Here is a 144179-nt window from a genome sequence, read left to right on the forward strand (position 1 = left end):
AGCCCAATATGTAACTTCTAAAAGTTTAAGAACAGCAATCTTAAGAGCTTCAAAATTTCTGCTCCTTTACTACACTAACACTTTAAAAGTTTCACTTAAAGTTTTTCTTCCTTCCTTGTTAATTAAACTCATCCTTCTTTCCTTTGAGAATCTAAAGAGCAGCAGGAATATCAAGTTGCTGCCTCTGGAGTATAGGGTTTTGTTTTTTTCTTTTACCATTCTGACCCAGTGATATTTGTTGGCAAAGACTCTCAAAAACTGGTGGGAGCTATAAATTAGACATTTGAACTACCTCCCATAGCTATCCAAGAGAGCTATCCAACTTTCCAGTTCTAAAATGCTTTAACTCATAAGACTTATGCCTTAAGGGACTTGAAAATTTGCCTCTCAGTCAGATGAACACATGGGTTATGAGTTATTAATTATACATAATAAGGCTTTGGGATAGGATAAATTGAACTAAACCCTAAAGCTGACTGATACATAATATATCCCATATTTGTGTTGGATGACAAAACAGCAAAATCTAAAAGTTAGGGCCATGACTTGGATCAATTCAGAAAGGCCAAGGCCCACCATCCAGATTCATTACCAAATACCTAACTGTTATTCCCTGAGTCCATAAATGCCTGAAACGCCCAATGTAGAAAAAGATTAGTCCTCTCTCTCACTCTTCTCTATTCCAATCCCTAGAAAAAATGGAGAGAATGATAAAAAGATTTATATGCCAGAAAACTGTCCACAGTTAGAAACATACATATAATGTATTAAAATGTATACATTTACTTATATACATTCTTTACTCAGACGCATAACTTTAAACACAAATTTATCCCAATTTATGACAAACAAGAGGAAAGAAAGGATTGTTAAAAAGGTCTAAAAGACACATCAACATTAGCCTTTCACTGCCTACATGTAATTCTATTTTTTTTTTTTTTTTTGGTAACAGCCTCTGAGGTACAATGGATTTTTTTAAAAATTATTTCTAGTTGAATATCAATATATACTGTGAGCAATACAAGAATAAAAAGGAGTCAGATCTTCCAGTTGTATGACTTAGCAGAAAAAAAAAGTAATAAAATAGGATGGATGAAGATTATTTTTGTTGATATTAGACTTTTCCATAAATAATCCAAGGCCAGCAACTTTTAGGAGTATTACTTTAAGAAATTATGTATCCAAATTCATTTAAGTATCCTAACCAATAAAGTAAAAAAAAAAAACAAAAAAAAAAAAACTGGATGTTGGTTCAATTCAGTTAACACAACTGAATGACCAAGGACTAGTGAGCAGCAAAGAATGAGGTCCTCCTTTTAAAAATACTTACTATAAACAACAAAAGTAAATAAATCCAAGTATAATTACTTTTAGTTCAAGCTGAATGCAGGAATTATCTCAAAAACAACAACAACAAAAAATCCAAGTTGCTGCTTTCCAGATGTACCTACTACTTTGAGAAAGGGAAAAGGACATAAATAAAGATACTAGTTTTTTCTAGAACTTGCATGATATAATTCAGACTTTAGGTTATTAATGATCTGAGATCCAGTAGCAAATTGCATTTACCACTTAAAAATTAAAAAGGAGTCTTTCCTGCTTTTAAAACAAACATATGTACACACACACACACACACACACACACACACACAACCAGATTTTAATCTCAGGCACAGCGAAACAGAAGCTGATTACCAAACCAACAGATACTGTGAGTTGTAAACTGAGTAAACACAAGCATTACAGTAAAAAATTTCACACCAGTTATATCTCTTTCTGGTTTAGAAATAGTTTTTATGTGTTTATAATTGTTTCGAGAAACTTAGTACCAAATTAGTTAAATAGAGAGGCAGATGTTCCAAGTATTCCTCACACATTCACCTATAAGGAGCTTTTGGAACAGTAGCAAAGTCACAAAGAAAATCTACACTTTTACCGCAAAAAGACATGGTTTTTACTGGTGCTTAGATAAATAAGTAGCAAAAAAAAAGTGCCACCATTTTTCTCAAATGTCATCAATTACATAATACCTCAAAACACACTCTGATTTGGAAAAAAAATTCTTGCCAACAGTTAAGAGACCAATTAATTTCATCTATTTCATAGTAGCAAGTCCTCCCCAGATGTCAGTAACAGGCAGAACTATTCACTTTAGCCCTTTGTTACCAGAGACAATTGCTACATCTCTATGCAAACATGATGAACTCATTTTATTAGTCAAATACTTGAATTCCATTCAAGTGCACTTAATATAGTAATACACAGTATAAATTGATTGAAATTAAAAAAGATCTCTGATTGGAAATAGGATTTTTAAAAATACAATATTGATTTCAAATTACATGTTTCTTTGGTGTCCTGATGAAACATACAAAGCAAATGATTTGTTTCCAGCATCTCTGAAAGATTATCTAGTCCTTTAATGTATTAAAATAGAAGTCAGAAAATACATCTCTGAAACCTAGAATTGGAAGTACAGTTCGAAAAGTTGAAGCCAATTTGATATGGTTAATTCAGATTATGGTTAAATGGTAAGAGGATAGCTCAGAAGTTGACAAAAGTTTCAAATTAGTAACACTGGTTACAAAAAACATAAATGAAGGTAGCTGTAATGTTTACAGGGTCAGATTTTTCAGATCCATGTATATAATGTAAGTTCTAAGATCCTAAAGATTTAATTTCTTAAACATTCTACTGAGGAAGAATAAAAAAAAAATCCAAATGGATTAGAACTAAAATAAGGCTGTTCTTTCTCCTTTTATAAAATACTTTTGGAATTCATAACACAAAAAATATGCACAGGAAGACATGTAGAATTTTCAATCTTTTTTTTTTACATCAAGGGATCACTGCTCCTGAAAAATCTCCCTGCTTGCTTTGCTTTCTTCAGTCTTCTTTTTCTTCCAAGAGCTTTGCTACATACAGATGTCTATCAGCTGTATAGAGTGATACTTTATTTGCCTGTTCCCACAACAGAAGAGGTGGCTTTGTCAGACAACAGCTTGGTCTTTAAAATTTACTTCTGGTAGGATTCTCTCACTTTCGCCTGCAGTGCATCACAGGTCTTCTTAGCATCGCCTAGAAGCATGGCCGTGTTAGGTTTGTAGAAGATTGGATTGTCCACTGCAGCATAGCCAACACCCAAGGACCTCTTCATAACGATGACCTAAGGAGCAAAGATGAACTGAGAGAGTGAGTGTATTTAACAGACCTGACTGGGATGTGATAGGCCGACCCTGCCCTGCCCTAGCTTTGAATGAAGCACGTACCACTACTAACTCCTGAGCACACAGACTTCTACAATACACAGGGAGTGCTTTTTTTCTTTTTTTGGTGGTAAATTTTTTATTATGTTATGTTAATCACCATACATTACATCATTAGTTTTTGATGTAGTGTTCCACGATTCATTGTTTGCATATAACACCCAGTGCTCCATGCAGTACATGCCCTCCTTAATACCCATCACCGGGCTAACCCATCCCCCCAACCCCCTCCCCTCTAGAACCTTCAGTTTGTTTCTCAGAGTCCCTGGTCTCTCATGGTTCATCTCCCCCTCCGATTCCCCCCCTTCATTTTTCCCTTCCTACTATCTTCTTTTTTTAACATATAATGTATTACTTGTTTCAGAGGTACAGGTCTGTGATTCAACAGTCTTACACAATTCCAGGGAGTGCTTTCTAAAGGCATGTTTACATTGTATTAACTTTCATTTGCCCGTACTCCTATCCCTGAGACAAAAATCATGTTAACAATAGTTTATCTATGAATGATAAGATTAAAAGAGATTTTCTTCTCAGTGCTTTTCTTCCATAAAGACTATGTAACATTTTCTAGTCAGAAAAATAAGTATCTTTCTCTGAATGGGCTTCAGAGAACAAATTTAGTGTATAAACTTCTGCTACAAATCCTAAAATAAATGTAGCCGAGTGGGAAAATGGTGTGATTCTTATTCCATCATTTTAAAGTAGATCAGAAGATTCCAAGACAAAAGCAATCTAGCCTGTCACAAGACAGAGCTAATAACTAATATTATGCTCCTACAAAGCAAAATGGAAGAAGTAAAGCTATTTCTAATATTGATGTGTCACAGTCATTTACAATTACATGAATTATGGATGGTACTATTCAGTTAAATATCAAGTCAGTTCTTAAGGAAATGGAAAGCCCTTCTATAGTAGTCTAGGACATGTAATCTATCCAAAAATGAAAGCAATATAAACTTACTTACACTTCACACAGCCTTAGTACCATAATGCATTCTGCAAACTCTCAAATATTGATGACCAGTGCAATAGTTTTTCATCTACACATGAACAAGTGCATATCTCACCCACCACACATTTCAAGCTCACATATTTACAATAAAAAGAAACAAAATTAAAGGGAAATGTATATTACATAATTATGACTGTTAAAATGCAGATCTGACCTGAGAGTGGTAAAGAGACCTGTCCTCCGCCAGGGCAGGGGAAATGTACAAGCCTCTGAGCTCTCTATAACCCAGAGTTAGCTTCCACAGAGGTGATGTGCGTGAGCACGCCTTGCTTCCTTATGCCATGTTATAGTTTGGATTTCTAAATCACCTTTCTTCTGGACACTCCATAACAACAACAAATTCCCTTTCAAAAAAATTAAATGAAAAAATGTGCTCGTCTTCATATATGAAGGCGATGATACTGACTCACTGTCCCAGAGGGAAGCCATCTGCTTCACTGGACTCTATCTGGAAGTCAGCCAGACTCATTCCAAAAGCTCACAGCTCTTTTTTCAGCTGTGGTTACAGATTTTGTTAATCCACCCACATAATATCATCTAGTTCAAATGGTGACCAGGGCATTTACTTGGGTTCTCTGGTGACCACCGAATAGACAGAAGCTGGATAAGGAGAGCTGGGCCCTACACCCACTCTAGCTCCTGGGGCTCCCAAAAGGCATCGGTGCTCCTCACCAAGTGAACCAGGACAGCTCTGGGTGCATGTTGTAGGAGACATTTGGTTATTAGAATGAAACACAAGTCTGAAACCTTACCTGCTTTGATTTCCAGACCTCGAGGACTGGCATGCCTGCAATAATAGAGTTGGGGTCTTCTTGAGCTGCTGAATTCACAGTGTCATTAGCTCCAATCACAAGAACCAAATCGGTGTCTACATAATAAAGGAAAAAAAGTAAATAAAAAACTCAAATGGGTCATTTTCACTTTTTCCAGGCAAATTATAGTGATCTGGACTTTAAAACAACAATAACAGAAGGTAATATTTATAGGATGCACGCTTGTGTCAGGCACCACACAAAGAGCTTTATCAGAGAGGCTCGGTAACCTAGCCAATGTCACACAGCTAAAAAGCAGTAGGCCCTGCATCTCAGCCTGAGCACCCTGATGAGCTTGCATTATTGTGCTTCCCCTTCCCCCAGGGGATCTGCCTAATCTGACTTTACAGTTTTTTTATGAACTCACAATGCTCTTGCCAGTTATATTATTTTATAAGATTTGCATCCCATTTTCATCTTTTAAAATGACCCCCATAAGATGCTATTTTGATGTCTAAAAGAAAATGGTCTAAGGGTCTGTATTGTATTAAAAGCTTGGTCCATAATTCCTGGAACTGGCAGGTTTCACAGATCATTTAGCAGTAGTGAAATCTGAAAAGGGGCATAAAATGGCCCAAATTCCCTCTTTAAGGACTATAATATAAATTACCTTAGAACTTTGCCAAAAATGCCATGTGAATGTAGATATACACACAACTTCATTATTTTTCTCTAATAAACAGTATTTTTTAAGTTTACAGTGGATACTTGCCAGAGGGAACTGGTTTAATTTTAACAAACATGATCTTGAGCCAAATGTCATTAACATTCAACATCTACCCAACGACAGCCATAAAGTACGGCACCTTATCTAGTGAAGTCCTAGTACTTTAAAGGAAAACAGAAAACTACTTTCTTGATCATGAGTTGGTACAATTGGAAGCCAGTAAAATCTCAGATGCTGACGAGAATTAGACATTAAGTTACCAATAGAAGCAATTTTATAAATGAGGAACCTGAGGCTGAGTATCTAGTTCCAAAAGTGGAGTCAAAACCTGGATCCCAAAGCCAGGTCTCTTCAGAGTCCCTCTTCCACTGCCTCCGGAGATTTTCACCACCTTTCCGATCTGCTCCTAGGCCCCAAAACTACCCATGCCATTCACAAGCCTGTTGTACCTTATTCAGTACTGTCTTTCGTTTATTTCATTTCAACTGCACACCTCCTAGGAGCAGGTTACTCTTCATCGGACTAGTAGGTCTTCAGTAATCCCACAATTTATGTCCTAAGACTGGTATCACTTTATTCGGACGAAGAACAAGCTTCACCATGCCCCCACTACTTACCTGGGAAATCATGGTTGATCTCGTCCATTTCCAACACAATATCATATGGCACCCCAGCCTCAGCCAGCAGCACATTAAGCTGACCAGGCATCCGGCCTGCAACTGGGTGAATTCCAAACCTAGACATAAAACAAATGAACAGTTGGCCTTACATGATGGGCCAAAATGTACAGAGACCCCAACATCACCTCCAAATCTGCACACTTTGTTCCTGGCACCTCGGCTCTTCCTGGTACTATCTGATCTCTACAAGAGGGGCTAGAACTAGTCCAGATATATGATCAATCTACAAATATTGAAGTTGGAGGTTTAATCTCTCCATATACACAAATGATAACTCCTCTCCAGAAATAAGTGTAACCTTAGAACCTGACTCTTATGTTTTAAGTACAATGAATTCCAACATTAGTAAATAATATCACCTTACATTTAGTAAGCATTATGTTCTCTCATGATACTTTCTGATAAATCTTGCATCTTTAAAAACTTACGTAAGTCAGCCTGGAATTAAACACTTGCCATGAAAAATCAACATTATTCCATCAAAAGCTGACTCCACATTCAACTTTAACCTCCATGTTCAAAGCTGGAGAAATAAAATATTGTCATGTACAGGAGTTAAAGGCCTCCAATCTTTCTGAGAGTGATATGAAGCATAACTCCACATCCCATGAGAAATGTGATAGCAACATGCTGGAGTGTTTCAAAGAGAGAGTAAGACACACATCAGAGCTCCACACTTTTATTAAGGCAAAAGAAATCGAAGCATCAAGCAATTTCTTTCAACCACAACCATGATGGGATCTTTGGGGTTATTTAATCCAGCTTCTTGCCCACAGTATTGATCTCTGTCTCCTCAGCACTGAGCACCATGCTTGACACATAGGCAGGGCTCAATAAGAAGTGAGTGAGTGAGTGAGTGAGTGAGTGAGTGAGTGAGTGAGTGAGTGAGTGAATCCAGCGAAGCAATGCATTTTATGGTAGTTCTTGGCAGGGATCCATCCAACCTCAGCTTAAATACTTTCAGTAACCAGAAACTTACTCCTTCTAGAGGTCTATTCCATTACTAGACAATCCCAATATTTACATCACACACACACACACACACACACACACACACACACACACATACACACTCATATTCAGCCAAAGAGAACCCCCATCTCATTGCTTTCCAAGGTCTGTAGTTTGGCCGTCTGGAGCCTTAATGAGTCTACTCCCTCTTTCATATGTGGACTCCTTTGCGCTCTCCTAAGATGCCTACTAAGCAAAACATCCTCAATTCTTTCAACTATTCAGTGCTGACAGGACCCACTGCTGTCCTAGTCGCCTGTTTCTACATTGTCAATATCCAGCTCAAACCTCAGGCCCCCAAAGTGAATAAAATATGCTGGATGTGATCTAGATGCATAGGGCACAGCAAGAAAATCACATCCTGAGATCTTTCATTGACAATGCCCAAGTCTGGGCATTTACAGCCGCCACAACACGTTGCTGGCTCATACAAAAGTTATGGTCCTTTAAGATGCCCTGTTACTTTTCACGGTAACTACTGCCAAATCAGGCCTCCCCATTTTTAACACAGGTCCTGCTAGGAACAGATTAAAGCAACAGAGGAATTGACACCTCCCCAAAAGTAGACCTGAAAAGAGCTTTAAAATGGCCTCTATATTGCCCAAATAGCTGATAATTGATTTTCTACATCTTTAAAAGTGATAATGAAGAGCCTAAATTATTAGGGGTCTTATAATTGGGAGGGAAAAAAGACATCAAGTGACAGGTATTCTTTTATCGAATACACTTTTATATCACCTTCCTTCTGGGATCACTAAATGTTCCTAAATAACAATTTATGTTAAAACAAAAACAAAAACAGAAACCGGGGCTAAAAGGAAACAAAACAGTTACCTCTAAGCAGTTATACAAGAGATAATCATTTTACTTCTCCTCTTTTTTAAATACATTTCCCCAATTTTCTATGAGAATGTATACTTTTGTAGGGGGATCAAACCATGTCATTGAAGGGTTTCGGGGAAACTTCAAAGAGCTAGGAGGCCAATGAGATCGATGTCCTTGGCCCAGCTGGGATCTTCCCAGTTTCACAGTTGCCAAAAGGAAGAAAATGTACAACTTTTTATGGTGGAAAAAAATTAACTTCAGTTAAAATACTTAACTTCATGCTCTCCTATTGTAATGCAATTTACAAATGATTTTTCATCTATTGTTTCATTCTATCCCTAATCATCTTTTAAAAATCTCCACCAAGATTAGAATGTAGAGCAAGTGATTCAAGCCCAATCCTCAGTGAAATAAAGAAGGCTGTAGAGCCGCATTCTCTATCTAACAAAAAGAAGCAAGAATGTAGACCTATTTTGGCACAGTGGCTAATGCTGGCTCTTCATGAGGTGCTATGCCATTTGTACAACTTTTTTAGTACATAGTTAAGCTGGGATTCAAACTCAGGTCTTTCTGCCTCAAGAGTCTGAACTTTTAACTACTATATAATACAATAGTATAGTGAGGCAACTTGAGAGGTATTTTTGCTTAGTTAACAGCTCCGGTTTACTAGTTATGTTGATGTCGAGCAGGTTACTTAAGGACTCTCTGTGTCTCAATTTTCCCATAGAGTAGTAACCAGCTGTTACTATAAGCCCACATCCTGCCAAGGGCTAGAGAAAATTCTGCATAGAACAGGCTTGAGAAATACCTATTTATCTCTGCTTGAAGGAGTTCCAAAAATCCAATTCACAGTGTTCTTTGAGAATAATTGAGAGCCCAGGAAGTTTCAACAATGCTAAGAGCTATAAAACAAAATAAATATCTGCATGAACAAATAGACACAGGAGAAAAATGTGTCTCAGTATACAAAGTATCTACCACAATGTAAAACTTTTAGGAGCACCTGCTGAACGTTGGGGAAGTCTATTCTGAAAAATTACTCGGGATGGGAGTTAGAAATTACCTGGACAGAATGAACTATTTCATCTCTTTCAACTACTTCGTCATCTTTCCCCTTCAGTGGGCTAGCTGTAGTTTTATTCTAGTGAAAATAAAATTAAGGGCAGTCATTAGTTCACTCCAGACCACGGTCACCCAAACTCACCACCTCATAAGGTTTTAAGTTCTTCAACCACAAATTCTTCTGTCATTTTGGGGATTGTAACAGTTCGACACTTGAGCACAATTTTAAAATGTTCCCTAAAGACAAGATTGCTTTCTTTTTAAACTGCACATTGTTATCCTAATGTCATAATCTATACCAAGTCAGAGTTTTCAATCATTCCTGAAAACAAAAGAAGTAAGGCAAAATACTGACAATTCATGTTCTCACTCTTCATGTGGTCATGTAAACCGTATTCAGTACTGTGGCTCTTTTCACACTGTCTCGGAGCAAGCATTTCTGCAATGTCAACTGGACTCTTTGGTTGGGGTATGCTACTTTAAAATTTTAGTATTTTGTACAGTGGCAATAACATAAAATATTTTTTAAAAAATTCTCCAGGAACCAAAGCTTATGCTCAATAAATGGGGCTTATTATTACTAAACCTCAAATGTGAACATAAATATCATTTTAATACTTTAATAATAATATAGTATTTTAGGGGCGCCTGGCTGGCTCAGTTGGAAGAGCATGCAACTCTTGATCTTGGAGAAGTGAGTTCGAGCCCCATGTTGGATATGGAGCCTATGTAAAAAAAGAAAGAAAGAAAAAATAATAATATAGTACTTTAAGCATGAATATAAAAAACAGACCTAGAGAGAAAGTGCATTATATTGAAATAACTAAAATATACTGCCAAGCCTGCTGATTGCATGAATTTAAAAAAAGACAAGACATATTGAATGGAAGTTTCAAAGGTGCTTGATTTTGTGAACAACAGCAGGGTGGTTCTCTCACGTTCTTAAAAAGGTACTCTTACTTTTATCATTGACTAGACCCAATGAAAAAACTAAACAACCAAATTTAGTTCTGGGAGCTTTGGTTTAAAAGGATCAGAGAGTACCTGGCTAAGGTGCAAGAGAAACACAAAACATCTAACGACTTAGAAAATAACACACTCTAAGTGAAAAAAGATCAACTGGCTCAAAAAAAGGCAAAACATGATTTTCAAGCAGACCAAATAAAACAGAAGTGGACCAAATCGTCCTCATTTTCATAAAACAGAAGAAAAGAAAATGTATTCAAATGCACAGGAAAGCAGGAGGATAAAAAAAAAATTTTTTTTAATAAAAAAAGAAAAAGACTCTCTGTTAACTGTTTAAAAACAAATGCCCCAGTTAGGGAAAGTTTCCATCTTCTTTTCTGGGGTCAGGAAGAGAGAGGCTCAATGTGAGCTGATGTACCATCCACCAGTTCAGTACAAAAAGGATTCAAGAGCATCTCCCATACATAACAAAGGATGGTTGGCTGGCAGTGGACATAATCAAGACGGTTGCGGCTGCTTAGACCGCCCTTCATTTAAGGGAGGATTGGGGAGGATTTAAAGCAATGGTCTTAACCACTAGTAAGAGACAGCAATGAAATTCAGGATTTCCGGAACTACCAGAACCACTCTACCTCAAGCCAAAGGTACTATAATTGCCACGAATTACTCATTTGTGCTCTTTTGAAATGTGAATAACAAATCTTGAACACCAAAAATTTCTCATAAGCTCCCAATCTTACTGATCACCAATAAGTGTTTCCTCCTTCCCCCAGGTCCGAACCTCTTCCCAAAACCTGATTCGTAAGACTTAAGGAAGACTTGCAGTCACTGTACTATGTGATATTTAAGGTCTGTATTAGTTTCTGATTGCTGCTATAACAAATTACCACTTATTTAGTAACTTAAAACGACACAAATTGATTATCTTATAGTTGTGGAGGTCAGAAGCAGAAAATCAGTTCCCCTACACTAAAATCAAGGTGTTGGCACAGCTGCATGTCTTCCAGAGGCTCTATGGGAAAATCCATTCCTTGCCTTCTCCTGCTTCCAGAGGCACCGCCATTCCTTGGCTTATGGCTGCATCCCTCTGACTACTGCTTCCACTGTCATACCTCTGTCTCTGACTCTCTCCAACTCCTTCCTCTCTGAGGACCCTAGTGATGACATGGGCCTGCCCAAATAATCCAAGATAATCTCCCCACTTCAAAATCCTCCCCTTAAATCTACAAAGCCCCTTTTGCCACATGAAGTAACATGTCCACAGGTTTGGGGGATTGTAGGTGGACTCTTTGGGGCCATTATTCAGCCTACCACAAACTTCCTTTCCAGCCCTAAAATTTCATGAACTAGGGTTTCTATTGTAGCTGAATAATCCAATATATGCTATGCAAATTACTTTTGGATTGCAGTTCTGTATCCCTCCTTTATTCCAGTAAGTTTTTCATCTTAATTAATTTGTTTTTAATACTGCCCTTGCTTATCTTTAAATTAATCCATCTGGCCATCATCTCTATGCTTTAACTGACATGTCTTGGGCCAAATTAGAAATCAAAGACCTCTAAATGTATTTATTGTTATTGTAACATTTGATTAGCTACAGAGTGCATAAAGACATTATTTCTGTTGAGCTAGTTGTGAAGGGTAAATAATCACAAAGCTAACCAATATGTTATGTTGAATATCCCAAAGGACAGATCATTTTATATCTGTTGGCATAATAATTTATTATACTAAACCTTAAGGCTCTAATGTTGGAGAAAAACACATGCAAGGCTCTTACAAGAAAATGCCAGTATTTTGAGAGAAATAACAGAACACACTGAATTTGTAGAAATATATATGTGTACAGTGATAAGTCAATGTGAGTTAATAACAACTCTGGCCCATGTAACTGGCTAATCTCCAAAGTATGTATTAAAGTTAATTATACCACACATTGGTTTGGCCATGACCAGCAATTTCCAGGAACTGATGACCAAAGCTCATCAATGTTCCATCACTGTATGAAGAATATCCAGAATTTGAAAATGCAAAGCCTACTAGACTTTTAGTTCTTCCCTTTGAGCCATGAAAATTATCTTTATTGTACACATGCTTAACAAAGCAGAATCAGCTGTCCCTGTCCACAACAAGATTCTACAAAAGGAAAATACTAAAATGAGATCACAGAAAGATCTTCAATGTTCCCAGAACTCTTTCTTGATGCTCCTCCTCCTTATGATGTGCTGCAACATAGTAACATCATAGTAACATAATGTGTCTTATTTATCAGCACCCACAGCACCTGGCACTCCTTCTAGGGACTCAATGGGAGGGAAGGAAGGAAAGGGTTTTAAGTAACACAGTGTGCCCAGTGAGATACATTGACTCATAAACGTTCTACATCTCTTTTTAGAGAAAGAATTTAGGGAAGTAGTAAAGAACTGCAGTGAAAGGTCTGGAGTACCACTGCCCGGATTCACAACCTTTGGACAGTTTACTTCTGTATGCCTCCCTTTCCTCTGCACAGTGGGATTGAGAATAAAGCTCTTCAGAGAATTATCATGAGATTTAAGTGAGATAGTTCACATAAAGAGTTTTTCCTACAAAGTACTTTAGACCAATGCCAAGCGTAATGAGCCTTTAATAAATTAACCTTCAGTGGTAATATTCTATTCAAGTACATCTGTGTGATATAAATGCTCGTGTATTTTTCAAATAAATGCACCGTTTAATGATCATTTATATAAAAATAAATACACATTTTTACATTAAAACAAATGGTGGTTTGATGTCAACATTTTCTGAGTTGGTTTTCTAATTTTTACCTTAAAATTCCAATAAATATCAATATAGTCCAATAAAAGCCAGAAGTTCTTTGTATTCACAACTACACTGAAAGATTAAGAAAAGTATATAGTCAATATAGTCTGAGGCCTGTAACTGTGAATACTGGACTCAGTGGGAACACATTCATAACTTGTATTCAGATACGCACTTATTTGATAAAGTCAAATTCCAAAAGGCCACATTCAACCCTTCCACAGATACTATTAGGCAAAAAAGTATTGTTTCCTCAAGTGACAGATACAACAAATATCATTATTAAGTCAGGGTAATCTTTTCACTTATCTTGAAGAAAAATTTCAACACTTTTTGCTATTTTCCTCTCTCAAATATGAAAATGATAGTCTTTTGTGACATATTATATAATAAAAACTAAGGCCTCAGTCCCTGATTAAAGATAGACCCAGGCACAGCTCAAAAAAAGTGGAATAATCTACTCAAATAAAGCAACCTGATCTTCAGAGACTTTTAAATCACCCAAGAAAGAACAAAAACAATTAAGAGTAAATACAAGAGCGGGGCACCTGGGTGGCTCAGTTGGTTAAGCGACTGCCTTCGGCTCAGGTCATGATCCTGGAGTCCCGGGATCGAGTCCCGCATCGGGCTCCCTGCTCGGCGGGGAATCTGCTTCTCCCTCTGACCCTCTTCCCTCTCGTGCTTTCTATCTCTCATTCTCTCACTCTCTCAAATAAATAAATAAAATCTTTAAAAAAAAAATTGGTTAAGAGTAAATACAAGAGCGATTTGTAAATATCACATGAACTGGATAAAACTTGGTAAAGAGGCAATTCAAAAAACACCACATTTTCTAATCCTCTTTTAGAACACATGATGATATAAACCCCATTCTTATACTTTTTTGCAACTTCACATTAGATTTCAGACACCACATGTTCTAAAGGGGACACAACAATGTGAATTCCCATGATCACAGGCCATGGAGACAATATGTCCTGACCAGGGTGCATTACAGCAGTTATTCTAGGACATGTGGGACTAGTAAAGAGTATAAAACATTCACCACATGGATCCTACCACAACTGTTCAAATAAACTACATTTTCCTTCTTGCATTATGGAAATATCCAGATTTAGTTCAGCAATAAAACATGAAGAAGAGCCAAGTAACCCAATTCAACCATAAGACAAAGAAACTACAGAGACAACAGGGCCTCGTTCTACAGTATTTAGAGTGTTTTCTCCATTTTGCTGCCTCTTAGTATTATACATACTGAAAAGGATCTTCATATCAAAAAAAAAATCCTTTTATAACTTTCAACTATTTGGTCATACATTTTGCCAGTCACTGCACAAAATGTGTTTTCATACTCAAGATGTTCAAGGAGTTCGTTTCCTTTCTTTCACTGTGTTTTATACTTTCAAATATACATTGAATGCATTTGGGAAGTCTGCCTTCCCAATACCATCATCCCACAATTTTCCTAAATATGTTATTCCAAGATCCTAGGAAATTGACAAATGAGGAAAAAGACCTAACAAAGGGAAAATTTTTTGAAGTTTCACTTGTTGAAATCCTATTTATTCTTCCTGCTTTTAACCATAAGTATTTATAAACCAATAAAACCTTAAGAGCCAAAATAGAGGGATGGGGCTTGGGTTGTGTGTGGCCGGCAGCCACGAGGCAGCTCGGGAGCCAGGCCTGCGGGACGGCTCTGGGCCTCACCCAGCTGTCTTGGAGCTGCTACTCCTTCCTGTGATTACAGGCAAGGCAAAGGCATGCTTCCACACTCAGAATGGGTTTGGGGGAGTCACTTCACCATTTCTCTCCTTATTACCCTACCTCAGGATTTCTCAGATTTTTGTCACTTACTATCCAAAGATCTCCAGCAAAAGAATTTTTTCAAGAGCGCTAATGATGATGATATTTCCCAGGGAGAATGCCATCCAATTCCTCGAACAAGAATGTCTTGGTCTGATTGAGCTGCTATAACAGAACACCATCGACTAGGTGGCTGAAACAACAAACATGTCCGTCGCACAGTTCTGGGGGCTGGGAAATCCAAGATCAAGGCATTGAGAGATTACTGCATCGTCTGGAACGGAACCTATAACATCTCCAAGCAAGGGAAGCCAGAAGGCAGTGGAATAAAATCTTCAAATACTGGAGAGAAAATAATTATCATCCTGGAATTGTGAGGTATATAAAAAGAGAGGAAGAAAACTTATTATTAACCTCTCACTTAAGAACCTTTAAAAGATATGTTTCATATGGTATTTGTCTTTCTCCGACTTATTTCACTTAGCATAATACCCTCTAGATCCAACCATTGTTGCAAATGGCAAGCTCTCATTCTTTCTGATGGCTGAGTAATATTCCACTGTGTGTGTGTGTGTGTGTGTGTGTGTGTGTGTGTGTGTGTGTGTGTGTGTACTGCATCTTCTCTAGCCATTCATCAGTCAGTGGACATGTGGGCTGTTTCCATAATCCGGCTGTTTTCGATAATGCTGCCATGAACATCAGGGTGCGTGTACCCCCTTGAATTAGTATTTTTGTGTTCTCTGGGTAACTGCCTAGTGGTGCAATTACTGGATCATAAGGTAGCTCTATTTTTAACTTCTTGAGAAACCTCCATACTGTTGTCCACAGCGGCTGCACCAGTTTGCATTCCCACCAACAGTGCAAGAGGGTTCTCCTTTCTTCACATCCTCGCCAACACCTGTTGTTTCTTGAGTTGTTGATTTTAGCCATTCTGACAGGTGTGACGTGGTCTCTCATTGTAGTTTTGATTTGTATTTCCCTGAGGATGAGTGATGTTGAGGATCCTTTCTTGTGTCTGTTAGCCATCTGTATGTCTTCTTTGGGAAAATGTCTATTAATGTCTTCTACCCATTTCGTAACTGGATTATTTGGTTTTTTGTTGAATTTTATGAGTTCTTCATATATTTTGGATACTAACTGAAACAGACTCTTACCTATAGAGAATTGGTGATTACCAGAGGGGAGGTGGGGGGGGGGTGGATGAAACAGGTGATGGGGATTAAGGAGGGCACTTGTGATGAGCACCAGGTCTTGTATGGAAGTGTTGAATCATTATATTGTACACCTGAAACTAGTGTAACACTGTATGTTAACTGGAATTAAAATAAAAGCCTAAAAAATAAAAAATAAATAAATAAATAAAAGTTAAAATAGACCTTAAAGATTCTCCAATCAACTACTTCCTAAGGCAGGACTCCTTTATTTAGAATTACACCAAATATGTGTGCACTGTATTCTGTCACAAAACAGGTTGGGAGCTCCACTGCAGATGCAATGAAGAGTCCCTGGTCTGGGCTACGTACACCTTAAGGACTCTTGTATCCTATGTTTGCACATGGCAATGCTCTGTTCTGAGGAGGGCCTGTGAAGGTAATAAAAAGATCTTGGCACCTGGGTGGCTCAGTCAGTTAAGCGTCTGCCTTCAGCTCAGGTCATGATCCCAGGGTCCTGGGATCGGGTCCCACATCAGACTCCTTGCCCAATGGGGAGCCTGCTTCTCCCTCTCCCTCTGCTGCTCCGCCCTGCTTATACTCTCTCTCTGATAAATAAATAAATAAAACCTTTTTTAAAAAAAGGTCTGTTACTATATTCAATTATTTTTGTAATCTAATTGTGCATTTCACCTGTGAAAAATATGGTGGGACCTGAAAAAGGCAGGTTTCTTTGGTCTATCACATTCTGATCAGAACTTCTGATTGACAGCTACACATCACTGATTAAAAATATAGGAAGTTTTTTTAAAAATAAATAACTGTAGTAAATGCAGTTTAGAATAAAAACTTATAAAACATGAAGCAGGGCAAATGTTACACAAATCATCCTTACTGCTGGAAAGGCTGGGACCAGCTGGGTAGGGTCAGCTTATCCACCTGAAGAGAAACATGGTAATGAAGTAGGGAAAACCACCCTGACAAGGCTACTGCTGTCCACAAAAGCTGACTAACGAGAAAGGCTGTGGAATCAACCTTCTGGCGAGGCTTCTTAGGTAAAAGGACAGACACCCACCTCTCTAAAATTGTGAAAGTCCTTAGAAGCAGTGGTTCAGACAAACTCACAGATTCTCAGTGGGAAAAAAAAAGTTCATTTAATTTTCTAGAACATTCCAATAGCCAGAATTACAGAGCATTATGTACCTTTCATTCTTCTTTTTGAGAGCAAATCAGGGCTGACCTGCTACTCTGATCTGAAATCTGATGTTTATCTATGGTCTCCCCTTCTTCAGGAAAAAAAAAATATGAATGCTAAAGAGCTCTAAAAATGTCTCAGGGGCACAGTTTTTCTAATACAGAATAATAGAACCTGTTCTATGACTGTGAATGAGAAAATGTTTAACAAAAGGCTACAGTCCCATTTTCCATTTGTGCATGTGGCCTGTGACACTGAGGTCACCAGGAGAGTGAGAAATCATCTAAAGAGGATCCGGCCAGATGATAGTGCAAACATCAACGGAGCCCTCTGCAGAACCACATCACAACACCGCCCGTTCCCCTCCGGGGATGTTTTTATAGATTGTGCCCAAATCTGGCTTTTCCATCACTGAGCCAAATCCAGCAACCAAGCCCAGAATAGAAACTGTATGATGACTGACACACTTTTTATTTCCAAAATAACCAACAAGACTATGAAGAATGATATCACAGAAAAAACTGAAATTCTATTGGCCACTCATGTTCTAAAATATTATATTCTGGCATATTGCAGAGACTTGGTTAAAAAAATGCATAATTTCTTCTTGTCTGAATAACTTTCATGATGCTGTTGGAAAGTAATGGCTACTGAAGCACCATAAGATGGAAACTGTAAGCAAAATATTGAAGAATTGGAACATAAAATGAGAAACGGGCTTTTATTTATTTATACTCCACCATGTTTACGTGACCCTCACTGAAGAACCTCAGCTCAGAGTTTATTATGACTAATACTAGAACAAGAAGCCGAAAAACATCCTGATGGTCAGAGGCCATCATCAGTAGTGAGAGCTTCTCCCTCAGACCACCAGAACTCCTGTGACAAGACAGACCGAGCAATGAGTCCTAGAATGAATGGTAAGGCAGAGGCTGTACAAAGCATCTAAATCACAGGCCTTCTTTCCACCACACCAATATGCTATGAACAGTACAAAGAGAAAGCCAAAGCCAAATTCTGGCCAACAGTCAGGATCTGGGAGGAACAGCGTTGCTTTCTAAAAGCACGAGAGACACCTCTGAGCTGAGAAATTACTGGCAATTCTGTACAATAGGCGGAACACAGATGTGAGTGAATGTACATACTTTCTTTGGCTTTCCTCTCTTCCACCGAAAGTTTCACCCATATGACTAATTACACAAATAACTCCCACCACACCCACCTTCCTACCACTATGTTGTTCAAATAGGCAGGCTCAGAGCAAAATGCAAAGAAACACACCATATTCTTTCAGAGAACCTGAAGCACTGGCTAACTCATTACCTAACAGTACTGGTCATAGCTCTGAAACTCTGGTCTATGCTACAGCTATGTGTCATCCTTTGCACCAGCATCTGAGCTGGAGACACAATGGGGTGTAAGTATCTCCAAGCCAGAATATCTTCAAGCCTATTAAATCACCTCCCAGCGAATGTACACTTCACAGGCTCAGGAATTTTCATCTGTGTATTCACGGATGTATTCTCAGGACCTAGAAGTGCCTGGCACAAAACACTATGTAATCAGTTGTTCAGTGAATGGTCATTAACCTGAATAGTTACATCTAAAAAGAACGTATTGCAAAGCTGTCATAAAAATGCTAAGGGCGCCTGGGTGGCTCAGTTGGTTGGGTGTCTGCCTTCAGCTCGGGTCATGATTCCAGGGTCCTGGGATCGAGCCCCGCATCAGGCTCCCTGCTCAGTGGGGAGCCTGCTTCTCCCTCTCCCACTCCCCCTGCTTGTGTTCCTGCTCTCGCAGTCTCTCTCTCTGTCAAATAAATAAAATCTTAAAAAAAAGAAACAAATCTGAGAAGGCTGAGCTCTATTTACTTGAATTACACGTAACCCACAAAAAAAAGAAAATACAGTTAGATTGACAAAATATCTCATCCTGAAATATCTTCAAAGAGTGGATTCCTAAGCAAAACTAACATATATTTAAACTTATAGCCATGCCACACGAGACTGTAAAACACTATTAAACCATAAATACCACTGGCGGCTAGATGTGTTTAGACAGAAAATGAAAAAAAGATTAAATGTTTTTAAAAACCTGCGCCTGGGTGGCTCAGTCGGTTGAGCTTCTGCCTTCGGCTCAGGTCATGATCCCAGGGTCCTGGGATCGAGCCCCACATCGGGCTCCCTGCTCCGTGGGAAGCCTGCTTCTCCCTCTCCCACTCCCCCTAGCTTGTGTTCCCTCTCTTGCTGTCTCTCTCTCTCGTCAGATAAATAAATAAAATCTTTAAAAAATAAAAAATAAAATAAAATAAAATAAAACTTCTAAAAAAATAAAAATAAAAATAAAAATAAAAGCCTGCAAAGAAACTCATGTTACAAGTAGCATAAAAGGTTTAAAATGTCCCCTGGACAAATAACTACTCTTGTTTGCATTCCGACCCTCCTTCTACTCGATTTCTCCGAGCACACTGTCACATTAAATGGACTTCATTCACTGATTCATTTGTTTATAGGTTTGTTTTCTTCATAACTATACACTTTTGGGAGTGGCAACTTTTATCTCAATACCTGATAAAAATAAATTTCTATCAACAAATTATTAATAGAAAGATATAGTTGAACATTAACAAGAAAGCAATGTATAACATCAGTTAACCAATCAAATTGAAAGGTGGTTTCATAAATTCAAAAGACTTCCGTGATAATCCAAGCAATAATGCTTTCTGAAAAGAAAATCGAACTGTAATTAACTGCAAAAAGAAAAAAACTACACCTCTTTCTCAGAATTACTCAGTGGGAACACTATTTCTGCTTTATAATGAAAAGCCCACTGTATGGATCCAAAGATTGGGAAATAAAGAGAAAAAAATGTCTGCATTCTCATAGTGTAAGATTTTTATAATAAAATGCTTTTAGAGATCAGCCATAAGTTAGGTAAGTTGCAGAGGTGTTCTGGGCAACTGGGAAGCAACAATATACTGGCCACTAAAGAAAGTCTAGGTCAATGAACACTCATGAGCTCTTGTCATGAAATGTCATGTGCTTCATTATGTAATCTCAGCTCCCGGTCAGCACGTTATGACTATAGCCAAAGTAAAGGAAAACAGGAGTGTCTCTAAATCAATCATGAGCCATGAAGCCAGACAGACTGTATGACAGATGCAATTTTTCTTGGCACCACTTGGGCATAACTAATTGATGACAATCGTATGTCCACACTGGCACATTTCCACGGGGGATGTGTGTGAATATGTCACAACATCTGGATGCTAGGCATGCTGGGTCCTGAGGCACAAAGATCTACTAAAATGAGAGGCCCAGCAGCTGTGCTCAATGAACACCGTGGGAGCTCCACTGGGTGATGAAAGGACTAAATTACTGCAAACTGTAAATACAGATTTATTTCATTAAAATGCGAGGTAACGCTGCAGCCATCTCTTGTGCAAACAGACATTTGTCTCCTTAAAAAAAAAAAAAAAAAAAAGGTAGCATCTATGGATACACGTATTCCTAACTCCGTCAAGAAAATCCACATTTCTCTGAGGAAAAGATGACGATGCACATGAGACAAAATCAACAGTTTCTATGACTCCCTTTAAATAAAAAAATCCCTATTCAATAACTAGCAAGGAAAAATAGGATAATCTACTGTCACTGTGTTAGCAATAGTTCTAGACTCCTCCATGTAATTCAAACATGAAATCTGCATAACTTGTTACAAAGCCATGTTGAAAATTCAACAGATCACAGTAACAAACTGATATATTAATATATAATTTCATCTTAATGTGAAATTGATCAATATAAGTGGTTAATGTTTCCTAACTCACAAATAGAGAAATTAGACTGAACAATTTTACTCTGATCCTACATAATAAATTATTAATAAGTTTATTATTAAAAAATTATTTGAACTATGACAATTATGTGCAATGACAAAATGCTCTCTCACATCAAGTGTGACATCCTGTTCACAAAATTACTTCAATAAAGCACAAATTATAACTGAGATACTATTTATATATGCTTAATTAAATATCTCCCATAAATCTTAAGTAATTATTTTTCCCCTGCAGGGTGACAGAAATCATCCTAAAACAGCAATTTATCTTATGTCCTCATGGATCAAAATCAAATTTTAATCAGGTCAGAAACTGAGATTTCATCTGTCTCATCCCTTTTCTTTCCAGATTTTTCCATCCCTCTTATTCTTTTCCCCTCATATCCTGCTTCCATCAAGCTACCCTACAGTCATGATGCTCCCCAACTTTGCATCCACCTCACTCTGCACTGATTTTCCAAGATGTCTGGTCAACATAGGCTGGTCAATGCGTATTAGAGAGAGATGTCAGACTAATCACTCCCTTCCCAAAAGATAACTAAGACAGGAAAGCCATCTTTCTCTACTTCATTAAGATTGCCACTCATATCCTAAACATTTGTGGTGATAGAAGGCATTACTAATACATTAGACTTCTTACATGTGGACTGAATAAAGAAAAACAACTTCTTTTTAGGAAAATCATAAAAGATTCTTTAACACATCCTTTCCTTATATAGGTCTGCAAATGCTTTAAGTGGCAAGCATCTGATTAAAAGGGCAGCCCTGAACAATACCGGATAAGAAAACGGGCAATGGTGACCAAAATGAGACTTCATACGGGAAAGTCAAAAAACAAAGTCAGGGCGGCACCTGGGTGGCTGTTGGTTAAGCATCTGCCTTCAGCTCAGGTCATGATCTCAGGGTCCTGGGATTGAGCCCCATACCCAGCTCCCTGCTCAGTGGGGAGACTGCTTCTCCCTCTCCCCCGCCCCCTGCTCGTGCGCCCTCTCTCTCTCTCTCTCATGCACTTGCTCTCTCTTAAATAAGTAAATAAAATCTTTTTTAAAAAGTCAGTGATTTTTCTCATCTTCTAGCTTCAATTTTCTAAGACTATACTAAACACGGAAACATCTACATCACAGAAAAGCTGGTCCTACCACAAAATAGTATTTTGACTCTCTGTATATGAAAAACACTAACTATGGATCACAAGAAGGCAGAGTGGGTAAGGAGTGAGAGAGGGGAGGAAAGAAGAGAGAAAATGCAGCTGATATTAAAATGTTAGATCCACTTGGGGCACCTGGGTAGTGCAGTCAGTTAAGCGCCAGACTCTTGGTTTTGGCTCAGGTCGCGATCTCAGGGCCCTGATCTCAGGGTCGTGAGATAGAGCCCCGTGTCAGGCTTTGCACTCAGCAGGGAGTCTGCTTGAGATTCTCTCTCCCTCTCCCTCTGCCCCTCCCACTCGTACGCTCTCTCTCTCTCTCTCAAATAAATAAGTAAATCTTTAAAATAAAAAAATAAAATGTCAGATCCACTTATTTCATCATGTAAGTCTCTTCACCCCTGTTAATAGCTGGGACATTCAGGATTCTGCACCCCATCTTGCATAGACACTATGACTAGTTCTGGGCAAATGGTTGAGCTTATTATCTTATCATTTGTCCCAGAAAAAGTGTATGTAAGATAGACATCTAAAAGGAATTTTCATTAATAGACATTAACAGTTTTTTCAACACACATTAACATTCTGGTGAACAAATGAATTTTATTTACTAATAGAGTTAGCTTGTCTCTCTGACTTATGGTACCATGTCAAAGAAACTGCGAGAGAACCAGCTTCTCTAGCAAAGAGGCAGCAGGTATCTACTCCCAGGGACAACTCCAGACAGTCCCTTCATGGACGCCAGGACAGGGATCCAAAGGTGCACAGACCAATGCAAAGTACTGCAAAGGTCTGTTACCCACTGACCCCATCTTTACGTCCCTCAAACCCTTTATCCAAGGTCATGGGGAATAATCTGGAAATGCAGAGTTCTCAAATTCTCCACTGTGCTCAAGATCCTCCAAGAGCAATCTAGTGCCCAAATGCCAAGTGGCAGGCACAGCTACTGCCCTGATTCTTATTTCAAAAAGTGTATGGTGTTAGGAAAAGAACATTTGCACCAGTCTTTTCCATGGGAGAATATGAGAGCGAACCCAGTCGGGCATTAAGCAGCCCACAGGATCACCACCGAGTCTCACTCAGTCTTCAAAGACCTCTCATTTGAGATACTGTTCTTCAGTCAGTGTGAACACCAAAAACCAAAAAGGGAAAACTCAATGTGGTTCTAATGATTTATTTGACCTCCTTCCCCAAATCCAACCAGAAACAGAACTTCTGTTTTTCCCCATTAATAAAAATCCTGGAATTCAGTATAATAGTTTCCCTTTCTAAAATGAGCCTGTATTTAGGTTCTGTGGTACTAGAGACAGCAAAATGAGGTAGCCAGAATAAGGCCAGAATAGGGTTTTTACAACTCAGTTTCTTTACCTGTGATTACATATGTAAACTCCACTCTAAGTAAGAAAATCATCCAGATGTAAGTCATCACTTTTCCTTTTCTCTCTCTCTCTCTCTCTCACACACACACACGCACACCCCACAAGACTCGTGCTACACGCACTGACCTCACTTTCTTGCCCTGTTCCGAGAGCATCTTCACCAAGTCAGCGATGGGGTACTGCGCTTTGGCTGCACAGAGACCATAGCCTGCAAAGAACATGAAGCACACAGAAGAGGGTGATTTTTATTTGGAAATCTTATGAATAATAATTTCTTCCTTGATCAAGACATATTTTTAAGCCAAGGAAGGCAATCCGCTAACAGGATGAGACATGAAAGCAAACTTTTGGCCTTTTTAAAGTATTAGCCTAAATCTCAAATTCAAAATCTAATGGTCCCTCCTCAATCTTCTGCCTTGTCTGATACTGCTGGGCACTCCCTCCCCACACACCACACCGCACACACCCTTGTGTATGCACACACTTTGTGTGTGGGTGCACCTGTGGCTCACGTAAATGGTTTCCAACTGTCTTCATACTTGGTTTTGAGAAGACTGCAGCTCCCTGGTTCCCCTCCTCACTTTACTATTCTTCCTTGATATCCTTGAATAGATCTCCTTCTGTTTCCCTTAAACAATGAAACTCCCCAGGGCCTTGGCTTTGCCCCTCACACTCTCCTTGGAAAGTCTCGGCCTGTCCCATGGCTTCAAGAACCATCTGATGACTCCGATTTGTGTCCAGCCTCAGCCTATCCTTTAGCTCCAGGATGGCATGTTCATTGTCCTATCTCCATCTCAAACTTAATGTCTCCTACAAAGAACTTAAAAATTTCCCCCTCTGCCAAAAAAACCCCAAAGTGCTCCCTACTTCCGATGTAATTACAGGTGTGACCACAAACTGCAGGCCTCTTCCTTCTTCTTTAACCTCTACATTCTGTCCGCTCCCCCTGTACAGTCAGTCTCACCTGTCCCCACTTTTCTACCCTCAGTTTTCCCAATACCAGTGTCTGCTCAGGCTGTTCCCTCTGCCTTCCCCACCCCCAACACCATCTATCCTTAAGGCCCAAAACAAACCCTCACATCCTAACAATGCTTCTTAGGTTCCTCATGATTAAAAAGAAAGTGTGTCTACCCAGTCTAATCTAGCCCTTATCATAACCCACCGTGCACTATTTATTGATCTGACTTCTTCCCTGGATGGAAAAATGTCTAAAAGAAAGAGTGTGTCCTTTATGTCTTTCCACCTCTACATTCCAGTTGTGTTTCTCACCAGGCAACAATTACACCACTTTGGCTGGGATCATTCATGATGCAGGAATGTCCCAGGTAATACAACATATTTAGTGTGTCTGCTCTCACACACTAGTGGACAGTAGCAGCCCCAGCTGTGAGGCAAAAACCCAAATCCACAAGTTTCAAATGCTTCTAGAAAGTGATACTGCCCCAATTGAGAACACTTGCACCTGAACATTCAATTCTCCTAGTGTTTGGTATTTACATCTTAGCATATAACCAACCAGCAAACCACCCACATGTCAAATCAACAGATTTCCTTTATAGAAAACTCTTATAATACCGTAATAGACTTAAAATCTTAATCTGAACCCAAAGTATTACCTGTAATACCACAGCATTCTGTGGTACGATTAAAGAAAAATGGAGCTAACCCTCAAAAAATTAGGGAATTGAGGCTGGGAGATTAAATGATGTGGTCAATGTCAGGTCAATTGTTAGAGGCAAAACTAAGAACAAAAGTGAAGTGTTGGGGCGCCTGGGTGGCTCAGTCGTTAAGTGTCTGCCTTCAGCTCAGGTCATGATCCCAGGGTCCTGGGATCAAGCCCCACATGGGGCTCCCTGCTCAGCAGGAGGCCTGCTTCTCCCTCTCCCACTCCCCCTGCTTGTGTTCTCTCTCTGTCACTGTGTCTCTCTGTCAAATAAATAAAATCTTAAAAAAAAAAAAAAGTGAAGTGTTATCACTCCCAGACCAAGTTCTTTCTATTAGGCCATGCTACCTCATCTTATTGGAAACCACATGATTATCAATGATTTTTTAAATATTTACTTTTGAAAAGAAAGAGATTAACATTTACTAGCATTCACTGATTTAATATTTAATTTTGACAATAATTCCAAAAACTATCAATGAGGAACAAATAACCAAAACTCAAAGATGACTAAAACGTTGTGTACAGAATCACAGAAAGACATGGATAGAACCTACCACATCGATCTGTAAAATCTCTATGTGATTCCCCGAAATATTAACCCTAAGCTGAGGATTCTCAACATTTTTTAGTTGGTAATCATAGGGTTGCTTCAATGTTTCCATTACATTTTCAAAAATGGATAAGTTCCAATTCAATTTTTTTCCTATTATAAGAAACTGTATTAACATAATCAATTCCAATAGCGATTATAGGTTGGTTTTTTTTTTTGTTTGTTTGTTTGTTTTTACCTGGAGTGATAATAATGCTATTAGCTTCTCGAATCAAGTCAATTGCATTGTCAAGGTTGATTTCTGTATGTGTGCCAGAAATTTCCATGGGTTTTCCACCAGCTGTTGAAGTAGTACCATAGCCTCCGAGAATCACATTAGCCAGGGAGCGATTCATTGCCTGGAGAGCAAAATTATTAGCTGTGAGAGTTTAATCCACATAACTTTTTGAAAGTGGTATGAATCCTGTGTATATGATATTCATAATCATTTTAAGAGGTTTATTTGATCATCTAAAAAAATCACATAGATCACATCTATAAAGTCAACTGTACACAGATATATTTTCAGTAAAAGTTAATTTTAAAAAAGAATTTAATAGAAAATTACCAATAATATTAAGAAATTAATGAAAAATTCAGATCCAGTTATTACTGTCCGTGTACTGATCAAGCAACTTCTACGTCCATATTCACATGTATTTCACCAGAGTAAGAGAATGATATCTATGAGAAATTTTCCAAGGTGACTACAGATGTCTCAGGCGAATCCTGCTACCAGCTGCAAGCTGTCAAGAGGCTAAAAGAAGGAAAGGAAAGCGATCCACGGCATTTAGAAGTCTGCTGCCCTCTGTCGTCAAGAAAAAAAGAAAAGTGGGAGTTGATAAGGTCTTATTTTCCAAATCAACTACATACAGCTCCAGGAAGCTGTGACAGAAGTGACTGGATTCATTAGGCTCCTAAAATATTTACTTCCAAAAAGGCAGATGAGTAAGTTCATACACTGTTTCATTAAAACTTACATCTGCCCTTTTAACTGGAAAAATAATCTCGTAAAAGAAATCAGAGGAAGGCATGCTCATTTACAATCATCCAACAAAGTGCCACACAAATGCGACAACTGAAACATGACAATGGCAGGTGTGGTTTCTAAAACAGTTCATCTGTAGACCTCGGGAACTGGGGTGGTAAAAGCAAGAAGCTAGATGGTTTGGGTAACCAAATGCCTTTTAAGAATTCAAATCACTGTACGTGAAGAAAGCAGTCATTTTACATGATCATAACTGGATTTCTCACTTCAGAAAAAAATCCAAAAAATTATTAAACCTTATTTTAAGGGCTATAATAAACATATCATTGATCCATTATTTATTCCTATAAAAGCTATATAAGTGTTAATCTATCACTTTTTTTAAAAAAAGACAATACTTTATTATTAAAGAACAAAAAGCACCTGAAGATTTTCAGTGATAAGTAACACACTGGGAGAAAAAAAAAAAAAATCATGACCATCCATCCAAAGACAGCCCAGCCTGCTACCATCTTAGTGGAGACATGTACACACACTGCTCAAGTGGGACAGAGGTAGAGGCAGGGAGGAAAAAGCAGCAGAGAAGATAAACAAAAAGCCATTAAAGGCAGCATATCAATAACATAAACATGATGAATCAAAATGTTGTCAGAATTTTTTAAGTTGCCCTTTTGACCGAAGCTCATTTCTCAGACACAGCATTCACATTTTACAGAGCCCACACCCCAGGAAACTAGTCTAAGATTATTACATACAAAATAAATACCCTCAGAATACCTTTACATATTTATGAAGAGATAAGAGGGTCAGAAAAATCAATAATGCTTTTAATTAGGGTGTATAGTCCCAATCTGACACGAGGATTTATATTCTTAACCCAACCTCCTATACTTAAATCCAAGTTCTACTGAAAATCCAAACAGCCATACCTGAGACTTCCAAACATTCAATATTTGTGGATTTTGACAAATCCTTTCTAGTTCTGAATTAGAAGATTCTGAAATTAAATTACCAGAAATATATTCTATCAAATGTTTGCCTTAAAAACTGGCTCAAAGGACTATTTCAGACATTGACATATTTCTGTCATAGATAACTTCTTTTAAAAAAGTCAAACCCACAAAGCGGCTCCATCACCTGCATCACACAGTCCTGCAGAGGGACAGATGACAGAGGGACATGATATAGAGGGACAGATATACAAAAATATGACCACTTTATTCTAACTTGGCTTAAAAGGAACCATTCTATACAAAAAATACAGATTCGAAGGGACACATACCACCTCCGGTGTCTATAGCAACAATGTCCACAATAGCCAAACTATGGAGAGAGCTCAAATGTCCATCGACTGATGAATGGATAAAGAAGATGTGGTATGTGTATACAATGGAATATTACTCAGCCATCAAAAAGAATGAAATCTTGCTGTTTGCAACAACATGCCATCTAGAGGGCATAATGCTAAGTAAAATAAATCAGAGAAAGACAAATACCATATGATTTCACTCATATGTGGAATTTAACAAACAGATGAACATAGAAGGAGGAGGAAAAGAAAAAAAGGAGAGAGGGAAACAAGCCATAAAAGACTCTTAAAAACAGAGACAAATTGAGGGTTGATGGAGGGAGGTGGGCAGGGGATGGGCTAGGTGGGTGATGGGTATTAAAGAGGGCACTTGTGATGAGCACTGGGTGTTATATTTAAGTGATGACTCACTGAATTCTACTCCTGAAACCAATATTGCACTGTATGTTAACTAGGATTTAAGTAAAAGCTTTTAAATAAATAAATAAATAAGGAACCGTTCTCTCCCTATAAAACTGAATGGAGGAGAAGAAAAGAATTTCTGAGGACATTTAATTAATGTTTACCCACTATTCTAATGGCATCTTCAGGAGGAAAAAAGGGAACCACACAGTAGTTTAACAATCAAAGTCAACTTGTTGAACACATAGCCACAATTATATCACCATTAAGCTGATTCCATGTGGTCTCTTAAAAACTAAATTATTTTTCATCTCTGAATTTACCATTGCAACATCATATTTTCAACAAATGTTTAGGGTTTAGGACTTTGTTCTGTTCCTTTTTTTTTTTTTTTTGCTTGTTTAAGTGATTAATGAGACTATCCTGTGACCACTGATCCACAGATTGAGGAGTTCCCAGCTTCCAAGACAAAGTATTCGCAACACTGTCCAAGACTGTTCCTTTTAAGTTATTAAGCCCTATAATGAAAATTGCATGCTACATTAAAGGGACCCTTAATTCACATAATTCCAAGCAAACTCTAAGAAAAAAATCTGAAAACAAAGGAAAGGCCATAAAATAGACAAAACCAAAGCAATAATAACATATACTCCATTTACTATCATCTCTCATTTCGATGCTTTGTGGGTGCTGAGTAACTGACTGCAAAGCAAAAAAAAAAAAAAAATTATTTTTGGTTTGGCTTTGATCCACTTCATTCTGTTCTATTTTCATTTGGAAACAAGTAACGAAGTGCAAAAATCAGAAAATTCAGTTTGAAAATGCTGTCCCATTTTTGCAAGCCCTCTATTTCCCAGGCAATTTGGACACTATCTCAAGTAAATGGACTATAAAATCATGAAGAGGTTAATGTCTATATGACACCTGACATAAAGCAAATTATTCATTTGAGAGGGCTGTCTGGACACTATCGACATTTTTCAGTTTAATATTGGATACTGTATAACCACAGCATGCAGCTCAGAAGACACCCAAAAGAATTCTTTGTCAGAACAAAAGTGCAATTTTAGGGATTATTGATTAGCCACTCGGGGAGCATTCCATTCCCTCTCACATAATAAAACCACTCTGTTCCGGTTTGGACTTGAAATGTTTCTTCAATAAATAATAAAATATTGAAGCTAAACATACTAGTATTATTAACAGATACTGATATATGGCAGTACATCTGTTACCATAACCTATCCAGAGAAGATTCCAAAATATGAAATGAGCAAATATTCATTTAATGTTCATTTAATAATTATTATACTCATATGAGTGTGCCAGGTGCTCGGTTAGCCTCCATAAACACAAAGGCAAATAACCAATGGCGTCTTCAAATACCTTCCTTGTAAAATATTTCCTACCTCCAGAATTAGCATGGAGATTAAATGAGCTAATATTTGTAAAGCACCCAGTGTTAATGCCTACAGTATGTTAATGCCTACTACTACGCCCAATTACACGCGGCTATTTCATTTTTATTATTAACATGAACCACTCTGAGCTGCTAAAACACCAGCCATGAAGAAACAATTTCTTATAATAAAGAAGCACAAGCCAAGAATCAGTGAAGATTAATGGGAAAAGTCAAAATCAGGGCAATTTAGAAGGAAAGAAAATTTCTATCTTCAAAATTGAAAAATACAGCAGGCTGGTTTTTGCTGTTGCCTTGTTTGTTTTGTAATAAGATGAAGGGAGGGAGAGCGTGCAGGAAAACAAGTGCCCCACACATCGCTGGTGAGAGCTCAGCCTGGAGAGTCCTTTGTGGAAATCAATTCATCGATATCGACAGCCAACACAAAGCCCTTACTCCATTCCCAAGGAAATAATCAAAATGCGCAAGGAGGTACACTGAAGGAAAAAAAAACTATTAGTGAGATAATTAAACAATTCAGAATATATTCGAACATATGCTTATGAAAAAAGACTGGAATTAGAATATTAAATTTTAAGAGTTAAGTGGTATTGGCATTATAAATGATATATCTTCTACTTTCTTCCAAATTTCCCACATTAAACATCTTTTATTTTTGTAATTGCATAGTATTTTTTTAAAAATTAAAGCTTCAACTGTGTTTGAATCCAAATTACTACAAGTTGCTATTTTAAACAGAGCATCCATCTGATCCAGTGTGACACGTATGGTCATGGACAGCTACAAGAACACGTTATTATAGAGCGCAGGAATAAAAAATAGCTATGCTATGTTGCCAATAAATGACATGCCTGAGGCGGTGGAAATAGAAGAAAAAAAAAAAGAAATATAGAAAGCAGATCACAAAATATGAAAGGAAAGAATAAGAGAAAGATGATATAGGTACAGAAGTACACACAGAAAAAAGTATTTTCAACAAGTGCCTCTTACTACCTTATTCTAGTTAGTGTCATAGAACTGCTACTGTAAGTGTCTGTAGTTACTAGAACCAATAATAATAAAAGAAACTAGATGAAGAGGAAGGGGGAGGAAATAAAAAAGACACAGACAAATTTGGGATATACTACTGATACATTTAAGAACCTAAGTAAAACCATTTAAGAAAAAAAACAGTAAAGGCAAAAAGGCACCTGTAATGACACTCCAAGAACTAGACACAGGTCCACACCTCTCCCCATATCAATAGGCCACTGGCTTTGTGAAAATTCAAATCCTCCCATTTAATTTTAAAATCAGAATTTTGACCAACCACAAGTTTAAATAATAATGAAAATCTGCTGCCCCCTGCTGATCATTCAAATTCACCAAATGAAGCAAAGTCAAACTAAGAGTTAAAAGTTCATTTTTAGACACTAAGTGAAATAAGTCAGTCAGAAAAAAGACAAATACCATACAATTCCATTCATATGTGGAATTTAAGTAACAAAACAAATGAACAGAGGAAAAAAGAGACACAAACCAAGAAACAGACTATAGAGAACAAACTGATGGTTACCAGAGGGGAGGCGGGTGGGGGATGGGTGAAATAGGTGAGGGGGATTAAGAGTGCACTTATCATGACTTACCATGATGAGCACTGAGTAATGTATAGAATCGTTGGATCGCTATATTATACACCCAAATCTAATATAACACTATATGTTAACTACACTGGAATTAAAACAAAAAACTTTTTTTAAAAGTTCATTTTTAGAGAAAACTATTTCTAATACAACTGAATAAATTTTTCCTTCTTTATAAACATTTGTTTTTTAGAACCCCACAGCCTGAAACTTTTCAAATAGGAGACCCAAACCACCTCCTTTCCAAATTCCCTGAACGACTTGGGAGATTTAATTTTAAAACCTCTTCCTCAGGGCCAAAGAAAACTGATTTCTTATTATAAAAAGATAACTTCAGCACTCAATTTACAAAGAGATTTTCAATTAAAACATGAGGAATTCTGAGTTATAAAATAAGGGGCTTTTTAAATACTGTAATAAAAGAACGGAGGTGGCAGAAGTACCCTTTCTCTGCCTGAAGGATTAATCACCGTAGAGTCATGTTCTGAGGTCACTCCACTGCACACTCGCCCTTCCACAGCCATTCAGAACTACCACTGAGAAAACAGTATCTATCATTTGGAAAAGTTTCCTAGTCAAACCTTTAATTATTTGCAGTATACCTTCTTGCCTTCTTGTAGAAACAAAAAGGAAGCTAGGAAGTATTTGTTTTCTTGATTTTTTTCTTTTCTTTTTTATTTTTTTAAAAGATTTTATTTATTTATTTGACAGAGGGAGACACAGCGAGAGAGAGGGAACACAAGCAGGGGGAGTGGGAGAGGGAGAAGCAGGCTTCCTGCTGAGCAGGGAGCCTGATGTGGGGCTCGATCCCAGGACCCTGAGATCATGACCTGAGCCGAAGGCAGACGCTTAACAACTGAGCCACCCAGGTGCCCCTAAAAAGCAGCTTAAACAAGAAAATTACTTAGAATATAGTAAGAATATAGTAAGATGAAAAGAATAAAATGGAAGGGCGGTGGGTGGGGGGATGGGGTAACCAGGTGATGGGCATTAAGGAGGGCAGGTGTTGTGATGAGCTCTGGGTGTTATATGCAACCAATGAATTGTTGAACACTGCATCAAAAACTAATGATGTTTAATACGCTGGCTAATTGAACATAATAAAAAAAGAAAGAAAAAAAGAATAAAATGTAAAATAGCATACAGTATGATACGTAAATACACAGATATGCAGTAAAGAAAGAAACAGAATAGAAAGAAATAAACCAAAATCTTAAGTGCTTATCTCCAGATGGAGGGAGTCAGATTTTTTTAATCTTGATATTTAATTTTCCTAATTATCAACACTTGGGGACTTTAAAAGCAGTCTTGGAGATTAGAATGAAACACTCTGATATTTCTACTGAAGAAAAATAAGAACTGACATAGTTGTTTTTTACTGCAAATAAAGTAACAAACATATCCTTATTTTCAGAACACCATTTCCTTTTTGTTCAAACACCTGTTTCTTACCACACACATGATGTAGGACAAGATAGCGCCAGAGGAGCCTATGAGTGCCCCCACAATGGTCAGCAGGTTGTTGTTCAGCAGGAAGCCCTCCGCACACAGGGCCCAGCCTGAGTAGCTGTTCAGCACAGTGATGACGACGGGCATGTCCGCACCCCCGATAGCAGCTGTCAAAGTCACACCCTAGGATGAAATCCAACATGGAAATCAAAATTAATAAAATAAAAATAAAACCTCTGACACTGGACATCTTGGTTCTTAATCATTCTGGTTTTCCAATTAATATATTTATCTTGAAGTTCCACGGGGTAATGACCAAGTGCCTCCCATCTGATCAATTCTCCCACAGATATAACACGTTTAAACACTGAACCACCCCCTTCCCCGAAATATCCCTAAATCCCTCACAGGCAGTGATGAAAAGCAGGCAGAAACTAGAGAGGGGTCTGCACTTGAAAAAAAGTAACAGCACTGAGTGAATTTCCCAGTTTTTATGGCGTTAATGTAAGGGTAGGCCCCTGGTAGTGCCAAGAGAAACAGCTAAATCTGAAATATAAGCCCATAGTCTTGCTAGTTTCAAGGTCCTAGGATAGGATTTAGGGTGACTACAGCAGCTGCAAAGTGAGAAGGGAAACTACAGAGGAGCAGGCTAAAGAGAGGGAGCCCCAAATTCTATGTATGAACTCTGCCCAAAACTCTGGCTCTTTATGCATGTGGGCAGACTCCAAGCAAACCTATTAAGGATAAAATAATAACAGATTTCAGCTGCTCCCACCATAAGGGAGCCAGATTTGAAATCTGATGCAGCCAAGTTAGCTGCCTACAAAAATAAATAAAAAATAATGATCAATACTCCTTGGAGGAATACAACAGAATCCAAAGTCTCTCTAGTGCAACCCCAAATCACTAAACACAGGAAAGGGAAAAGAACGATGGGGAGAAAGATTTTTGCTTTTTATTCCACAAACACCTATGTATTTTGAGTTTAAGATGTGAATGTATTCATGTACTACCTAATGAAGTCAAAAGCAATTAAAATAGTCCACAAAATATTTTATTTTAGTCATTCTCATATAAGCATAAAGTACCTCTTAAATATCAAATTCACCTCTTCTCAAAAATAGTAATTCTTAAAGTTTTGCATTTCTGTGCTGTTGGTTTTATTTTGAGACATTCAGCTTTACTGGATAAAAAAAAATATCAAAACCGTTTTTCTTTTCTTTAAAATAAAACAAAAGCCAGTGCTATATATATAAGCCAGAAAAAAAATGGACTGTCAGTAGTTATAAAAAGAATTTTAAGTTAATTTTCAGACTTTTCTTTTCTTTTCTTTTTTTAAGCAGCCTCCATGCCCAGTGTGGAGCCTAACACTGGGCTTGAACTCACAACCCTGAGATCAAGACCTGACCTGAGATCAAGAGTCAGACACTTAACTGTCTGAGCCACCCAGGAGCCCCTACTTTTCAGACTTCTACAGTTTCTCTGGCAAAATCAGTCCTCTTAGGATTACATAAAAATAAGTATCATTTTAGGGCCCCTGGTTGGCTCAGTCGTTAAGCGTCTGATTTCGGCTCAGGTCATGGTCCCAGGGTCCTGGGATCGAGCCCCGCATCAGGCTCCCTGCTCAGCGGGAAGCCTGCTTCTCCCTCTCCTACTCCCCCTGCTTGTGTTCCCTCTCTCGCTGTCTCTCTCTGTCAAATAAATAAAATAAAAATAAAAAAATAAGTATCATTTTTAACACTGTAAATCTTCAATCAAGCAGCCAGTATGTATTTGATAAGCAATTACTGTATGTCTAATTTTGTGCTAAGCACTACAAATTATTTTAAAAACCTAAAACAAACCAATGTCTACAATGTAGACTCCAGACTAGACAAACATGAAGGAACTGGTGAATAATAGCTGTTTTGCAAAAGCATCCTACACTGATATAATAAAATGCTATATTGTAGCATATAGACACCCAGATAATACTGTATGTATCAATATAATAAATGCAAAAATCAGAGAGGGAGAAGAGGACCATACCTATCATGAAAGACTTCCCTGAACTCCCCCACTGAACACACAGGGTTTATTAACTGCATCTCATTTTATATAATTCTTTAATTTGGTATCATAACTTCCATTAAATGAGAGCGCAACTAATGGGCAGGGAGTATCTGACCCTTATTGCATAAAACCCAAAGCACCATTTTGTGGGCCTTGTCACAATAAGTAGGCACCTAATGAACAGAACTGAAACACTTGGCTTTTTAAAATTCCCATTCACCAACACATTGATCCAGGGAAAAGACCCCAGAGCAATAAAGATGTCACCCGACAACTTTGAAAGGAACCATTCAGTGGAGAGAAAGAGTGGTTTTCTTCTTACACTTTTTTGTATTTTCCAGATTCTAAAAAGAAGAACATGTAACATCATTCTAAAACGTGTTTATTCCATCAAGGGTCTTGAAGAGCTAGAAATAGGTTAGACTGCAATCTAATAAAATATGCCAGTTCCTCATTGAGGACATGCTTTCCACCCCAACTTCTTACCATGACAGCAGAGAGAGCCGACACAGAGCCCAGACAGGTAATGCCCATGGTAAAGCTAGGGTCCATCATGAATGGGATTATTCCACCCACACTAGCAGCCAGCAGGCCTGCATTAAGTAAGTGCCTCCCAGGAAGCAGGAGAGGGGCAGATTTCAAGATACCTAGGACCAAGTGCAAGTCAGTCAGAAGCTAGTACATGTCATGAAAAACCCCCTCACACACTCTCTCTCTCTCACACACACACACACACACACACACACACACACACACACTCTTAAGTGCATGTCATTTAATCCTAAACTACCAAAATTAAATATCAGAATTCTAAAAAATGGTCCTGAAACATAAAAGCAAATTAGGGCTCTTACACGTAACAAATGTTAACAGAAGTAGGAAAAGTATGGCTCAACTTAACTGTTCTTTACTTTGATCACACAACAATTTCTTTACTCTTTGTCCTAGCATCTTAAAAAGTTACATTTTTCCCGTATGACCAACACAGAAGTTGTTAAGTGTGGTTTCATTTATTTAAAACTTCAAAACAGAGTCCTAGCACATTAGCATTTCTGATTCTATCAACTGAGCCCAAGGGAGCAGAGCCCCAGTTTGCTAGTTGTTTTTGAAACAAAGCATGAGACAAGAGCATTGGAGGCTTGAAGTTCTTTTGTGATTTTTAAGTTTCATGGAAGTTCTCTATTTAATTTTATGGCTTGATTACTCAGAGGAAAAGACCAGATTTTTATATCACAAGCTAGTTTCTCTACAGACTCACTTATTCATGAAAACACTGAAAACAAACTCTGTGAGGTTTGGGGGTTCTTTCTCCCACTTCCAGTCTCAGCCATAAGAAGTAGCAAAAGATGGTAAGCCAGAGCCGAAAAATGTGTATGTGTTCAAAATAAGTATGTATGGTGATCACACAAACTTATTCAACAAGCTTCTCTCTATTCTGGAAAATGTATAAAGTTCATTTCTGTGAACAGGCATCCCTAACTAAGGATTAGGAAGATGTAGTTTTGTTCACATGTATTATCAATTGTCAACTAGTCCTGCTACCCCAATTTCTGTGCACTAGCCGTCTGCAGAAGAAATCGCTTCAAAGCTTTGTGAGCTCTGTAATCAATGAAGGGAAGCAATCTCGATGTGGAGGAAGGGTCTTTTAGATATCTCTCAGCGCTATATAAATTCTTCACCTAACAGGTTCTACCATGAAGCCATTTTCTGAAACTGACACAGACCCTCAAGCCCCGTAAACAGTAGCTATTGACCCCTCTGTGATGTGGCATCACTTACCCTGCAGCTTTCCGTAGGCAACAAGAGAGCCACTAAACGTGACACCACCGATGTAAGTACCGAGGTAGGCCACGATCTTGGTGAGATTTGCAGCTGCATCCATGGCAAAATGTGGATATTCTACAATGTACTCAGCTATGCAAGTAAGCACAGCTGCCAAGCCCACTAAGCTGTGGAATGCAGCAACTAATTGAGGTAAATCAGAAATCTGGATGCGTTTGGCAATTGTCAATCCTGTTGGGAAACGAAAGTCAAAGAGAAATTAAAACTCAATAGACCTTTGAGAGGCAACTACAATAAAGCCAACACCTGAGTATTATTCAGCCATAAAAAAGATGGAAATCTTGCCATTTGTGAAAATATTGATGAACCTTGAGGGTATTATGCTAGGGGAAATAAGTCAGTCAGAGAAAGACAAATACCATATGATCTCACTTATATATGAAATCTGAAAAAAAAAAAACGACAACAAAAAAACCGGGGCACCTGGGTGACTCAGTCAGTTAGGCGTCCAACTCTTGGTTTCAGCTCAGGTCATGATCTCAGGGTCATGGGATTGAGCCCTGCATCAGGCTCTGCACTCAGCGGGGAGTCTGCTTGTCCCTCTCCCTCTGCTCACTTGCTCTCTCTCACTTTCTCTCATATAAATAAATAAAATCTTAAAAAAAAAAAAAGTTCATAGATACTGTGAACAGATTGGTGGTTGCTAGAGAAACGGGATGGGAGGTGGGCAAAATAGGTGAAGCTTCCAGTTATAAAAGAAGTCATAGGGATATAATGTACAGCATGCTGACTATAATTAATAAATCTGTATCACATATTTGAAAGCTGCTAAGAGAGTAGATCTTAAAAGTTCTCATCACAAGAAAGAAAATTCTGCAACTATGTATGGTGACAGATGTTTACTAGACTTATTGTGATCATTTTGCTATAAATACAGATACAGAATCATTATTTTACACATCTGAAACTAATATATTATGTCAATTATACCTCAATTTTATTTATTTTTAGAAAGAACACATGCATACAGGAAGGGGCAGACGGAGAGAGAGAATCCCAAGCAGGCTCCGTGCTGAGCGTGGAGCCTGACACAGGACTCGATCTCACCACCCTGAGATCATGACCTAAGCTGAAATCAACAGTCAGACGCTTAACTGACTGAGCCACCCAGGCGCCCCAACTATACTTCAATTTTTTAAAAAAAGACCACATTTAAGGATTTCCATCCTTTATCCCTAATAAGTATTTATCTGCTTCCTAATATGGGCTAAATATTCTCTTACAAGGACTATACAGAAGGTAAGGACACTGGCTATGTATACCCTTTCAAAATAGCAGGTTTTCTCAACACACCTAATGAAGATCCAGCTCCAAAAACCCAAACACACAACACTAACACATGCCTCTTCCATCACAACCTGCAAACACTCCCCTAACACTTCTTCAGATTACTTGAGGCTCCAACCAAACCCTTAAATTCTCCCCACTGCATGAATAACCCAAGCTCTCTTCTCCACAAGCCAAAACTTGCTCCTGAGCACGGGAGAAAACAGCTGAAATATGAAGGCCTATGTTTTCAGGTGGGTGAGTGGGAGCCGTGTCCAAAGGTAAAGAAATGCAAATACCTGGGTAGTCAATGTCCAAATAAGGAGACTCTTATTTGGACATTGTATGTATGGCTCTAGGTAGGTGATAGAGAAGGGGTGCACCTCAGAACATTTGCTAAGATCTTGTCTAGAGGTTTTCCTGCCATGAACCTACAGCACATTTTCCTTCGTTCCTTTCCAGGGACTATCAAGAAAGGACACAAAACTTTCCTGGGGAAGTATAAAAGGAGTCCTAAAGCTATTGTTATACCAGTAAATATATAACCACCAGCTCCTCAGGATAAAAACATGTGCATATATAAATATGTCCAAGAATTTTTAATGATATAAGGTAGCACATAATTTTCAAATAATAAAATATATGGTACTCTTTATTGTAAACCCCATATTGCCAATTGACTTTCACAGAATGTACTTGTTGACTTTTGCCAAACTCTTGTATCTGTCACCAACCTAGTGTTTGCAACTGATGAAATGAGTGTAGTTCCCACGGGAATGTTGGCTGACATTTTTGTTTGCACTGACAAAAGTGAAACGAGGTATATGTGAGAACCTCACTCATTGTCAACAATGTGAGCAACAGCTTGACTCTGATAATAGTTTTCAAATACTGGAAGAATATTTGCTCAATTTTTGTGATATTCACAATGTAATGGCTACAGAAACAGCACACTTTTAAGTTTAAGCTGGATTATTAATATTTTCTCCATCACTTTCTTAGGTCTGGACAATCAACGAAATAATAAATGAAATCCAGATTTGTAGCATTTGTTGATTTCCATGGTGTAAATGCAACCACCATGGTCAATTTCAAGCTACCAATGCATGTCATTAAAGATGGAGTTGGGAAGAGATGGACAAAAGCCTACCTTTACACAGTATTTCTAAAACCAGATATAATATGGGTAATCTCAGGAGCATAGAAAATAAAATCTAACAAATTAATTAGAAAGTTATGAATAATGTAATTAACTTTGTGTCTAATATATTTATTTTGGTGAAGAATCATAGTTGGTATAATTCTCATTAAAATACAAACATTTTAAAACATTTAACATTGAGTAAGTAGGTCAACTATGTCCAAAGAGTGCGCTAAAAAAATGGGTATGTGTTCCCATAAAGGCAGATTTCCACCAAGTGCTTACCAATGGTACCGCCCAAAGCCATTGCTCCAGACATCTGAGCTAACAATTCTGGGGATGGTTTTAGGCCTCCGAGGGTGGCTGCCAGGCCTCCAGCCACCCCAATCATGCCCAATGCATTGCCAAGACGAGCTGTTCCCTGGGTGGAAAGGCCGGCCAGGGCACCAACACAGCACAGACCTGAGCCCAGATACATGATCTTTTTAAACGAAAGGGAAGAGAAGAGAGAGAGAGAGAGAGAGAGACTATCAAAACTTCCAGTCTATTAGCATAGGGAGGACTTCTCTTGAGGAAACATGATTTCCTAAGAACAATTTTAAATTCAGACAATAGAGGGACCAGTCGGACTTCTTCTTTGAATATTTCAATATATTTTCCTATCCATCAGGCATATTAATAAATTAAATACCTTAGATTGTACTTGCAATTATACCATTTATGTAAATTGGTTTCTTTTTGGATTTGATAGCATGCACAAATGCATATAAAAGTACCTAAATTTAAACAGAGTTATGATGGGACCTGACCAAACACTATAAAGGAGCCAACCCCTGATGCTGTAAATGCCAGGGACCATACATACATTTTACTCAAGTCAGCCCCATGAGATTCACAGAAGTTGAAGGAATCATCATCCTCATTTTGCAAAAAGAGAAAACCAAAGCTTGAAAAGTTTACATAATTCTTCCAAGGTCACATGATCAGAAAATAGCAAATCTGGGATTCAGACATGGGTTTCTCTGACATACCACTCCAACTCCTCTCAAAAAAGATTTTGTTCACTCAACAAGTAAGAAATGTTGTAAACAGCAGAAACCAAGGGACACATGATTTTTCTGTTGTCAGGTGCAATCTTGTGGTAGGCATCGAAAAGTGATAAAAAATACTGAGTTCAGAACAAAGTTAAGTCTCTATTATAATCATATTGAGAGATGGAACTTTCGAAGTTCAACTTGATTATTTCTGTTTTTTTATAACCATTCATTTTTACACTGTCTTTTTTAGATGAATTGAGATAACATCTCCTGGTTACAAGAGATGATGCACTGAATCTGTGGAAGAAAGTAAATAGGAAAAGAACTAATAGTATTTAACAGAAAAATTTCAGATTCTGTTACTGATTATTTCACTGTATTCCTACAACAATCCATCCAAGTATAAAACAACCTTTTGACACTTTTTACAAGTAGAAAACCTGAGGGACAAACAGGTAAACCCATGTTAGCACATTCAGGTAGCAGGCAAATCTGTTTCTAGAATCCAGGGTCGTGAACCTTAGGGGATAGGAATGCTCTATTTGACCAAGATGTTTCTAGAGTTATTATTGTATTTGCTTGGTAGAGCCTGAATTGTGGTAATGATAATGTTAAATCTAGTTGGAAAGAAAACACGGTGGCAAAAATAAAAATTCTCCAAATAGTCTCTTACTTGTTCAATGTTATAACCACTGTAGAGGGCAGCTAAATATCCTCCAACGAAGGTTCCAGCAGGGAGCAGATACACATAATTGTATTCTGGGGGATCTGTGGGACGCTTGAACATGTCCAGCATTCTCTGGGTCACCAGAAAGCCGCCTGACCAAAGTAAATATGAAACAGAAAGAGGTATTTTGAGCAACATGATTTTTAAACTGGTACAATTTTTCTATTTTAAGCACATCTTTATCTCCTAGGGATAAATATATTAAGTAACATTTTAGAACCTCAAAATTAAAACTTATTCTATCACTCAAGCCAGTTTCATTGAAGGTGGGGAACCCTATATTCAGGAAGAAGACTTGCAATCAGAGTACAGAACCAACTATTTCTGCCTGACTACAAGTAAATAGGCATTCAAACAGCTTGGGAATGCAAAAGATCAAAGGCTAGTGTTTTTTTCAAATAGGTTACTCTGTTTGTTAAACCTATAATAACTGATAAAAGAAAAAAATGCCACATCAACAGGCACCGGATTTCTTGGACATATTAACTAATTTTTAGCTACAAAATAGCATCAAATGAGCTACACAAGTGATGTGCTAGGCTTTCCGTTTTCAGAAACACAGGCTAGGATAAGGCAAAGGCTAAAGTTTTTATCTAGAAGTATACTCATTTACAGATGTTATGGTGATAGCTACAAGTCGACGTAATTCAAAACTATGCATTCAATAACTTTCCAGTTAACTTGTAGCAAGACAATCATTTGCTTGTTTATTTTGGGGCACTGAGGAAGGGGGTGTTCTATCAAATAGTTTCTAAAAATTACAAATGAGCAAAATAAGTTTTCTTCATAGAGAGCATTTATGGTCTGACTGAAACAATTTTTAAAGGCACAGTTAAATTCTTAAAATCCAAATGTCTAAAAAAGTCCAAATGTCTATTCTATAATGAATATATTTGCTTCTCATGTCTCCATTAAAAATAGCACTCTAGGGGCACCTGGGGCTCAGTCATTAAGCGTCTGCCTTCAGCTCGGGTCATGATCCCAAGGTCCTGGGATCGAGCCCCACATTGGGCTCCCTGCTCAGCAGGAAGCCTGCTTCTCCCTCTCCCACTCCCCCTGCTTGTGTTCCCTCTCTCACTGTGTCTCTCTGTCAAATAAATAAAAAATAAAATCTTTTAAAAAAAATAGCACTCTAGGGGCGCCTGGGTGGCTCAGTCATTAAGCGTTTGCCTTCGGCTCAGGTCATGATCCCACGGTCCTGGGATCGAGCCTCACATCGGGCTCCTTGCTCAGCGGGAAGCCTGCTTCTCCCTCTCCCACTCCCCCTGCTTGTGTTCCCTCTCTTGCTATGTATCTCTCTGTCAAATAAATAAATAAAATCTTAAAAAAAAAAAAATAGCACTCTAGGGGGGCGCCTGGCTGGCTCAGTCAGAAAAGTATGCGACTCTTGATCTCGGGGTCGTGAGTTCAAGCCCCACGCTAGGTGTAGAGCTTGCTGAAATTTTTTTTTTTTTTAAATAGCACTCTGGGTTCTCTCACCACCACTGCCATCATACCTGCAATGTTGACTGAGGAAATAAACGTAGCAAGAGCGGCAAGGCCCTGAGAAGTTGTGGAAGGATACAAATGTCCTCCCATCAGTGCCAACCCACCAACTGCAGTCAACCCTAGGAAGAAAGAAGCAAGATGGTGAATGGTTACAGAGACAAGGCCAAATGAAGTATCACAGCTGTAGGATCTCACATGGACAGACACAACGGAGAAAGTCCTCACGCACCATTGTCACTGAAGTACTCTTGTGGGCAAACAGTCAACAAAACTTTTTCTCCTTCTGCATAAAAATTTGGCCTCCCTTTAACTTTCTAGCTCTGTTCCCCTGATAAAGATCTAAATTGATAATGTTATTGGATAAGAGGTAAAAAGGGACCGCAGGTGGATAAACTGCTTCTGAACTGGAAGAAACTATGCATGAACTAGAAATATATGATGGCGAAGCCATGACGTTGACCTTTCCGGAGTATGGTGCCCCTTGGAATTAGCCATGTTCCCGGCAGAGCCCCTAGCAGCTGTGCCTAGAGCCCTGCAGCACGAGGCTTCCAAGCCAGGGCTGGCCCCACACCTTCCCAGGTGGGTCTCACTCCTCAGATCTGAGCATCACTGGGGGCCAAAGAGAAGAGCTCTTGGACACCACAGGGACCACTGTGAAGACTCGCACCACCAGTCTGATGTTCGGCTGATGCTCGGGGGATGCTCGGCTACCCTGGCTGGCCAGCTGGTCACTCAAAGGCTTCAGAGTGAATCTGATGACAGGTATGGTCTACTTACCACAGACTTGCTAGGCTGGGGATATTTAGGTGAATCTAAGAGCCCCTAAAGGATGCTACAATTACGATTCTGTGATATCAGAGGAATACTTTCTTTAAAGGAAATTACAATCAAAAGGAAGAACAATGGCCCTGCCCTGCTTGAAATGGGAGCAGCCCCAAGGCCTGACAAGCTTGCTGGGCCCCTCACTTCTAGACCCACCCTCACCCCCTCGGGGAGCCCAAACCACCACAACCACCACCTCAAGAGGCCAAGCCATATAATTTGTAAACAAAGACTTTGGAAACCTCATTGAAAGCAGTTGCAGAGTTGAATAAGCCCATGAAAACCTAAAATGAGGGGAAACAAGAGAGGAGCAAACCTGAGATTGCATTAGTCACAGACATCAGTGGTGAGTGGAGAGCAGGGGTCACTCCCCAGACGGTGTGGTAGCCCACAATGCCGGCCAAGCCAAAAGTGGTCACCATCTGGGAAAAGGCTAAATTGGGCGCCACAATGCCCAAACCCAGCATCCCAGTGAGACCTACAGAAAGAGAAGAGTATGAGCTGACCTCCAATTATCTCAACATTAAAAGCATGCACACCCACACACAAACATGTGCAACAGTCAATGCTTTTAAATTCTACACCCGATAATGAGTCTGCCAATAATGAGATTTTTTACATATTTCGTGATGGGGGCCAGGGGAGGTTAAAGGTATTATGAACAAAACTTAACTTCCTGACCACCACCTCCCAAAATAAAATAAGCTGTAAAGATCTAGTAAAATTTATGAGTCACCTTAATAACAATTTCCCCATTGTCCTCTTTCCTGTTTTGACTTTCACTGATGATGCCACACGTGTTTATACAAGTGCTTTTGTTCCAGAATTACAGACCTCCACAGGATCTACCAAAGCATTTTCTACTTGGGCAAGACACGACCTTTACAAGACAGGACTTTTTTGAAGCCAATTTCATGTCACTCAGCTTTGGCTGAGGAAGAGGGATTTTAAGAGTAGGAAGGATTTCATTCACTCCAGCACCTCCCCAAAACATATGGCCTCCACCTCCCACCCCCCCACCCCCCGGGACAGAGGTTTTGCAATTGCTCCTGAAGCTGGACTGGACTGCTGGCCAGGGCAGTCAGCTCCAGCCTCAACACCAAGTCAGCAAACAGGATTTTACAAAGAAAAGGAAAAAAAAATACAAATTAAATTAAGAATGTGCAGAATACAAACAGTCAGCTCTGAACATACATCTTTAATTATTGCCTTCCCTAATAGCAAACATGTGGATGGCTGTTCTGCAACAGAAGGAAGGGTTACCTAGTGGTCAGTAAAAACAGAATGCGAATGGGGGACCAGGGAGCTGGAATTCAACTTTCTTGAGTAAGGTACTTTTTTTTCCCCGTGATATGAAGTATTTCTTTATAAGTGGCACAGCTAGAACATCTAGGAATTGACATTAATTTTACTTTAGATCATGTAATAAGACTTCAGTTTTAATTTATATTTCCCTACGCACATATAAAATGCCCAGGGTTCCAATACATGGCCTGTTAACCATCTGGAGGGAGAGTAGACAGAATATTGTTTTGTGTTCTAGTTAAACATCAGAGAAGCTGTATAGAGTTGTGGTTAAGAATATGTTTTCATAAGCCAGATTGCCTCCTTCAAACTGTGGGTCTACTGCTTGCTAGCTGTGTGATTTCAGGCAAGCTACTTAACTTCTCTGTGCTATAGTATCATCATCTGTAAAATTATTAACCCTCTCTGTCCTCAGCTGGAGAAAGAAAATAATAATATGCCCACCTCACTGAGGTCTTGTAAAGAGTAAATAGGTTAAGGCATATGAAGTGTTTAGTGCAATGCCTAGCATTCATTAAATGACCACGTTAATCAAGCAGCACTAATTATAATCTGGAGTCCATTCTTTTGTTGGGCATCTAAGATAGAAATCACCTATCTAAAGGTTTTTTTTATCAACTCTTTAGTAAACTAATGTCTTTTCTATAGTATATTTCACAATGTCAACTATGCTATTTCTATACTGTTTGTAACAAAGGAAAGAGAAAGGCAGAGAAAAAAGAAAGGGAAAAAAAAGCAAATCATATTCTTTGGAGAATGCTATTCAAATGGATTTCTAACACACACATAAAAGAAAAATGCTTGTTTTTATTATAAAGGAGGAAGTTTAAGGTAAAGAAAAACAAATAGGAGGCCATTCTTTTATTCCCTAAAATATGCTAATGCCCTATCTATTAAAATGCAATAAACCTTCACTTAACAAATGAGAGAGAAACCTAGAAAAATAAACCATCATACATGCCGCACTGTATTTCCTCACAAATCGCAAAGAGAAATGGAAATTTACAATCCTTCCAAGAATCCTCTCCAGGTACAATATAATAATCTGGTTTCTTTTTTTTTTTTTTAACAAGTAAGTGCAAGTAGGGACACTGCCCCATTTATTCACCATGTTCACAACTAGAGGCTTTCAGTCATTTTGCTGAGACTCGCTCTTTATTCAAGGAGAGTTACATATTTCTCTTTCAAACATCTGGGCTCGCATGGGAATTTGGAGAATGCTGAGGCTACAAGAATTGTGTGCCTGGTGCTGGTCCTTAATTCTTTATAGTTTGCTTTTGTTTTGTTTTTGCTTTGGCTCCAAGTAGATCTAAATATTTTTAATTCATTCGATGAGAGAGAAACCAATTTAAAACCAAATGTCCCTATTTCAGACTCTTAACAATTCATAACCAGAATGAATATTTACCACTATTTTACAGTGATTGCTTAATGTTTTCATAAAGGCGAACTAAAAAGCAAAGAATTTGTGTTAAACTGTAAAGAAATGAAAACTTAAAAATTGAATTTTTTTTACTAGGTGAAGAACTTAGGATGTTAGACAAACGGTCAAGGGCCATACCTGTCTCCTACTGTTTATTCTTCAACACAAATATGTGGTTCCCCAGTCTTACCCAACGTGCAGATGATCACAACTGATGTTTTATAACTCGTAAAGATAAATAAATAACCATATTTACAGGCACTTAACACCAACACAATCTGACACAGATCACTACTCGATATACTTGATGTAAGCCAAAACTCTTAACAGCTATATTTTAGATGTTTTCTATGAAAGAAAAGCACTAACAGCCCGTCTATGCTTTCACACACATTCATGCCAGTATCCAGCAAGCACCTGGATCTCTGGGGTCAGCCATCAGTGCAGTCTCCAAGGCCGCGGAGGTGAGGCTAGTAACACATTTACAAAAACTTGCTTCTAACAGGCCCACTTCCTCATGGAATCCAAAGGAGGACAACAGGATCTCATTCACTAATTTTGACAATTATATGCATTTCTTACAAAATCCAAACAATCAGGACTCAACCCTCATGAATGGGGTCCTCACCTGCTGTATATGCAGAAGCCGTAGTCATTGTCTTCCTGAAGGGGGTGATGGTAGCTGCTTTCTCAGCTTCCAGCTCAGCCACTGTCTTCGGTTTTACTGGGGCACCTTGAGGAATATTTTTCGGGGTGGGAGCAGGGAAAATTACGTCACCATCCTAATAGAAATTAGAAAAATAGAAATTTTTTTAACAGTCAATCCAGCATTTCAAAAACACAGAAGACAGTGACTCTCCTGGGGGGGAGGGACTGTTCTTTTAAATATAATTTTTTAAAAGATTTATTTTTTTTTAAGATTTTATTTATTTATTTGACAGAGAGAGAGAGAGAGAGAGACAGTGAGAGAGGGAACACAAGCAGGGAGAGTGAGAGAGGGAGAAGCAGGCTTCCCGAGGAGCAGGGAGTCCGATGCGGGGCTCAATCCCAAGACCCCGGGATCATGACCTGAGCCGAAGGCAGACACTTAATGACTGAGCCACCCAGGCGCCCCTACAAGATTTATTTTTAAGCAATCGCTACACCCAATGTGTAGCTTGAACTTATAACCCCGAGATCAAGCATGGCATGCTCTATTGACTGAGCCAGCCAGGAGCCCCTTATATATAATCTTAAATAAATTCATGTCATTTATAACTTATTTTATATAAATACATATGTGTATATAAATATAGAATGTTTGTTATGCATGGATACACAATTTCTATGTGCACAGAACATATATGGAAAAACATAGATCAATCCCCTAAAAGGAGATAGGTGGCAAGGGGAAAGTTTAATTTTTACTTTATTCAGTTCTAGTTTTTTGTTTTGTTTGCTTCTGTTTTTCAAAAGCAATGCATATTTCGGATGAGTTCATGTGTATATAAGCCTTTGTGATTTTTTCTTTAAATCGTTCTGCATTTATAAACACTTTTTATTGGTATAAACCCAACACATCAACCCTTTATTAGACTATATCTCCATTCCAAATTAGGATCCTTCCATAAACAGAAATCCTAAAACACATTTCTAATGAAAACTCAGAAAGGAACAGGTCTCTTTACTTACCTTCATCACTACAGTTCCTCTAATGACATGACCCATCGTACCAAAGTCAAAGTCATCTTTCACTTCAAAATAAAAATTATCTTTGTCAGGGCTGATGGCCTTCAGGAGCTTGGTGATGTTGTTGGAATATAAGGTGCTGGCCTGCGTGGCCATTCGGCTGGGAAGGTCTGTGTAGCCTATGTGAGTAACTCCCTACATGAACAAAAATGCAGTCAGAAAGGTCTAATTGTATCTGTTCACATTCCTTCTAGGACACTCCTCAGTCATCGTCAAGGCTAAGCTGTGAAATTACATACCTTTATAAATATATACATGTCTCACAAACAAATACAGATTTCAAAAAGAGCTTTCAATGTGCCTGTTTTTAATTTTAAAAATTTTCAGGACTCAGTTTCTCTGACTACCTTAAAGGAATAAACACTCCCTTACAAATCACTAAAGACATGGGAGATGGTTCGTAGATAGAAGAAGCTGTTTGGTATACCTTATGAACATAAAGTTCTCCCGGCTTAGTGGTTTCAAAGTTTCCGCCAGCCTCAGCAGCTAAATCCACAACAACTGAGCCTTCCTTCATTGACTCAATCATCTCTTTACTAAATAAAACTGGAGCTTTTTTACCTGATAAAATCAAAGAGAACAGTACAAATTATATTATATTTTTTACAACTTTATTTCCTAATTATTACAGTAGTCTTTGGACACTAAAAAATGTAACATCTGAAATATTAACTCTTTCAAGATACCCCGAAAGTCCATCACCAGGTGAAACTGGTCATCCTCCCAGGAAGAAACATGATAAGTATGAACTGCAAAGCCAATATGCAGAGGGATCTTGCCGTTCGTTTACTTAGCACTGCTCTTCCAAACTGGTTTACATCCAGGACCATTCATGAAGACATAAACATTTTGCCTGTTTCTTTTTGAATGCAAAATAGTAAGCTATTAAGAAAACTGTGCACCTGAATTGGACAACTCATAAAGATCACAAATGTCAAGGGAATAGTCAATAGTAATTTATGAATTACAAAATGGAATATTTCCAAACATCTTAACAAACTTCACCAGATTTTCCCACATATTATACTAAGCTACCTTCATTTATCACAGGATAACTTCAAGGAGAGAAAGGGAAATGCCACGAAATGAAAACAATAGGAAATCCCAGTTTGGGACTGGGAATCATGCATACACTTTTATTCCCCCCTCAACACTGTTTATTCTGCCTCTGATGAGTCAAGCCCTATACCTGGTGCCCAGAATATACTGGTAGATAAAGAGAAAAGATCCTGTTCTTATGGAACCCTCTAGTCATGAGATAGTTGAGATAGTTCCCATTTTAAATTCATTCACTAATTCTTACATAAGATAAAGCACCAAACATAAGGATTTTTCAAGCTAACCTAGATTAGTTATGTTCAACAGGGCCCACATTGTCAGAATATCACCGTGTTCAAGTTTCATAGAACAATATATACCTAAGCCAAAAGACAAAGGAAATAAACTTGTGAGATTGGTAGTAGGATAGCAGAGGGTTAATAGCCTAAGTATCTTTATCTCTTTTAAAAAGTTTTCAACTCTTTTTCTTTTAAAGATTTTATTTATTTATTTGAGAGAGAGAGAATGAGAGATAGAAAGCACGAGAGGGAAGAGGGTCAGAGGGAGAAGCAGACTCCCTGCTGAGCAGGGAGCCCAATGTGGGACTTGATCCCAGGACTCCAGGATCATGACCTGAGCCGAAGGCAGTCGCTTAACCAACTGAGCCACCCAGGCGCCCCTCAACTCTGTCTTTACAGAATTTTAGTAAAAACACTATTGACTTTATAAGGGGAAATTAATATAAAATAAAATTTGCACTCTAATAATCTGTTTTTCAATCTACTTGATTGGAATACATATGATTTAAAAGAGAAAAATGAAGATTTGTAGCACATATGGGGAAAAAAAGTTATAAAGATACAAATGCGTATTTATATAGTACCTCCCTCTTTCTCAAAGCCAACTTTCCACTTCCAAGATAAAGTACAAATCCCATGCCTCCTATTACTGAAGGCCTTCCTGACTGGGTATAAGCACTCTTTCTCCCATTCTCTCTCATTACTGCCCCCACTGGACCTTCTGCTCCCACCAATGCAGGGCTAACTGCCATGTGGTTTGTTGGATAACCTTTTGAGTCTCCATGAAAGAGCAAGAATGAGGAGGTATTTTCCCCCAAAGACAACACTCTGAAGTCCTGGTGGTTTCATCACTTCTCAAAATTCTCTGGAAATACTCCTTTCCTCTACTCTCCCCACTAGAGTCCAACAAAGCCATCTTGAATATTTAAATTTTACTCAAACATGAGAATTTGGGGATGCAAACAACATACATCTGAGGACTCTCGCGCCCCCCCCGCCCCCACAAAGAAGGTCATGCTGCTGAGCTCTGCAGTAATTTACAGCTATGGATCATACAGTCGCATCCACGTAAACTGGCAAATTTAAAGTGCTAATGTGTACTTTCTAGGTGTTTAAGATCATCCCCCTTCCTCTTCTCTAGTCCACAGCCTCTTCTCCATTAACTAACCTCTTCTCCATTAACCAGCCTCTTGTTTGCTACAGCTTTTCCTCACACCTTACTTGTTCTCTCCAGTCCTAGGCTGATATGCCTTAAACCGCATTCTGGATCCAGGTCCACCCCCTTTGACTTCTAACTGCACTGACTTTACTGCCATCAACTTCACAAATTTGATTTGGCTTCTAACTAATTCCTCCTGCCCTAAAAGTTCTGGATTCCTTCTTTCTTCTGACCCAGTGAGAGCTAAGGATCAGTTCCTGGACTATAACCCTACTGACTTTACAAGACCTCATGTGGCCAAAACCATTTAGGCTCCCTAGAAAACACCAGATATATTACTAATTTGTCTTTGATTTTACTCACTCAACCTTCACAAAACAATTATGCAATAGCTGACACAACTTTAAATGCACAGACCACACACACACACATAAACACACTTGCATCTTAACAAAGATAATATGTGTTCTGTCCATACCGTCAGTCTGAAATTTAATCACTTTTGAAAGGGTAGGCTATTCTTTCACACAAAGGAATTTATCTAGTCAAATAACTAGAGAGTGAGTTAAAATTTATTTAAGGAGGGATAATTAGAATACATGAAACTATTATAAGTAAAATGCACACAATGAAATAGTATGTATAGACTGCTGCCATAAGGTAAATAAAAATTTTATATACACATATATGTTTCATATATATTTATATACATACATACATAAAATACTATACTATATAGTTTCTAGTAAATTCTACATTGTGTAATGTTTAACCATAGCAGGATATCTTTGAGTGGTAAGAATATTTTCTTCTTTGTGCTCGTCTTTATCTCCTAAATTTTCTATAAGAGCTAGTTTTATTTTTATAATTTAAAAAAATCAATAAAGGCTACAGGGAATATGATGATGAATATAACAGTGCAGCTGGCTTTAAGCATTCACATGTGGATTAATTTTTTGAAAATTCTAAAAGTGCAGAAATGAAAATTGAAAACAGAAGGGAAAAAATAGAGCCAAAAGAGGAGCAGGGTAGTACATAAAAGTTCCAAATGAGCAAATCCTCAAAAGAATAGCTCAAGAGGAAGAAAGACTAGGAAGGCAATTTCAAAATACTATCTTACCCTGATGGCCTACTAGGATAAAAATGTAATATATGATAAATGTGGCATCACAAAATGGAAGGAACAAAAGGAATAAGATGATCAGTTAGGTATCAGGGGGAAAAAAATCTACCCAAACCTAATATCAGACTTCAAACTAAACTCTAAATTCTATAGACCAGAATGAATTATAAAAGAGAATCAGCCTTTGGGACACCTGGCTGGCTCGATCGGAAGAGCATGCGACTCTTGATCTTGGGGTCATGAGTTCAAGCTCCACGTAGAGATTACTTAACATAAATAAAATTTTTAAAAAGAGAGAGAGAATCAACCCATAAAGAAAAAGAAAAAAGGAAAACCTTGGTGAATATCTCTCTAGTCTTTGAATTAAAAAGTATTTCTTAAATTTAAAGCAATGGGGAAAATGAGAAAAACATCAATGGATTTAAATATGAAATACATATATATTATAGTCCTCAAAAATCAACATGACAAAAAATTAATATAATAAAAAGCTCACAAAAATGTAAATAAAGACAAAACACAAAGATCCTAACACATGAAAAACAAATACAAATGGTCAATTCTAAAAGAAACGGTAACAATCAAATTAAAAAAAAAAAGTTCATCCTCATATGAATCAAAGTTACAAGAACTGAGATACTTTTTTTTGTCTCTCAAAATGAAAGGTCAAAAAATCATAATAATGGGGGCATCTGGCTGGCTCACTCAGTAGAGCATGGGACTCATGATCTTGGGGTTATAAATTCAAGCCCCACACTGGATGTAGAAATGACCTAAAAATAAAATCTTTTAAAAATCATAATAATGTTGAAATGAAACAATTAGCTGGATGATCTATTAATGAGATTATGAACTATGCAAAAGTTTCAGGAAAGCATAATTTACCAACATGTAACAACTGGCCAAAAATGTTGATATCCACTTGTCCAGTAATTCTACTCCTATTCTACTTCTACTTCTAAAAATTGATTAATCCTGGCAAAATAAATGAAGACACACACACTGAAATAACACAGAAAAAAGGTTAGAGCATTATTTTTAATTGACAGAAAGCTGAATTAAGTGAAAAGCCCAACTTTGGGGGAACCATTAAATAAAATGTGGTACATTAACACAAGAAAATTCTACAAAACCATTAAAATATATATACAAAGATTTCTTAAAGACTCATCATGTTACATGAAGGAGAAAACTTGTGATATAGTATTAAATGGGAAAAATGAGAAGGATATTATATCCTGATCCATCATGATAAAAATGCATTGAAAAAGGCTAAAATGTTAATGTATTTAACATTTAACTCAGTATTTTTCACTGAGAGATCACAGATGATCTTTATTTCCTACTTTGTACTTTACTGCATTTCCAAAAGTCACATACTATTTTTATAAAAATAATAATAATAATAATAATAAAGTACTCCTGCATAATCACAACCAGTTTCTTCTCTAGGTTGAAGACATAAATTAAGAGTTGTACTAGAAGAGGGGCACCTGGGTGGCTCAGCCAGTTAAAGCATCTCTTTTTTTTTTTTAAAGATTTTATTAATTTAGTTAAAGAGAGAGAGAGACAGCATGAGAGGGGAGAGGGTTAGAGGGAGAAGGAGCTTCCCCACTGAGCAGGGAACCCGACGTGGGACTCGATCCCAGCACTCTGGGATCGTGACCTGAGCCGAAGACAGTTGCTTAACCAACTGAGCCACCCAAGCGCCCTAAAGCATGGGACTCTTGGTTTCAGCTCAGGTCATGATCTCAGGGTTGTGGGATCAAGCCCTGAGTTGGGCTCCACACTCAGCGTGGAGTTTGCTTGTCCCTCTCCCTCTGCTCCTTCCCCACTCACGCACTCGTGTGTTATCTCTCTCTCTCAAATAAATAAATAAAATCTTAAAAAAAAAAAAGTTGTACTAGAAGAATTAAAACAACTTAAAAATGCCATTAGACCAACTATTTTCTTATCAATCGAAAATTGCTGCAGCAAATGAAGCTACTCATTAGGACAGCCTTTCAAAGTTCTTCTAAAACACTTACAGAATGAGACAGAGACCTAACTAAGGATGGACAGCAAACAGGAAGATTTTTACAACATAAAACAAAGAGAAGAATATATCCAATGTTTAATTCAAATCCTTCAAATATAAATCTATAACCAGAGACAGTCTGGTATAGATTCTAGATATAAGAATAAAAGATCAAATGATCATATCAGGTGTTTCAAGACATAACTGTAGAAGAAGTCAGAAGAGTTAATTAAAGGGGTGCCTAGGTGGCTCAATCGGTTAACCAGGGTCCTGAGATCGAGCCCCACATCCAGCTCCCCACTCAGCGGGGAGTCTGCTTCTCCCTCTCCCTGTCCTCCACACTCCCCCCACCCCACTCACGCTCTCTCTCGCTTGGTCTCTCTTTCTCTCAAGTAAATAAATAAAATCTTAAAAAAAAAAAAAGAGTTAATTTAAAAAGACAGATAAGCTTTTTTTTTTTTTTTTAAGCAGGCACCACTGGGCTTTTCCCTTTGACTGCCCTTTTCCGTTAATTTTGTAATTTTATCTGTAAAACATGAGGTACGTAAAAAGACCAAAATTGTTACATTTCCTCAAACCACCTCCCCCCAAAACAACTATGACAACAGAAAATACGATAGACTAAAATCAACAAGGAGATAAATTTTTTTTTATGTATTTCCTGGCACAGTGCAAACGGTGGGTAAGAGATCTGGCATGATATCCAACTTCATGAAATATTTCTTGGTTCCTTCTGGTTCTTGGACATTACATGCCCTGGTAAGATTATTCTGCTCCCTCCCAGTTGGGGATGTTTATTTCCATATTTTAGCCAAGACAGTGGTAGGACACCATGTAGTCACAGTCATCATTCAAATATTTATTCATTCACCCAACTAATATTTAGTGCCTACCATATGCAGGCTGGATAGGGAAGGAAAATTTTCCCTATAGCTCTGAAGACTAATATTTTAGGACTGAAAGAAGCTACATTCAAAGGTTAGTGAACATTTTTATTATCCAAAATAGCTGAGGTATTTAAAGCAGTCATCTAAAAATTTTCATAGTTGCCTAATTGGTTGGTCACTATTTAGGATGAGTAGGGATGGCATAGATTACGGTAAGTATCCTTGAATCTCTGTGTACATCAGGAATTGACTGTAGGCTGAAAAAATGCCTCACCTGTGCATCATTTCTAGATGTACAGATGTATGGCTGTGATCCATACAAATTCATTCTTAAATATGATTGAATTCACAGTTTAAGAATTCATAGAATTCTTTTCATACTCATGTACTTCCTCATTAAGTGAATGCTAAGATGAAGTTTTAAAAGTATTAAAGTTAGAAACTGGTAGAGGCGCTTGGGTGGCTGCATCAGTTAAGCGTCCGACTCTTGATTTCAGCTTGGGTCATGATCTCAGGGTTGTGAGATTGAGACCCGCAACCAGCTTCATGCTCAGGGAGGAATCTGTTTGAGATTTATTCTCTCCCTCTTCCTCTACCCCTCCCCTTCATGCTCATTCTCTCTCTCCCCACAAAACAAATAAATAAATCTTTAAAAAAAAAAAGAAATTTCTAGAAAAATTACTCATTTCTAAAAACAGCTTTAGGGGCACCTGGCTGCCTCAGTTGGAAGAGCATGTGAGTCTGACTCTTGATCTCAGAGTCATGAGTTCAAGCCCCATGTTGGGTATAGAGATTACTTAAAAAGAAAAGGAAAAAAAATAGCTTTAACAACTATGGCTATATAGCAAAAGAATATATCACTGGCCTCTCTGCAAGACTATATTCAAAAAGAGTTATTTAGCTTAAACTAAATACCAATGGGTAGAGATGCACCAGAAAGTTTTACAATACATTATACCCCATTGAATGAATCAGGCCTAATATGATCATCTGAAATAAATAAATTCTCAGACTCTACCTTACTGGGAAAAGAATCAAGCCCTCACAGACAACTTTAATCACACTAAATAAATAAACAAAAAAATTAAGAGGAAACCACTAAAAATATTAAGAACAAGACACCAAGGGGTGCCTGAGTGGCTCAGTCTGTTAAGCATCTGCCTTCAGCTCTGATCATAATCCCTGTTCAGCAGGGAGTCTGCTTTTCCCTCTCCCTCTGCACCCACCTCCACTTGTGCTCTCTCCCTCTCTCTCCCTCTCTCTCAAAAAAATAAATAAAATCTTAAAAAAAAAAACAACACACCAAGATGAAATGGATTTACCACAAAATTTTATAATGATTCTAAAGAACATTTAGCATTATTTACTGGAATTATTCAATAGCATATAATTGGATGGGGAAATTCCTAACTTCCTGGCCTGTAAGGCATCAAATTTGACAAGCTCAAGAACAGTCTTCTGCTTTAACAAGATCATAGTATATTTAACAGTACAGTAGGAAAGAGATTAAAAATACAAATTACAGAATATATTTATCCAAATCAAAATAGATTTTCATGGACAAGCCCTAACAAGACAAGGAGAATTTTTAACGTAATGCAATGCTATACATTTACTCAATGGAAAATACAGCATGTAAAGACATTCTGAACTATAGCATTTATCCATAAAGAAATGTCATTATTAAGAGAACACAATTTTGCACTGAACAGCACCCACTTCGTTCGTCCTCTTGTCACTACTCTGATTTCCATTTTCTCCACACAGTCCAGGAACTTCAGGAAAAATGACCTCAGAAACCACTCCAGATGCAAGCATGGCTGGCCTAAAGGTCATCTCATCACCTTATTAGTGACCGGGTCAGAAATCTAGATGTAAGCCAAGGGGCATCTCATTGCCCTGCCTCCATGAATTGGCTCAGAGATCAGCGCTAACCCAATGGAGGTCAATAAGAACAAGGGAAAGTTTGCTCAGAAACTTCTGAAAAAGAAGTTTCCTTGCTCTTCAAGATGGAACCATTGGAACTGACCTGTCTTATCCTCTGGATGTTGTGTTGGGCACACCAGAGGCCCCAAAGTGCCACTGACCTCTAGCACTGAGGATGAGGCCAACTCAAAGAGCAGGGCAAGGGAAGAGAATACAGGAGCACAACCAGAGCCCCCTGATGTCCGCACACTTATGACTGGACTTCCTTCAGATGCATAACCCAGGGAATCTCCATTCTTAAGGCAGAATGTGCTGGAATTTCTGCTGCTGGCAGCCAAAGTCATCCTAATTGATTTACACATCAAAGGCTCTTTTGGAATTTCAAAATCACAGATGGGAATAAAGCACTGGGTCTTAAGCTATAAAAATGCTACAGAGAAGGACAAAAGGTTTTTTTTATACATGTGTGTATACCTATGAAAAAAAGTTAATTGATTATGTAATACACAGGAAGTGGCAAGAAACTGCTGAATATTTGATCCACTGATCTATCATCTACTGGGTCTGTGATTTAGCCAGCCTTACGGTGCATGGAGAAATATACTGATTCAACCCCTCCATCTATGTTATCACTGGTTAAGCTTTACACACAGTTGCATTCACGAACAGAGATTCTGATCCAAGCTTAAAGAGTCAAGCAGAGTACTTTATACGTGAGTTCTATCCAATTAAACTAGAGAAAAATGTTCTCTGCACAATTATTTGTATAAGGAACCAGAGAGAAAGGCCCGCAAAACCTTGGCTTTTACAAATTGAATACCGTGAGATATTTCTAAATGTAATACTTACGAAATATGATTAGTCAACAGCATATTTTAGCAAATTAGAGAAATCCCTAAAGATCTGTTTAAAGAAAAAAACTAAAAACAAGCTTTTACCTAATTATCAAAGGACACATTTATAAAAATTTTTAAGGATTATCTTAATAATTCACCTCTCAAAGCTGCAAAATTCTGTATAAAATCAAAATTAGTCAAGATTTTACCATGGCTCCAAAAGCAATGGGAATTCTTAAAAAACCAAAACAGTCTACCATATTTAAATAGTAACACAAACGTACAATATTCTTTTTTTTAAAGATTTTATTTATTTATTTGTCAGCGATAGAGAGAGAGCACAAGCAGGGGGGAGCAACAGGCAGAGGGAGAAGCAGGCTCCCCACTGAGCAAGGAGCCCGATGTGGGACTTGATCCCAGAACCCTGGGATCATGACCCGAGCCAAAAGCAGACACTTAACTGACTGTGCTACACAGGTGTCCCAGAAACATATAATATTCTTATACAAATTATAACATTCTTTGTGTTCCCTCCAACACGTTTAGATGTACCTTTGCTACCAAAATGCCTTAAAAATTGAAGCAGTGAATATTTATTACACATTCTGATTTTACTAGTTTTATAAAATAATTAAAAGATTATTTTTTTTTAAAGATTTTATTTTTATTAGAGAGTGAGAGAGAGAGAGAGAGAGAGAAACAGCACGAGAGGGGAGAGGGTCAGAGGGAGAAGCAGGCTCCCCGCTGAGCCGGGAGCCCAATGCGGGGCTCGATCCCAGGACTCTGGGATCATGACCCGAGCCGAAGGCAGTCGCCCAACCAACTGAGCCACCCAGGCGCCCCAAAAGATTATTTTTAAAAATAGAAATAATACTGTTTATTTCCCAGGTTATTCAACTTAGGTCAGAATGAGATTAATTGACAAAAGAGCCTTATTGAAATGCATTATCTTCAGAAAAGTCAGTTTTTCAGGGACCGTCTTAGACATTCCATACAGTTCTTGAGAAGGTCTGAACTTCCTATTAAAAAAATCAAGGGTGGCTTAGTTGGTTCAGTATCTGAATCTTGATTTCGGCTCTGGTCATGAGGCTGAACCCCAAGTTGGGCTCCACGCTCAGCGAGGGATCTGCTTGAGATTCTCATTCCCTCTCCTTCTACCCCTCCCCCAGCTCGTGCACCCGAGCGCATGCTCGTTCTCTCTCTCTCAAATAAATAAATAAATAAAATCTTAAAAAATAAAATAATAAGACTAGGCATCACCAATGGCAGAAAAAAGAATGATGCTAATGCTCTGTATGTCAGGCCCTACATGGCATTTTTTTCTTCATCTATTCAATGAAACAGCTCTGTGACATAAAAATGTTACCCTGTTTTCAGAGATGAGGAACCAGAGGTTCAGAGAGATCTATCAGCTATTAGGCAATGGAACTAGAATCTGAATCTACTCTATCTGGCTCTAAATCCAAGATCGGATCCCCAGTGAATGGATTAAACATAAGCAGATAAAATTACAAGGTGAGAAAAAGGAAAAAGCTATTAGCTGTTCACCAAAATCCATGTTTGTTTTGGGCTGAATTGTGTCCCCAGAAAATTCATATGTTGAAGCCTTAACCCTTAGTACCTTAAAATATGACCATATTTGGAGATATGGCTATTAAGGAGGTGATTAAGTTAAAATGAGGCTATTAGGCTGGGCGCTAATCCAGTCTGATTGATAGACTTAAAGTAAGAGAAAATGTGGATACAAAAAGAGACCAAGACCATGCGAGGACATAGCAAGAAGAGAACCATCTACAAGCCAAGGAGAGGACTCAGAAGAAACTAAACCTGCCTATACCTTGACCTGGGACCACCACCCTCCAGACTGTGAGAAAATAAACTTCTGTTGTTTAAGCTGGGATTTTGTTATGGCAGCCTTAGCAAACTAATCCAATGTTCTGTTATTCCTGGGCACAAGGCCAGGCAACAATTCCCAGCTTCCCTCACAGGTTTGGCCATGTCTTAGCTAAAGTCTTAGCTAAAGAAATGTGAGCAGGAGTGGTATGTGCCATTTCTAGACATTCCATGCACATTCTTCTATGTCCCTATCCCTTCCGACTGGGTGGAGGAGAGACCAGGCCTAGAGTGCCCTTCAGAGCCTCATAATGGCGACGGGAACATTGTCCTACCTGAATCCCCAGAGGACCACGTGAAGGAGAGTTGTCCATCAGTGTGTCAATCACGAATTACTGTTAACTGAGCAAGAAGTACATTTCCGTAACATCTGAGCTTTTGCGTTGCTTTCTTAGAGCAGCTAGACCACCTCGACACTGAGGCACAAGAAAGTATGGGGAAAGCGGAAAGAAGGAAAATACAGAAATGCATGTGGTGGGCCGCACTAGCTGCAAGCAGTAACTCCATCCGTCCGGGGCTCTTCCCCAGAGATGGCCTCAGCCTCCTGATCCTTTTCAACTCAGGGACTGCCAGGGACAGGAACACAATGCTTCCAATCTTGCAACATACTTTTGGAGAAATAACAGACCAAACCAGAATATAATTCTGTGCCATAAATTTTCTTAGCAGAACATTTGTTAAATCTGGCCCAATAACTCACTAAGTGTGTTCAAACACACTCTCAGAAGTCATGTCTGATAAATGGTAATGGAACACTCCCCCATCTTGGCATCTTCCTCCTGATGACAAGTTGCCCTGTTTGTGCTGAAAGCTACCAAGAGGTGTGTAGACAGCCTGTGGTTACCAACCCTTGATGTTGCAACATTTAAGTGTTTCTCTCTGTCCTTCAAAACTCTCAAAACAAATGAAACTTTGTGGAAGTCATATTACAAAATTCCATACAGCCATATGATACATTTAAGGGAGGGGAGGATGACCGATGAATTAGATTAGTCAATAAAACATAATAAGTAATAAAAAAAGTTAGAAATGACTGATCTATAGATCATCATGCTTACAGAGAAGGAAAACCAATCTTCTCTGAATAAACTTTGACTTTAGGTAAAAACTCTGTAGAGGCATCAAAACAATATTATCTTTGTGGGGTTTCACAAATGGAGAGTATATCACTGTATCAGTTATTCTCTTTCCTGAAAGAACAAGTTTGAACATTACTCTGAAAAAGTATTCTTGTGTGCCATATTTCTACTCTTTGGGATAGATAGATTTCAAAAAGACAAGTAATGTCAGATGGAGAGCCAATGCTGATTTTCCAGGCAATGGCAAAATCTCTCCAGTTTGGTGTCATATGCATATGGCCTTTTTGCATATCTGGGAAAAGAGCCCCTCCCAATTCTCCAGAGTCATGTAGAATTATCACAAGGGTCCTTTATAGGGTATATTCTACCGACCTTATCTAGTATAGATAAAAAGTACTGTTACCATAATCTGGATTGTATCTAAAAAGAGGTCCAAGTATATATGGCCTAAGATACTATAATTTATAATCAAGCAATGAGTATCTTCCTTCCTGACTGATAGACACTTTCTAACTCCTGGACAGACCTGCTACTACTTCCTAATTCTATCTCCTGAGAGGCCTAGCTAACCACCTCAAATTGCAGACTTGGCAAGTATCCTGGTTCTGAAAATTTAAGAAAGCTAGGTTCCCAGTCTTAAGTTAGCCTCTGCAGTGTTCCTATCCAACAGAGTGTTCTCCCTCTCATTCCTTGGACAGCACTGGAAAAATAAGACTATAACAACGAAGACCTAAGGAAGGCACCCAGAATTATACAATGCCCTATGGTACAGACCCACTATGATAGAAAAAAGCCCAACACTTGTGCTGCATGCCCAAGGAGACAGGACCACTACCAGGCAGTAAGCCCGGGAACATGGGAATCCCAGGCACGGGCAGTGCCGTGAATGCAGGAATAAGAATGTTTATGGCTGAGTAGGAGAGAGCAGAAACTATGGAGGAAGTGGTAACTGGGTTAAGCAAGATTTCAAAAGGCAAGGAAGGGCAGGGATAGCATTCCAAAGAGAAGGAACAGTATGTGCAAAGGCCTGAAAGTCCTTGGCCTATCTGAAAAGATAATAGCAGCCAGCATGACTGAAATCAGGCCCAGAGAGTAAGAAATCAGTTTAACATGAGCCCAAAGGCTAAATCAGAACTAGAAACTAAAAGGCAACCAATACCTCACCAAGGAGCCTAAACTTTATAGCACGGCACGTGGGGATTGTGACCCAAGCCTAATCACTTTAGGTGACTCTATCCAATGACGCTGGGAACCCAAGCAGTCCAAGTCACTGCCATCATTGCTAAACAAAATCCCAGGCTCTCCAGGAGCTATGGTTCAACTACAAAATAAGGGCAAGACCTGAGTAGGGGAAGGGGTGGGGCAGGAAAGCTGGAGGAGCCTATGAGGCTTACAAGTTTGTAGTGAGGCAGTCATCAGGAAGGTTTTAAATGGAGAAGGCTGTTTCTGTCAGAGTAGATTTAGCATGTGCACCACAGTACTCATGATTCTTCCTGGAATTTAGGTGAAATATGCCTAACACAGAGGCAGTGCTAAACCACTAGGATTCCTCCTCACCCCACCCCATCCCTCCCTAACTTACCGATCCAATTTTCAACCTGATTCAGTCTGTTCCTGATTAAATACTCCAAGTTTATGTAAAGTCTCCCTAAAAAGGTTCCAGAACAATAGAGATGCTGAAAAATCTCGAGTTTCAAAAAATTTAGGAGAAAAGATTATGAGCACAGCCTGAACATGACCAGAGGGCAGGACCGCCTTACTTTTTTAATAGTAGCCCCAAAGGGCAAAGAGCCAGACAGCAAAGTTGGGGAGTCTTCCCACGTGTGTAGAGCACCACAAAACAGGACTGTCAGCCCTGTCCTGAAGCTACCTACATTAAGTGACACTCGAGCCTTTAGCCCTTCACCCACCCCAATCCAGGGAGTCCAGATGACGGCCCAAGTATCTGGTACAAAATACCAGCAAAATAATTAGCAAGCTCAAGGAATATTTCATTCCACATACAATCTACATAAATACAATGTTATTGTTCTTTCAAGCCCAAGGACTGAGTGCAGCTTGGAGGAACAAAAATGTGTTCCTGAGTGCAGCTTGGAGGAACAAAAATTTGCCAACTCCATAAGGTTGCTACCCAAAGCGAGCTAACTGCCCATGTCCCCCTCTCAGTGTCCTTATCCCCAGCCGGTCTTCCGTGCAGCCTTCCCAGTACCTGTGTCCCAGCAAGTGAGCTTGGACGGCTTCTGACATTTGACTTAATCCCCTTTGGAACCACTCAAGGAAAACTTGAGAACAGCTTCTGTTCCAAGAGTCTTTCAGGAGCTCAACACACCGCCAGGTGACGCAGGCAAAGGCTCAGGACATAAAACAGTCAAGGTACAATGCTGAGGACAGTTTTTCAAAGGGCATTTGTGCCTTTATAGAATCTTTTCATCTTTTCATTTAAATGCTCACACTTTCAGGTTTCAGTCCCCCAGGAATACGTAACATCTTTAGAAAGATCACCTTCTTCCTTATAATATTCTCATTAACTTTTCCTTTTTTTTTTTTTTTTTTTTTAAAAAAAGTAATGGAAAGACCAGCCCTCTGAGTGCCTCCTCTGGGCCAGTCCACTGGTCAGGGCCTTCCTCTAACTTGAACATACTCTGAACAGATCACAGCTTCAGAAAAGAGAAAATAGGAGAGGCTCGGTGGAACAGATTAACAAAATGTCTTTAATAAATCCTCTTTAAGACTATTACACAATTTGACCTTTTACTAAAGTACACTTACTATAAAGCCCTGATTTAAAAAATAAGGTATTATTGGGGGGAGTAGGCCCTAAAAGTCAGTGTGCATTTTATATAAGAAGTCTTGAGCTGTACCACTTACTTTAGGCTGTATCATCAAATAATAATTCTATATACTACGTCCAAATTATCCTATGTCCAATAAGAGCATGACCTGACTAAAACTAGCTTCCCCTCCAGATCATTTACTCCAGGAGGAAATGTTTTAGCACCCTCTACTGGCCACTTGTTATATCTAGTCAGCTCATAACCTCTCCCCAAGGTGCAGCTAACTTCCAAAGTTGGTGGTGGCTACAACAAAGGCCGCCCCATCTCTCCTTCAAAGCCACCTGTGCAACAGCTGGGCCACAAACCACTGTCACAAAAGGAAAGGACAAAATCCTTAAGTGCTCTCCTGCCACTGCTTATTCATGAGTCCTATCAGAGCTGGCAGATTTCACCAACACCACCATGAGCCCCTGGCTTGCCTGATCCGCATCCACCTCCAGTAACCGACCCTGCCTCATTTCTACACTCACAGATTCTTCTATGGGCTAAGCCTATATCACCAGCCCATCCAGTCTGCTTCATCTCGCCAGCTCTGGTGGGATGTGGGTGTCTGGAGAAATCAGCTCACCTATCTGGTATCACCCAGGTAAACAGAGGACAGACACCCAGGTAAACAGGGGACATATTTTCCCCCAAGCTCATAGATGTGATGTCAATCAACTTCCTGCCCTTGCATGTAGATTATTCAGACAGGGGGTTGGGGGAAGATGCCAGAAGAGAACTTCTCCTCTCCCATGACTTCATGACAAAGCAACTTCTAATTTTCCACTGTCCCCTAGAGAAAGCTCCTTTAGTAGGATCTAACACAAGCAACCATTAACCCTGTAAGCTCTCATTGTCTGACCCACTTCCTTTCAGAAAGGAAAACAGTAGAGTCAGCATGGTATTCACCATTCAATAACAGAAGGGAAGGGAGAAGAGGAGGGGTTAAGAATATAAAAGGTGGAGCGTTTCTTCACTCCCAAATCTTGCTAGATCAAGCTACTGTTTACTGATTAATAAGTGCTTACTGGTTTGGTATCAATCATCTATTGAGTGAAAAAGATTTTTAAAAGAGGATGTGGTAAAGGACTGAAAAGTAATTCCTGCCATCAAAGAGCTTGCAATTTGGTTGCAAAGACCAAACATGCTAAAGGAAATCATTAAAAAAGTGATAAAGTGTCATATCCTTTAGTAAAAAACATATACCAGAAATTCCACAAATACACACACACACACACACACACACACACACATACACCCCAAGTCCCCTTCTCTTTCTCTCTCATGTATGGAAAAATGATTAAAATATTAATAATCGTCATCCCTGTGGCAATTTCAAGTCTGTACTTTTTTTCTTCATATTTTTCAGTACTGTTTGAATGACCTACAATAAGAATGTAGTATCTTAACAAAGAGAACAGAAATAAATTAAAAACCAATTTATCAATGATATAAACAAAGGAAATTGCTTACGAATATAATATGGTATATAGAATATGACCTATGAACACAGTTACATAAAACTATATGGAAAAAAGACTGGAAGAAAATAGATCCCACTATTAATGATCATTTTTATCTAGGGGCTACCGTGATTTTTGTCCTTTCTGCCTTTCATGTGCTTTCTTATTTTCTAGAAAATAAATCAATCTTTACTTAAAGAAATTCAAATGTTAAACAACTTTCACTCTCATTCTAAAATATCATTAGTCAAAGTGCTTTACTGATAAGCGTGGGCTTAAGGACATACCTGGAATAAGTGCTGTGCTGATGAGGATATCCACCTCCTTGCACTGTTGAGCAAAGAGTTTCATTTCAGCTACGATGAACTCTTTGGACATCTCCTTCGCATACCCTCCTTGTCCCTCACCAGATTCCTTCAAGTCCACCTCCAAGGGCTCAGCACCAAGAGACTTGAACTGCTCCAAAGCTGCAGCTCTGGTAATTATTGAAGGGAAAGCAGTGGTTATTTTAGGCCCTTAATAGAAATCAGGATCATCTTTTACATATACATTTTTGGGGGTTTTGGGGGTTTAAGTTTTTATTTAAATTCCAGTTAGTTAACATACCGTGCAATATTAGTTTCAGATGTACAATATAGTGAAGCAACACTTCCATACAACACCTGTGCTCACCACAGCAGGTGCACTCCTTAATCCCTAACATCTGTTTCACCCATTTCCCACCCCCGCACATCCCTTCTGGTAACCAGTTTACTCTCTATAGTTAAAAGTCTGTTAGTTGGTTTGCCTCTCTTTTTTTTTCCCTTTGCTTGGTTGTTTTGTTTCTTAAATTCCACATATGAGTGAAATCATATGGTATTTGTCTTTCTCTGACTTATATCACTTAGCATTAGACTCTCTAGCTCTATCCATGTCGTTGCAAATGGCAAGATTTCATGCTTTTTTATGGCTGAACAATATTCCATTGTATACATATATATGTGTGTGTGTATATGTATATGTATACACACACACACACACACACACACACACACACACACACCACATCCATTCGTTTATTCATTCGTTAGTCAATGGGCACTTGGGTTATTTCCATAATTTGGCTATTGTAGATAATGTTGCTATAAACATTGGGGTGCATGTATCCCTTTGAATTAGTATTTTTGAAAAAAAAAAGAATTAGTATTTTTGTATTCTCTGGGTAAATACTTAGTAGTGCAATTGCTAGATCGTAGGGTAACTCTATTTTCAACCTTTTGAGGAACCTCCATACTGCTCTCCAGAGTGGCTGCACCAATTTGCATTCCCACCAACAGTGCAAGAGGGTTTCTTTCTCCACATCTTCACCAACACCTATTGTTTCTTGTGTTGTTGATTTTAGCCCTTCTGACAGGTGTGAGGTGAAATCTCATTATAGTTTTGATTTGCATTTCCCTCATGATCAGTGCTGTTGAGCATCTATTCATGTGTCTGTTGGCCATCTGTATGTCTTCTTTGGAAAAATGTCTATTCATGTCTTCTGCCCATTTTTTAATTGGATTGTTTGTTTTTTGGGTGTTGAGTTTTAAGAAGAGCAAACTGTATACATGCAAACTGGAGATTTTCTTTTGATGTCTCTGACTGGACTATTTTAGTTATTTCCAAAAGTATGTGCCACTTCTATGAAATTTTTTTTTCTGGAAGGATAAAAATTATAGGGAATTCCAACTTCTACTTACTTCAGTTACAAAAGGAATTTCACTACTGATAACTCCAACAATCAATTCGTTTCTTGGGGCCCCACTGTCAATGATGACGTGAACCCTGACCTACATTAAGACTTGACCTCAGGGGTGCCTGGGTGGCTCAGTTGTTAAGCATCTGCCTTCACCTCAGGTCCTGATCCCAGGACGCTGGGATCGAGCCCCGCATCGGGCTCCCTGCTCACGGGAGGCCTGCTTCTCCCTCTCCCACTCCCCCTGCTTGTGTTCCCTCTCTCAAGGTAACCCTGTCAAATTAATAAATAAAATCTTAAAAAAAAAAAAAACTTAACCTCATTCAAATCACTCAGGTTGAGGTTTTCATTTGTAAATGTTCTGACTTCTGGGGATTTCTCTCTTATGAATGACTCTTAGACATATTTTAACAAAGTGATTTTTGTCCCGAGTCCTCATTAAATTGTCTTTGAAAAAAGCAACATATAAAAAGTATGAAGAGCCAACAAATTTAAATTATGTAAAAATACATTCAGTTTGAAAAAAATAAACACTTAGGGTGCCTGGGTGGCTCAGGTCATGATCTCCAGGTCCTGGGATTGAGCCCACATCAGGCTCCCTGCTCAGCAGGAAGTCTGCTTCTCCCTCTGCTCCTCCCCCTGTTTGTGCTCTCTTTCTCTCTCTCTCTGAATGAATAAATAAAAAATCTTAAAAATAAAAAAAATAAATAAATAAACACTAGCTGTGCACCGTGTACTGGTTGGAAAACCAGAGCCAACAAAGATCTCTGCTCTGTGGTGGATGGTGTGTTTAACTTGCCAACATCCATCCCACTACAGTGAGTCCCCAACTTCCCTGAAGACGATTACTTCAGGTGCTTGTTAAAACTTCAAATTCGCAGGCCTCTCCCCAGGGGCCAGCAGAGAGACCAGAAGCTTATTTTTAGCAAGAGCAGCAGGTAATTCTGGCCATCAGGGAAGTTGGGGAAACTGTGGTCTTCTCCTACCAGTCCCGAGCATCCGTCAGGGTCAGAGAGTGGACCCAAAGCGTGGGACAGGATTGAGCAAGAGGTCCTCACCCTTTCTGCTGGCTGGAACAAGGAAACTTCTAGCCCAGATTGCCTGCGGAGGCCAACTTGTGACTCAGGGGAATGAGCCAAAGCTGAAGACAACAGAAAGGACAGAAAGAACCTGGTCCTAGGAGGGCCCCAATGCACTACTGACGTGAGTGTGAAAAAGGGAGCCCTTCCCATGAATTTTCATTTAGGACAGCTAAAACATTTTCTCAGAGTTTAAGCCAGTTTGAGTTATTTTCTATTCCTTACAGCCAAAGGATACTGCTATTTACAAAGTTTTGGAAATGTGTACTATTTTTAACGAAATAAGATAACTTTAAAATGAGATAACTTTAAAATGACATAAAAAATAAAATAAATAAAATAAAATGATGTGTGTGTGTGTGTGTGTGTGTGTGAGTGGTCACAATTTTGATCAAAAGGTATCTACATAAATATCCATAAGAAATGATGCCTTCATTAGCAATTATATCTAGCTGGGAGAATTATAAAAGGTATTTTTATTTTCTTCCTTAATGTTTCTCTGTATTTTTCAATAACGACTATTCATAATTGGAACCATAAATGCTATTTTGGAATCTTTGCCTTCAAAATAATTATCATTTAAAACTATTATAATGTATCAAAATGTAAGACCTGAATATTTTTTACGTCAAAATTCCACTTCTAGGAATTTATCCTAAGGAAATAATGAAATCTCTCCAAATACATATGTTCTTACATAGACAATATATGCAGCATTGTTTATATACAGTAAAAATGTCCATTTATAGAGGACTAATTAAATAGGTCACTGAACTTCCACACAGCGGAATCCTGTGCAGCCATTAAGTATATTTGTAGGTAAGTAAAGATCTTCACGATCTACTGTTAAGTAAAAAAAGGCCAGTTAAATAATACTATTAGTAAAATTATCTTTTTAATTAACGTGTAGAAAAGGGAACATATACTAAGATGTTAATAGTTCTCTCCAGAGAATAGACTATTTTATTTTCACTTTTTGTACTTTTCTGAATTGGGGGAATAAGCATGTATTATATTTATGATAAGAAAAGAAACCGAATGTTATAAAATTGATTATATTTCTTTATAGTATGTAAAGTAGGGCTAATTATGCCTACATCATAGAGTTTTGTAAAGAACAAAGAAAGCGTATAGCATAATGCCTAGAAGAGAGCAAGCGTTAGTACGGGTGTCCAAAGAAAACTACAGCTCCTGACCTGCCAATTGTTTTTGTAAATAAAGCTTTATTGGAACACACACATACACACACACACACACACACACACACACACACAAAGAAAGATTAAAAAAAGTAAAGCTCTTATATTTCTAAACTTCTCAATACAGGCAATCGGTAGGATGCTCACTCTTGTTACAAAGGGAATCTCTTGGTTATTGTTCGAAAAAATTTAAAAATCACACCCCTTTAATATCACTGGGCAATGAGTTGTCCTTAAGTTTTTAGGATGTTTATCTGAAAATATATATTATTCAGTCTTCCAACAAGAATTTATAATTAAGTGTGTTTTCTAATACATTTGGATTTCATATTTATATATGATACCAATCCCTAGTCTCAAAATAGTGAATAATGAGCTATAATTCTTAGAAAAGTTTATGTCTGTTCAGGCATATCTTTCTTCATTGCATACGTAAGCTATCCTAATAAATGGTAAATGGAGTTAAGCAACAGCCATCCTCAAGCTATCAGCTGTGTGCACAATCTAAACCAATGACATCAAAATACCTAATAAATTCTCAGTAGCTGACCCAACACCAAGTTTCAAATCATTTCTAAGTATACACATTTCCATTTTAATGCCACTTACTGTTGCTACAGCGAAAACTTGCACAACCTCCTCTCTCTGGGTTTGGCTGTCTTCGAAGACTTCACATCAGCAAACATTAAAAATTAAAAGACAGCACTACTGACAAGCTTGACTCTGGCTATCCCTGCCTTACATCCTGGTTACTTCAAAAATGTCTTTTCTCATGTCATCAGGACAGCTTTCTATCAGTACATCACTTCTCTAAACTCCAGGTAAGCCCTGGAAACCATGTTCTATGGAACATTCCTTACTCCAGAAACAAACACTCTTTCCAAGTTTGAATAATGCAAATTTTTTTTGATCATTCTATATTCAAGATTAGCCAGGGTATCATTCCTCTACTGGTCTCAGCTGATAATAACTACATGTTTCAACCTCGAAATAGTATTCATACACATCAATGATAGCCATTCTCAATAAGCATTTAATAAAATCCACTATCTAATATCTTCTGAAATGAAGAATTTTAATCAAACTTTTCTTTAAAGAATTCTATAAAACGTTGATATGTCTGCTTTAAAGTATTATACTATGAACATAATTGACTACTTTCACCTAGGGGCTCTACTATTGCCCAATCAGCTTTATCTGCTTCCAACCATACAATGCAGAGTATACCCCTCACCTCTCTGCCCCCTGTCTGTTCTCCAAAATATCCCCAATCCTGACTTTTTTTAAAGTAAACTCTACGCCCAATGTGGAACTCAAACTCACGAGCCCAAGATCAAGAGTCCCATGCTCTACCAACTGAGCCAGCCAGGTGCCCCCAAAATATCTCCTATACTACTTTCTTTCTTCAAACTCACAGACACATTGGTTCACGTCCTATCTGATTTGTAAATGCATTCTGAACAGAAATAGGACATGGTAGAGCAACATACTACAAACTTGGGCTAGGATTAACCCTGGTCCCACTGCTAGTCCACATAAAGAAACAAAACTGAATGCAAGTTGTTCGTTTTCAATTCCTCTGCTTTTAAATTATTTCTGCTGTACTGAATCTAGGTCCTTAAATTTTTTCCCCCACTAGAATATTTTTCCACTTTGAGTTACCTTTGAAGAAGTAGAAACAAAAAGTGTAAAGAGCTTACAAAGCAGTTTTTGATGTGCTACTTCCATTTATAAATTCTAAAGAAAACATAATATCCACCTGAAACAAAATGTTTTTACCTTAACAGCAATCACTAGTAAAGTACTTACCTGGTGTCAAATCCTCGAACGATTGCGCCCATCGACTTGGCTGCACCTGCAGAAGCCAGCCCAGCAACACCACCACCAACTATCAGAATCTAGGGGAAAAGACAGAACGGTGTGTTTTAAATAAAGTTCATTATCAACTGATTATGAAAAACCATCAGCTAAGAACTGTCAGCGACTGGTACACAGGGCGCCACACAGTTAATTCAATAAGACAACAGATGTGCTGGTGGTGAAAGCCCTCGGTAAATACACTGAGTGGAGAGGCAACGCTTTCACGGAACCACCATTTTTACAAATTTATCAAACAAACACTTGCTGGCAAAGGCCCACAACCTTCACTAAAAACAGTCAGACAACCAGCATCTCTGTGTGGAAGCCATATACAGCCCAATAAGCAGTACATATGTTAAAGATTACCAGGTCTTTTCCAGTGTATAAAAGTTACGCGTACTGAAATAAATTCCCAGTGTAGCATTCTAGCTAGCTCTCCCCGCTCAGATGTGAAGGTTTCTCTATGTTCATAAAATGTCAAAATAAGTTTCAAAGATGGGTACATCTTTGGTGAAATATCCACTCTACCCTGTATTTTGAGCTCAAATGCTTCTGAAAGAACAGCAGGTGACCAACTATGTAATTTTGAACCAATATGAATGAACTGCACCACAGCAACACAATGAATCTCCCTAACCATGGAAGGGTCAGAGCCAAGAAAACCAAAGAATTCCTCAGAAACAAGAGTCTCCCCTGCCTTCCAAGAAACACAATAAGAGCAGTGTTGTCTCTAGTCTGAAATGGGCTTTCCAGAAAAAAAGTTCTATTATACTTCCCAGTCAATTGAGGCAACTCCTTGTGGCTGTGTAAAAAGAAAAAGAAAAAAAAAAAGCCAACCACAGAAACAGTGAAGCTTATAAATTCCCACCTACCCATCATGTCCACATCTCCTTCTGCCTTTAATTAAGAAGCCAAGTCAACCCATGCTCCAGTGACCCGTAAAGAGTGTTTTCGAGATCATGTGAATTCATCTTGAAGGTGATGGTTTGGGGCTGGAGGGTTACTCCACAGAAAAGGGGACAAAGGAGGACTAAGGGGGCTTTGGGCTCAAAGGCATTCACCCCACTCCACACTAGGAGAATGTGAAATAAGGGGTGCCTGGGTGGCTCAGTTGGTTAAGCGTCTGCCTTCGGCTCAGGCCATGATCCCGGGGTCCTGGGATCAAGCCCTGAGTCTGCGCCCTGCTCAGCGGGGAGTCTGCTTCTCCCTCTCTTTCCTGCTTGTGTTCTCTCTTTCTCACTCTCTCTCTCTCTCTCTCAAATAAATAAAATCTTTTTAAAAAAGCAACAAAAAGAGAAAATGTGAAATAAAAATAAGTAAAAATCACAGGACTAGACCAAGTTATCCTGAACCAAGAAATAACAACAACAACAACAAAAAAACCCATAATTTAAAAGACATAATCACACAATAATAAAGCCATGTAGATCTTACAACAGCAATTTACTCTCTCTGGGCAGCACGGGGTGAAGAAAAAGACACAGAAATTAAGGGTCACAGTCAAGTCCTGACTCGACTACCAGTCCTGGCTCTGGGTGACCTTGAGCAAGCTACTTAGTATCTGCAATAAAGCAGTCAAAAAACCTTCCCAGGGGCGCCTGGGTAGCTCAGTTGGTTAAGCGACTGCCTTCGGCTCAGGTCATGATCCCAGGGTTCTGTGATCGAGCCCCGCATCGGGCTCCCTGCTCGGCCGGAAGCCTGCTTCTCCCTCTCCCATTCCCCCTGCTTGTGTTCCCGCTCACTCTGTCTCTCTCTCTGTCAATTAAATAAATAAATAAAATCTTAAAAAAAAAAAAAACCTTCCCAGATGGCAGTTATATTAAATGATGGAATCCAAAGCACTGACTGCTAATTGGCACACCATAGACATAAACTCAAGAAACAGGGAAAGGCTGTGGGAAAGGAATGTTCTTTATCTCCGGGACTCCTGGTTGGCTCAGTTGATCAAGTGTCTGACTCTTGATTTTGGCCCAGGTCACGATCTCACAGTCATGAGATGGAGCCCTATGTCGGGCTCCACACTCAGCATGGAGTCTGCTTGAGATTCTCTCTCTCCCTCTGCCCCTCTCCTCGCTCACACTCTGAATAAATAAATAAATAAATAAAATCTTAAAAAAAAAGGGGGGATTTTCTTGATTTCCTGTCATTTAACCTGCTCCCTCCACTTAGCTCCCCATCTCCGTTAAGGGCACTAATTGTGCACACAACTGTTCAAGCCAAAACAGGAAGGTCATCTTGAGGCTTCTCTTCGCACACGTTTCCACCTCCAATCCATCAGCAAGTACTCTTGTGTCAACCCTCAAAGATCTCCCAAATCCATCCCCTTCTACACATCTCTATTGCCACTCCCTTCCCAGGGCACTACTTCTGCAATCAATTCCGAACAGATCTTGCCTTCACTCTTCCCCCTACTAACCATTCTCCCACAGAACTTCCAGATGATTTTTTTAAATCCTCATGAGATTTTATACATATATATATATATATATACACACACACACACACTAGTCTCTGTCCCCAGTTCCTGACACAGAACTCCTAGAACCCTTGTTCTAGGGAGAACCCTCCTAAGTGAGAAGAGCACTAGGAACATTTTTTGTCCTAATATCTGGTCTATGACCCAGTTCATGACACAGAGTTTCTAAATCCCTTGGAATTTCGAGGGCGATAGCAGTATCTTTTGTTCTAACAAACTGACTCTTGGTGGGCTCCTGGATGGCAGCTGATCACCAGAAAGTCCGTGGATAGCAGCTGGGAATTTTCAGCCCCACCTCCCATTCTCCAGAGAAAGGAGAAGGGCTGGAAAAGGAGTTGAGATCAGTGATGTCCATGTGATGAAACTTCCTTTAAAAACCCCAAAAGTACAGGGTTTGAAAAGCTTCCCGGCTCGTGAACACATGGAGGTACAAGGAGAGAGGTGTGTCCAAGGAGGGCATGGAAGCTCCATGCCCCCTCCCACATACCTTGCCTCAGGCATCTCTTCCATCTGGAAGTTCATCTGTATCCATTATCATATCCTTCTACAACAAACTGGTAAACGGTAAGGAAACTATTTTCCTGAGTTCTGTGAGCAGTTCTAGAAATTAACTGAACCCAGGGATGGGGTCATGGGAACCTCTGAATGATTTATAGTCCATCTGTCAGAAAAATGGGTAACTAGACTGGCAGTTGGCGCATGAAGGGGGATGAGGGCATCTTGGGGGACTGAGCCCTTAACCTGTGGATCTCACACTATCTCTAGGGAGACGGTATTAGAATTAAGTTGTAGGGCACCCTGCTGGTGTCACAGAGTTGCTTGGTGTGGAGAAACCCCCACACATTTGATGAGCAGAAGTGTCAGAAGTGTTCTATGTGAAAGCAGAGACACAGAAGCAAAAGTGGGTTTTTCCAAAACAATCCTGAATCAGACATTTCCCTCATCTGTAAGAGAATCTGAGCAAGCCCAGTATCATCCAGCCCCAACCTACCTTTCTACAAACTCAGATCCCTCTCCACCTTGTTCACCACACTCCAGACCAATAGCCTTCTTTATACTTTTCTTTTCCATCTCAGTGCTTCATAGATGCTGTGCCCCTTGCCTGAAATCCTAAATACCTGGTTCCTTTCTCGCCATCCTTTAGGTCTAAGCTCAAATGTCAAAGGAGCCTTCCCATCATCTTAGCGAAAGGAGCTTGCCCCTCTGACTCACTATCACATCATTTCTTTTATGTTTAAAAATTATATAATTCATTGTGTATTTATCGCCTCACTGTGGCCCTACTAGAGTGTAAGTTTCACGTGGCAGGGATCTTGTTTCCTGGATTCCGCAGCTCCCAGAACAGTGCCTGACATATGGTAAGCCATCAAATGATGAACTGTTAGCTCATTCTAGACAAGAACCCTCCATATTTACAGGAAACCCAAATAAAATATTATTCAATCTACCTTGATAAGACCCCTAGTGTCTAATTCTTCAATACCAGAAAACTATTTCTGACACATGACCACAATCCTGTAAACTGCAATTTAAATTCTCGGTAAAAAACTAATGATGTAATGTATGGTGATTAACATAACATAATAAAATAAATTCTCAGTAAAAACAGTCTCTTTTCTACCTTCTAAAGACTGACTGATTCTCCTTTCTTTAAGCCTCTTGTCTTTTATTTCACTTTTTGTCGTATTTTTTTAAGATTTTATTTATTTATTTGTTTGGGGGGGGTAGAGCAGAGAGGGAGAAGCAGGCTCCCCGTTGAGCAGGGAGCCCGACACGGGGCTCAATCCCAGGACCCTGGGATCATGACCTGAGCCGAGGGCAGACGCTTAACTGACTGAGCCACCCAGGCACCCCTTGTTTCATTTTTTAATCTCTAATATATTCGCAGCTTTCCTCTCAGTTTCCACATACTTCAGGAAAGAGTCTAACCAAAACTGAGTAGTTGGTTTGTGCATTAAAGCATTCAGCCAGTTTAAAAACAGCATTCAACTTCTGGCCACCATGAGTGCCAGACCTATTCTTATGATCCTGACAAAGAAGCCAAACAGAATCACTTCAGGGGCGCCTGGCTGGCTCAGTTGGAAGAGCATGTGACTCTTGGTCTCTGGGTCATAAGTTCGAGCCCCACGTTGGCTGTAGAGATGATTTAAATAAATAAATAAACTCAAAAAAAAAAAAAAGGCAATCACTTCAATATCACATCCATTTTTTTGCTAAATTTCCTTGTTATGTATTCTGGCCTCCACTTAAACCACTTGCCATTTTCTTCACCTGGCCTGTTCTTAAAGCAGTATAATCACTAGATTCCTCAAAGCTGCCAGTATCTTTTTTTTTTCATTTTTTCTAAGAGATTGATTTCATATGAGTTTTCAGTTTGTATAACAAAGTACTTAAGAGCAGGAAGCACCAAGGAAACCTGTACCTACAGACATACTCTTCCGTCCTATTTCCTCTACCCAGACAATGTGCTAATATTGTCATTTAGTGGATGCAGTGTTGAAGGGTTACAATGTATTCTATTCTTCCACCTAACCATCCCCACTGCTCAACTGCTCCTCTCTGATTAAAGAAGCCATAGGCTTTCCTTCTGCCAAGTACCCAGATTATGCCACCTCCCTTCCCTCCCCACTCATCCTAACCCATTTTTGAAAAAAAGTGAAAAACCTAAGACAATCTTTTCTATGTGTGAAATGTCATTGTGATTCTGTTTGGCTTCTTTGTCAGGATCATAAGAATAGGTCTGGCACTCATGGTGGCCAGAAGTTGAATGCTGTTTTTAAACTGGCTGAATGCTTTAATGCACAAACCAACTACTCAGTTTTGGTTAGACTCTTTTCCTGAAGTATGTGGAAACTGAGAGGAAAGCTGCGAATATATTAGAGATTAAAAAATGAAACAAGGGGTGCCTGGGTGGCTCAGTCAGTTAAACGTCTGCCCTCGGCTCAGGTCATGATCCCAGGGTCCTGGGATTGAGCCCCGTGTCGGGCTCCCTGCTCAACAGGGAGCCTGCTTCTCCCTCTCTGCTCTCTCCCTCTCTCTCTCTCTCTCAAACAAATAAATAAATAAAATCTTAAAAAAATACGATAAAAAGTGAAATAAAAGACAAGAGGCTTAAAGAAAGGAGAATCAGTCAGTCTTTAGAAGGTAGAAAAGAGACTGTCTTTACTGAGAATTTATTCAAGAATTTGCTGAACTAAGACCATCTTTCCTATGAACCAAGTGTCACAACACTGGGAAATTGAGACCTTACTGAATGGTATCTTGAAGCTTTTTTAAAAATTAGTAATAAACACGCTAACTCGAATGAGTTATCCAAAACCCCTTTAAGAATTCAAGTTAGTAAGTCAAAAACAGAAAAAAACTAGAACTTCCAGAAATGTCAAAATTCTTTTTTGTCAAGCAATTGTAAACAGCCTTGAGGCTCCACCGTGTATCTGTATATGCACAGGATTATCAATGTGAAGTCAACACAGAACAAAACTTTTAAAATAACTATATTTTAGTACTACACATACCCTCACTTTTAATCAATTCATAATATGAAAAAACATTAAAAGTTTTACCTACCTTAGCTGGAGGAACTTTTCCAGCAGCTGTGATCTGACCAGTAAAAAACCGTCCGAAATGATTTGCTGCTAGTACAACAGCTTTATAACTGAAAAAATAAATATTTCCATAAAATGAAAGATCTTAGACTCATATATTATCCTAAGTCGCCAATTAAACTTTCTTTTTTATTATTATATGTTAATCACCATACATTACATCATTAGTTTTTTTTTTTAAAGGTTTTATTTATTTGACAGAGAGAGACACAGCGAGAGAGGGAACACAAGCAGGGGGAGTGGGAGAGGGAGAAGCAGGCTCCAAGCCTGATGCGGGGCTCAATCCCAGGACACTCAGATGAGCCTGATGTGGGGCTCAATCCCAGGACGCTCGGATCATGACCTGAGCTGAAGGCAGACGCCCAACGACTGAGCCACCCAGGCGCCCCTACATCATTAGTTTTTGATGTAGTGATCCATGATTCATTGTTTGCATATAATACCCAGTGCTCCATGCAGAATGTGCCCTTTTTAATACCCATCACCAGGCTAACCCATCCTCCCACACCCCTCCCCTGCCAATTAAACTTTCTTTAATAGTCAAAGAATAATTGCTAACATTTTGTAGTAACCACTACATGTCAAAAACCGTTCTTAGTGTCGCATGTAAACCTACTCCTTTAACCTCCATAACAATCCTGTGGAAAGGTACAGTTATTACCTGCATTTTGTAGATGAGTAAACAGAGACACAGAGAGATGCAGAGACTTGCTAGTCACTCGGCTCGCAAATGGCAGAACCAGAAGCCTAACCCTGGCATCCTGCCTCCAGAGGCACACTCTTACCCAGAACGCTCCCTGACCTCTTCACAACGAATATTGCACAAGATCAGTTGGGGTGAAAAAATGCTAACAATGGTTTTCCTTGGGTGCTGGAATTACAGATACTTCAAACTTTCTGTTTTACTTCACTCTACTGTCCAAAAGTTCTTAGATGATGATGTAGTATTTATATAACAGGGAAAAACTTCAAAATGAAAAAGAAATTAGATGTAGCTATATACTTGTACATAATAAAATTCCAACCTCAGAAAAACAATTCCTTTGATCACTAGTGGTTGAAAGCATGGGATTTTGAGACAGAGTGCCCTCAGCACAGGTCCCAATTCTACCACTAACTAGCTTTGTAACCTTGGGTAATTTTCTATAATTCTCTAATGCTTGGTTTCCTCAGCTATAGAGTGGGGGCAAAAAAGAGCATCTGTCTCTTAGTGTTGTTACAAGAACTAAATGAAATAATGCAGGTAAAGTACTTAGCACAAAGCCTGCCACAATAAAGCTTTGGTAAATATTAGTGTTTGTGGCTAAGGAAACACTCTGTGCAACAAAAACTAGTAAAATATACCATCTTTCCTTACTAGGATATTTTTAACATATTAGACTAAGTTGATTTGCAGATCATTTTATACCTAAAAGGCACTTCTGCACATTCTCACTTGATAACATACATATAATTAAAATTATAATGCAACTATGTAATGAGATCTACCTGCTAGCTGACAATAAAACCTTTCCCTGATCCTATTTTTTATAAAATAATATTTGATACAATAATGGATGCAAAAGCATAAACTGGTAACCACTATTACTTTAAGTTAAATCATATTACAGCAAGCAAACAATATTTTAGAGATTATGTTGTTAGTCTTACTTCTGAATCAAAGTGATAGAAATTTTCAAAAAGCAAACATAATAAAGATTCAAAGGCCACTGTAAGAAATTGGAATATTTTAAAAGATTCAGTTGCTATACTGAAAAAAAAAAAAATGAGATGGATCACACAGGAAATGTGTAAGAAAACGTTGAAGGTGGGAAAAAGTGATAAGTTTGCCCTTTTTTTGATGAGAGCAAAAAAGCTCAGAATGAACATCAATGAACTATAAGGAGCGTGTCTTCACTGTACTAGGGCTATGTGTCTGAGTTAGATAATGATTTATCACATATTGTGTGGATAAGCATACTTGAAGATTCACCTCAAACTATGCCCTTTGCATATATCAGCTCAGGACATAATACAGTAATTCTTTAAGTTGTGCCCCATGGATCCCCAAAGGTTCAAATTCCAGCCAGCTCTGGGGCCATTCCAGGTAGGGTAGAGAATAAACATGTTTCTGGACACCCCTCCATCCCTCGATTCAAGCAAGGCCACTCTGCTCTTACTGTTTTGTTTGTTTTGTTTATATTGCCTCATAATATTTCATTTGCTCAAAAGATTCTACAGTTAAAAACCACTGATCTAGAGCCACTGACTTTGATAACCTTTCATATATATGCATTTCACAAGACAAAATCAACAACACTCTTAAGATTACATTGTACATTTTCTATAGAAAATTTTTAGTCCCATAATACATAATGTAACTTTTCTACAAACTAAATAATATGGCAAAAATTTTGTCCTTTGGTGTATACTTTATATCACAAAAAAATGTCTTCCAAACCAACCATTTGCCATATTATAGTAAGGATAACAAAATGTGTTTTTAACTTGCCCATTTTGTTTTCTGCTTTTCTATCAAAAACGAACAGTTGAAACCCAAAGTAGAATCCATTTGCTCTACCGGCCTATTTGGTATGCTACACCCAAGATATAAAACCTAAGAAAACCCTCAGTTCATGTGTCAGGCCGTAAAAGGCTTTATTCAAGTTAGGCTCTCTTTCAAGCACTATTTAACCATTTTCATCTGTTGGTGCCTCATTCACACTAGCAAATTGTCACTACCAATGGTTTTCATGCTTAAAATCTAATTCAACTAGTCTCTTAGAGTAGCTGATTTCATAAGCATCATCTGTTTTCAGATTTTTCCCACTCTCTAGGCAGAGTTGGCAATGCGCTGCACTCATACAGCTACTCCCACCCCTCCCCAGGGCAGGCACGATTACTCAGTCTGAGCCACATTCCTCTGAACAGAATGCACCTTAGTCTCCTCTCAACAAAGCACTCCAACCAGTACCCTGGGAATGCGTGAGTGGCGGGCAAAGATAAGAGGACATAGTTAGCCCTCAGTTAGCAATATGGGGTTTGACACCAGATGAAACTTCCTCAAGTCCAGACATTTTCCCTGTTCATTAAATATTTTATGAATTTACCTAAGCAAAACCTAATTAAAATGGTAAATGCTAATATATATATATGTTAGGTTGAACCATTTGAAACTACCAATATCCAACCATCTTTTACCTATAAACACAGCAATTTATGTTAACTAAACTTACTGTGATAATCATTTCACAATATATTGATATATCAAATCATTATGTTTATACCTTAAACTTATACAATGTTATAAGTCAGTCATATCTCAATAAAACTTGAAAAAAAACAGTCATTTCAACCTAATATATACATATATACACACATATCCACACATATCCTGAAGAGAGTCTATTCCTCATACAAATAATTTCACAATCATTTGCTCTGGTGAAAGGAAATAAGGCTTCTACCTATGAAGACTAAAAAAGGATATAAAGCAGACTGCAATATGAAGAGTCATTTCCTATAACTGTGAAATAATAAAATGAGCCTTAAAAAATAAGCAAACTCTCGGGGCGCCTGTGTGGCTCAATTGGTTAAGCGTCTGCCTTCGGTTCAGGTCATGATCCCAGGGTCCTGGGATCGAGCCCCGCATCGAGCCCCTGCTCAGCGGGGAGCCTGCTTCTCCCTTCTCCCTCTGCCTGCCGCTCTGCCTACTTGTGCTCTCTCTCTCTCTCTCTGTCAAGTAAATATATAAAATCTTTAAAAAATAAAATAAAATAAAAAATAAGCAAACTCTCCAAAAGCTGCAATCTCCAACAATTATCACAAGTAAAATCCCTGTAAGAGAGAAGAACTATAATGAGCATGTTTCTAGAGTACCGCTGTGCTTTTGTTCAACTCAAATGGAAAAGAATCAACATACCCAGCAATGTTGGCCATGGAGCTTAGCGCATCATATCCCTGAGCAATTGTGACTCTTGGAACCTGGTCCATTGCCAAAACCGTAGTTTTTCTTTTAGAAAGTTTATTTAGCAAGTCTGGATTTTGGGCTGGGTAAATAAAACTAATCAGTGTTCCCGATGTCTTTAAAAGGTCGGCTTCATGAACACCTAAAGTTGGATTAACCATGGGGGCTCGCACCTGAGGAAAAAAAGTCACATCACTGATTAAAAATGTAAATATCTTAATCATATTTTTAAGTAAACAGGACAATTTAAATAATATGCAATGACTGAAATAACACTCCAGAAGTAATCTTCCAGCAATAAATTTCTGACTAAATTCCTAAACAAGGCAAGGAACACAAAAATCTTTGCCATCTGTCCCCTGATTGATGACCTATGAACTGTTCTGAGTACAGAGCATGCTTTTATTCTGGTAAGATTAAGAGATATTAGAATAATCGGGCAGGGAGTTTTGTTGTGTGGTCAAAGGTTCAATTCTTGAAAAGTTAAGAACATTTTAACCTAAACTTTCCACTGTCATATGTATAGATCTATGTCACCCTAAAATTCCAGCCGAATATTTCTAGATGAGCACGATTCAAACGAGTAGGCTTGCTGAATTGGGCTTAAGTAAAAAGCTATAATATAATTTTGTTCCAGGAAGAAGTATCAAATAAGTCAATGAAGACACACACACCATATGTTTGAAAGTTTCAAATGTCCATGTTTCGAAGCCAAATTTTTTTTAATCCCACTTAAAAAGTATTTTAAAATGTGGCTTTTGTTTTGTTTTTTTAATTTCACTTGATCTTAGCCAAAAGGCCGAGAAGCGATGTTTTTTTAATTTCTTACAGCCATTTTCAGGGACCTTAATGACTTCAATGTCTTTAAGGCTCGGAACATGTCTTTACTATCACGAGTTTTTCCTAAGTTCCTGCAGCATTCAGGTAAGCAGATTCATTGGCTGGCTTTTAAGATGTGTTTTATAACCAAGTTTAAAAATCAATCTTCAATTAACATGTATCCTTTCATTAGCTCTTATTTCGCAATAGCGCTCTTAGGCAAGTAAGCCCAAAAAGCAATAGCTCAGGGACTTATGTTTTAAAAGGAAACAGAAACACAAACACTGGGTCAATATTTTCATTTCACAGCATTTCATCTCAATTTACCTATGAGACACTTTATTTGTTACTCCCGTGTCAGTTGCTGCTCTGGTGATTCATGTGATTTTAATTAAGGTTCTGGACTTTAATTAAGACTCTGGCAAGGTCTGTTTTTCCTCAGTGAGAATCTATAATATAGATTTAATAAAAATTAGAGGACAACTTTGAATTAATTCTACTGGCACCTATCAACTCTCAGCTGAAACTGTTGGTATCTGAGTGATTTAAGTCAATAGGATGTTTCCCTGAATGTGCTTTCTGGATCACTAGTTGCTCAAGATATTAACAGGCTTGACTCAGAAATTAGGTCCCAGAGCCAAGAAGTTTATTAATGCAAGCGTAAAGTTATATAAGTTTCTATATTGTAGGATTTCTCAGTGCTTTTAACATGCTCATATACACTGTGAATCTCTAATAGGAACACAAAGCATTTCCAAAACTTATGTGTACCATACCAACCCTTTACTGTGGGACATCTCAAAAGTTTTTGATCCCTAGAGCATAAATTGGAATGGATTATACTTATTTTCGTACCTAAGCTCTTTTACTATACTAAGTTATATCACCAAGTGTCTGTAAACCTAAACACTCTAAAAGCTTGAGTTGAATTACAACTTACCCACATACCATAAATGTTACTGTTAACGTCTATAGCAAAAAATTTTGTCTTCTGCAAAAATCACTAAAACCCTACCCAAGTTATTCAGTAGAGTTTATGCAAAAAAAAAAAAAAAGGCAATGTGATTGATTTACCTTAGAAATTAATACACAAACACACACACACACACACACACACACACACACACAAAGCTGGTGTTTCCTGAAAAAGTAAGGAGCTTCTTTCAGCCTAATGATCAAGCTTCTACAATCCCTATTTCCCTCCTTGTCTTGGCTGCAGAAGGCTTAGGATTTAAGTTAATGCTCCCCTCTAGTAATTACCTCTGCTAGACTTGTGATGCAATCTCTTCCTTTCTCTATATGATTTTTTTTGCTTCAGATTTTACATCTAAAGTTCTTCAGCATATAGATTTCTATTGTATATTAAGACCTTTTATTAAAGTAGGTAAGGCTACTCTCCACTCAGCCCCCTCTTGCTTTCTCCAGGGCAGCCCTGCCCTCTCTAGAAATAGCATTTATGTCAGATACATCACTCTTCCTTTTATGTATCAGAAGATCACAGCTACATCACTGTTCCTTCTATATATCAGAAGATCACAGTACATTCAGTCCCAGGAGGAATTCCATGCCTTTTGTTCTATTCTAGCAGCACTTACTCACCTGTAGGTATTTGGGATATATATGAACCAGGAAGTGCAAATTCTCCCTAGCCAATAAGAAGGGGATTTCCATATGACGAATGTAAAAAGGAAGATCACTTTCTCCCCTCATGGTTAAACATGGATCACATTGCCTGATAAAAGTTCTATTGGAATATGAAGAATATTCACAACATACAAGCATTTCTCTGAGGAAAGACATTGTTTGAAAATATGAAGAGACATAACAATAGAGTAGTTTAATTTTCCTACGAAAAGTTTTTTAAAAGTTGGCATGCCATAAATGAGGTGGGGAAAGGAATAATTACTTTGACCACCAAATCAGAAGCCAGCACTTCCTTCACCCCTTGGATCTGGGCACCTGCTGCTTTGTAGTGATCATCAGAAAACTTGGAAGCTTCACCAGCACCTGATTCCACGACAACACTGAAACCCTGCTTGACCAAGGCGTGAACCCCAGCAGGAGACAATGCCACCCGCTTCTCATTTTGGAAAATCTCCTTGGGGACACCAACAGTCAGTTGTTTATATGGAATTCCTACAAAGGCAAAAAAAAAAAAATTTAGTAAAATACAACAACATAAAAACAAAAATAGGCAGTCTGTTCAAAATATACTACACATACAAGTTGCTGCTCAAAATAATATTCCCACTTCATAATCATAATTGAGTTTTTTGATCGACGATGGGAAATATTTTTACCCACTCTCCTGAAAATTTCAAATATTTCATTTAACCCAATGGCTCTCTTCAAGTCACATGACTAGATTAGTTTATCCTTAAGGGAGAAAAAATGGGTTGTGAGCGATCAATCAACATGCAAATTCCACTCTTCAAACTAACGCTCTGGGATTTATGGTCTCCTTGTCCTTACCTTTAAGGAAGACAGAAGTAATTTGCTGTTTTGAAGAACAAGTCTATACTAGACACTTTGGTGGCCTGCCACACGCAAGAGTTTCCTTCCTGGCAATTTAACCAACACAATTCCTCATAGATTTCCAAGGTTGTATCCTGAGACCCTACATTCTTGGCCCCCGCTGATTAGACCAGGAATCAACAGCTGGGTCAAAGATAATAGTCTACAGGCCAGACAGCCTCTGATGTGACTTACACAGGAACTACGTGAGGACACTCTATGTTGGCCAGTGATGACCCAACCCATTCAGGTTCTTTATCAGGGAGTCTGTGACCCACAGAAAAGGACAAGGGAGTAAATGGTACAGAAGCTATTTGTAAGCAACCATGAGGTAATCAAAGGGAGGTATACGGCAATAGGAGTAGAAACATCAGGAGTGGAGATACAAAGAGGGAAGATGAGCTACAGCTATGAAATTCAGAAGAACATTCCACTTTTCCAAGAAGTAAATGAAGAGTTTCCGGGGCTTCTGTACTTCACAAGAACACATACAATAAACCCTCATCACAAAATATAGCCTGATAGGATCCTGTTCCTTGCAACCCAAAAGAGCCTGCATGATATATATAAAGTATTTATAGATGGTTCTGAACAGCTTTAACTAAAGTACATTAGTTTCTTCTGTTGTTTTACTCAACATGAGGGCATAAATAGATTTTTTTAAATAAAGATCTGCTTTTATATGTTTTACTAAAGCTTAGGAAATCTACTCAAGAACCTAAACTCTAGATATACATAATAAAAAATTAAATTATCTCCACAGAATAACAATAATCATTAAGCGAATGAGGCCTCAGAGAAATAAAGTCAACCTAAAAATACCACCACTTGATCACAGTCTTAGACCCCATACTCGATAAATGGTAATAACTGATAGTAAACCAAAGGCAAACATACGCTGAATCTTACCCTCTACTTGAAGAAGAGGGAGGAAAATAATAGAAAGAAGGAAAATATTTTGGATTGATGTGCAAAGTTAAATCACATAAACATTTGGGGTTTACTTATCTGACAACCTCAAATTACCTAGGCCCTATATACCATAAGTCAAGGAAGCTACCAAAGACAAATGAAGTCCCATCAAACAGGTTTAGGAGCCAACCTGAAAGGGCAATCACTTGGCCAAACAGGAAACAATCTGAGCATGAAAGAGAATAATTAATTGCAATGTAATAAAACACATCCAAGTGAGTTAGTTATGATACTCAGAAAATAAGTATTTTTTTAAAAGCTTCCCTAGTCAACTTTGGCAGATGTGTAGTAAGCAGAGTGATGGTCTCCCAAAGATATCCACATTCTAATCCTCAGAACCTGTAAATATGTTAGAGGCTTGATTAGACTCAGAATTGTTTGTTTGTTTTTTCAAACAAACAAACAGCAAAGGAGAATTAGGGGAGCAGATGGAATTAAGGTTGCTCATCAAATGACCCTGAAATAAGGAGATTATCCTGGATTATCTGGGTGGTCCCAATACACTCACAAGGGTCCTTAACTGTGGAAAAAGAAGGCAGAAGAGTCAGAGTCAAATAGTAATGTGAAGATACTATGCTGCTGGCTATGAAGACGGAAGTGGGGGCCACGAGCCAAAGAATGCAAGCCAAAAGCTGGACAAGGTAAGGAAAAAGACCTCCCCTAAAGCCTCCAGAAGGAATACAGCCCCACCAATACCTTCATATAAACCTAGTGAGAGCCATTCCAGACTTTGGCCTCCAGGAGTGGAAGACAATAAATCTGTGTTGTATGAAGCCAGTATATTTGTGATCACTTGTTACAGCAGAAATAGAAAACTAATACTTAAGGGAACCAAGACATTATTACCAACACTAGTAAATAATGAGACAGAATCAAGCATTTATCCCACCTTGGCACCACAACCTCAGGGTAACTAAATAATAGAGGGAAAGTTTCTCTTTACAGAAAAATTGTAGCTCATAAATGAAGATAAAATGATAGAGTATCACCATTTTAAAACCCCCCATAAAACCATGGATTTAGTTAATGATCATTAAACGTCTGTACAGCCTTTGAGTGAAACAGTAATGGGAGCTTCCTAATAGATGGATACCAACAACATCTAAACTCACTGATGAATCTTGATGTAATGCAATAGATAGTACACAGCATCACCTATGAAGTATTCTTGCCAAAAAGAAAAAACAAACAAACAATTCTGAGTCTAATCAAGCCTCTAGATCTAGCTAAATGGTACAGAAAATACAAGGGACAGAGAAGTAGTAGTGCTGGGTTTAAATAAGACCAAGGGAATTCAGTCAGCCAAACCTAGAATGTGAAATTCTGCCGGGCAACGACATTCTTCAACAAATAAATTAAAAAGAGAAAAAAGGAAACAGATCAAAAGAAGGGATGTAGCAAGCAAATACAACATGTGGACCCTGTTTGGATCATTATTTGGATAAGGCAACCGTAAAAAAAAATTTTTTTTAAATATTAATACTAACTGGATTACTTTTCATGCTTCTCAATGTGGTAATGAAATTGTGGTGTTATACATTTTAAATAGAATCATTATCTTTTAGATATAAAAAGTGATTATCTAGGAAATAGTCAAGAGCCAGAAATTGAATAAACAAAAGTATCCTGCATAGTCAATATAGAGATCTTGATGTCCAGCCTTTAATCACAAGGACAATTCTCACGTCCTCAATGCAGTAACTTACTTCTATCTTATATACAATTTTATCACGCTTGGATCATCTGGCTTTCTAGAACACCTAAAATAAAAATCTGAAGATAAAGTTGAGGACTCTCAGGGGCAGGTACCTGGCCAACAATCACTTGTCATGTGAGAACAAGAAAAGAGGCTGTGAATTCTATGAAAGACAGACATAAGAACTCAAAAAGTATAGCGGTGTCGGGATCCTGAAAGCACCGAGTCCTACAAACATAAAAAGAAGGACATTATTCTATGTGGCAAAAATTTTAGGTTGCCCCCCCAAATATCTATCCTGTTCTTCCACCTTAGTTACAAAATGCCGATTTTAATGGAATATGTCGCCATCTAGAACAAAGGACCTCTTTTATGTCCAAGTCTCCCTTACAACCACATAATGGCCACCTATCTGAGTTTTGGCCAATGAGGTATAGACAGTCCTAGGAAGGTCTTTGTGCAAAGTGCATAAAGGGATCTCATTCAGCTTAGAAAGCCCTTATTTAGCTTCTCCTTTTGGCCTGCCACACTAGAACAGAAGCATGGGGATCCTAGCAGGGAAGGCCTTGTAGACTACCGAAAGACTTCAGCTCTTAACTCTGCATGGGCTAGGACACTGTGGCAAATTCTGAATAGAAAAGTACATGATCTTTCATTTTTAAAAGATGATGCTGTCGTGTATAGAACAGACTGTAGCAGGAGCAGAGGCAGAAAGCATAGAGCACATTTGGAAAACAAGCACAACAGTCCCGTGACAGATGATGGTGGCGTGGAACAGGAAGATAACAGCAGTGATGGTGAGAAGAACAGACTCTGGATACAAGGTAGAGCTGAACCGCACCCACCGTGAAGATCTAGGATGACCCCAGGGTTTCTGACCTAAGCAACTGAGATGAAGTTGCCATTCACTAAATCAAGAAGCACTACTTCAGATTAATTCATATACTTAGTTGCTAATTCTTGAGCAGAGATAAGCCATGTATGTTACAATTCCTCAATACTGACAAGGAAAGAGGAAGAGCTGCTGGGAGAAATGGTTACTCTGAGCAATAGTTTCCCGGGTACAACTCAACTGGTGTATCGTTTCTTTTTCTATTTTCTTTTCTTCTCTATTAGCACTGACAATCAGGAACTAGTATACATGGAAAATATTTTTAAAAAGCACTCCTTAGGGGTTTTTTTTAACGCAAAATGATAACTCACAAACACCAGGCTGTAACACTGCAGGGCTTTTCCTTTTATCAATCATCAGGAGATGATTAGCTCCTACGACTTGAAGGTTTGGTTTACATACATTGACGTGAGACTTTACCTGGTTTTACAGGAGCTTTACACCAAAGAGCCTGATGAGTATGAAATGTTCGTAAAAAATCCTTCTTCCCAGGTATAACCTTACAGGACCCCAAATTGCTAAGTAAAGGAGACGAACAGCCAGTCACCACAGTTTTCAGTAGATTCGCCATGTTAGTATGAGCTCCCAACTTTCTGAATCCCAAATTTCCTTGAGGGTAAATCACTAAAAGGAAAGAAAATAAAGTATTTATGTGCTAAGAAAAACATACTTTGTCATTTGAACATCAAAAACATTTTTTAAAAATACTCATTCAAAGAGCTTGGAATATAAAGTTTTATGTGGGCATCTACAATGAATTTATTTGCCAAGTCCTTTACTTACAGAAGATGCTTCAAAACTTTGTTTCCAACTCAGATATTTAAAACTTGAAATCCATTTTCCCACTTAAATTGTGGCTATAAACCCACTATTCAATTCTAAGTCTTGATCACCTAAGTCTAATTGATCCTCAATGTAGCTAGAAAGCTGAAAAAGAAAATTGCTATAAGACGAACCATGAGAGATGATGGACTCTGCAAAACAAACTGAGGGTTCTAGAGGGGAGGGGGGTAGGGGGATGGGTTAGCCTGGTGATGGGTATTGAGGAGGGCACGTTCTGCATGGAGCACTGGGTGTTATGAACAAACAATGAATCATGGAACACTGCATCAAAAACTAATGATGTAATATATGGTGATTAACATAACAATAAAAAAATTTAAAAAAAAAAGAAAGAAAATTGCTATAGAGTTCAATCACATCTTACATGAAAGTTACCTCTAAATCTGCACATACAGCAAAAATTGCACAGTTACCCTTGAATTTCCCTTAAATTGTCTATAATACTGTATAGTAGCAACCTATTTAGCCACCATGTACAGAAAACACTGGCAACCTACTCAGTGCAGCAAGATGTTTATCCTGTAAGACCCCTGAATTGAGACTGAGTGAACATGAGATGCATGTTTGCCAAGTGTACATCTCAAGAAAATTAAACATGTATGAGATATGACTCCAATTTTAAAAAAGAAAGAAAAATGCCATTATCACATAAGTTTGTGCTTGTAGGTGTGGGTGTAACTAGGAACTCTTCCATCAGTGGTTCTCACACGTGGCTACTTCTTTACCAGCTCTAACTGGGCTGGATGAAGTGTCATTAACCTTTGTTATTATTGACCTAAGCTTCAGTGGTTACCTCCACTGCTCTCCATGACAGATCCCCAGGGCTGCACTGAAGGCATCCCCACCATTCCCTCGATTCCCAATGCTCCCCGATCCTTCTTTTCTTTCCTTCAAAATCAGGAAGAAGCAGATCTGGAATTCTATCAGTCAAACTCAGCTAACTCCACCAACTACTTTAAGCTCTGCACCATTGTGTGGGCCCTGCTGGGGTCCAGCACCCAATCCCAGCAGACTCCATAAACATTCTTCCAGCATCCAAAGGAAGGGTCTAGCTTACTCAGAACTGCTGCTACAACTCCCTGAAGCAACTTCTTACAAATACCAGAAAGCCACACTGGGAATGGAAATCCTTAATCCAGATGGGGCTTATTCTTAAAATGCCCTTTAATTCAACAAACACGTATAGAGGGATGAGTCAGAGGCACAGCCGTTAGAAGCATCTGTAGAATCAAACTGGAATAGGTCACACACTTTGAGATAAGAAAAGTCAACAAGTAATAACACTACAAAGCAGAGTAAGGCAAGTCCAAAGTTCTTTGAGGGATCAAAGAAGGAGATTATGTATTCCTACAGGGCTCAGAAAAAAGAAAAGAAACACATTTGAGATGGAGAGAGTAATGTGAAAAAAGCTAAGGAAGCAGAAGCATGCAAGATGGGTTCAGACATGCAATCAGAAATGTATCTGAACAATGCTTTGCACTTGAATAGGTTTTATATTTTCAGTGTTTCCACATGTCATTTCATTTCAATCCCAAGCATTTCTGAGTCCCATAAATATTCTCCTCATTTATTCATGGGTCACTTCTAGGGTTAGTCATGGCTGAGAATGGAGAGTAACAGTTTGAAATCCAGCCCCGAATTCAAAACATTCACAGAATCTATGCCAAGAACAAGGGAGATACAAAGATATATAAAAGATACAAAGATATTAAAAATTCTTGCCTTGAGGGAGATTTGTCCTACCATTACCAATGACCTAGTCTTTTTTTTTTTTTTAAGATTTTATTTATTATTTATTTGACAGAGAGAGAGAAAGAACAAGCGGGGGGGAGTGGCAAGCAGAGGGAGAGGGAGAGAGGCAGGCTCCACATTGAGCAGGGAGCCCGATGTAGGGCTCGATCCCAGGACCCTGAGATCATGACCTGAGCCGAAGGCAGACTCTTAACCAATTGAGCCACCCAGGCGCCCCGACCAATGACCTAGTCTTATCCCAACCTCCCCACTTACCCTAGTTTCTCTTCTTGGATCATCCCACCTCCCCAACAACCACCATTCTCGCGGGGCTGATGAGGTTTTCCCAGACCTCATCAGGGAAAGAACAAAGCTAGCTGTAAGAAAGCCTGTGTGTTGTCTAAGTCTGCCACTCACTCCCTGAATCTCTCTGCATCTCAGTCTGCTCATCTATAAAAGCATAGGAAAGCTCGTGTTTTAGACCCCATTAGGCTCTAAAACTTTTATGATGAGATTTTACAATGCTTTAAAGCTGAAGTCCTATTTCATAGAATCCGGAAACACTGTCCTGCTTACTTAGAAAATGGGAATTTGATGTTGAATAGATCCCTGGCATCAGGCATCAGTTAAGGCCAAGGCCTTCAGAGGCCGATCTTGCCAAAAAATCCACCTACTTTAAGTTATGAACATACAGGACAGTGATCAGAAAGTAGTTTATTGGCAAGAACGGTCCCTACCACTAAGCCTAAATCAAATACAAATGACCATGAAAGAGATTTGGAGAATATTTGAAACCGTGTTATCACAGACAGGTACTTGTTTATATCGAACATAGAATACTAGCCTGTCACATTTGTCCCTCTCTTCACTTAAAAAGCCCTCTGCTATTTTATTATCCATGTGTTTCTATGACTTTGAAGCAATGGGGGAAAGCTTTACAACTCAAAATTGAAAAAAAATTAGTATATCATTGATACAGCACTGTAATGTAAGTTATTTGGACAACTTTCTCCCCAGTAGGCACTAAAATTCTTGAGGGCAGGGAGAGAGGGCAGCCTAGAGGCTAACAAGGTGACCTGTGGGTTGTAAGCCCCCACTCTGTAATTTATTAGCTGTGTCCTTGGTAAGTCATTCACTTAACTCCTCTGAAACTGATTCCCTCACCTTTAAAATGAAGATAATTTGTGAGGATTAAAAGGACACAGTATTTTAATTGCTATTATTATTCACTTTGGTATTACATCTGGCCCAGTGCTTTGCACAAAATAGGAAAACAGCAAGTGTTTTTTGACTGAATTTTTTGTTTTTTGACTCAAATTTCCTTTGAAAATGAAATGCTGTGTATCCTTGCGGAAAACTGATTCCATTAGCAAAGGTAATCAGCCTGAGCACACTTGCTGATAAGAAAGTAATCCTAAACTGTACATTTAATAAAATTAAAAAAAAAAAACAGCCAGGTTTGCAAATCAAAGGGGTGTGATGGAGAAAAGGGGAGCATTTTAAATAAAAGCATGCAAGCCCCATCCAAACGGAGTCTGTCCTACAAGACTCCTTACAAGTTGATCTCTTTAAGGACTGCCCTGCACCACAGGGCGAATAAAGGACGCCTGCAACCGTAAACAAGTCACGCTTTTAAAGCAAAACATACCAACCAAGGGCACAATACCCTACAGAAGCTTAGACTGGCAGGCAGTGTGACCTCCACCAAACCCAATGGTACCGCCCCTCCTTCGGCCACTAAACTGCAGCGCGTCTGGCAACTGCCCGGGACCGCTATTTATAACCTTCCCCTGAAGTCGATTGGCCAAGGCCGAAAAATAGACATTCTGCCTCCGGGGTTCGAATCAGCCTGGCCCCCACCGCTGTCTCCTCCCGGTCGCCAACCCCGGGCCCCCCTCGGCCTGGTTGAAGTTTGCCCGGACCACCACCAGCCCGCACAGACAGACACACTCACAACGTTCTCTCGCCACCTCCTAGGTCTCCAGCTGATCGCCGACCCCGAATTCCCTTAAGGTTCAAGCGCAATTTCGGGGCGTCCAGCTGCCACTTCTCTAGGTGCACCCTCTATCAAAAGTCCTCTATGACCTCCCCTCCTCCTCCCATCTTGTGGGCCGAAATGACCCCGTACGACTCCCGCTGCCCGCCAAAGCTCCAAGATCTGCACCTGCACAGCTGTCTGTTCCCTGACCCCAGCGAGTACCCAGTTCCCCAACCACCCGCCCACTCCTTTCCACGTCGCCCCAGCAAGAGACAGGAAAGAGGGCCCTCGAGGCGCGGTTCTCCTTCCGGACCCAAGCCTCTGGCCTGCGGGCGCCCGGGTGCACCGTGCACCCGGGCCACTGCCGACCCCGCCCCCTTCTGCTCCTTGACAGGTCTCCTCCTCGGCGGGGGCCCGGACCATCCCCGCGAGCCCCGCGGCCCCCCTCCAGCTGCGCCCCAATCGCGCGCCCCGGCTGCCCGCGCCGCTCACCTTGGCGGGGAGGCCAGGAGGCCCTGGGCGGCGCGCGCGAGGGCGGCGGGGGCGGGGAACGCCGCGCTGACAGACCCGGGTTCGGGCCCCAAGGCTCTGCGCCTCCAACCCGGAAGAACAGCCCCAACCCCGCGGCGGCGAAGGCCACGTGACGGCGGCGCGCGCGCGCGCGCGCACACACACACACACACATACACACACACACACACCCAGCACACGTGACGGCGGCACACACACACACACACACACACACACACAGAGCACACGTGACGGCGGCGCGCGCGCGCACACACACACACACACACACACACACACACACACACACACACACACACACACACCACCCACTCCCCCGCCCCGCGCCCCCTCCCCACCCGGCCCTTCAGCCCGCTCGGCCCCGGCGTCTGCCGTGTTCTCTCCGGACAAGAACCACGACCTCACCAAACGCCCCCTAAGAGCGCAAAGGCTAGTTACCCCAAGGGACCCTTCACTCCTCAGTGGCAGCCAAAACCTCTTTGTCTCGGGCTCGACCCGCGGCCCCCTGCCCCGCCTCCGCGCTTTCCCTCCGCGCGTCCTTGTCAATCAAACCTGGAGCCCTGCGCCGGCGCTGAAGTTTTCAGGGCTACAATTGGAGCTGGAGAACCAGTTACAAAGTGTGATTTCCTCTCCAGTGTCCCACCAGAGCAAATACAAGGATAATATAACTCCACTTGTGGTACCTTTCCTCTAGATCTCTAGGAAAAATCAGAACTTCTGTAACAGAAGAGGACCAAAAGGAAGGTGGGAGGAGGCCGAGGTGTGGTGAAGGGCGGGAATGAGGGCACTGTTTTTCCATTCTGCCAGAGGAGGTGGAGTTAAATTCCTCGGAAATGATGCCAAGGCCCGAAAATTAACACACATCTACGTATTGGTCTTCCCACGGCTGGCCCAGAGAAAGCCGCGTGCTGTTGGTGGTATTTAATATCCAGCGCTAGAGAGCGCCCTTGGTGGACATGAAGTGGCCTGACAAGGCCTGGGTTGATGGCTGCAAAACTATTAAAGGACCCCAGAACATAAGGACCTGCTTGTCCTTTGCACATACGTCTGTCAGTCTGCAGGTGTCTTCTGATTAAAAGTGGAAAGAATCAAATGTAGAATATAAAATGGTTCTTACCCAAAGCTCAATCATCATGAAGTGTCAGCATGATCACTGCTTTTAACTTTAAGTGAAATATTTAAGATAGGCAAAACAGATATTCCTTAAAAAGAAACTTCAGAGAAACCCTTCCTTTAAGAACAGCTCTTGTGCTGGAATTCCCGGATGGCTCAGTGGGTTAAACATCTGCCTTCAGCTCTAGGTCACGATCATCCCAGCGGGGAGCCTGCTTCTCCCTCTGCCTGCAGCTCCCCCTGCTTGTGCTTGCTCCCTTTCTCCCTCTCTCTGACAAATAAATGAAAAAAAAAAAAAAGAACATCCATCTCTTGTGTTTAACCAGCATAAAAGGTCATCCAATTAATAATGGATTTCCACTGACATCCACAGGACGTCAAGGGAAAATACTGCCCTTCTCCTGAAAGAGTTCACCGACAGGAAAGGACACAAGGTCCCTATTTTAGAAAATATAACGGGGGTGGGGGGGACAGCACCTGGGTGGCTCAGTCAGTTAAGCATAGGACTCTTGATTTGGGCTCAAGTCATGATCTCATGGGTCTTGAAAATGAGCCTGGCATCTGCTCCGGGCCCAGCAGGGAGTCTGCTTGAGATTCTCTTTCTTCCTCTGCCCCTCCGCCACTCATATGCGCGCGCGCGCGCACGCGCGCTCTCTCTCTCTCTAAATAAATTAAAAAAAAATAAAATATTTGGGTGCCTGAGTGGCTCAGTCGGTTAAGTCTCTGACTCTTGATTTCCGATCAGGTCATGATCTCAGAGTCATGATATCAAGCCCCGAGTGACACTCCATGCTCAGTGCGGAGTTGGCTTGGGTTTCTCTCTACCTCTCCTTCTGCCCCTCCCCTCCATGCTCTCTCTCTCAAATAAATAAATTTTTAAAAATAATAAAAAATAAAAAATATAATGAACCGTGATAAATGTAACCATAGAGAAAGGTTCAAGATATGGCAGTTTCAATGAGGCAGAAGTAATTCATAAGGATTAAGACTAAGCCCCTTTCATGATATATGTAAGTCAAATCATTATGCTGTACACCTCAAACGTATACAGCGCTACATGTTAATTATATCTCAGTAAAACTGGGGAAAACAAATACTTGTTTTAAAACACTGGGGGCAAGGGTTTGCTGCTTTTCTCTTTCAAGACTTAAAAACCTGTGGTTCCCAGTTGGGGACAATTTTGTCCCACCGTGTCTGGAGACATTTTGTCGTCACACTGCAAAGAGAAATCATCTAATGGGTAGAGACCAGGGATGCTGCTAACCACTCAACATTACACAGGACAGCTCCCTACAACAAAGAATTATCTGGTCCCAAACATCAACAGTGCTAAGACTGAGAAACCCTGGCTTAAATGAATGCTCAATGGGTTATTTAATTTCACCTTCTTATTTCACATCAGAACAAATCCAAAGATGACATACCATTTTTCACTTTTACCGTTAAACAGTAAGTATATGATAATTTTTAAAATTCATTCTTCTCATTTGTCGAACATAACTTGGTGCCATTGCTCCAGATGAAAACATTTGTCATTTGGAAGGTTCTGTTTTAGGCCCTAATCTCCTACATAGTAATTACAAAATATTCATAGGAGTCCCCACAGAAAACTGGATTAAGTTCCAAAAGTTTGTAAGTTAGTTGCTTCTGAATCTTAGAAAATACCTTGTATAAAATTTTTGCAAAAATTTTATTTTCCCTCTTAGGTTTTGTGAGGGCTTTGTCCACTTTGATATCTGCTTCTTCTTCTTTGGCTTTCTCCACCCCCAACCCCCATTTAGAAAAATACCTCTCCTCTCAGGACGCCCAGGTGGTTCAGTCAGTTAAGTGGCCGACTCTTGATTTTGGCTCAGATCATGATCTCAGAGTCTTGGGATTGAGCTCCATGTTGGGCTCCCTGCTCAGAGGGAGTCTGCTTCTCTCCCTCCCCAGCTGCCCCTCCCCCACCCATTCTCTGTCTCTCTCTCTCTCTCTCTCAAATAAAAAAATCTTCAAAAAAAAGAAAGATACCTTTCACATATATGTAAATTTTCATTAGATTGGTCTATGATTTGGATACTTTAATAATTAATTTAAGTTAAATAAAAACTTTAATAAATATTTAATACATAATTTAAATTTGGACAATCCAATTTTATTTTTTTTAAGATTTTATTTTTAAGTAATCTCTACACCCAACATGGGGCTCAAACCTAACCCCGAGATCAAGAGTCCCATACTCTACTGACTGAGCCAGTCAGGCACCCCTGGATAGATCCAATTTTAAACACATCCAAATTTAAACCCTCTGAAATTTAGGAGACTTTGTACCCACAAATGCTTAAAGATAGTGTTTACTATTCAGAGTCCTAATCTATTAGAAGCAAAAAAGGTAAAATCTTCAGAGGAGTGTAACACACCATTAGGGTCTGCTTGGAGCCTCAACCCAGAGAGGTGCCCAATAGCCAAAAATCAAAATGTAGACTGAGCCTGAGAAGATATGTGATCAAAAACTGAATCCTAGGGGCACCTGTGTGGCTCAGTTGGTTAAGCATGTGCCTTCGGCTCAGGTCATGATCCCAGAGTCCTGGAATGGAGCCCCACATTAGGCTCCCTGCTCAGCGGGGAGCCTGCTTCTCCCTCCCCCTCTGCCTGCTTCTCCCCCCCCCCGCTTGTGCTCTCCCTCTCTCTGTCAAATAAATAAATAAAATCTTAAAATAAAATAAAAACCACCTGAATCCTAAAGAGAACACATTACCAAAACCCTGCCTCCTGTTAAAACCAGGCCAGAGATGGGTCAATTAAATGTGTTTTCATTTATGATTATTATGTTAAACAGTTATCAGTAGTTTATGGTTTCAAGGCTCCCTTTTACAAGTAAATATTAGCAAAGTGAACAACTCCAATGAGAAAGTATTCTTAGACTCCTTAGACTCCAGGGATTTTGAATAATGCAGGCAGACACTTGACTGGTTTTAAGGCAATCATCACTAACCCCAATCTCAGCCCTTTTTTCCTAACAGACCAATCAAGACTGTGTTGATTTTAGGAAACAAATATTAACTAACTAAATGAACTTACACTGTTCAACATTAATTGGAAGAGGATCGAGGAAAACTGACATTAAATAGCCAGCACAGAGCTAAATAACTGGCAGTTTGTTTAAAGAAGACCAGTTTGCAGGGCACCTCGGTGGCTCAGTCGGTTAAGTGTCTGCCTTTGGCTCAGGTCGTAATCCCTGGGGTCCTGGAATCAAACCCCATGTAGGGCTCTCTGCTCAGTGGGGATTCTGCTTCTCCCTCTGCCTCTGCCCCTCCCCCATTCGTTCTCCCTCTCTCTCTCTCAAATAAATAAATAAATAAAATCTTTAAAAAAAAAACAAACACCAGTTTGCATTTAGAATTGTTTAGAACTGGGCACCTGGGTGGCTTAGTCGTTAGTGTCTGCCTTCAGCTCAGGTCATGATCCCAGAATCCTGGGATCGAGCCCCGCATAGGGCTCCCTGCTCTGCTGGAAGCCTGCTTCTCCCTCTCCCCCTGCTTCTGTTCCCTCTCTCGCTGTGTCTCTGTCTGTCAAATAAATAAATAAAATCTCAAAAAAAAAAAAAAAAGAATTGTTTAGAACTAACTCAGCAAACCTTTGTGGATATTGTTCTCCCCATATAGTAAGTGCCAATGATAAAAAAAATCTATGTTTTTTTTTTTCTTTTAGAACATAAAAAAGTATTTATCTACTGATACCCTTGGGGGCCCAGGAAGATGGTGAGAGATAGGGGTAACAAATTGCTACAAACTGGGTGGCTTAAAACAGCAGAAATGCATTCATTCAGAGTTCTGGAGGCTAGAAGTCTGATATCAATGTGTCAGCTGAGTTGATTCCTCGGATGTTCTGAGAAAGAAATTGCCCCACACCTCTCTCTTACCTTCTGGAGAAAGCTTCTGGTTGTCAGCAATCCTTTGGTGTTCCTTGACTTACAGACACAAGACTCCCAATCTCTGCCTCCTCACCACACTGCCACCCTCTATGTGTATCTCTCTGTGCCCAAATCTCCATGTCCTTTCTCATATAAAGACACCAGTTAGAGGAATTAAGGTCCACCCTAAAATCCAAGATGATTTCATCTCAAGATCCTTAACTAATTACAACTGCAAAGGCTGTAATTCCAAGTAAGGGTGGTGATGAATTTGGGAGGGGGACACTCTTCCACCCACTGCAGGGCCATTCTGTGTTAGTAAGGGTACTACAATATAAAGAGGAGTCGTTTTTTGTTGTTGTTTTTTAAACATACGTGGAGGGCGCCTGGGTGGCTCAGTTGGTTAAGCGACTGCCATCCTCAGGTCATGATCCTGGAGTCCCAGAATCGAGTCCTGCATCAGGCTCCCTGCTCAGCAGGGAGTCTGTTTCTCCCTCTGACCCTCCCCCCTCTCATGTGCGCTCTCTCTCTCTCATTCTCTCTCAAGTAAATAAATAAAATCTTTAAAAACAAAATAAAATAAAACATAGGTGGATTTATCAGTTCTTGAATTTAAAGTGGAAATCCAAAGTATTTTGGGGAAATTCAGGTGGAAGTCATTTTGTATTAATAATTAAAAGAAACTCCTAATGTTTTGCTTTTTTTCAAAGTTTCTTTCTTTCTTTCTTTCTTTCTTTCTTTCTTTCTTTCTTTCTTTCTTTCTTTCTTTCTCTCTTTCTTTCTTTCTTTCTTTCTTTTTTTGTAGTAATCTCTACACCCAACGTTGAGTTCCAACCCACAACCCCAAGATCAAGAGTCTTATGGTCCTCAGACGGAGCCAGCCAGGCACTCCTCGTTTTGCTTTCTTAATAAAGACTTGACCTAATTGCATTTTTCCCTCAGTTTTTAAACATATATAACTATATATTATATAGCTACCACTCTCAAGCTACTTGATTATAAAACTCCATAATAGCAGTTAACATGTTTATATTTAACTTTATAGATATTGCATTTTGATGAAAACTCTAGCTCAAATAAACAGTTTTTTTAAGCAGTCTTGTGAAACATAATCTCTTTGTAGATCTTTTTTTATGCTAGATGTTACCCATAACAGAAAAGCAAAAACCAGAATTTGTCACCTTTGCTGCTTGTGGACATACCAGTCTAGTAGAATGTCCTACTTCGTTAACCATTCATTCTCAGTTCTTTTGCCACTTAAATGTGCAAATGTTTCAAATGTTCCCTTGGCCCTCTTTCCTTTTAACTCTAGTACTTTTTTCCCCTGGCAGTCCAATGTCAACTGTACTATGACAACCTCCAAAGCTTAGTGTCCAGCCCAAATCTCTCTCTTGAGCTCCAGACCCATGTAGCCAATTGCCTACTGGTTATTTCCAATGAGATATCCACAGGTATTCTAAACTCGGCACGAGAAAATTCTCTCCTGTTCCTCTCCTTCAAGCTATAATATACTTACTGCTTCCTAAATGTACAAAGCTGTTCTATACCCCCTAGCTGTTTGACATGCTTTTTCTTCAGTCTAGAAAGCTCTCCCTGTTCTCCCTATTCTTTGCAGACGTGCTCATGCTTGTCTCTTCCTCTGTAAAGCATTCTAGGCAGGCTTGTTCTTCTCTCACTTCTCCAAACTAGCACAGTGTTTGGCACAGAACAGACGCTAAATAATGATTTTGCAGGTTGTTGTAAAGAGGAGAGAAAACTACTGTAAAGAAGATAGCCCAGGGTCTGGCCCATTATAGAGTTTCAGAAGTGTCCAATTTATTCTGACAAAGATGCAAGAGCAATTCAATGGAGGAACATTTGCCTTTTCAAGAAATGGTGTTGAAGAAACTGAACATCCATAGGCAACAAACACTCCACCTAAACCTAAGTCTCACAGTTTATACGATAATTAAATCGGAATGGAATACAGACTTTAATGTAAATAAAACTGTCACCAGCTAGACCCCAAGACCTGGTCTTTACTGCCCACCTGTTTGTACCTACTAACTTTGGTCTTACATTTTCCGCTAAGCTCTTCTTTCAGGATTTCCTCTAGACTCAGGCACATGAAACCTGAAACCACCCCCCTCGCTCCCCGCAACTGGTGATGGCAACTGCACTGACATAATCTCCCCGCTGCCCAGACCACCAAGACTGTCTGAGCTAAACCGGGCTCACACCTGTGCAGATGGGCTATGGTTTGACCTAGGGAATGACCTACAGTTACCTTCACCTAATTATACTACTACAATCCCTGCCCTAAGAGGAGCCTCAGCCTCATTTACATAACATACAATGTGTGTATAGGCATGTTTCCTGAAGGCACAGGCATGGCCTTATGCCCTCCTCTCTGCAGGATGACAAGGCTTCTCTATCTAAATATTCATCCTAACCCTAACCCAAAGGAACCCATTCACCCTCTGAGGGAGTCACAGCTTTGGAAGCCATTCCCTATGATCTCATTTGCTACAAATGAAAGTTTTCTTTGTGCCACAACTCAACCTGGTGCAATTTCTGACTCACCAAGGAACAAACTCATGTTGGTTTGGTTACAAAACCACAGAACCTTTTAAAAGAAATAAGAGAAAAATCTTCAGGGTCTCGGGCATGGCTTGACACCAATAGCATGATTTATAAAAGGAAAAACTGATAAATTGAATCTCATCAAAATGAGAAAACCTGCAAAAGACCAGGTTCAGGTTAAGAGAATTAAAAAACAAGCTACAGAATGGGAGAAGATAGGGGTGCCTGGGTGGCTCAGTGGGTTAAGCGTCTGCCTATGGCTCAGCCAGGGGTCTTGGGATCAAGCCCTGCATAGGGTTCCCTGCTCAGTAGGGAGCCTGCTTCCCCTTCTCCCTCCGCCACTACCCCTGCCTGTTATCTCTCTCACTCTGTCCCGCTCTCTGTCAAACGAATAAATACAATCTTAAAAAAAAACTGTTGAATTTTGAGAGTTCTTTATATATTCTACATATACACCCTTTGTAGATAAGTGTTTTGCAAATATTTTCTCCCATTCTTTTCTTCTTTTTAAGATTGTATTTATTCGTTTGACAGAGAGACACAGAGAGAGAGGGAACACAAGCAGGGGGAGTGGGAGAGGGAGAAACAGGTTTCCCGCTGAGCCAGGAGCCCGATGATGTGGCTCCATCCCAGGACCCCCCAGGATCATGACCTGAGCCAATGGCAGCCGCTTAACGACTGAGACACCCAGGTGCCCCAAAACTCAACAGTTTTTTAAAAATCCAAATGGAAGGGGCGCCTGGGTGGCTCAGTTGGTTAAGCGACTGCCTTCGGCTCAGGTCATGATCCCAGAGTCCCGGGATCGAGTCCCACATCGGGCTCCCTGCTCAGTAAGGGAGCCTGCTTCTCCCTCTGACCCTCCCCCCTCTCATGTACTCTCTCTCTCTCATTCTCTCTCTCTCAAATAAATAAATAAATCTTTAAAAAAAAAATCCAAATGGAAAATAAATACTCATCTTACAACAGAAAAAAAAAATCCAAATAGATGGGCGCCTGGGTGGCTCAGTCGGTTAAGCGACTGCCTTCGGCTCAGGTCATGATCCTGGAGTCCCAGGATCGAGTCCCGCATCGGGTTCCCTGCTCGGCAGGGAGTCTGCTTCTCCCTCTGACCCTACCCCCTCTCATGAGCTCTCTCTCTCATTCTTTCTCTCAAATAAATAAATAAAATCTTTAAAAAAAAAAAAAACAAATAGAAAATGGGCAGGGGTGACTGGCTGGCTCAGTTGGAGGAGGAGGCAACTCTTTTTTTTTTTTTTTAAGTTTCAGATGTGAGGCCGGGGAGAGCGCGAATGGGAGTGGGGGTTGGGGAGGGAGAAGCAGATTCCCCACAGAGCACAGAGCCTGGACATGGGACTCAATCCCAGGACCCCCAGATCATGACCTGAGACAGAGGCAGATGCTTGCTGACTGAGCCACCCAGGCACCCAGGAGGTTACAACTCTTGACCTCGGGGTCATGAAGCTGCCTGGCTACATTAGGCAGTCAACACATATTTGTTAAGAGTTAGAAAAACATTGTGAGTGCCCTATAAGAGTTAAAACAGAAAGAAGAGTCAGTTGACCCTTGAAAAATGTAGGGGTTAGGAGCATTGACCCTCTCCCACCCCCCTTAATTGAAAATCTGCATATAACTTTTGACTCCTCCAAAACTTAACTAAGAGCCAACTGTTGACCAGAAGCCGTACCAATAACATAAACAATTAACATACGCTTTGTATATTATATGTGTTGTATACTGTATCCTTATAATAAAGTAACCTAGAGAAAAGAAAATGTTAAGAAAATCATAAGGAAAATACATTTACAGTACCATATCTGCATATAAGTATAGTTCAAACCCATGTTGTTCAAAGATCAACTGTACTGGGTTTTGGCCTTGTGCCAACAAAAAGAGCAGTACATAGACTGTGCCAGAGAGAGATGGGGAAATAGAACACATCAGTAGCAAAAGACCTCTTACTTGATATTTATACATTAAACATTGATGTTCCCAATTGTCTTTCAAATGCCATATTTGGACCCTGAAAATAGCATTTCTAGCTATTACATTACCTTGTTGCTAGCCAGCAAGCACTTCAGTTCAATTAGTTGAATTGTGCAATTAGTAGAATGTTGCCCGTTGTAATTATTCACCGAGAACTTCCTCTAAAATTTTCAACCCAGATCTCATGCTCGGACCACCACTTTCTTTCTTTCCAACTCCCTTCTTTCTGACTCTTGATTTCCCTTTTCCTTCCAATCTATCATTTATCTTTCATTTTCAATCCTCTGGCTTAAGCCACGAGCAGCCCCTCAGCCCCTTCTGACTTTACTCTCCTGCCTTAACTGCATTAATGAAAGTTCATTCCTACATCAGGTTGTCAAGAGTTGCTAGAGAAAAATCACAAAATTGTTCAGAGCGTTGCCCCTGTAAATCCCTGGTCTCCAACTTCAGCTGGACTTTTTGCAGCCCCCAGCAGTTCTCCTGTGAACTGGCCGCCTTCCGAAGCAGCCTTCTCTCCCAGAGCAGCATTTGCAACCATTGCCACTTTCCTCAGACTCCTTCTTTTTATGTCTCCCACCCTCACAGTAAAAACATTTCCTCCCTTTTTACTGAGAACATGCAAATCATCTTAAGTTTCCAGCATCCTCCCTCTCCTGCAATTTCTCTGCCTCTGCTTCCATTTCTTAGCGAAAAAGCTTTCCCCCATCCAAAGTCATTTCTGCCACCTATACTCTGAATTTGTGTTCTGCCTCCTCCTCTGGTCCATTATTCCCTCAGTTTCCCCCTTTTTCCCTGATGTTTTCCTTTCTCCCCTCATTGTCTTTAGCTAACAAATGCATCTTTCTCCCATCTTTAAAATAAAAAGAAACTATAATGGCGACAAAACATCTCTAATACACTTGCCTTACAAACTTCCCGTATCTCCCTCATTTATTTTACTGTCAGGTTTAGAGCTGTGAATACTTCCTAATACTGACAGCTACTTGTACCCAAATCACTTGCAAATTTATATTATTCCATTTGCAAATTTCCTGGGAATGCCTGTTTATTTACAGTGAGAAATAGAACTCAAATACAATAGAATGTTTGCATCTCTGTGACGCACTTATTCTGGAGATAAAGTGTAGTATGGTTTCAGCTTGTGGACTCTGGGCTTAACAGAACTGGGTTGCTCACTATTTATGTGATCTTAGGCAAGTTAATTGGGCTCTCTCAATCTCAGTGTTTTCATAACACGAGGAAGTAATAGTACCTACCTCATACCATTGTTTGGAAGATGAAATGAGGAAATTAAAATGAGATAACTCATGTAAACTGTTTACTTAGGACACAGTAAGTGCTAAATATTAGCTATTATTGTTGTTCCCGTTCTTCTCAAAAAGCAAATTTAGATAGGTAATTGGAAGATCACTTGGCAAAAGTGGACTTGGTTCCCAGAGGCAGTTGCTGTTCAGCTGGTTAGCAGCCTCAGGCAGTGAGTGCCTGCCAAGGTGAATAGAGTGCTCAAGCTCAGAGAAGGTGCACTTTTACAGATTCTTCATAATCCTAATTTTATCTGGCCTCTCTGTACCATACAACACCCTTGACCTTTCTCTTTTTTTTAAGATTTTGTTTATTTATTTGAGAGAGAGAGAGAGAACAAGCAGTGGGGAAGGGCAGGGGAGAGAGAGAGAAGGCGACTCCCCGCTGAGCAGGAAGCCTGACATGGGACTGGATCCCAGGGCCCGGAGATCAAGACCTGAGCCGAAGGCAGACACTTAACTGACAGCCACCCAGGCGCCCCTGGCCTTACCTTTTTTACATTCTGTTCTCCACTGGCTTCTCTCAGTTTTAGTCCTACATAAACAGAGGACACAGATCTCTCTTCCTCAACCCAGCCATTAAATGTATGTTTCTCTTTCCTCTTCTGCCTCTATCCACTTTCCCTAAGTTAGCTCATTTCTCCTGTGGCTTCAGCTCTTAAATATCTAATGCTAGGCAACATTCCTTTGACCTCTAACTCCATAATTTACCTATCTCTAAACAATTCCACTTGTATGCCAAATGAAATGTCCAAAACGGAGCTAGTGAGAGGCCCCCTCTTTCACTGAACCTGCCCCCCTCTGGTATGCCCGCTTTTGGAGACTGAAGGATCAAAGCCAGAATCCTGGGAGTCATCATTTTCCTGGCTTATTAATAAGACTTTCATATATCTGTCAACTTCTTCAGAAACATTTCTTGAATTTGGCCTTTCTCTCTAACCCCACTACCACTACCTTAATCACCATCATCATTTCCCTCTGGAATTTCTACTACAACCATCACAGGTCTTCCTGTTTCTAGTCTCAGACACCTCACAGCTACTAATTTCACACCCTTCCTTATCCTCAGCACTAAAACAGTGTCAGGTACAGAGCAGACATGTGATAAATATTTACTAAATGAGGGGTACCTGGGTGGCTCAGTCAGTTAAGCATCTGAGTCTTGATATCAGCTCAGGTCTTGATCTCAGGGTCATGAGATCAAGCCCCGTGTTGGGCTCCACATTGGACATGGAACCTATTTAAAAAAAATTTTTTTTTTTACTGAATGAATGAGTAAGTGAACGAATGAATTCCTGTCCTCATGGAATTATAGTCCAGCTAAGAGATCAACATGAAACAAGTAAGCATAGCAGATGTTGGGGAGATCCCAAGTAGCATTCCTGGCTATCTCAGACTCAAAGATGGATTGGTGCCTTGATCCAGATGGGAGTCAAGTGCTGACTGGCTGGGACTATATTTCATAGCAGGCCCAAGACATTAGGAGTGGAAGATAAGTTATACATATGAGACCCAAGAGAACAAACATGTCAGCTAATTCTTCTCTCTCTTAATGATGTCCCCACTAATTTATGATATATATGTTGCCATGATAACTTGGGCGGGGACGAGTGAACTGAATTAGCTAGGAAAAGGGTAGGGAGTGATGGAATAAGATGCAACAAGGTTTATTTATATGTGTTCAGTTTTTAAAACTTTTTATTTAGAGATAATTTAGATTCACAGGCAGTTATAGGAAATAATATGGAGAGGGCCACACAGCTGGCATAGTCGGTTAAGCATCTAACTCTTGGTTTCAGCTCAGGTCATGATCTCAGGGTCTGAGATGGAGCCTCACACTGGGTTCCATACAGAATCTGCTTACGAGTCTCTCACCCTCTCCCTTTTCCCCTCCCACTTGTACTTGCTCTCTCTCTCTCAAATCTTAAAAAAAAAAAAAGAAAGAAAGAAAGAAAGAAAGAAAGAAAGAAAGAAAGAAAGAAAGAAAGAAAGAAAAAAGAAAGAAAGAAAGAAAGAAAGAAAGACAGACAGACTATGGAGAGATCTTATTTACTCTTCACCCAGTTTCCCCCAATGGTAGTATCTTACATAACTATACATAACTATAATACAATATCACATCCAGGAAATTGACAATATGCCTACCTTAGTTTTACATGCACCCATTTGTGTGTGTACACACACGTACATGTATTTAGTTCTATGCCGTTTTATCAATATGTAGATTCACGTGAGTACCACCACAGTCAAGAGCAAAATGGTTCCATTACAAAGATTCCTCATAGTATCTAACCTTTCAGTAGCCACACTCCTTCCCTCCAACCCCCAGCCCCTCCTTAATCCCTGGCAACCACTAAGCTATTTTCCATCTTTATAATTTTGTCATTTCAAGGCTATATAAATTAATCACACGATAACTGTTTGAGATTGACTTTTTCCCCCCACTCAGTATAATTCCTGTGAGAGCTGTCGAAGTTGTGTGTCTCAGAAGTTGTCCTTCTTGCTGAGTAGTATTCTATGCACCACAGTTTAACCATTCATCCATTAAAGAACATGTAGGTTGTTTCCAGTTTGAGAATAGTATGAATGAAACTGTGATTAAAATTTGGGGACGTGGTTTTGTGTGAACATAAATCTTCATTTCTTTGGGAAAAATGCTTAGTTTGAGCTGCTTTAACAAAATACCACAGACTGTGTGGATTAAAGAACAAATTTATTTCTCACAGTTTTGGAGGCTGGGAAGTCCAAGATCAGGTGCCAGCATGGTCAGGTTTTGGTGAGAGCCCCCTTCCTGGTTTGCAAATGACCATCTCTTTGCTGTGTCCTCACACGGGATATATAAATAAATAAATAAATAAATAAATAAATAAATAAATATCATTAAATCAGAATGATTGAGATTCAAGGTACCATTCATCCTGAGGCAAAATTCCTCTCCAGCTGTGAAGCTATGAAACCAGTTATGTGCTTCCAAAATACAGTGGTGGGATAGGCATAAGACAGACATTCCCGTTCCAAAAAGGAAATAGAAAAGAAACCAACCAGCAGGCAAATTCCATGACATTGTAATACTCAAAACCAATCCTCAGATTTGTCTCACATGATTATGAGGGCTGAAACAACTCACTATTTGCTGTTTGCAAGCTGGGGACCCAGGAAAGCTAGTGGTATAGTTCCAGTCCATATCTGAAGTCCTGAAAACCAGAGCACCAGTGGTGTTAAGTCTCAGTCCAAAGTGAAAAGACCAGTGTCCTAGCCCAAGCAATCAGACAGGGAGAGGGAATTCTCCCTTCCTTCACTTTTTTGCTTTCTTTAGGCCCTCAATGGATAAGATGACACTTTGGGGAGAGCCATCTGGTTTACTCAGTCTACTGGTTTGAATGCTAATCTCTTTCAGGAACACCCTTATAGACATGCCCCGAAAAAAAATGTTTAACCAGATATCTGGGCATCCAATGGACCAAACTGACACATAAATTTAACCATCACAAATATCCAGGAGTGCAATTTCTGGGTTGTATAGTAGTTATATGTAAATTTTTTTAAGATTTTATTTATTTATTCATGAGAGACAGAGGAGGAGAGAGAGAGAGGGGGAGGAGAGAGAGAGAGAGAGAAGCAGAGGGAGAAGCAGGCTCCCAAGGAGCAGGGAGTCCAATGCGGGGCTCGATCCCAGGACCCCGGAATCATGACCTGAGCCGAAGGCAGACTCTTAACCATCTGAGCCACCCAGGCGCCCATACGTAAAATTTTTAAGGAAACTGCCAGGAACTAGTTTCTAGAATGATTATACCAATTGTACATTCCCACCAGCAATGTATGAGTGACTCAGTTTCTGGTTTCTCTACATTCTTGGAAGCATTTGGTGTTGTCACTATATTCTACTTTAACCATTGTGATAAGTAGGTAGTGAAATCTCATTGGTGTTTTAATTTTCATTTACCTGATAGCTAATGATGTTGAACATTTTCCCCTATGGGCTTAAATGCCATTTCACTTACATTCTCATCAGTGAAATGTCTATTCATGTATTTTGCCCATTTCTTAACTGGATTATTCTTTCACAGTTGGGTTCTGAGAGTACTTCATATATTCTAGATACAAGTCTTTTTTTTTTTAAGATCTTATTTATTTATTTGAGAGAGAGAGCATCACTGGGGGTTGGGGAGGGGGGGTAGAGGGAGAGGACGACTCCCTGCTGAGGTTCAATCCCAGGACCCTGAGATCATGACCTGAGCTGAAGGCAAGACGCTCAACCAACTGAGCCACCCAGGCGCCCCTAAATATAAGTCTTTTGTCAGTATATGGCTTGCAAATATTTTCTCCCCCATATTTATGAAAACATTCTCCTCTTAGCTGGACTTGAAAGCTGCACCGTCTACTCCCATACAGTCCAATGATGATCTTGAAGCCATTAAGTTCTGCTAGATTTATGAAAACCAATCTCCTTTTTTAAATTTTTTTCTTCTTCTTTTTTTTAAAAGATTTATTTATTTATTTTGAGAGAGTGAGAATGAGAGAGAGAGAGAGAGAGAGAGCACATGAGAGGGGGGAGGGCTGGAGGGAGAAGCAGGTTCCTTGCTGAGCAGGGAGCCTGATGCGGGACTCGATCCCCGGACTCCAGGATCATGACCTGAGCCGAAGGCAGTCGCTTAACCAACTGAGCCACCCAGGTGCCCTCTCCTTTTTTAAATATTCATTTTTAAATTTAAATCTTCCAAAAACTATAAAAGAAAACCAGTCTTTTTTTTTTATCATCACTATACTAGTGACCTAAGGAAAAAGCAGCATTGCAGGTGATTCCTATCAGCATTAAAAGCCTATTGTATACCAAGTACTTGGCTAAGATCTAATGTTGTAGAGATGAAAAGGTGTCCTCAGGTTGGGGTGCCTGGCTGGCTCAGTCAGTAAAACATGTGACTCTTGATTTTGGGGTTGTGAGTTCAAGACCCACAATGGGTGTGCAGGTTACTTAAAAAAAAAAAGGTGTCCTCTGACTTCAGAAGTAGTTTAATGAAGAGGATAGAGAATAGACCAAATATTAATCTAGCATGCTAAGTGCCAAGACAGTTTTTCCAAGGTACAACTATCATAAGGGACTAGACAGCTTGGGTAAGTCTTCCTGGAAAACATCTTTCAAACCCAGTTTTTTTTTTTTAAGATTTTATTTATTTATTTGACAGAGAGAGACACAGCAAGAGGGGGAACACAAGCAGGGGGAGTGGGAGAGGGAGAAGCAGGCTTCCCGAGGAGCAAGGAGCCTGATGTGGGGCTCGATCCCAGGACCCTGGAATCATGACCTGAGCCGAAGGCAGACGCTTAATGACTGTGCCACCCAGGCACCCCTTAAACCTGGTTTAAGGAAACAAATCCTTTCCTTTCCATGGTTTACAGCGGATCATTTTCCCATATTTTTTTTAATTTCCCTTTTCCCATATTATAACATATTTTCCAACTCTCCAAATTTAGCCCTACCCTCATAAATCAATAAGAAAGCATAAATGTAGAGAAGGAGCTTTTTTGATGATTCTCTCCAGAGAGTCCTTTATAGTACTTATGTTTGTGTGACCTCCTGGCATTTTTTAAAGGAATCTTTTCCCCCAATGTGGGGCTCCAATTCACAACTCCAAGATCAAGAGTTGCAAGCTCTTTGAGGCACCTGGGTGTCTCAAGCCTGCTTAAGATTCTCTCTTTCCCTCTCCCCCTCCTCTCTCTGCCTTTCCCACTCTTAAAAAAAAAAAAAGGGTTGCATGCTCTACCAACTAAGCCAGACAGGTGCCCTGGCCTCTTGGCATTTTGCAATACCTACCACCTCCACTTGGCCCTATGACAGTCCCGAGATGGATATATCTTGGCACCCTTTGGTGTCCAGTGGGGACAATTGGAATGCTTATCTCACAGGATGTGAGGATTAAATAAAAGGATAAAGTAAAACTCTTGAAACAGCGGCTAGCACGTACTAAGTATTACCTAGTGTTATTATAATGAAGCTAAATCCATCCATGTTCTAAGGCTACCTTTTCCATCTCATAAGAATAGGGTTAAAGTTACATAACAGTAAATTGGGAGAAGGCAATGGATAGCATCTCAATTAACCACCTTATCTAACAAAAGGTGGCTATAAAGATGCCCTGATATCACCACAGATGCGGATGTGGAGTAACCTTATTCTCAAATAAGAATGTCTCAGGTGTAAAAAAAAAGTGCTAGTCATCATCAAAGTTCTAAGGAGAACAAAAGGGTGATGAATGCAAACAAAAGCCTGGGACAGGATTAGGGCTCCTACTTCAGTGGAACATCAGGATAACTCACTCTCACTGTGTCTGAGTATACCGTTTTACTTTCCTATTGAAAAGTCCCGGTAAGAAGTGACTGACCACTATATAAAAGAATGGATTTTAATGTGATGAATATCACCTTATCTAATTTTTACTGTAATCTTGTCTTTGTAATATATGCTGAGTGCTACAACATACTTATTGTTTTAAAGATGAGGAAAATGAGGCTCAGAGAAACTAAATCCCTAGCTTACCCAGGATCACAAAGGCATTAAGGATCAAGACTGGGATCTAAACCAACCTCCAGCTTCATACATTCTTTCTCTACACGAAGGAACGGTACTTTTTGTTGGCTTCCTTCCCTGACTTCATTATTTTTGTCAACAATCAACAGCATGAATCATTTATTTATGATTGCCCTCATTAAGGCCATTCTTCTCACTCATTTAGGTAAAGATGTTAATGTTTTTTTATTAGCACGAAGAGAAAATGGTTAAGAAGAGTTTTGTTCCTAATTGAAATGATTCTCAAGATGACAAGATTGGAAAACATTAAGCCCGTCTTAATATAAAGGGTCACAATCGAAGTTTGTGAGGATGTTTTAATACAACCGGAAAGAAGTTGATTTTTTTTCTCCTTCTCACTACTTATATTCATCCTTCATTTGGCTTCATCACTGTCAGTCCTGACAAAAACAATAATTTACACACAGATAACGTCTAGAACTTTGTTGTGCAATGCGGTAGCCACTAGCCACACGTGCCTACTGAGCACTTGAAATGTGCCTAATTCCAACGGAGACATGCTGAAGGTGCAAAATACACAGTGGATTTTGATTAGTACCAAAAAAAGGAAAAACATCTCATTAATATTTTTGTATTAGTTATATGTTGAAATGCAACCATTTTGGATGAATTGGGGTAAGTAAAATAGATCATTAAAAATAATTTCACCTGTTTCTTTACTCGTTAACGTAGCTTCTAGAAAATTTGTAATTACATAAGTAGCTTGCATTTGTGCTCGCACTATATTTTTATTGGACAGAGCTAGTAGTTGACGAAAAAGGGGAATTTCATTGAAAGTGCGTTTTCAGAACTGGACAGGAAGAGAAAAGGGAGAAAACTGAAGCCTGGGCACAGTAGGTGGGATAAATACCTGCTGTGAATTGCAAGGGGCGGGGAGGGGGGCTGCATTTGGACTGTGTTCCTCCCTCCCTTTGCCGCGGCCGACGAGGCCGGTGGCAGAGCTTCTCCCGGAGCCCTCCTTCCGGACCAGTCCTCCCGCCAGTCCTCTGGTCGGCCGGCCGGGCTATTGAACACACCTGCGCGCCCACGGAGGTGCGCGTCCGCGAACCCTGGCGCTGCCTCCACGCCCCCTCCCCCCGTATTTTTATTTTCCTGGCATCAACCGTCAGTCTCGCACTTCTCTCCTGAGAACCACGGCGTGGGTCGGGCCCGCCTGGGGTAAGCGCCCCTCTCTGCCCTCGGCCCGGCCGTGGGGAAGGAGATGCTCCCCCGCCCCGCCGGCCCCCGCGGCAAGCCGGGCTGTCTGGCGGCCGGGACGCCGCTTCCCGGGCGGCCTGGTGGGCCGCGGCTCCCAGCCGGTCGCGAACAGGAGCAGACGCGGCGGGCGCGCCCGGGGCCTCCGGGCCGCGGGGGGCCGCTGTGACCCGCCTTCGCCCCCGCCGTGCCGAAGGCGGGGGAGCCGGGTTTTGGGGAGAATCGAAAAGCGGAGGGCAGCCGCGGGGGGCGGGCGCTCTGGAGCGGCGGGTTCGGCGGGTGCTCCGACTGCCGTCCGCTCCGCCCGAAGCGTCGAGGAGTCGAGCAGGGGCCCGCCGCCCTCCTCCTCCATGAGGGCCGAGTGAGCGCGGCGGCGAGAGCCGGCCCGCGGCGCCTCCCCCCGCGTCCTCTCCCGAGCGCAGCGGCAGCGGCCCCCGGCGGCGGAGGAGGAGGAGGAGCATGTCGGACGGTTTCGATCGGGCCCCAGGTGCTGGTCGGGGCCGGAGCCGGGGCCTGGGCCGCGGAGGGGGCGGGCCTGAGGGCGGCGGTTTCCCGAACGGAGCGGGGCCTGCTGAGCGGCCGCGGCACCAGCCGCCGCCGCAGCCCAAAGCCCCGGGCTTCCTGCAGCCGCCGCCGCTGCGCCAGCCCAGGACGGCCCCGCCGCCAGGGGCCCAGTGCGAGGTCCCCGCCGGCCCCCAGAGGCCTCCCCGGCCCGGGGCGCTCCCAGGTACGGAGCCGCTCTAGGGGACCCCGTCCTCCTGGGCCAACGCTTCCCCACGGCCCTCCGCGCGCGCCGAGGTCGGCGCGCTGTTCCCCGCCCCCCCCCGTTCCCCGAAAGCATTCCCCGAGGGGCCCGGTTGTTAATGGGGTGGGGACGGGCCCGGAACGGGTTTGGAAGGTGGCTGCAGGAATCCTTTTGTGCGCCCCGGCTGGGGGAGGGGCCCAGTGCGCGGTCTCCGAGTTCGGCCGTCCGGGGAGGAAGTAAAAATCGCCTCCCCCTCCCAGCCCTGGAAAGGGAGACCTCAGGCGAGCAACCACCTCTTTTTAACCGACTCCTTAAGAAAAAAGGGAAAGAAAGCCCTCAAACATTCATTTAGGAGGCAGGTATGGCCGTAAATGAGCTAAAGCAAGTCCATTGTTCCTTTTTGCAGGCTCTGTATATATTCTGGCGTTAACCTTAAAATTCGTGACTGTTCTCGTTTAACTCTTAAAAACCTGCCCTTCGCATTTGGTTTTTCAGGAGATAGTAAGTTGCTGTACAAAGGAAGGAATGCGACTAACACCTCATTTTTCCTTTCTCAGAACAAACGAGGCCCCTGAGAGCTCCACCTAGTTCACAGGATAATATCCCACAGCAGAACTTGGAGTCAGCAATGGCTAAACCCCAGGTGGTTGTAGCTCCTGTATTAATGTCTAAGCTGTCTGCGAATGCTCCTGAATTTTACCCATCAGGTTATTCTTCTAATTATACAGTAAGTAGGCCTTTTTACCACAATTCTGAGTTACTATTACTGGGATAATGTGGTTATTACTGTATTTTATTACTAGTATGCTGGTGCTTTCTACTACACATAAAAACCTTTTATTATGAATTCTTTGAACTCATGAGGAACCAAACTGATTCAGGAATATATTTTGTAGTTATCATGTTTTAAATATCAGAATGTAAATTGAGAGTAGACCTTGTCTCTTCACTGCTGTATTCCCAGTATCTTTAGAGTATTTCTAGGCTAATACAGGATATGGTTAAGGGCACTTTCAATATATAAAACTAAGATTTGTGTTCAGACTTACTGGACAATCTATAGAATAATGGCGCCTGGGTGGCTCAGTCGTTAAGCGTCTGCTTTCCGCTCAGGTCATGATCCCAGGGTCCTGGGATCGAGTCCCACATTGGGCTCCTTGCTCGGCGGGGAGCCTGCTTCTCCCTCTCCCACTCCCCCTGCTTGTGTTCCTGCTCTCGCTCGCTCTCGCTCTCTCTCTGTCAAATAAATAAAATCTTTAAAAAAAAATTAAAAAAAAGAATAATGGCCTGGCAAAGCTGACTTTAAATTTGATTTTAGCAAGATAGCTGAATATTCATTGGTAGTTTTAGGGTAAATTAAACCATGGTTTTGCTGCAGGCTAATTTGAGGTAGGCTTTTGAATGTTACACATCTGGGCTCTGTTAAAACAGAAGTGTTTCTGGTTCTAATTAACTACTGTTACGAAGAAATATAAAGGGTTTTGATAAAATGTTTACACAGGTCTGAAGAACTTTTAAACTTTCAGATTCATCTTTGTCAGTATAAGAACTTAAAAAAATTGATCACATTTTTCTTCAGTGGGAGAAAATACAAAGCACAGCTGGGATATATAGAAAGGAACGTGTCCTGGGTAAATGCATAGCAATTAATTGTATATAAGTGGGGCAGGAACGATTAGAGGGTTAAAGAAAGGATGATAACTTTGGCAGAATTCTTATGTTTCCTAATTTCTTAGTTTTATTGACATTTAACATGAAACAGTGTACATAAAGGTTAGCTCAAAGTTTCACGAAGTGAACATTTAGGCAACCAGCATCCAAATCAAGAAAAGGAATGTCATCTGCATCCCGAAAACTCCTTCCAACCCCTTCTAATCATTACTGCTCTCCTAGGTTAATTACTATTTTGACTTAACAAGTTTTGCCTGTTTTCAAAGTTTGTATAATTGGAGTCCTACAGAATATCTTTGCACAATTTTATTCAACATCTAAATTAATCCACCTTGTAGCTCATAGTTGAAGGTGACTTACTCTCCTAGCATTCCACTGTGTGAATATACCACGGTCCATTTGTCTTTTTTTTTTTTCTTCTGCTTTGTCTCTTGATAAACATTTGAGTAGTTTCCACTTTTGGGCTGTTGTGAATAGGGCTGCTAGTCTGTGTATCCACGTCTTGGTGGATATTTGCCCTTGTTTCTGTTGGGTACATACCTAGGAGTGGAATCACAAGGACACAGGGTAGCCAACTCTTCTTCCCCCCCTCCAAAGATTTTACTTTTAAATAATCTCTACATCTCTACACCTAATGGAGTCAAAGTGCCTTGGTAGCCAACTGTAAGAGAGACTGTCAAATAGTTTTCCAAAGAGGTGTTCCAGTGTACACTCTGAGTAGTGTGTGATTTCAAATTGCTCTGCTTCCTTGTCAGCATTTGGAATTTTCTGTTAAGTTTAGCCATTTTGGTGGGTGTGTGGTATCTGCTTCTGGTTTTAATTTATATTTACCTGTTAACTAACAGTGGTACACACACTTTGTTACTTCTTGGGGCTGGGGGCCAGTGCTTTCCTTCCATTTTTTGATAGGAAAGGTATGGAAAGGCTGTATTTTATGTTTCAGAAACTCCATGCATCTTAGACTGCCCAGGAAAAAGCTTTGGGGCTGGGAAGGGGAAAGTATAGGCAAGCAGGAAGAGCAGTTGATTTGGGGTGAAAGGGGCTGTCAGTCATGTAAAGTAGAAGTGAGAACACTTGGGTTCTTGCCAAAAAGTTGTATTTGGCTCAGGAAATGAATGATTAGAGAGCTGTGAGTAGTTGAATAAAATAGTAAAGAGTACTTACTTTCAAAGAGCCACAAAACTTTTCTCTTTGTCTCCCTGTTTACCTCGGCCATTTTATGATAGGAGGGATGCAATTTTTTTTTTCCAGAGCCTGTACTAAACTAGTTTACATAGTTCTACAGAGTTCAAGTGACTCCAGGGCTACAGAGCAGTGTAATGAGCCATGTTCACTTACTTTGAGCCACTGTCCTCTGTTAGGCATTCCTTGATATCCTCTATTATATCAGCTGCTTCTTTGTTCAGTCTGCCAGAGCAGATTGCATACTGGGAGCCCATGGTTCATGTGTGGCCTGCAGGTGTATCTTTTTGTGGGGGGGGCACCTTTTAATAAGCTACCAACACTTAAATGTTGCAAATCTGAATTTTCTGGTTTCTCTTGAAATCCTAATATGTGTTTGTACCAGACTATTACTTTATTTATTTACTTAGAAAGAACGGGAGCCCGAGTCAGGGGAGGGACACAGGAAGAGGGAGAGAGAATCTCAAGCTGACTCTGAGCTGAGCATGGAGCCCGAGGCAGGGCTCAGTCTCACCACCCTGAGATCATGACCTGAGCTGAAATCAAGTCAGATGCTTAACCAGCTAAGCCACCCAGGCGCCCCCGGACTGTTAACTTTGATAGAGCAAAAACTGGAGCTGAATGGATGCAGCCCCCCTAGATGGAATGTGTGAGCTCTAATTGCTCGCTGGCTTGGTTTGTATTCCACCTTGATTCTATAATCATTCAAGCTTGCTACCTCTGCTCTAGTGCACTGTCTAGTCTTATTCATTTACCCTTTTACCCTCTGTCAATGCTAAGCATTTTTCTCTGTCTACTTAGTCACAGAATAGTAATATCCTTGTTTTTTCCTTGACTCTTAGGATAAGGTCTTATGAGGGAGACTTCTCCTCGTAGTAGCCATAATCCAGAGTTAGCTATATTCACTCACTCATTCAACAGGAAGTTGGATGTTTACCGTGAGGCAAGCACTGGAAATACAGCAGTGAACAAAATGGACAAAAATGCCTTGAGTCTGCTTTTATATTTATAAGAAAATCTGGGTATCTTTGAGTTGAATCTCTTCTCAAGAGTTCATGCCTTTTTTTTTTTTTTTTTTTTAAGGTTTGAGACCTTTTTTAAGGTTTTGACCACGGGGTGGAGGGGCAAAGGGAGAGGGAGAGAGAGTCCCAAGCAGACTCCGCACTGAGGGCAGAGCTCAACACAGGGCTCGATCTCACCACCTAGAGATGATGACCCGAGCTGAAACCAAGGGTTGGCTGCTTAACTAACTGCGCCACCCAGGCACCCCAAGAATTCATGCTTTTTTCTAAAAAGCCTTTATGATAGTCTTTTGTTGTGCTTTCTTAATCCTTCCAAAATTCTGAACCCTTTTATCTTAGAGTCCTTCCTGTAATCCCACTGCTAGAATTTCTTGCTTTCCGTGCCTTCTTACCAGGGAGTTGCTGTATCTAGCTACTCCTGCCCATTGCTGCTTCTCTGATGATAAACCATTACAGCTTGAATATTTAATCACATCTCACTTACAAGAACCAAAAATTCTACATAGGAATTCATAAAGCATTTATTAAGGGGTGCCTGGGTGGCTCAGTTGGTTAAGCGTCTGCCTTCAGCTCAGCTCATGATCCCAGGGTCCTGGCACTGAGCCCCATATTGGGCTCCCTGCTTCTCCCTCTCCTGCTCTCCCTGCTTGTGCTCTCTCTCTGTCAAATGAATAAATAAAATCGTCAAAAAAAAGGGGGGGGCATTTATTAAGAGACCAAAATCCCACACACACACACTCTGTCCCTCCCTCCCCCTCCTCCCCCTCCCTCCCAGCTTTTTTCTAAGAACATTCCCCTCAAGTCATTGCCTGTTTGTTTTCTGCCTTTCAGTAGTGATGTTCTCCAAAATGTAAAAGTATTCACTGTTAGTATTTACTTCTCACTGTTCAAACCTCTGCTGACTGATCCCCCTAATTGAATTGATACTACTTTTTGTGACCTTTACTGGTGCTCTTTGGGTCTGAAAATCTATTGTTCTCTCAATCCTCATCCTAGTAGACTTTGACCACAATATGATCTATGCAGTTTAACAAGTTCCAGTGTGCTAGGTCCTGTGCTAGGGGCCAAGGGTACCTTTTCAGTCTTTTAGAAGTTTCTCTTTATAGGAACTGAATAGTTAAGATACTAATTTTAATTTTTTCCTCTCTGTGCATAGTCTTTCACTTCCAGGACTGCAACCATTGTTCTTTCAGATTTCAACATGTAAAATTATTCTGTAGCATTTCCTTCTATGAGCACCTCTACTTTTTCCTTTGGGCACTGTGGTGGTACTTCATCCTTGCAACTTGCAAATCATTCCTTCTTCCCTCAGATTGTAGTCCCTGAGGTTCTCTTTTATCCATTTTATTACCTGCCTTGGTGATCCTATCACCTAGAATCTGACCATTGCCTGTCTACTGATATCTGAAATCTGATTCTCCCTCTGAACTCCTGGCTTGTGTTTCCATTTGTTTTGACTTATTCATGAGGATGTCCCATTGAAACTCAAGTATAAAAAAGAATTTATCTTCTGCAAAGTTTTTTTTATACTAGCTGCTCAGGCTAAAAAATGGTGTATTGACTCACATTTCTTTCACACTCTTGCCCCCTTCAATCCAGTTAACTAAAGTAGTCTTGATTATTCCACCATCTAAGTGTCAGATTAGTTTCCTTTTATTCCTGCTGCTTTGGATCTCTAGCAACGCATTCAGAGTATCTCCCATGAAAAGTGTGTTTTCTCTCTGATGTCCCTCCTAATATCCTGTCAGAAGTCTAAGAAAAATACATAAAACTTTAAATATTCCTCAGCTTGCAAGCCATCTAACTCCACTTTGAAAACTGACAAAATTTGTACTCTAAAAAATCTGGTACTAGAGAAATAACTCAAACATGTTAGAGTCCTCGTTTGTCCACAGTATGCTGTTCTTCCTTTTTCGCTTGAAACAACAGACTCTGATCAATTCCCTGTCGTTGTTTATTTTCAGTTATCCTACACCCAACCTGGGGCTTGAACTCATGACCCTGAGATTGAGTCACCTGCTCCACTGACCCAGCCAGATACCACCTTTATCAATCCCCTGTAATGCTTACAATTAGAGCAGCTCTGCTTTCCTTTTTTTACTTTCAGACTTCAGATTTTCTTTTTAAAGATTTATTTTAGAGAGCGTGCACACGTGTGCACATGAGAGCGGAGGGAGGAACAGAGGGAGAGATACAATCTCCAGCAGATTCCCCGCTGAGCAGGGAGCCCAACACGGGGCTCTATCTCACAAGCCTGAGATAATGACCTGAGCCAAAATCAAGAGTCTGATGCCTAACCAACTGAGCCACCTAGGCGCCCCCAGACTTCAAATTTTCTTACAAGAGAGTTGGTCTTATTGAAACAACTAGAAATCAGTGTTCCAGACTGCATTTTTGCCACAGTGAATGACATTTGATAGAAACCAGACATTAATACCTTCAGTTGGGACCTGTAGGGTTCCTGCTTTTCTCTCATTAACAGGGACACTACAAGTCTGTAAAACCATATATCAAAAACTAATTTTTAATTGTAAGACTCACATAACGTACCTGGCTAATATTAAACTATATTTAATGTATACATTTATAATGCTTAACTGGTTTCACAATTTTATAAAAAATGGTCAGTATTCATAATATGAGCATTTATTTACTCCAGGGCTAACTATTTATCCCTTGTCTATCTTGCCAGAGCTTTTCATAGTCTATAAATCTCTTAAAATTAAACTGTACTAGAATAATGGTTCTGTGTTCTTTTCGTTTTAACATATTGGTGATTTCTATATTGATATAAATATATCTTGTCAGGTGGCTGTATGATCCATTATGTGGATCTAAGTTGGTATATTTAACCAGTTCTTTGTTGATAGATTGTTAGATGGATTTTTCTCTTACATATGTCAAGGTTAGGATATAAGCCTTTGTCAGTTACTTGGAGTATAGCATAGAGGTTAGAAGTACAGGGTTTGTTCTGTGCTCAGTTCTTCTGACTAGCTGTGTGACTTCACAAATTACTTAAGTTGGTACATGGTCCTTCCTTGTTCATACCCTAGCTTCTACGCCTTTGCCCGATAGTTTTTCCACTGGCTTTTGAGGCAGTCTCCCTGTTGTCCCCAAGACCCTACACAATTTCCCCATCTGCTTCACTGATATTAACTATTGCCTCATCTTCAGTTTCTGTGTTCTGGCTTTTCTTTCTCAAAGGTGTCAGGTAAGCACCTATCTTCTTGGGGCCTCTGTGCTTCTTGAGCCTACTATGTAGACTCTCTCCTTAGGTATTTGTGTGACTGGATTTTTTGGTTTTATTTTTTTCTTTTTTCTCAGATTAGATGTTAATTCTTCAGAATTCTTCCCATTTTTTCTGTTTTTTTTTTTTTTTTAAGATTTTAGTTATTTGAGAGAAAGCGAGAGAGATCACAGAGGGAGAGATCACAGAGAAGCAGACTCTGCTGCTGAGCAGAAAGCCCAGTGTGGGGCTCGATCCCAACACCCTTAGATCATGATCTGAGCTGAAGGCAGACGTTTAAGCCATCCAGGCGTCCCTCTGTTCTTATTTTTAAAAAATTTAATTCCAGTAAGTTAATATACAGTGTTAAATTAGTTTCAGCCCATTTTTTTTTTCATGGTATATCCTAAGATCTGAATGATATCTTCTGTGATGGAAGATAAGTTCCACTGGAGGAGGACTTTGTTTCCTTTATTCATGCCAAGACTGTACCCCCAGCACCTAGAACAGTATTTGGCACTTAGTAGACACTCAGCAAAGGGTTTTGAATGAAGAACCAAAGTGACTTAACTGCTCTGTGCTCATTTCTTCCATCTGTGCACAGGGAACAGTAATGCTTGCTTCAGTTTTTTGGGATTGAGGCAGCCTTGCAGAGCTTTTAAAGTGACTGTCCCATATTTTGTATGGGATTGGTAGCTATTAGCTCATTAATCGAGTATCATCTTACATACCAAGAAGCATAGCTTTTTATTTTTAGATGCTCTTAGATATGATCCTTTAGGTATGAAAACACAGCTATGGCATTGGAATATAAGTATTTTCCCAGAAATGTAAAGATTTGCTGACTTAATGCCTTACTGTGTGCTAGTCACTGGTCCAGGGGCATTTACTCATTAACTCATTTAATCCTCCATCACATAGCTGTAATGTTTATGATGAATAAATTTGAATTTCGTCAATGTTAATTTGTTTTAGAGTCATTTAATTTATTTTTAAGTAATCTCTGTAGCCAGTGTAGGGGTCAAACCCATGACCCTGAGATCAAGAGTCCTTTGCTCTACCAGCTGACCCAGCCAGGCGCCCTTAGAGTGGAGTCATTTAATTTGGATTGAGTTTTGAGCTCAGACATTTAATCTGTCCGTTTACCTGTTCTGCTCAGCAAACACTGTGAGCATGATACGGGCACATGAGTCCGCTCTTCCTGCAGTTGGTTCTGTTTCCTTAGTGCCTCTGATAGCACATGCAGTTCGTCATGGTAAGTAGTATCACTTTAATATCTGGAAATATATAAAAACTATGTAACATGGCCTCAAAGTGATGGTCAGCTGAAAAAATAGGACCAACTGGCTAGATTAGCCTTTCTACTAAGATTGTGTATTCATCTAACATGGAGCTTTCCTAAGGGGAATTTGGACTGGGTGTGATTTTATTTTTTCTTTATGCACTCACTGGCTTTAGAACTTAACCCCTTCATAAAATGTTCTATATTGTCATAATTCTTTCATGTGGTTTCTCATTTGACTCCTCTGGAAAAGGGTAACTTTCATCAGTAATATAGTCATTATTAGATCATAACTGTTAAGTAAATTTCAGAATGCTTGGTTAGTATTCCAGGCATTGCAAGTATAAGGGTTGATAATCTGATACCTTTTGCAGTACTCCCCCTGTTCAGCCTCCAGCCATTAATTAAAAGATTGGGAACTACCAAAGGTGATAGTGGTAAAACATTAGTTGGAAACTACTCCAGTCAAGGTTGGCTAGAAGGCTGGATATAGCAGTCTGCCACAGTGTACTATGGGGAAATGTTATAGTCCCTTAACTATATATGTTTCACTGTCTTTGGGGATTAACAGATGACAAATCTTACTAGCTTTTTTTTCCTCCCCAATATAGAAATTCTCAAATACCTTTAAGAGTATGAAGAAGGGTATAATGAATCCCCATGGCCTCAACAGTTAGCTACCTGTGGCCATTCTTGTTTCTATTATCCCTGGCCCCTTCTTCCTTCCCACTTTGAAGCAGATCTCAGATGTTATACCCATAAATAGATCAAAATTTTGATGTCAGTATTATAGTGAAATATTGGCTTAAATTTTCTCAGCTGTCTCGTAAATCTGCCAGAATGAAAAGACAATTTCCTACCCAGTTAGATGGACTCCTTCTGCTATAATATAACACTTTGACCATTGGGTGAGGAAGAATGATGCAGTGGGCTTAATTTTATTGAGGAAAATAACAAATTTTATCATGTGAAGAATCACTTGTGCTAGAGACTTCTCACCTTAAGCTGCCTCAGGTTTATTTTAGCCCGTTGCATGGATTAAAACATTTTTTTAAACTTTTCACCTGTAGGAATCCTATGAAGATGGTTGTGAGGATTATCCTACTCTATCAGAATATGTTCAGGATTTTTTGAATCATCTTACAGAGCAGCCTGGCAGTTTTGAAACTGAAATTGAACAGTTTGCAGAGACCCTGAATGGCTGGGTTACAACAGATGATGCTTTGCAAGAACTTGTAGAACTCATCTATCAACAGGTAGGTTGGCTGATGCCGCGGGTGATCATCAGATAGCTTTCTGAAGCCCAAGGGTGGTGGTTGCTCCTTCACGTTCACTGGCCTCCATGCTTCTTAACTTTTTATGGTTCATGGGAGCTTTTAAGTCTGTCGTATGAAATTCCTGTAGCTGGGGATCTAGGGCCAGAGCCAGACTGGAGATTCAAGGCTCTGTACACGCAGTTGGAAGGACTGTTGGACATTTATGAGGGAGGCTAGGTAAGTATCTGTTTTTACAGGATCTGAAATTAACAGTACACAGAAAGAGTGCAATTCTCTTCTCCTACGTATCAAATTATATAGCACTTTTGGAGTATGGGAGGAAAAAAAAAAATCAATGGGAGAACTTTCTTCCCTCATAAAGGAGCCCCCCCAAAAAAAGCTAGACCACAAAACACTGTATTGACTCTTAACATTTATGCTTATATTTATTTTAAATTTCCAAGGATTTATATCTTAATTCCATAAGTCTGTCAGTCTAGATTGTTCACAAAAAATTTAGGTTTGATCCTAGCATATTGGGCTCTGACACATTAATGCTATTTTCTGTGGGGGAGATAGACAACACTGGATTTTGAAGACAGATTTAAGGGCACTGTTTGAAACTGACCAAAAACAGTAGGAGATAAATAGAAATAGAAACTTAAGTGTTCTCTAAGTCATTGCTGAAAGAGCAACTTGAATTTGGAATATGTGGAAGAGTGATTATGATGGCAGGTAATTTTCATCCTACCTAGTGTTTCATTTGATTACTTTCATAGCTTGTTCTGAATAGTTACTGGACCCCTCAGTATTACCTCGCCAACTCTCAGGTTTCTGGACATGCTTGAGGTTTTAGGAGTATAGAATTGCTTCATTTGTCCCGATACCTACTTTTGGCCTCTAAATGGATTGCAAAGGAATATGAGAAGAAAATGGAGAAATTGTTAGTGCTTTTCTGATTTCTCTTCAGTTTCAGCTCTTCGTAGGCTGCCTGGTTCTAGTCTTCAGGGCTGTAACCTAACAAACTACAGTTTCTGTGATTGTCTCAAAGCCAGTTCTTCAAATATGTACTCCCTATTAATATTCTGTGTCAGTGATACACAGATTCACCAACAGTTCTTAAATTTCACTGGGGGATTTACTCCTAGCAACTAACAAAAGAAGACCTGTTATAAAAATGGCAGATTAAACATACATATTCAACTTTGATTCCTCCCCAAATACCACTACAAATACCCTATAGGGGCTGACATGAGGGAAAGAGATTAAAGTACCAGTTTTGGAGACTAGAAAGCAGGTGGGCAGATCTAAAAAAAAAAAAAAAAAAATTGAATTCCAAGCCAGGGGGGAAAGTTGAAAATCACCCCGATTTACTGTGTGGAATCTCTGCAAGACTCTAGGACAAGAATGGAATGAGACTAAAAGGATAGCTTTAAAATATTAAACAAAAAAACCCCTAAAAAACAAAAAAAAAAACACAAAAAACCTAAAAAAACTAGACCCTCTACATTTTTTTGCACTGAGTATCTGGTTTGAAGTTTTATTACAACCCTTCTTGAGAATTGAAGGGAAGTACTCCACCAGAAAGAGGAAATTAAGCCACAGATGAAGATGTAGAAACTAGAAAACAGAATTTTATAGGAACTGCTAAATGGATTATCTAGATGGTAGTGAAAGGAGATCCCAAGACAATAGCCGGGCTTCACTGGAGTAGGGCAGAGGCTCCAGGCAAGATTCGCTGGTAAGATGAGCGTAATTGCTGTGTTTGAATGTGTTAAGAAGAAACTTGGGAACTTGTGAGTTTAGGGGTAAATCAATGAGATGTAAGTAAAGAACAGAGTAGAGAAAATTTAAGTCTAGGGAAAACAAAGTTGTGCAAGAAAGGAGAAATCTATATATTACATGGTCCAGCTGTAAATGGAAACATAAAACTAACCAAATCATGGTATGACCATGTCGGTAGGTGGAAAGATTGTCAAATAGTGGAAAGGAGTGAGGGTAAGCAAGGTGAAAGCTGGATATTCCTTGTCCATGGTGGGAAACTAGTAAGAAATAATGTCTAAACTGAAATCACAAAGCATGGGGATACAGAGGTTGAAACCTGATTTTCAGCTGAAAGAATTGAAAATGGTTGTCAATGGGAGTGAAGTTGAGGTATAGTGGGGAAGTAAGAAATTTTAAAAACAAGCCTTATAGAACTTCTTGTCTTTAAGTTGTGCGTGATAATTTTAAAAGTAAACTAAAGGAAAACAGGCAATGCCCATAATGGGAAAAGGTTGATTTTTGAATTTCAAGTCTTATGTGGTACTAGATACACGTCCATGAATGATCTCAGGAGAAACCAGTCTGTTGTCTTTGCAAGCAAGGAAATAATTAGAAATAAAATGATCTAACAATTAGGAAGTACTTTCTACCATGCTAGGTAACACTTGACATGTAATTAACTCATTTAATCCTCCATGGTTGAAGATATTACTTTTATCCCTTATTTTATACATATCTTAAGGGACTTGGCTTAGGTTACCACAGCTGGTAAGTAGACCCAGCAAAGGGTCAGAGAGGCCTCAGGCCATTTGTTAACATCTAGATTATGGTTAGCTACTATCTTTGTAACCTTGGTCAGGTCCCTTAATCTTTTAGTATGCTACCTAATATTAGGTAGTGAACTATGTTCTCTACTCTTCTTTAAAAACTGCAGTTAAAAAAGTTAAAACTTCCTGAGTACTGTTTTGGCTATATCAAACTATCTTTGATATGTAGTGTTTTTTCATGGTCTTAGTTTTTGGAATAGCTTATCTTTATTTTCGCTTTACCTCAAGTGTGTTTGGAGTATTCTTTAAGTGTTAATCTCTTGTACCAGGTACCATTTATCACCTCTTTTAGGAATCAAATGGAAGCCCAGGGAGGTTGAGTGATGTCCAAGGTCTCAATGCAGGCCTGGGAATCTTGCTCTGAACTGCTAGATGCCAAAGTCTGTGCCAGTTTATCCCTGAAAAACACCACAGAACAATCATTTGGCAAATACTCTTTTTCATAATTAGCACTATGCAACTGGGTACATGCACCTGTCTTATGCAAAAATTAGTTAGTATAAAGAGGTCTTATGTTTTTGCTTTCTGGTGACCTCAGGTAAATGATGGGGAGAACTTAAAATTTTTCCTTTGTTCTTGTTCTTTGTGTAAAGTTGGGAGGGAGAGTTAATTTCTTTATGCCTAACAACTAAAAAAGACTTGGACATTTGTACAGTGTGGTCAGTTTTAGGGGCGGAAACGTTTTCTTCTTTAGAATGTTGCTGTTAAGTATTTGCATTAAGAACAATGTATTTGTGTCCTAAAAAAGTTTTTTTCTTTTTGAAAGGCCACATCTATCCCAAATTTCTCTTACATGGGAGCTCGCCTGTGTAATTACCTGTCCCATCATCTGACAATTAGTCCACAGAGTGGCAACTTTCGCCAGTTGCTGCTTCAAAGGTCAGTGTGAATATATGAAATTAAAGGAAAGCTACTTTTAGACCTACTAGAATTTGACCGTTCCTCTTTTCTAAAGACTGTACATTATAGAAGGTTGCAGGGGAAGGTAGGGTGGACCATTATTTGTATTCTAGTATATACTGTTAAAAATTTATAGTCCCACATATCGGTCTTTTTTTTTCTGTAATGTCTGCCTTTGGGTTTTTTTCTTTTTTAAGATTTTTATTTATTCATTTGAGAGAGCACAAGTAGAGGGAGTGGCAGAGGGAGAGGGAGAAGCAGGCTCCCCACGGAGCACGGAGCCTGATGTGGGGCCCTGAGATCATGACCTGAGCCAAAGGCGGATGCTTAATCGACTGAGCCACCCAGGTGCCCTCTGCCTTTGGTTTTGTGCTTAGAAGGCCTTTCATTTCCCAAGATCTTAAAAATCTCCCACTTACATATTTCTTAGTTACATCTGTACTTTTGGTTTGAGTAGGTTCTAATTTATTGCCACATGTTGGACTAGTTTTTCCCATACCACTTTTTACAATAATCCATTTCCTTATTGAGTTGAACTGCTGCCTTTATCACACTACATCCTTATATTTGGGCTTTGATTCTAGAGTTCAGTATATTTTTTTCATCACTTGTTCTATTCCTATTTTATTATGATACTGCTAAAAAGCTCTAATTTTTTTTAATATCTAGTACTGTTGGACCCCTCCCCACATTTTTTGGGTAGAATCTCCTTTACTATTCTTGCATGCTGCTTTTCTCCAATGAACTTTAGAATCAGTATGTGAAATTTCATGAATCTTTTTGACATGACCTTGAATTCAAAAGCTAATTTAGGGAAACTAATTTTCTTATGGGAGTCGTTTTATTCAATAACAAGGTTGCCTTCGAGTTTATTATAGTTGATCCATTAATTCTTTAAAGATACTTTCAGTGGTTGCAAAGTATTCCATCATGTGGTTAAACTGCACTGGAACAGAATAAAGGTCCCAAAAGTAGACTCCAGAGACACTTGAAAATTAAGCTTTTGATGGAAATACTTCAAATACGTATGTAGAGGGTAAATTGTGCTGCTGACACAACTGGCTAGCCATTTGTTGGGGGAGAAAACAAAGATGGGTTCCTGTCTCTTTACACCAAAATATATTTCAAATCTATAAAAAACTTAAAAGTGCAACACTAAATACTAAGAGAAATTGACAGTTAAATCTTAGGTTGCTAAAGCCCTTTTAAGCAAGACATGATATCCACAAATCCTAAAACAAGAGATTAAACCTAATTACATATAGATTATAATATTGGGAGGGGCCATAAATTTATATGAAGTAAAGAAAAAATAGGGAAATGTGTAACACATGACAATGAGCTCTGATATGAAAAGAGGGACCTCTTAGGAATGAGTAAGAAAAAGACCAGTTTTTTGTTTTGTTTTTTTTTTTAAGATTTTCTTTGTTTATGGGGGTGCGGGGGAGAGAAAGCATGAGCAGGAGGCAGGGCAGAGGGAGAGGGAGAAGCAGGCCTTCCCCTGAGCAGGGAGCCCAGCACGGGGCCCAGCACGGGGCTCTATCCCAGGACCCTGGGATTGTGACCTGAGCTAAAGGCAGACACTTAACCATCTGAGCCACCCAGGAGCCTTTAAAAAGACCAGTTTTTAAATTTTTTTTTTTTTTTTAAAGACTTTATTTGAGAGAGAGAGAGCGCTTGCGTACACACACATGAGCAGGGGGAGAGGGAGAAGCCGATTCCACTGCTGATCAGGGAGCCCGATGCGGGGCTTGATCCTGGGACCCTGGGATCATGACCTGAGCTGAAGGCAGACGCTTAATGACTGAGCCACCCAGGCGCCCCAGAAGACCACGATTTTAATAGCAATATTTGGAATGCCTTTGAATAGGTAAAACTTGGAAAAATATAAATGACAGAGTTCTAAAAAGCTATTTAACCTTATCTAGATGTATAGCTCCCCGAAAGGTGTTGAAAGTGGGTACTTCTGGGAGGTAGCATGGCAGAAAGGCTGGCTGCTTTTCCCTTGTACTGCTGACCTCTGGCTGTGCCTTAAAGTCACCCTAGAGACTTAAAATAGGGCTCTGAGATCCTGTCCTCATTCTTGGGAATTCTGATGTAATTCGACTGAGGTGGAACCTCAGTGGTTTTTTTTAAAGCTCCCCAAGTGATTGAACTCTAGCCGTGGTTGAAAACTATTCTTCCAGGTCTCTTCTGACTCTACCCCATCTGCACTTCCATAATATAATAATACTGTCAAAGATACTAATGGAAGTGCTAGTCCTTTAACAAATAAAAAGCAGGGCATAATTCTATTAACTTATATATGTATTTTGAAAAGTTACTTTACAGCAGTTATCTCTGGGTTTTATGACTTTGTTTTTTATATTTTTCTGTTTTTTAACCTTTCTGAAATAAGCATGTAATGCTTTTCTAATTGAAAAATCTTTAAAAAGGGTTAGTTTAGAGGTATAGGTTCCTCTCATCTAGATAATTACATACAGGGTAGGGATTTACTTTTGCACTTGAATGAACATATTTTAATGTACAATCTAATAATCATTGTACTTATAAAACAAAAAGGTCATTTCATCAAAACTACTGATAAAGTCGTGAAGGGAGAGTAGACAATAAGGTGCTTGGATAACTACACTGGCATTAATTAACTTCCTTTCTATTAGCCAGAGTGTTTCATTTATAGATATCCCAACTTTTTTTTTTCTGATGAGGAATTAATTTTAGGGATGCCTGGGTAGCTCAGTCGGTTAAGCATCTGCCTTTGGTTCAGTTCATGATCCGGGAGTCCTGGGATCGAGTCCTTCATCGGGCTCCTTGCTCAGCTGGGAGCCTGCTTCTTCCTCTGCCTGGTGCCCCCCCCCCCACTTGTGCTTGAGCTCACGCGTGTGCACGTGCTCTCTCTCTCACAGATCTTAAAAAAAAAAAAGAATGTTTAGACGGTAACAAATATCTTACTATATCTGACTCAAATGAAAATATTGCTCATTTAATATGGCTTGTAAGCTATAGGCCACATAGACACGATAAATTATCCTGGGTTTATGGATGATTCACAGATTGACCCAAAGTAAATTCTCTGTAAGCAGTGACTTTTTTCCTTAAAAAATTTACTTATTGGGGCGCCTGGGTGGCTCAGTCGTTAAGCATCTGCCGTCGGCTCAGGTCATGATCCCGGGTTCCTGGGATCGAGCCCCGCATCGAGCTCCCTGCTCAGCCAGGAGCCTGCTTCTCCCTCTCCCGCTCCCCCTGCTTGTGTTCCCTCTCTAGCTGTCTCTCTCTCTCTGTCAAATAAATCTTTAAAAAAAAAAAAATTTTTTTTACAAAGCGAAGCTAAACTGGTCCTTTATACATGGAATCCATTCAGTCTCCATAAATCCCTCCTTTTGTCTTTAACAGAACTGTCAAAAATCAGCTTTACAAAACACATGACTTTCCTTGAGTTTTTTCACCACCTTATCGATAAAGATAAAAAATATTTAATGCCAAGAAGGTAAACATTTAACGTACATTTTAAAAATCCTTTTTTTTTTTTTAAGATTTTATTTATTTGACAGATAGCGAGAGCAGGAACCCAAGCAAGGGGAGTGGGAGAGGGAGAAGCAGGCTTCCCGCTGAGCAGGGAGCCCGATATGGGGCTTGATCCCAGGACCCTGGGGACCATGACCTGAGCCAAAGGCAGATGCTTAACTACTGAGCCACCGAGGCGCCCCTTAAAAATCCTTTTTAATAACAGCTGACACCATAATTCACTGAAATGGGCAATGACAGGTTTATGGTGATTGTTTTAGAGACTTTATAGGATGGCAGATGGGCCAAGTCAAGGGAAAATAAAGCAAGGGAAACTAAGTTATATGACTCCTGTGGTCTCTGGGATATTGAGACCAAACTAATTGCTTTCTGTTTCTATGTGAATTTCAGTTGGGGACCTTTCCCTTCTTTTCTCTGGTTTGAATAATGGAAATTAAGGATAATGGGCTTAGTAAGAGTTCATTTTATTTTCAGCTTAGTTGGAGACCATCTATATATATATATATATAGATAGATAGATGTGTGTGTGTATATATATATAAAAGATGTGTTTCAAAGCTCATATATTCACAGTAGAACATTTTACAGAGACAATTTGAGTAAAAACAATGCTTTAAAAAAAATACAAAACATTGCTTTCTTGACAAAGCCAATAAAACAAAGGTGAGGCATTTTCTTTCTTTTTGGCGCCAGTATGCAATGAACCTCATGAAACCTGTGTTGCTTAAACAGATTACAAACTTGATCTGGGGTGCCTGGATGGCTCAGATGGTTGGGCGTCTGCCTTCGGCTCGGGTTGTGATCCCGGAGTCCTGGGATTGAGTCCCACATCGGGCTCCCTGCTCCTTGGGAGCCTGCTTCTCCCTCTGCCTCTCTCTCTCTCTCTCATGAATAAATAAAATCTTTAAAAAAAAAAAACTTGATCTGATAAGAGTAGTTGAAAATAAACCCATTAGTTTCTTACAACTAGGAATCTTAGTATAAAAAGATGATGCGTGTTCTGGTCTCTACAATAGACAGGAACACTTTTCACTCCAGAAAGTCAGGGCATTGGTGCATGGTACTTGTCTCTGTATTGCTTGCGGACTGCAAATCCGACAGCTGGTCATCCTGTTTGTTCACAAAACAAAGCAGTGTGCGATTATAAAAGGTGTATCTTCATTAGATGTCGGACTGAATATGAAGTTAAAGATCAAGCTGCAAAAGGTGACGAAGTGACTCGGAAACGATTCCATGCGTTTGTTCTCTTCCTGGGGGAGCTTTACCTTAACCTGGAGGTGAGGAGGAATTTTCTTAAGTACTGACAAAGCCTGGGAACGTAAACTGATCATGATAAAGAATTTGTATTCACATTATCCTTGGACAACATTAAGGGTGAAATAAGGCCGGGCAAAGGGAGAGAGAGAAATAGTGCCTCAGGGGCTGCTCACGGTTAGTGCCTGCGTTCTAATGGAACGTCCCTAATGTTTGTTTCTCCTGTTTGCGGGGTGGCTGTTGGGAAGTGGTTACTGGGAATTTTAAAGTCTGTGTACTTTTGGAAAGCCATGGTTTCCATGCAAGTGTAAGCTCTCGAAATACAGATAATACCTTTTTTGAATTCACACATTTCGTCTATTGACTTTCACATGGTGGCTCAAAAGCAGCGTACTCTGCAGAACACAAAGCTTTGAGTTGAAAGGGCGGGGTGGTGGGGGGGGAGACACTAGAATATCTAGGGTTCTTTCCACACTAATTCACCCAGGATTGTTTGTCTTGGTGCTATTTTATATATTAATCTTCCACATAAAATGCATTTGTTTGAAGTCTGTAGCTAAACAAATTTATAAATTGGTGGTATTCTTGGATATATGTTCGTAGGCAACTAAGTGCTGAGTATTACTTTGTAATGGATTTGCTTTTTTATTTTTGTCTTGGACTAGTTAATCCCAGAGATAGATTATACCTCCTTTAACTTTGATTTGAAAACTTAATAGTAAACACCACTGAAAAGACCCATGAGATCCACCATCAAATGTGCATCTCAGTCAGTGCATCTAAAAGGTCTGTCCAGTCTAGTGCCTAATTTACTATCCCATTTTACCACAGATGGACTTAATTTTTTTTTTTTTTGCATTGGGATTTTATTTTATTTTTTTAAGTAGGCACCATGCCCAACGTGGAGCTTGAACTCCCAACCCTGAGATCAAGAGTCACATGCTATGCCAACTGAGCCAGCCAGGTGCCCCTGGATGGACTTAATTTTTTAAAACTTTCATGCATTAATCTTTCAGTTTGATTTTTATATAAGCCAAAATAAGAGCATTCACCTAAAATGTGCTGTAAATGGAGAGTCATTCTAAGAACACAGTTGTTTCCTATGTGGACGTAATGATGCCATGTCTGGGGGGGTGTACAGATGAGGTGTGGCTCCTTAGCCTACAGCTCTTCTGGCTGGAGAGCTACGATACTTAGACGATTCTGACGCAAAACACTATTTTTAAATAGTATAAAAAGAATAATAAAATGCTGCATGTTCCAAAAAAGGTGGTAGCTTAAAAGACCAGAGAATGCTTTATGAAGCAGTAATTTATAAAGGAGGCTTCGGTTATCCTGACCATATGTTGTGTGTGATAAATGGAAAATTTTACCTGTAGTTTACTAGTTGTGTTAGAGGTCCTATATACATGGAAAATAGTATAATTTTTGAAGATACAAGAGCACTTCTGATTTTTGTATTGTTTAACTTAAGACACTTATTTTGCCAGGATGTTAGGCCATTTATTTATCTGTTGTAATATTTTCGTATGGTTGCTTTTCATTTTCTTCTGTCCCCAAAGATCAAGGGAACAAATGGACAGGTTACAAGAGCAGATATTCTTCAGGTTGGTCTCCGGGAGTTGCTGAATGCCCTCTTTTCTAATCCTATGGATGACAACTTAATTTGTGCGGTAAAATTACTGAAGGTAGGTTTTACTTATGTTTGTCTGAAAATTCATCTTTCTACCCCATTCGTATATGATTTAGAGGAAGGAAAGTATGTATAGTATGCAGTGAATTCAAGATTAAATTTTTTTCTTTAAGTTAAATATTGACATTTTGCTTTGCTCTTGAATTTATTGGAAATGCAGTATGTGCTGATTTTAAGATTTTTTGCGGGGGAGAGAGAGAGTGCATGAGCAGGATCTGGGGGCAGGGGGCAGAGGGAGAGGGACACGCAGACTCCGCACTGAGCTCAGAGCGTGACATGGGCCTCAGTCTCGGGACCCTGAGATCATGACCTGAGCTAAAATCAAGACTCGGACACTTAACCAACTGAGCCGCCCGTGCTGCCCTGTACTGATTTTTTAAATACAAGAATCCAAATTTAGAAGCAAAAAATGGAAGTCCTTCACCCCCATCTCTAAATTTCCTTTCCCATGTATGTATGTGTGCCCTCAAAAAATCTCACTCTTTTTGGCTTGCCTTTTTATTATGTAACAAGTATCTTAGATCTTTGGCACAAAAGATTTACCTCTTTCTGCAGTAACTTCATTTCTACATGTACAGTTGTTTATGTAGGTTCGATTCCTACACATAGATTTGGCGGGTCAGTGAGCATAGTATACTTTATTTTGAGAAGTAATGTCAAATTTCCCTTCTAAATGCTAAACCGGTGTATGGTTTGGTTGTTGTCCTACCAACAGTGAGTGAGTATACTGCTTTCCCCATATTCTTATCAGTGATGGATATAATCAATCCTGGTTTGTTTTGTCATGGGTAATGAGTAAAAACAAAAATCTTGTTTTGCATTTTCCTGATCACTAGTGAATTTAAGCATTTCTTCATATTTGTTAGCCATTTTTCTCCTATGAATTACCGGTTTATATCCTTACCTCTTTTTTTTCCCCCCGAAGTTTGTATTTTTTTTTTTTAATCCAGAGCTTCTATACTTGTATATTTCAAAAAGCGAAAGGTTGATTTAGATTTTATAGCCTAACTTACATGGGGAATATAGCCTATAGTCATTGATACATAAAACCTGTGATTCAGGTTCTGCTTTAATTTCTCTCCATCAGGAAAAATAGAGATTCCTGACTGTTAGATGGCGGAGAATAATTGGGCGTATTTAACTTACCAAATTCATTTTGTTCAAAGAATGCTTGAATTGCTACGAATACTTTTTTTTTTTTTAGAATTTCTATACTTTATTGAATCCCTTATTTTACTGATAACCTGCTTTTTTAGTTGACAGGGTCAGTTTTGGAAGATGCCTGGAAGGAGAAAGGAAAGACTGATATGGAAGAAATCATTCAGAGAATTGAGAATGTTGTCCTAGATGCAAATTGCAGCAGGTGGGTAGCTAGCCAGTAGATCTCAGTTTCTTTTTCTGTGGGGCTTGTTTTTTAATCTGTGATGTATGCTATCATCGAAAGAATTGAAATCTTACAGATCTACAGAAATATTTTCCTAAAGGTATAATATTTTAGTTATGGCTTCTGCTCACCTGGCTTTTTTTGTTCAGTTGTGTTTGTAAATTGAAAAAGTTAAGATTTTCCTGTGGTAAGATAGGAGTCCATTGAAAAGTAAAATGATTCAGACTTTAAATTGTTCAATAAATACTTGGGTAAGGTACTATTATAAGTCCAGTTGGAGGCATAAAAATGTGGGATGGGTACTGCCTTTAAGAACCATATAGTCACAGTTAGATGGAATAATTTTTTTTTTTTTTTTTAAGATTTTATTTGAAAGAGAGCGCATGGGCAGGGAGAAGAGGGAGAAGCAGGCTCCCTGCTGAACAGGGCAGGGCACCCGATGTGGGGCTTGATCCCAGAGCCTTGGGACCATGACTTGAGCCAAAGGCAGACACTTAACCGACTGAGCCACCCAGGCACACGAGATGGAAAAACTTTCAAGGCTGCTTTAAAAAAAAAAAAAAAAAAAATTATGTCAATATAGGAAATGCCTAAAAAATCAAAGCACTTAAATGTACATGTTAAATTTATGAAACATGGTTTTAGGAGTCTGTGGTATTCTAGAACCTAACAACACTTTTTTGGATACCCTTAACTCTTTTTCAACTTGTCTGCAGAGATGTGAAACAGATGCTCTTGAAGCTTGTCGAGCTCCGGTCAAGTAACTGGGGTAGAGTCCACGCAACTTCAACATACAGAGAAGCAACACCTGAAAACGATCCTAATTATTTTATGGTATGCCAGCGTTTACATTTTAAGTTTTGTTTATTGCTTGGATCCAATTTTGGAAATTTCTAGATGAGGTATGTAAAGGTATTCTAAAAAAAAAAAGGTATTCTCAGAATTTAATGCCAATAACTCTTTTCATTGGCTTAGGGTCACATGGCAGCCAGCAAGCCAGGTAAATAGGAGAAGAAACATGGAGTCCTCTAAGGAAAGAGTGGACTAGAGAAAGATCCATCCAGTGGCAAGGGAAATCGATAAGGCTTGGACTCAGTTGAGTGGGATTGTGGAAAGTTTTTCCAGAGAATTTATAACCAGAGGCCTGCATCTCACACTTTTACTTTGCATGTTGTAGTAAATTAAGAAAATAAAAGTGATCACCAGGCCAATGATGCCCTGAGGCTCCTGACGTGACCAAACCTAACACAACAATGGAGAAATGCTCCTATAACCCCAGCCATGGAAATTCTTTAAAAAATGGTGGGGGGTGGGGGGAGAACCACAACTAAAAATAAGCTGACACAACGCTAAATCACAGTGCACAACAAAACAGTTCATCACGAGTGTGACAGACTAGACAGCAGGGTTACAGCCACAGGAACTTGAGAGAATAGAATAGAAATCTGAAAACCATAGACTTTCCCAATGAAATGAAAATGGCTATTAGGAAGCTAGTTTTTTGTGCGATCTTGCATTATCAGGTGCAGATGAGTGAGACCTCAGCCATGCTTCGTTAATTAATGTGCTTTAAAAATCAGTTCTGAAATGCTTACATATTTGTATCACTTTGATTCATCCTAGAATGAACCAACATTTTATACCTCTGACGGTGTTCCTTTCACTGCAGCCGACCCAGGTAGGCTGTCTCAGAGTGCTTTGCCCCCCATTGCATGGTAAGCTAGTGAGTTACAGAAAACCATACCCTCACCTGTACAAAGTTGTAACTGTTTGAAGCAGGCATATTGTTCTAAGATACAGGGTAAATGTTTATCTCCTATAGAATATTCTTTATAGGGACAACCGCTTTGAACCATTTCAGGTGGAAAGTCTGACTCTGTATAGTATCTCGTCATCCTGACAATGGTTTTGGAGGAATCCCTTGATTAAATGCAACCATTTTTGTTTTATATTTTCTCTAATATTTCATTTTTATACTGTAAGCTTTCAGGTGGTTAAAATAGAAGGGAAAGATGGTTCTAGTTCACTACATAGAGTACAACGTTTGTTACTATGGGTTAATACTTGGAAATACTAAGAATTAACGGGTTTCATTAATAGTCAGTAGGTCAAAGTTAATTAAAATCTAAATCTCAGCACACTTCCCCTTCCAGAAAAGGGCTGTTTATAGAAAGATTGCTTTAATTGTGATAAATGGGACTGCAGTATGAGCAAGAGAAAATTTTCCCATTTGATAAAAATTATAACCAGCTTATTGTTTGGAATTTTCCCATTTGCTTCCTCTGGCCAGCAGGCACTGACTATCCTGTTTCTCTAAGGAGGTGGAAAGAAGGACTGCTTAACTTTCAACTTTAAATTACAAAACACTCAGAATATAAAAAGCATGTTGGTTCGTTTTAAATGCCAAATAATACTGCACTCAGAGTATGGCACTGGTTATAGGTCCCTCCTTGAGGGTGGTTGGGTGGCTCACACTCCTTACTATAGACCGTGCTGTATTCTTCAAGTAGTCCTTGTGCACATGCAGGAGGTTCTTCAGGATGAAGAAGTACAGTTGCTACATTGTAGGTTACCTGCATCTTCTACTTCACTAAATGTTGCTAACCTGCTTTCCAGTCTGACTATACCACATGATATGCCCCCTGCAGAACATGAGGATTCCTGTTTCTCATCCATGGCAACACTTGTTAGATTGTACCAAATTGTAAACTTTCATTTCCTTACTAGTGATAATGAATTTCTTTTCATGTTTCTATTGACAGTTGTTTTCATTTTAAGAATTTTTTTTTTAAGGAATTTTAAGAATTGCCTATTTGTGTTCTTTGCCCATACTTGTCTTGGATCATTTGTTTCTTAACTGATTTGTAATTCCTTACATAGCCCAGAAAGTGACTCTGAGGTTCTCCCAGTGTATGCTCTCTTTCCATTATGTTTGTCTTGTCCTGTAGAAGCTTGGAGTTTTCATGTCAATGTATCTGTCTTGTTCCTGTTCTCAGTGGCTAAGGTTTCCTTATTACCATCAAACTCCATTTTCTTCTAAAAGTCTTTGTTGCTTTTCATATTTAGGTCTTTAATCCATCTGGCTAATCTTTATGTGATAGATGTAGTAGGAATTAAATATTCCATGTTCTCTTGTCTCAGCAACCAGTGTTGAGTTACCCATCCTCTCTCCTCAGTAAAATGCAGTCCCTCTAATGTGTACCATGTCCGTCCTCTCTAAACTTGTATATTATTCTGTGTCTGTGCATGTGGATCTTTTGTCTGTCTTAATACCAATACCGCAGTCTTAATTACTACTTTACTTTAAATCTTGCTATGTCTGGTAAGACAAATTTTCTTAGTCTTCAAAGTTACCTTGAATCGTTTTGGTTCTTTGTTCATCTGTGTCTCATTTGTTTAACCTATTTGTTCTTTTGTCTATAGAAATTTCTAAACATGCTTATTTTTGTTTCACATTTTTGTTCTGTCTTTTAATTCTAATCCTGTTATTTTTGATTATCACATAAAATTTATTTTGATCTTTTTTTAATTGTAATCTGATATTTAATGGTCTTAAACTTTTTTTGGAAAGGATTTCAAACTTACAGAAAAGTTACAAAAGTAAAAATTGTACAAATAACACCCATCCACCCATTACCCACATGTACCTTTTGTTAATGTTTATTCTGTTTGCTTTATCACTTGTTCTGTCCACACTTTTCTAAACCATTTGAAGTTATACATATTGTGGTCCTTTATGACTGCTCTCATGTTTTAACTGCTCTTTTTGTTTTTCTTTATGAAAACTCCTTGTGGCTTGGGTTGTAGTAACATCTATTCCTGCCAAGGAGCCACAGGGGTAAAACTGATTTGGAACAAGTTCTTATTTCTTGTCGTAGGGTTTTTTATGTGGGTAGTAGAAATTTGAGGTGTAGGCCCATTATTACAAATTTTCTGAGGAACCAGTTTCTTCAGAGTACTGTTGTTTCTACTTCAAACCCAAGAAGAGACCAGCAAGCTTCTTTGCTATCTCTCTTTGCCACCAGAGTGTTTTCCATTTTGTTTTTTTCCGGGTCCACCTTTTGTTTGAGATATCCACCCTTTGAAGGGCCCAGATTTTTGTAGTTAGAGGTGGGCATGGGCATGAATTCCATCTCTGTTTCACATGGGCCCAAGACCTTGCTTTCTGACCTTCTGTAGGTTTTTAAATCCAAGCCCCTTTGTTAACTGAGAGCATGTGGTCTGCCAGCCTCCTGGCTGGAGTAGGTATGTATGATTTTCAGTTCCCTTTTTGTTGGTCATTAGGGGACTTGATTTTCTTTTTTCTGAACTCATCTGTGCATTTAAAAGAATGTTTGTCTTATCTGTTACCTCAAGTATTTGTTGCAGGAAGGGTCTACAGTTAAAGTTGTCTCCAGATTGCCAGAATTGGATGTCAAAATATCACCAACCCTTTAAGCTGGAATAAGTTTTATAGAGACTGGCAATCTTGGGGAAAATACGGTCTAATGTAATTATCTTGTTGAAATTTGAGGAGCTGTTGTTCACAAGAAACCAATTTTAAGGTAACTAGTTTTAATACACACTGATCTGTTTTATTATTCAGAGATCAGTACTCCATATGGACATGCTAATCTTAAAAGATACTCAGTAACTCTGCCTAAGACAGTTGGCAGATGGAGAGCTATAAAATTACCCGTATTGCCTTGGAAGAACCCAACCAAGGGAAAGTTCGTATAGCTGAAACATTTATCAGGTAGCTACCTTCCAGCTGTCTCTGAGGGAAGAAAAGAAAATCCCCTGTGCTTAGAACCTTTGCTAGGTTAGCTAATCTGATTGAGAAACATGGGCCAGTGGCTGTTAGTTGCTAGCCACTAGCTCACTTTACTTCCTCGGGAAAGAGTAAGGGGAACAGAGCCCAGGCTATTTGATTAAAATCCTTCATTGTGGAAGGAAGAACAGGAATATGGAAGAACATGTTCTTTCCCAACAAGTTATATAGATATATATTTTGTCTTATGGAAAGAAGCAGCAGAGAGTATAAGTGGCATACACGGTGGCTGTGGTATATCCCCAGTGGCCTTGATTTGCAACAGGTAATTAGAGGAATGTTAAGATTTATGAGCATGCAGGTGGCAAAAGCAAGCCAGTTAGAATATAAGTTTTGTAAAAGCTATTAAATATGCAACTGGAAGCTTCCTGCTATTTAAACACTGGTTCTACTTAAATGAAAACTATTATTAAAAGTCATTTTTAAGGATAACTGGCCATTTTATGAATTTTGTCAGCATTTTTAAAAATTTTTTTGTAGATTACCAAGAGAAATATCAAGAGTTACTTGAAAGAGAAGACTTTTTTCCAGATTATGAAGAAAATGGGACAGATTTATCAGGGGCTGGTGATCCGTAAGTTCTTCCTAGCTATTAATTTCCTTTTGATATTTCTGTGGCCATAGTTTATAGATGGAGTTTAGATTAGAAAAAGGTAGGTGAAGAATGCACATTTTGATTTGATGGTATTGCAATGGTGTACATGTATTGCTTACCAAAAATTTTCAGGAAATCATACTAGAAAACATAAACTCTGATTCTGAAAATGTATATATATCTGAAGGGGAAAAACTAAAATAGTGGTATACTCAAGTATAGTTCTGTAAAATAGATTCAGTTCAGCTCTAATACTGTAAGGTCTTAGGCAAATTCTATGCCTGTTTTTTCCATTGTAAAGTAGAAACAGTAGACCCTTCCTTGAGTTCTTTTGAGAACTAAGCGAAAATACATATATACTTAGAACCACCAACTGGCAGACAGTAAAAGAGTCAGATCTTAGCTGTTTTAAAGGATGAATTAAGATTAAAGAGAATGCTGATAACTACGTAAGTGTTTGGACTAATGGGAAGGTGTAAGTTATAGTCCCATTCACATCTCTCAATCCCTACCTGCCATTCTTTGTAATAAAAGAAACTTTTGCTACTCCCTTACCATCAGATTGCATTACACTGAGTTATAGAAGAACCAAGAACTTGTGAGGTTTGGTCCCAGCTCTCTTAACAGTTTATGTGAATTTGGACCACTCAAGTATTCTTCTAAGTGGAGGAGGGAATAAATTAAAACTGACTTAATTTTTTCCACGTCTCATCTCTCATGTATGTTGTAGGTTAAAAAAGTGAATCATTTTTATTCTCTCTCCCATCTAGTGACATCTATAAGTCTGTTTGAGATCTAATGTTACCATTTTTTTTTTTTTTTTACATACTAGTTTAATTAAAAAAAAAATAGGGTTGTAAGGACTCAATCCCAATAAGAAAAAGGTTCAACCCTGCTGGGTATATCACTGGAAGTTCAAGCTGTTCTCGGCATTGAATTTCAGGTTGTCTTCTGAAGTTATGCTTGGTAAACATTACATGCTCTTGCCCTGATACACTTATGGCCATTTCAACACATGGCCTTGTACTAGAAATGGAGGAACAACGACAGAAGACCCATCAGCAGTTGGTAGGATTGGCAAGATAGTTTTTTTTTTTTTTAAAGATTTTATTTATTTATTTTTTTTAAAGATTTTATTTATTTATTTGAGAGAGAGAGAATGAGAGATAGCACAAGAGGGAAGAGGGTCAGCAGGAGAAGCAGACTCCCTGCTGAGCAGGGAGCCCGATGCGGGACTCGATCCTAGGACTCCAGGATCATGACCTGAGCCGAAGGCAGTCGCTTAACCAACTGAGCCACCCAGGCGCCCGGCAAGATAGTTTTGTCACATATGTAGGTGGAAAGGATTATTGCGGGGTGGGGAGACATACAGACAACATGTTGTTACAGATGAATCGTGTAGAAAAGGGAAAAGATTTGGAGTCAGATTCTGGCTGTGCTACATATTTAACCCAAATCTGAGAGTATTTACTTAACCTCCTTCCAGAGTCTTTCTTTTATCTCTAAAACGGAGATGATGGGGTGCCTGTCTGGTGCAGTCAGTAGAGCATGTGACTCTTGATTTTAGGGTTGTGAGTTCGAGCCCCTTGTTGGGTGTAGAGATTACTTAAAAAATGGAGGTGATAGTAGTACCTATCTTTTTAAGATGGCTATGGGTATTCAGTAAGAATATGTATATTAAATCTTTAGTGGGCTCTTTAAATTTTCTACCCATACTTAACTGTGGAAAGCTTTGTTTTCCATCATTTTAAACTACCTAATAGTTGGAAAAATTCTGAGATAGATGATCTTGAAGGTAGCTTCTTGTTATGAAAGTGATTCCAGATAAATCAATGTGACTAAATTGCCATTTCAAGAATACCATTTCTGATGTTAAGTAGATATAAAATAGGGGAGCCTGGGTGGCTTAGTCGGTTGAGCCTCTGCCTTCAGCTGAGGTCATATGATCCCAGGATCCTGGGATCAAGCCCTGCATTGGGCTCCTTGCTCAGTGGGGAGCCTGCTTCTCCCTCTCCTGGCCGCTCTCCTTGCTTGTGCTGTCTCTATCAAATGAATAATATCTTTAAAAAAAGTAGACATAAAACTTTGCATTATTAGAGGTGAATGGCATATCTGAAATTATGTTCTAATTATAATGTGATTAAGGTAAGTTTATGAAAATAATATCAGTCTTGAGCCCCCAAATTTATATGTTGAGACTTTGAATTCACTTTTAGGTTAGGTTAAGAATTTAACCTATGTCGGGCGCCTGACTGCTCAGTCAGAAGAGCATGGGATTCTTGATCTTGGGCTTGTGGGTTTGAGCCCCACATGGGGTGTAGAGATAACTTAAATTTTTTTTAACATACATGTAAAAGTATAACAGAAGCTTAATTTCAAACAGAAGAGACTCAGAATGCAGTGTGAAAGGTAACTCCTCAGATTAAGCATTTGGTTGTCTGAGGACTGACATATATGTAATTCTGAAAAGTGCTTACATTCTGTAACAGTCTAAGAAAGTTATATCACCATACTTTTTTGTGTGGCTTAGCATCTTAGATATTTCTGAATTGAAAAATGTTAAACTTATGAATCTTTACTTCTTTCATAGATACTTGGATGATATTGATGATGAGATGGACCCAGAGATAGAAGAAGCTTATGAAAAGTTTTGTTTGGAATCAGAGCGTAAGCGAAAACAGTAAAGCTAAATTTCAACATATTTTATAAAGCAGTTTAGGTTATGGTGATTTAGCAGAACACAGGAAAACAGGAAAACGTGTCACACTTATACCAAATTAAGGATGTTGAGTTATGTTACTAATGTATGCAACTTTAATTTTGTTTAACACTATCTGCCAAAATAAACTTTATTCCCTATAACTTAAAATGTGTATATATATATAATAGTTTATTATGTACAGTTAATTCCACTGTTTTGGCTGCAATAAAATCGATTTTGAAATAAATGAAATGTTGAAAGTAAATTTTGCTAGTTGGTTAGAAGCTTAACCTTTAAATTCTTTTCTTGAGGGAAAAAGTCTTAGCCTGGAAATATGTATTATTGCAAAATGTAACATCCTTTTTTAGATGAGTATATAGCTTTCATTTAGTTTTACGTTGTCTCAGTGAATTGGGTTTCAAATATGAATCACAATCATGAAAATCTTTAGCACTAAAGTCTTAGAATATATCATTAACTGATTTACATATCCAGATGCTATTTGATACCAAGGGCTTTTAAAATGTCATTAAAAAAAAAAAAAAAAAGACTTAAAACTCCCAACTAAACAACCAGGATTCTTCACTTAGGATTTATTGGAATTGTTCTTCCCCACCCCACCCCTCAACTTCATTACCCAAAAGCCTAGAACATTATTCTGCTTTATTTATATGGCTTTCATTTTTATTTTGTAGTATGAGTTGCATTGACTTTTTTACTAGAGAGTTTTACTAGATCTTTGTCACTCAAGTTTTCACCTGCTTTATAATTGATACACCCTGAGGATCACTTTTCTAATACTTTTACTATAATGCAGTACCACCTCAGCCCTATTTAAAAATATTTGTACCTAATGTCAAAAGCCTTTTTCCAGCTAACTAAAAGTAAAACTTATGTACAAAAGGATTGCTTGTAAATATGCATGTAAATAGTTCTGTTAATAACCCATTGTTTTACATTTGGTACATCTGTGTCTGCTAATACAGTTAGCTTTCTCACTTTTCAGCTTGTTTGTTCAGTCTGGATTAAAGTTAGACTTTGAAAATAAAATTTAAATAGTTTTGTTTTCCTCTAAGTTTTTGGAGTGGTATCCTGATATTTTAAAGAATTTCTGTTCAACTTTGATGTCATAAAATTAAGTGTTTGAAATCAAACTATGCTAGAAGATGTCCTATTCAGTGTGTGTTAAGAATTCAGTAACAAGTCTAATTGGAAAAATTAAATATAAAACATTAACCTTTAGATTCCTTATTTTAAAAGGGAAGGATATATATAATTGGGGTTTGGGGAACTTGTAATAGGATTCTTTTTTTCAAAATGGCTCCTGTAATGTGGTGGATAATTACTTTAATCTGCAGTTCTCCAAAGACTGTGCTCATTGTAAATCTTGGGGGTGAGGGGGAAGGGGTATGGGGAAGAGGGAGTACATTAGACCAGGGGACAAGTACATGATAACTGAATATACTTTAAACTTCTTGTGGTTGCTTTGTGAATAACCATCCAGCTTTGTCCACTAGCTCGTTGTCACCAATCACTGCTGTACTCAGGATCATTATGTGTTCCAGTTACTAGGGCTGTTTAAATAACCACCCAAATTTAATGTCTTCAAACAATAAGCATTTTATTATGCTCATGAGTTCTGTGGTTCAGGGATTTGGACAGGGCACGGCTTTTTTCTTATTCTGCAGTGTTTGAGGCCTCAGCTGGGAAAACTAAGGACTGGAGGTGGTTCAAATGGCTGGGAGCTGTAATCATCTGAAGTCTTCTTCACTCACATGGCTGACTGGGCCGAGATGACTTGAAGCTATCACTTGGCAAGACCCACCTACACATGGCCTGTCCATGTGGCCTGGACTTTTCACAAACATGGCAGCTGGATTTTGGAGGGGGCATTGTAGAAGACTCACGAAGAAGCTGCATTTGGAAGCTGCACACAGCATTAACTTCCATTACAGTCTTAGTTCTGAGTCCCTAAAGCCATATCAAATATTAGGCCATCAGGAAATGTGTGGATATGTTTTAAAAAACTGCAAAGGTATATCCTGAAAGGAAGAGCCGGCCCTGTGCTACAATTGTTGGCCGTATCTTCAACAGAAACATGGGTCCTAAGTCTCTTGAAAGGATTAATAGTACAAGTCTCCAGTGAGCAAGAATGCACAGGTGCTAGTGCAGGTCATAGGCCTGTGTTCTGGTAACAAAGTACAAATACTGGTTTGTACAAAATCTGGCACTTGTGTCATCAACTCATACCTTCTGTCTTTATGTTGTCCGTGCCCTCCCAGCCAAAGACTACCAGGAATATACATGTACCTAACAGGCTGGGCTTAGTACTTTTGCACTAAAGCAGAATACACATATGGGGAACTGTGGGGTGTGTCAGTAAGAGGGTATTAGAACCCATTATAATAGGGTTTTTGCTTTGGTTGGATAGTTTGGGAGCAGGTCCAAGAAACTGGAGGTTCACCCTAGATTGGAAATTGTCAGAAAGGGGCAATTCCATGATTAGGTATTTCATTAAGTCTTATCTATAGAAGAACAGATGGATCTGGAGGAAGTTCTTATTTAAGAAAATATCAGTCATGTTTAACAAGAGAAGATGACACATGGTATGAAAGAGTAAAAACCTGTTCAGGACTGAAGGACTGAAAATCAGTTCTCATTGGGGGGTAGGGGTGGGGGGTGTACCCTTGCTGTTATTCTGGTTGGGAGGACAAACAAAGCTAGCTACAAAGTTAACAGGACACATTTTTCCCAAAGCCATGCAATTATAAACTGCCATCATGACCCCTTTGTAGGACTGCTGCTTTGTTGTCTTCAGACCTGCTTTGCTATCCCACCCATCTATTACTGGGGATACCCAATTATTAAACAGCCGTCACCTCATAACCACACCAATCCCTAGTCAATTCCTGCTTCTAATCTTGCTTCAGAAGCAGCATCCAACTCAGAACAGGTATCCCTTTAGAATCTCAGATTCCTTCAGCAGGAATCCAAATTTTACCGAAGTGGGCGCCCTCCTCTTTCCTCTTGTGTACCATGCCATTCGTGTTTTCCCTGGAGTTTCCTCCCTTGCTTACAAGTCAATAAGATTTTGTCAGACTGCAGGCTTTAACCTGGTGGTCTTCGGCTGACTAGACTTTAGTAGATGTGAATAATTTTAGGTCATGTATACTAGGTCATGTTTTGTGTCAGCCTGGCAAAACAACCCTGGATGGACCCAACACTGTTGTTTCAACCAGGCAGCTGGAGGTCCTATTTCTGGTAGGTTTGTACCAGTGTCAACTCCTAATCGCCACCTAAGCTATCAGCACTGCCAGTAATCCTGCTGTGTTTATTACCTTATTTCAAACCACTGTCTTTGTTTCTCATCCCCTAATGACTTGCTTAACAGAAGAAATCAGGCAAATGTACACAAATGCCTCTGCATTCATTTCATCC

General features: G+C 39.5%; 2 protein-coding genes and 1 non-coding gene across 9 annotated transcripts; 1 reads left to right on the plus strand and 2 right to left on the minus strand.

Annotated features, from left to right (window-relative positions):
• Positions 1 to 1773: 1773 nt before the first annotated feature.
• Positions 1774 to 92978, minus strand: NNT (nicotinamide nucleotide transhydrogenase). Of its 5 annotated transcripts, none has more exons than XM_028097952.2 (22): positions 92960 to 92978; positions 87617 to 87820; positions 83029 to 83258; positions 80259 to 80476; positions 76320 to 76407; positions 70226 to 70314; positions 64712 to 64899; positions 48316 to 48449; positions 47832 to 48023; positions 46789 to 46942; positions 43749 to 43910; positions 42619 to 42729; positions 41069 to 41214; positions 39644 to 39839; positions 36889 to 37122; positions 35596 to 35756; positions 33061 to 33240; positions 26067 to 26226; positions 23739 to 23820; positions 6375 to 6493; positions 5031 to 5146; positions 1774 to 3166 (listed from the first exon to the last, which is right to left on the minus strand). In XM_028097952.2, exons 2-22 carry the CDS (start codon positions 87765 to 87767, stop codon positions 3017 to 3019), a joined length of 3261 nt encoding a protein of 1086 aa, XP_027953753.1. In that variant the 5' UTR covers positions 87768 to 87820; positions 92960 to 92978; the 3' UTR covers positions 1774 to 3016. The 5 variants fall into 5 exon arrangements, 3 of the variants coding, with proteins under 3 accessions (XP_027953753.1, XP_027953751.1, XP_027953752.1); XM_028097950.1 differs by lacking the exon at positions 92960 to 92978 and adding an exon at positions 92241 to 92338; XM_028097951.2 differs by lacking the exon at positions 92960 to 92978 and adding an exon at positions 91725 to 91909.
• On the minus strand, positions 81127 to 81251 carry LOC114204924 (small nucleolar RNA SNORA33). The gene has a single exon (XR_003608278.1). It is a non-coding gene; the product is annotated as a small nucleolar RNA SNORA33 (small nucleolar RNA).
• A 17816-nt stretch (positions 92979 to 110794) lies between the features above and the next one.
• On the plus strand, positions 110795 to 141816 carry PAIP1 (poly(A) binding protein interacting protein 1). 3 transcript variants are annotated; one of them, XM_028098042.2, is made up of 11 exons: positions 110795 to 110868; positions 112207 to 112376; positions 121103 to 121288; positions 124646 to 124758; positions 129470 to 129581; positions 131121 to 131246; positions 132508 to 132614; positions 133352 to 133469; positions 134259 to 134313; positions 137926 to 138019; positions 140631 to 141816. In XM_028098042.2, exons 2-11 carry the CDS (start codon positions 112278 to 112280, stop codon positions 140722 to 140724), a joined length of 1104 nt encoding a protein of 367 aa, XP_027953843.1. In that variant the 5' UTR covers positions 110795 to 110868; positions 112207 to 112277; the 3' UTR covers positions 140725 to 141816. The 3 variants fall into 3 exon arrangements, with proteins under 3 accessions (XP_027953843.1, XP_027953841.1, XP_027953842.1); XM_028098040.2 differs by lacking the exon at positions 110795 to 110868 and adding an exon at positions 111127 to 111631; XM_028098041.2 differs by lacking the exon at positions 110795 to 110868 and adding an exon at positions 111127 to 111391.
• Positions 141817 to 144179: the final 2363 nt, after the last annotated feature.

Source organism: Eumetopias jubatus, unplaced genomic scaffold, assembly GCF_037043125.1.
Source record: "Eumetopias jubatus isolate StellerSeaLion01/CBP00866 unplaced genomic scaffold, mEumJub1_p1.0 scaffold_5, whole genome shotgun sequence".
In the NCBI taxonomy this organism is placed as follows: domain Eukaryota; kingdom Metazoa; phylum Chordata; class Mammalia; order Carnivora; family Otariidae; genus Eumetopias; species Eumetopias jubatus.

Coding starts and splice junctions, on each gene's coding strand:
- PAIP1 (XM_028098040.2), top strand. CDS start 111,364: ATGTCGGACGGTTTCGATCGGGCCCCAGGTGCTGGTCGGGGCCGGAGC. Junction 129,582..131,120: donor AGCTTTACCTTAACCTGGAG/GTGAGGAGGAAT, acceptor CTGTCCCCAAAG/ATCAAGGGAACAAATGGACA. Junction 131,247..132,507: donor GTGCGGTAAAATTACTGAAG/GTAGGTTTTACT, acceptor CTGCTTTTTTAG/TTGACAGGGTCAGTTTTGGA.
- NNT (XM_028097952.2), bottom strand. CDS start 87,767: ATGGCGAATCTACTGAAAACTGTGGTGACTGGCTGTTCGTCTCCTTTA. Junction 83,259..87,616: donor TAAAGCTCCTGTAAAACCAG/GTAAAGTCTCAC, acceptor TTGCCTTTGTAG/GAATTCCATATAAACAACTG. Junction 37,123..39,643: donor GGCTTTGGGCGGTACCATTG/GTAAGCACTTGG, acceptor GTTTCCCAACAG/GATTGACAATTGCCAAACGC.